The sequence below is a fragment of the Capra hircus genome, chromosome 26 (assembly GCF_001704415.2).
Source record: "Capra hircus breed San Clemente chromosome 26, ASM170441v1, whole genome shotgun sequence".
In the NCBI taxonomy this organism is placed as follows: Eukaryota; Metazoa; Chordata; class Mammalia; order Artiodactyla; family Bovidae; genus Capra; species Capra hircus.
Window position 1 is genome coordinate 8,227,234 of NC_030833.1, and position 142,033 is coordinate 8,369,266.

The 142,033-nt window shown below is 50.8% G+C and overlaps 1 protein-coding gene across 6 annotated transcripts; it reads left to right on the forward strand.

Moving 5' to 3' along the window:
* CHST15 (carbohydrate sulfotransferase 15) lies at positions 15,955 to 96,627 on the forward strand. 6 transcript variants are annotated; one of them, XM_018041480.1, is made up of 10 exons: positions 17,212 to 17,294; positions 20,633 to 20,832; positions 56,684 to 56,825; positions 58,444 to 59,489; positions 60,401 to 60,740; positions 62,607 to 62,753; positions 65,994 to 66,150; positions 85,825 to 85,981; positions 92,149 to 92,296; positions 94,213 to 96,627. In XM_018041480.1, the coding sequence occupies exons 4-10, from the start codon at positions 58,944 to 58,946 to the stop codon at positions 94,401 to 94,403; spliced, it is 1,686 nt and encodes a 561-aa protein (XP_017896969.1). In that variant the 5' UTR covers positions 17,212 to 17,294; positions 20,633 to 20,832; positions 56,684 to 56,825; positions 58,444 to 58,943; the 3' UTR covers positions 94,404 to 96,627. The 6 variants fall into 6 exon arrangements, with proteins under 6 accessions (XP_017896972.1, XP_017896968.1, XP_017896969.1 ...); XM_018041483.1 differs by lacking the exons at positions 17,212 to 17,294; positions 20,633 to 20,832 and adding an exon at positions 15,955 to 16,154; XM_018041481.1 differs by lacking the exon at positions 56,684 to 56,825.

Sequence of the window (142,033 nt, forward strand, 5' to 3'; positions counted from 1 at the left end):
GACATCCTGTCCAGCTCGGGCCTGGCCCTCTCCAGGGTGGAGGGTCTGTGTGCGTGGAAGAGGGGGGACGTGGAACAAAGGTTTATTGTTGGTTCTTGCTCTCTATTCCCCTGCTCCTTTTTCTGGGTTCACTTCAAGGTCTGCTCTGAAGATCTGCAGGACTTACAGTGGGAGGGAGGTCACCAACAGGGACAGTCAATGGAATGGGAAGAGTTTTCCTACACTAACAGAAAAAGTGATCTCAGACCACCATTCATGTGCAGTAGGGAAGGAAAACTATAGGGCAATCAAGTCAGAGGGAGAAAGGTAGAGAATGTTCTAGAACAAAAACATCTGTTGCATTGACTTCTTGGATAGGAGGATTCTGTTTCCACTGGAACCGATGTAATTTCTGCACTTGTAGGCTTTCCCATCCATGAGCATGGGAAAGTCCCGTTCCTTGAGCTCATATATAATCTGTAATGCTGGCCTCACAGGCTGAGGTCTTGAAGATGCTGTGGGAGATTTGAAAGATGATGGGAAAATGACCACACGGGGCCTTTTCTGGAAAGGAAAAGAGGGAACTATGAGCCTTAAAGGATTGAAGTCAGAGGTAAACTGCCAGGCTGTCTCTGTGGCCAGCAGAGCATGAGGATGCTGGAGAAATCCAGGAAGCCTGGGTTCCACTGGAGCACTCCTGTTTCCGGGTGGTGGTAATGTGGAATCAAGAGGGTCAACATGGAATGCACTTTCAAGACAATCTATTTAAGCTCAGCTCAAAGGCGTAATAGTGAATATACGTGGGGTGCTGTGCGTAGTCGCTCAGTCGTGTCCGACTCTTTGTGACCCCATGGACTGTAGCCCACCAGGCTCCTCTATCCATGGGGATTCTCCAGACCAGAATCTGGAGTGGGTTGCCATGCCCTCCTCCAGGGAATTTTCCCAACCCAGGGATCGAACCTAGGTTTCCCGCATTGCAGGCGGAGTCTTTACCATCTGAGCTACCCATGGAAGAGAATAAAACTGTAGGTGGCTGAAGATGGGGAAAAGTTTATTTCTGATTAGAAGCCATCGAATCCGCTTCCTCCAGCCTCGCTCCTCCCCTTATTCCCCCTCTCTCCACTCCCCCTTAATTCTCTCCCTTCAATCCCCCCCAAGAGCTCCACCCTCCCTGGCCAAGATCTAACACGCACACTCACACAAAGTTTGGGGAAACTGAGGTGCAGAGATGTGAAGGGGCAGCTCTGTGGCCACCATGTCAGGAAATGGCAGAGTTGCAATGTCATCCCAGGGGTGTGTGATCGCACATGCCTCCCAACAGAGACTCCTAGGGGAGGATAGGGGTGAACGCCACGCAAACGTCTGGTGAGTGCCTGATCCTCCTGTGGTCCACTTACCAGTGAATGAACACTAGGATCCAGCAGGTGACGGTCTCCGGCTGTGTGACTCGTTGGAGTAGCACATGCAAGGTAAATACCCTAATTTGGTCCCTTCTGCTCTCTGAAGACCCTACGCTGGCACTTCCTGGGCTTCTGATCTGAGATTTCTCCCATTGTTTACTGGTAAAGGGAATCAGGAGGTGACGGCGTGATTACGTGGTTGTGTTTTCAATTAACGATGCCCTCCAATGACCGTGGGTTGACAAGTCAGGCATGGCGCTGTCTCCAAGGGTGGAGAGGTGATGGGCACTGTCACACTGGAGGTCTGACATCCTTCTAGGCTGTAGCTTATTCCCAGTGGCACGATGGGTGAACCCCCCATGCCTGGTGACAGACCAGTGGCTCTCCTACCCCTACCAGATGCCAATCTTTTCTGCTCCAAACTCCCAAAGCCCCCCTCTGGTAGATCCGGTCATCTTTATGGCAGCCTCATGCTTTTAGACCAGGCATCTGTTAACACATCTGTCCACCCACCCACCCATTCGTCCATCCACCAGCACATTTTCCACCTGATCTCCGTTGCTTCCAGGATAAGGCCCAGACTCTTGGTACATCGATTTAGGATGATTTTGCTCTAAGGAATAAGAGGCCTCGATTCAAAGTGGTTTTGACTGCCACCCAGACATCTCATAACCAGGAGACCAGAGCAGGGCAGGCTCCAGATGGGCTGTCAAGGTTCTGACCTTGTTCTCACGATCCCATTGGTTCTGTAAGACGGCTTTGTCCTTTGGCTCGAGACGACACGGCCATGGCTGCTCTGGGCATCTACACAGTCCCGGGGAAGAAGAGGGACCCTCTCTTCTTCTGTCTCTCTCAATGGCCTTTGGTTATGGATTTTCTAGTCTCCTGAAGAGGCCACAAACCAATCCGGGGAGTGAATTCACACTTGGTCTTAGCCAAAAGGCCGATAAGCGATTGGGGTAGGGGGGTAGTGAATCCAAACCCAACTGACTGTCTCAGTGGGTCTCAAATAAGGCCTAACTGGTGGAAAAAAGATCAAACAACGACCTCCTGCTGGTCCCTGGAGGCCAAGCAACTGGGCAGCTGAGCAGAGTGGTTGCAAGGTGGCATGGCCTGTTGGGCAGCACTGAGTCTCTCTCTTGTTCTGGAGCCTGGCATCTCGCAGCCAGCTGGGAAAACACAACATCCAGACTGTCTGCTCACCTGGCAGCTCTCCTCCACGTTCCCTCCTGGAAGTGGTCTCCCCGAGGTCTTTCAGACAGTCTTCTCACTTGGTACCCTGTGTCCGATTTTCTTTTTGCCCAGGAAGGAAGACAATCAGAATAATGGCTCCCTTGTGCTAGATGTGGCACCAGAGACAAGCTCCTCTCACTTCCTCCCAGCAGTGCTCATGGGCAGCGGGTCTCAGGGCCCAGCCCAGGGAGAGTCTTCTACCCGCCCCCCCGCCCCCTCCCACCCCAGAGCAGAGGTAATACAAGGCCGAGAGGTCACATGACCTCTGACACCCAGTGGACCTGGGCTCACGCCACAGCCGGGCTTCTTGGGAGCTGGCTGAGTAGGGGTGACTGCCCACCATCTCTGGGCCTCAGTGTTCTCGTCTAGGAAATGGGGGTAATAACTTCACAATTGAGAATCAAACAAGATAAGATGCTTAAAAAATGCTCTGCACACAGTGGAGCACTATGCAAATTTGGGGGCTATTCTAGAACTGGGGGGGCCAAGGCCTCTGAATCTCAGTGTCAAGGAAGAAGCAAGTGACGAGGATCATGTCCATCCTATTCCTTTCAGAATTTCCTTTCAAAAACAAAACAAAACCCTAGGCTCCATCACACACATATGAGTCTCCTGCAAATTGAGTTGAGAGGAAATGTTTTGTGTGAGCTGTCCTGGAGAGAGAGCATAATAGAGATCTTTCTGGGCAGCACTTGCCACTTTGTCCCAGCACCCAGGAGCAGCCCCACCTGTCCCCTGAAAGGAAAGGAAAAGGAAAGTGAAGTCGCTCAGTCGTGTCCGACTCTTTGTGACCCCATGGACTGTAGCCTACCAGGCCCCTCCATCCATGGAATTTTCCAAGCAAGAGTACTGGAGTGGGTTGCCATTTCCTTCTCCAGAGGATCTTCTCGACTCAGGGATCGAACCCAGGTCTCCCGCGTTGCAGGCAGACACTTCACTGTCTGAGCCACCAGGGAAGCTCCTGTCCCCTGAGGTCTCCTACAAAAAAAGGAAGGCCAGAAAGTCAGCATCATTTACGGATTCAGTCAACAAACTTCACCAAGGATCCACTGTGTGCTGAGTGTGGGGATAGAGACGTGGATACGGAAGGGATCCAGCTGTGCTGGGGCACGTCAGCTGTGGGCTTGGATGGACCACCCCTTGGAACCTGGGCAACGGAACAAGCCACATAACCTCTCAGAGCCTCAGTTTCCCGGTCTGAAAAATGGGAGGAAGAAACAGTATATACCTGATCATGAGGGTTGGATGAGATGGGGTATGTGTGTAAAGCGTTCAGACGGTCAGCATGATGGTGGCGACAGCGACTGCAAGGATGGTGATGACCAAGTTCCTTCTCTTCTAGCGGGGGTGGCTCTTCAATGTGTGGAAGAGTGAAGGGAGTTCCCCAGGCCATCAGTCTGGGTGGGTGTGGCCTCTGCTACAGCCACTGCATGGCTTGCATCTTAGGGGGTCGACACATATGATTTGCTTTGTGTTCACACAGGCCATTATGTTGAGACTGGTCATGAGGTGTCCGCCTTGTGGTGACTCAGTGATGGAGTCTGCTTTGGCTTGGGATGGGGGGGTCCACCCCTCCCTAGACATCACAGGGAGAGCGCCCATCTCCTCTTCTGTGCTTCGGCCAGAAATGACACGCACCATCCTACTGGCAGTCCCCTGACCAGTATCTGCCACGTGGTCCCGTCGAACCACAGGGAGCGCTGGGAAATGCAGAGGGCAGAGGTGGGGAGAGCCTTCCAGGTGAGGGGAGGGCCCAGGCGTGTTGAAAGTTCAAGCAGATACGGGCTCCTGCAGTTAGGAGAGCGAGGAAGGTGTGGGCTGAGGGCAGGGTGGTGGCGAGGCTGAGAGAGTGGGTCACACTGGAGGGTTCTGGCTGCTACAGATTGCGTGGCGGGGGGCAGAGAGACTCACTGGGAGGAAAGAATCTGGGCAACGGGAGTGGATGCCTGAGTTGGGGCCACAGCAATGGGGTGGGAGGAGAGGGCAAGCCTTGAGCTGTCAACAAACAGAATCGAGACCATTTGCAAGTTGGAAAGAAGGGATGAGAGCGAAGCGATTCCCAGACTCCTCACTGGGTCCTCTGGTCTGAGATGGGATCAGGGAGGTTGGGGCAGCTTTGAGGGAAGATGAACTTCCCTGCCTCTGCTCTGGCCGTGGAATGTAACAGGGCTTGGGAGAGAGGCCTGGGCTAAAGAGTCATCAGTCCACAGAGCCCAGACCTCCTGTCTGCCTCCCCTGTCCCATGCCGGGCACCGTTTGTCAGTTACCCTCCGTGTGCAGACCCCTGCTGGGCACACCTGGCGGAGACAAGGAAACTGGCCAGTCCCGGAAGAACAAAGGGGAGGGTGATGGATTCAAAGCACAAGCACCCACCCCCTACTGCGTCATCCCAGCTGCAGAAGCTCTGAAGTGTGAAAGTGAAAGTGTTATTCACTCGGTCTCATCCGACTCTTTGTGACCCCATGGACTGTAGCCCTTCAGGCTCCTCTGTGCATTGGATTTCCCAGGCAAGAATACTGCAGTGGGTTGCCAGTCCCTTCTCCAGGGGATCTTCCTGACCCAGGGATTGAACCTGGGTCTCCCACATTGCAGGCAGATTCTTAACCATCTGAGCCACCGGGGAAGTTCTGAAGCTAGTGATCAATGCCCAGTCTGAACATATCCAATCCAGGGGCAGGCCAGGAGGGCTTAAGGGACAAGAATTGAGGTGCTAATTATGGCGTGTGGATGTACACCTTTACCACAGAGCATCATGCTGACATCATTCTTTGCAACCGTTGAAGTAACAGCAACGTGATGAATCCCCCTCGTCTCTGGGATTTGGAATCCAATATACTGTAAAGGACTCCTTTCTGAAACTGGCTGTCTCAGCTCGTCCTCCGCAGACAGGAGTTGTTCCCATTAGCATCACCAAAAGTCTCGCACAAAACTGAACAGGAGAGGTGGTCTTCATGAGCCCCAGAGTCCTTTGCCGTTTTCTCTGCTACGCTCAGGCATTTCAAAGGCTCTTTTCGAGTCTACAGTTCGGCCTCCAGGGAGGAGCACCCTGGTCCTGATCAGAGGCAGGCTCTTTACCTGTCAATTAATACCTGCATTATATTCTAGCCATTTCACAGATGGGTACACGGAGGTACTGAGGGGTCAAGACTTTGGCCAGGCTCATCGAGGAAAAGCACCTCAGGGTGAAAATGGTAACCAGAAGTTCTGCTCCAGCCTCTGTAAGTCATGGCTGCACCTGGCCTCTGCAGAGAGAAGATGAAAGCCCTGCTAGACCCAGAGAGAAGGCAGCAACCCCCCCTCCACGAATCATCCCGCACGAAAGGAACAAGCTTGGGACGACAGCCACACTTGTGGCATCTTCTCTGCCCAGCAGAGAGGTCTGAGCGCATTTTATTAAACAGAGGACCATTCAACAATAAATATTTCTCTCACACGCTGGAGAAGTTACCACATTGGCCCTTTCCCAGCCTGGCTGAGTCAGCAGGAAGTTAGCCAAGGTGCAGAAAACCTTGTGTTCTGTGGTGCTGGTGTGTTGATATTTTTCAACTACGGAGCTGGAAAGCCATGAGGACTGAAAAACACCCGCGAACACCACGATCCTTGTGGGTCCCTGATCCTGGAGAAATGAGTCAGGGTCCTAGGGTGCCAGGAGCCTCCTGAGGGTAGAAGGATGGGTGGGTGAATGTTACAGGGCATTTGGGAAGAAGGGGCCCAGCTGTAGCCCTCTCAGCTACAGTCTCCTTATCTGTAAAACGCAGGTAGGAATGCATTTCCTCAGGGATGCAATAAGGCTGAGATCTTCTGCCGAGTGAAGAGGGTTTAGGAGGGAAAGCACTGGCCTTGGACTGGACCCTTCCTTTACAGTTAGGGCTGCTTAGCTGAGTCCTAGGGCAAGACCCTTTCTCCTTCTGAGCCTGTGTGTGCTCAGTCGTGGCTGACTCTTTGTGACCCCCTGGACTGCAGCCTGCCAGGCTCCTCTGTCCATGGAATGTTCCAGGCAAGAATACTGAAGTGGGTTGTCATTCCCTCCTCTAGGGGATCTTCCTGACTCAGGGATCAAACCAGAGTCTCCTGCATTGGCAGACGAGTTCTTTACCACTGCACCAGCTGGGGAGCCCTTTTCTGAGCCTACTGCTTCTTCATATAAAGGTGTCTTAACACGTCCAATATGGACCTTTAAGAGGTAGGTGTGGCAACCCACTCCAGCAGTATTCTTGCCTGGAAAACCCCATGAACAAAGGAGCCTGGCGGGCTGCAATCCATAGGGTCGCACAGAGTCGGACATGACTGCAGCTACTAAGCAATAACAATAGCAATAGCAGGGACCCAAGCCGACTCATTGGAAAAGGCCCTGATACTGGGAAAGACTGAAAGCAGAAGAAGACGGCAACGGAGGGTGAGATGGTTGGATGGCATCACCGATTCAAAGAACACGCACTTGGGCAAACTCTGGGAGACGGTGCGGGACAGGGAAGCCTGGTGTGCTGCAGTCCATGGGATTGCCAAGAGTCAGACACGACTTGGCGACGGAACAACAACAGGAACCCAAAGGATTGAATGAATGTGGAAGCGTCTGTGAATTGTAAAGCCCTCGAGAGACCAGGTATGACCCTTTTTTTAGGTACAGTTGTTATCGTGGCGTCTGCTTGGGGCACATCCTCACTGAGGTCAGGCAGCTGCACGTGGGACCTTGTTTACTTGTGTTAGGCTTTTAGTAGGGTCTGGGGACAGCTCCTTCATTAGGGCTTAATAGAAAAAAAACAACTGCTTCTGTTGTTCCCTTCACATAATTAATATTCCAAATAAGAATTTTATATTCATTTCATGAATATTTGATACCTTGACTCTTCAAATATCAACTCAGCTCTCAAGTTGAATTGAAAGAAGAAATAATTGTTTTTACAAGAACCTCGATAGGCCCTGATCACACCCTGAGAAGGGATGACTTAGTTTGGTTGACAAGACATGTCATACAGACGTCTGAGTCGTGGTCCCTGAAGCACCACTCAGCCCTCATCCCCATTGAAGGGATGGGCTTCCTGGTCCCGGGCCCCTGTGAGGCAAGAGGGAAGCCCCGCAGGAGGCTGGTTTCAGGGGAACCACACGGCAGGGCATCGGGGACTCACAGAGACCCAGTCTCGGGGGGACATCAGTGGCAGTGGGTGAAGTAGGCGACTTATCTCCAACTCAGCCCCCGGGGGGCAGCTGCGGAAAAATAGGCCCTCCCTCATCTTGGCACAAAGGCAGTGGATCCCCTGGGCTGAGGAAAGAGGGGACAGCAGGCCCCTTCTCCAGGGGATCTTCCTGACCCAGGGATTGAACCCTGGTCTCCTGCATTGCAGGCAGATTCTTTATTGTCTGAGCAACCAGGGAAGGCCCAGAGAAAACTACTACATCTTCTTAAATCCATCTCAGTGAGAAAGCTCCTCTGGGTACAAGTCCTTAAAACTCTGACACTTGCTAATTTTCCTAACAGGGAGTGTTAACATGGAGAAGACATCCATCAGTAACCTTACTGGAATGTGACCACTTTGCTGTCTTTTAACTATATACACTTTTGGACAATTTTTTATGGTGAATGACAGCTGTTTTCCCATCTATGATGAAACACATGATCTTTTATAAATACATTTTCCCAAACTCTTTTTGCTATTCAGTTCAGTTGCTCAGTTGTGTCCAACTCTTTGTGACCCCATAGACTGCAGCATGCCAGCCTTCCCTGTCCATCACCAATTCTCACAGCCTATTCAAACTCATGTCCATTGAGTCAGTGATGCCATCCAACCATCTCATCTTCTGTCGTCCCCTTCTCCTCCTGCCTTTAATCTTCCCCAGCGTCAGGGACTTTTCAAATGAGTCAGTTCTTCATATTAGGTGGCCAAAGTATTGGAGTTGCAGCTTCAGCATCAGTCCTTCCAATGAATATTCCAGACTGGTTTCCTTTAGGATGGACTGGTTGGATCTTCTTGCAGTCCAAGGGACTCTCAAGAGTCTTCTCCAACACCACAGTTCAAAAGCACCAATTCTTCGGTGCTCAGCTTTCTTCTGTGGACACTTCCAAATGCAGCCCAGAAATAGAGATGGGTGCCTGACATCCCACTCTCTAGCTCCAGCCATCATCAGCCCACTCTTCCCACACTCCATTATTGAAGCAACTTCCAGCCGCCTTACGCTTTATCTGGATATATTTCAGTATGTAAATTGCTTCTATGTGAGCATAGTGAAAGAATGTGGCAAGTGAATCACTGTACAGAAGGTTCCAGATAAAGCAAAACCTGCGAGCATCCTAGATGACCGGGGGTTGGGGACCCTTGTGCAAACCAGCTTCCTACTGAGTGCATGAAAAACCTGCCCCCCCGCCAGGCCCCTGCTCTAGCCCTGGCATAGGCTTGGCACTTGGTTCTCCTTGTCCATGTCCTTTTAGATGGTGTGCCTCTAGAGGGCAGGGCTGCTGTTCTGAGAGCATTTGCATGGCATCTCTGGACCTGCTCAGGAAATGTTCCCCGAAGAACTGATGCGGGCACGAGGAGCTAACCTTTCAGATTTCCTAACAATGAAGTGTGGTAGGCCAAATTAGAAATGAACCCCATCTCCTTTGTCCCTGGGGTCACGGCTATGAATGTGTAGGTTACATGGCAAAAGAGACCTTTGAGATGCAGTTAAGGTTACTAATCAGTCAACCTTATCAAAATGAGGAGATTATCCTGCATTCTTAAAATCTTGGATTCTCCTTGGTGGGCTCTGTGTCATCACAGAAGCCCAGAAAGAAAGAGCACAGGGTCCCAAGCATAAGAGGGACTTGACATGCTGTTGCTGCTTGGCAGATAGAAGGGGCCATGTGAGGAGGGGTGTCGGTGGCCTCTGAGAGTAGAGACCAAACCCAAACCAGCACCCAGTGAGGATGTGGGGCCTCGGTAACCTCAAAGAAGTGAATCCTGCGAACAACCTGAACGGGGCTTGGGAGGGCTTTCACCCCAGTACCTGTAGGTAAGAGCCCAGCCCTGTTGTCCTCTTGGTTTTATTCTTGTGAGACCTAGAGCAGAGAATCTACCAGACTTCTGACCCACAGAACTGAGCAGTAGTTAGAAGGTGCTGTTTGAAGTCACTGGGCTTGGGGTCATTTGTTACGCAGCTGCAGGAGACTGATACAGATAGAGAGCAGATCACCTTCCATGACTCCTTGTGATGGGTAATCAAAATGCTGATGACACCTTGGAGGGGCTCAGTCCCAAGAGAGAATCCAGTTCAACCCTCATGTCATGGGCAGATATGTGAATCCTGGGGCAGGGAAGGGGCCACACTCACACTGGATTTTAATGTCATCAAAGAAACTTGTAAGGAAACAACTTTTTTCTAGTTAACCTTTCATCCAAGAGCAGATAGTCCCTGGGAATGCCTGGTGATGCCCCTGACCTAGAACTTATCTCAGCATGACTGTGTCTGTTGTCCCTGGGCCACTTTGGGAGGCAGAGTAAGCAGCGCTGATGGGCATGTTGGAGCTGGTAAGGGAGACAGCACAGAGTGGGTCCCTGGACCCTACCTGGCACCATGGGCTAGACTCACCTTTGGGTGCAAGGGAGGCATTGTAGGTGTTTAACTGTGGGGCCGACATGCTCAGATTTGTGTGCTGGAAAAGATGCTGATTGTGTGTGTAGAAAGAACCAGTTAGTGGAAGTCAAGGAAAGGAGGCAGAGAGTATAGCTAGAAGCTGCTGCAAGAGGCCCAAGGGAAAGAGCGGGAAGAGGGTTGTTTAATATACAGATACCCACGTACCACTCCCAGAGTTTCAGATCCTAGAGTCTCACCCTAGACCTACTGAAGTGGAATCTTTGGTTCTGGAGCCTAGGAATCTGCATTAAAAAAAAAAAAAAAAGCAACCCAGGCTTCTAAAATCAGTAGGCTTGAGAAGAAGATGATGGCTAATGGGAGATGGGGGGGGGGCGGGGCGGGTAAAAGAGCCAAGAGTTAAGGATGACACTGGGGTGCCTGCCTCAGGCATCTGGGCAGATGTGTGGTGGGGAATTCAGAGAACTGGGGTAGCGAGGGGTGAAACAGGTCTGGTCTGGATTGGACCCAGCAGCAAAGGTGGGCAGGGAAGGGGATGCAAATTACCACAACCTGCTAGGAGCCTCTGCATGTGGGTGTGTCACTCCCTTGAATTAAATGCTCAACCAGGAAAGTGGAATGTATTTAGAAGGCTCAGGTATTTCACAACTAGGGCAGGCAGTGCTGCTCTAAATTTACCAAATCAACAGCTCATTTTTGTGTTGGGTGGGTTGGAGATCTTATGACAGAAACAAGAAAGTGAAAATGCTATCGGCTGTAAACCTTATTGGCTAAGTGTCTATTATGCAGCTAAAAACATCCAGTTAATAGGCGATGCCCGTTAACAGCTGGTAGCGACAGAGTCTTAGACGGTGATAACAATGACATTATGTCTCTCTCATCACCCGTAGGTTCTTTGCATCGCCAATTACTGGCCATACGCTGACTCGTGGAGGATAAAGAGGTGATGACATTGTCATCACTAAAACGGCTTGGAATCCTCATCCGATTTTCCTTCAGAGGTTTCTGCCTGTGCTTCTAGGATCCCCAGCCTTCATTGGTGGGGAAAGCATTTGATTTTAGAAAACAGTTCGGTGGATAAGTTGCTAATCAAGCCAGGAAATTCCAATTGGGGCATTCACCGGAAATTGAGCGTGTCCTCTGCGTCAGGCTCTGAGCTAGGGGTTGGGAATATCGAGACTTACATGATCCTGTTCTCACCCTCAAAGGGCTTACAGTCTCTCAGATTTCCCTGGAGGGGTCTCCAAAGTAAAGTCTAAAGCCTTCCAGCTATGGGAGCATCTTGAGAGCAAGTGAACTGACCCTCTGGGCCACCCTGTTAGAATAGGCAGCTCTTATGTAAATACACCTGTTCTGGTGTTTGTTTAAAACCGGCCTGTTGCTTTCTTCACTGAAGTTTTGAAACAGAGTTGAAGTCCATAGCTTTAAGGTATTTGCTATTATCCTAAATCCGGTTGAGGTTTTGGATAGAGTGTAGGAAATTTTCACAAGAACCTAAAATTTCACGTCGATTTGTGATGGATTAGCATACCAAAATTGGCTTAAAGTGCACTTAATGGATGCATTACAGCAGAAGGGATCTGTCTAACCAGAGTATTTTTAAATTTATGAAATTGAAATGCACTTCAGGTTACCGAGCAGTCTAAATTCGTCAAAGTCACAGGGCTGGAGGCAGGTCGTTGCTAGTGGCAGAGAGCTGAAGCCACGTCCACTGAAACAAATTTGAGAGCCGGTGCATGAGACCCAGGGACCCCAGTGCCCCCAGGGGCAGCCCTCCCCAGCACAGGAACTCTGACTCCAGTAGCTTTCCGTACCCCTCTACCCCAGGCTGTCCCTCTGGAAAGAGCCTCACACTTGGGAATAAAGTGAAAGTGAACTGAATTTTATCCCAGGCTCTGCTAAAGCATTAACTGAAAATTAAGGGGTTAGGTGATAAGTAAGTCCTCTGACATATAAAAGGGGGCATTCCTGGGACTTCCCTGGTGGTCCAGTGGCTAAGACTCTGAGCTCTCAAGGCAGGGGGCCAGGTTCAATCCCTGCTCAGGGAACTGGATCCCTCGTGCCGAGACTAAGATCCTCAGGCTGCAACGAAGAGCAAAGATCCCACGTGCCACAACTAAGACCCGCTGCAGCCAAATTTAAAATTGAATAAATATTTAAAAATAAAAGGAGCATTCCATTCTGATAAGAGGATCTGGGGAGACCCCAAACGCTCTGGTCTCCAGGCTCCTATAGTGCAGTGACCGGAAGCAGTGTTGCGGCTGCTGAGCTGGGGCTTGTAACGCGGAGTGCCCATGGCCTGACCTTATCTCCTTTCCCCCCAGGTGGCCTGCTCTCTCTGTTTTCAAGTTGTTGGGCCAGTTCCTGGAACTGTGATTCCCATCACTTCATTCCTTCAAAATGAACTTCTAACAGCCATGCCTGTTGTATTAGCAGCGTTATAAGATCCCAGAGCTGCAGCTTTCAAGGTCCTTCCTCCCTCCAGTTGGGGAAAGAGAGCAAGAGAGGGGCTCAAGGTCTTACAGACAGCTGATGGCAGAAGTAGCACCTGGGTCTCCGAGCCTCAATATTTCCTGAGCAACTCACACGCATGAGGCCAGGAGACTGACACAGCTGTGTCCACCTCTTTCCTCTGCTCTCACTGCGCTTACTTGATGGGTGTGCCCTCCGTGAGCTTGAATTCATTGACACTAGTACACACTGAAGGCATAGAGAGGCCTTTGGTCTTTTCTGGTGTTGCTTTGTTTCTGAGCCCCAGGCTCCTTCCTCATCTGAAAAATGGAGATTCAATAATAGTGGCTCACGAGGCTGTTGTGAAGGTCAAATGATATAGCACAGGGGAAGCGCTTCGTGGGGTATGTCACATGGTAGGGGGCTGTAGGTCAGCATTCTTAGGAGGGCATGGAGACTTAACCATCTTAGTAGCTCCCACCTTCACACCAGTGTGTGGCACACAGCAAGGGTTCAGGGAATGTCTGCTGGATGAATGAATGAATGAGTAAACGAATGTAATTTGGGGATCATGGCAGGTCCTCGGTCTTCCAGTTTTCTGATGTGCTTGCACTGTCTCATAGAATCTTTACTCAACTAATATTTGTTCATGAATTCAATTAACCAATTGAATAACAGTTCTCATGTGGCTGTTACATGCAAAGCCACTTTCAATAGCATTGATTACTGATAACAGCTAATGTCCCTAAGCTCTAACTAGGGTCTAAGAATTGTGTTTAGTGTTTTTCAGTCACTGTGTCATGAATCTTCATACCAGCCCACTGAGGGCATGTATCAGTCAGCCACTGCCACAATAATGTTGTGTAACCAAACTCCAACATACACCTTGCAACACGCCTTTCCCCCTTGTTCATGTGTTTATAGGTCAGCTGAGGCAGTTCAAATTCCAGCTGTATGAGGGAATCACTTGGTTCCCGGCTGCAAGTTGAGTGTGGGTCTGCTCCATGTATGTTTAGTTTAGATCCTTGCTGGAGAAGCAGCAGCTTCTCAGGATGTGTTGGTGTTGTTCTCATTAAGGATTCGAAGCACAAGAGAGCAAGCCCAGGCATGCAACACATGTCGAGCCTCTGATTCAACCACATTCTTCAAAATCTCATTGTCTAAAGCAAATCATGTGGGTAAGTCCAAACTCAAGGGATAGGGAATCATGTTCCATGTACTATGACGCTGTGACAGGATATCGAAGTGTAATAACCTGTGTGGGGCCAATAATTCAACTTACTGCATATAGGGGCTATTATAGGCCCCAGACGGAAGCAAAGCAAGAAGTGACCTGTCCAGTGTCACTCAGCTAGTCAGTGTCAGCAGTAGGGGTTGAACTCAGACAATTTAATTCCAAAATTATGGCGGCTTAAGTGTGCATCTGGGGAAGAGACATTTGTTTTCTTAAATTGCATTTTTTTTTTTACTCACTAGTTGCCAATGTGATACATCAGCCTCTCGCACAGACATGTATCCATCTGTCCATCCATCCACTCATGCACACATGTCAAGTATTTAGGTGTTCTCTCAGCTCTCCAGAGTAACAGACTCAAGGGCAATTCTTGAATGATTTTTTTTTTTTTTTTGGAATTAAAGTTGAGAGGAAAAACTGCCCTCCAGTTAATCTCAGGCACGTGTATAAATACCTTTAGAAAGTCCCTGGTGGAATCTGTATCAAAGAGGCAGCATGACTATACTTAGAAACAATTTGCTCCATGTCAACTGTGATTTCTGACACCTGAATTTGAAAGTGACCTGGGTGGGCCCCGAGCCATCTATGCAACAGAGTGATGTGTTTACTTGGAAGGAGGAGAGGAAAGACAGAGGTATGTGTGGCCGTGGAATAATGTTCCACACACCCTTATAGGAGGGGATTTCCTTCTGGGTGTTTCCACAGAACCTTCCCTGTGTTTGTTTAAACCCATTGCACACTCCGGTCTGACAGCTGCCTGGCCCAGGGCCTTCCTTGCAGACACATGCACAACCAACCTCCTTCAACAGCACCCTGCTCTGTGTCCATCCCCCCCGCACCCCCCCCCTCCCCCGCAATTACTTGAGTATATAAACCTCACTGAAAGGCAGGCTTTTCTTGGGAGCTAATAAATAAGCCCCAAAGCCACAACGTGTGTTAGACCTTGAAAAATGGCATCATCATCTATTGGGAATTGTGAACCCTGCAAAAAGCAGCTCATTGTATTTTCAGAAAAAGCTTTTTGTTTAAAAAATAATAATAATAATGAACAAAACCCACCAAGTGGTGTCTATATGGAAAAAGCAATCTAGTCTGAGATTCTAAGGCTGGTCTCTTTGCTGCATTAATCTCTCCGTAGATTTTATGTAAGAGGCATTATTTGCAGGAAAACAAGATACCGTTTTGAAGAATTCCCCTCTCATCCCAGCTTCACATCTGCAGTTATAATCCTCTGATTGTGACCCCTGCATTAGTTGCCATGGCTGCTGAGCAGAAGTTTATGACCTCAGGGTGGGCTACAGTTTCTGGGGGTGAGAGGAGCCTAGGGCAATAAAAATCATGTTTTTCCAAAAAGAGAGGAAAGGGTATGGGGAAGGTACCCTCAGGACGCGTCCTTCAGCGGTGTGTCAGCACTTGACACGGAGAATTTTCAGCTCCACTTCTGGTCGCTCCTAGGACAAGATGCTGGACTGTGGTCAAGGGGACTCGGCCGGCAAAAGGCTATGCGACCGAAGACAAGGATTCCCCCCCCCCCCGCCCCCCGTCCCTTAGGCCTGTTTTCTGAGTGGCTGGGCTTGAGTCTTTCCGAATTCAGTGTGTTCTTCAACTGGTTTATCTTCGGTGGAGAGTCTCCAGGTCGACCACGGGTGCGCCGCTTCCTTGACCTCGGGCAGCCCGGTGGTTTCCTGGAGCAGCGGCGCCCGGGGCCACTGCGGCCGGGCTCGGGGTCCCGCTAAACCTTCCTTCTCCGTGAAATCAAGCAGGCTGGGCCGAAGAGCCCGGGAGAGCCGTCTCCAGATGCAAAAATACAACAGAGGGCGCAGAACCCACCAGCGCCGTGGCCTTGAATATCAATGCACGGGCTGCTCCAGACCACCAAGTTCGTTAAAAAAAATGTCTCTGGCAGGGTGTCACTGGCAGACGAGGGGTTTCGGTTTGCTTCCTATTCGGAATCACCGCAGCTCACATTTCGTGTTTACTTGGAACGGGAGGGGGCGGGAACCAAACCCACCGCTCGGCGCGCACGCCTTGGTCTCACATTCCAGACCAAAGCTGATGTGTGTCCGCGCTACATGGGGCGGCGGGGGAGGGGGGGGGGGCGGGTTCTCTTCGGTTGTTTTATTCGCCATCCGCACGTCACTCCCAAAACTTTTCCTCCCTGCGCTCTGGGAGTCAGGTTGACGCGCCCCGCATGCCAGGCTCCGGGCGCGGGGCTAGGCGCGCTCCCGCGGAGCCGGAGCCGCAGAGGCTGGGCTGCCCCGCCGCCCCCAGGCTGGACTCCGGCTTCTCAGGTACAACTTGGGTGCCAGGCGCGGCGCGGGGGCGGCCACAGGCGGCGGGTGGGTGTCTGGCCCCGAGCTCCGGCGCCCCTCTGCGTTCCGGCCGGGCAGCGCCGGGGTCGGCCCGGGCTGGGCGTAGGGAGTCCGGGCCGGAGGAGGCTGCGCGCAGCCTCACTCCCCGCGGCGCTCCCCGCGCGGTGGCGGCGGCGGCGGCGGCGGCGGCGGAGGCGGCGGCGGCGGCGGAGGCGACGACGGCCCAGGCAGACAATGAACTTGCGAGCGCGCGCAGAGCCGAGGCAGGTTTGGGCCCCGCGACCCTCGGCCCAGCCTCACCGAGGCAATCGCCGTCTCCAGCGGAGGGCGTACCCTCGCCGCTGATCCCGGCCGCGCTCTGGGCGCCCCGCGCGCCGGGGACCCCGCGGGAAGGGCTGCTCGGAGGCGGCGGCGGCGGCGCCAAGGGCTCGCAAGCTCCCCTCTCCCGCTAGGGAGAATGCGATCGGAGCTCGGGGACCGGGGACTCGGCGAAGGGGTGGTGGCGCTGCGAACAGCTGCCTCTGGGCACGCACAGGCCGGCTGTCCAGGAGAACGGCCCCAGGAGTCGGAATGGGGGTGCGGGGGGCGCGCTCTGCAGGCGGAGGACCGACTGACCGACGGATCGGTGCTTTCTCCCTAGGAGCGCGCGTGGGGTAAAGGTGGGGGTGGGGATTCCCCAGCCACGCGCTCCGCTCCCCGTCGCACTTCGGGGAAGTTTCCAGGTGCGGCCCGGGGCACGTTGGTGTGTTTGCTATCAGCCACTCTCTCCCCGACTCGGGTTCGGGGCCACCTTCCTGCCCCGGCTCCAATCCCGCAGCCGCTCCGGGCGGCGAGGCGTGGGGTGGGGGATCCCAGGCGCGGAAGCCCGTGGGACCGGGTTCCGGGAGGGGGACCTCGTGGGCGGGCCTGGGAGGAGACGGGGGCGCGGCGAGGCCCGGAGCGGCCTGAACTTTTGCTCCCTGCCTTCTTCCTCCGGGCCCTCCGCCCTCTGTCCCCTCCCAGCGCCCCGCCGCAGCTCCGGAGGCGGTGTGACTTGGGAGGAGCCGAGGCTTCCCGGCGGTGGCAGCGGCGGCGGCGGCGTCCCCAGCCGGCCTGGGCGCGGCGACCCGAACGCTGCAGGTCTGAACCGAGCTGCGCGGCGGGGCGGCGGGGGCTGCGGGGGCTGCAGGGGCTGCGGGGCGGCGGAGCTGCGGGGAGCCGGGGTGGCATCAGCCCCGGCGAGGGGGCGACGCCGCCGATCGGGATGGAGCGCGAGTCTGTTGGGTTATAGGTGCGGGTGGAGAGGACTCGGCGGCCGTGGGCTGATGGGGGACGGGTCGTGGCGCAGGTGGCCCCGTTGGAGTCCTGCTAAGATCGCAGGATGGAGGCGCCCGGGAGAAGCGAACCTCGCCTTTGGGAGAATGAATGAAGCGCTGTGGAAGCGCCTTCCGACTCCTCCGGGCGAACGGATTGGCCGGCGTGCGCGCGTGTGTGTGCGTGTGTGTTTAGGATTCAGAGCCGCCAGGGTCCTGGGCGCGGCTGCTTGACCGCCCCGTCGCGGTCCCGGCCCCAGGTTGCCCGTCCGCCCTGCAGCCGGGGTCGGCCCGCGGGGGCTGGAGCGGCGGGTACAGACTGAAGGCTGAGGTTCGGGGGCTGGCTGTCGGCAGCTGGACGTCCGCGCCTGGAGTAGGGAGGTTCGAGAAAGAGGCAATAAAGCCTGGGGCTGAGCCCAGCTTCCCCGCCTCCGGCCCCGTTTTCCCATTCCCCGAGGCCCTTGCTGCATTCACGTTGGGTGAGTTGATGGCACGGAGTTTGGGGAAATGAAGTTATATCTCAAGGAAGCCCCAGGACGCCCCGCGAAGGGATGTGGCGCGCTGTCTTGTGAGGCTGAGCCGAGGGGTTTGCAGGGCCCCAGCTCTTATCAGCTGCGGTTCTAGAAGGACATCCACCAGGTGACGGAGCAGAAGGGCAGTCCGGGGGCGCACCTCCTGAGGCACCCGGGGGGAAACTGAGGCCTGGAGATTTGCCCCAAGTTCCTCTAGAACTGCGCCCCTCAACACACAACATTTTCCATGCCCAACTTTCCTACTCCCCTTCCCCCAGTGGTGCAAAATCAGGAGCCCTCCCTTCCAGAACATGGTTCTTGTTAATTTTACCAACAGTACGTTGAATCCGGATGTCTTAGCATACAAATCATACATGATTTTGTTTAAAATAGCATGGGAATAAAATGCCTTTTAACTGCTGCTGCTAGGTAGTTTTTAATCAAATAGGTTTTTCAAATAGGTTTAATCAAATAGGTTTTTCTCTCTAGCTCCTGAAAGATTTTCAGAAGAATGTCCTGCCTCCTGCTGGTGGGGGGTGGGGGGTGGGGAACTGAGCCAGCAGGTGAAGCAGCTTGCCAGGCTCTCTCGGTGCATAGGTGCGCAAGTGAGTCAGAAGTGGAGCTGCAGGGGGCTCTTCTCCCCCTTCCAGGTCCAGCTCCCTGGCCCTTGGAAGGAAATTCAGCAGTGTTTTTGTGTTCTTTCTCGGGTGTTGGATGACTGCAGCGAGCAGGGTTAATTCATCCAGGACCTTGTGTTTGGAGGCAGGATGGAGAGGCTGATTTGTGCAGAGTGGATCCCCTGCCTGCCTTGCTTTCTTTGACGATCAGATGGCCAGAGGTCCCAGCCCTGTCACAGTGGCTGCTGTGAGGTCTGTGTGTCTGCACTTTCCTTCGTTTCTGTTGCTGTTGCCTGTGGCCAGGAGAAGGGAGGTGTTTGGTTTTTCCACTGGCCCGAAGAAGAGAAGATTAATCCCAGTGTGTGGAAGAGGCAGTGTTTGCAGGAAAGTTTGGGCAAGGTTGGGAAGTGGACTTTGCTTATTTGGTATCTGGAGAAGGCGCAGAAGAGAAGCCCCAAGTTAACCATCTGGTCCACAGGAACCCCAGGCTCTTGGAACCTGTGCTGGTGGGTGCTTCAGGTTAGAGCTGGGCTGTGATTAGACTGTGGGTGTCCAAGGCCACCTAGGACCTGGCTGGAGGTTGCCGGGCGCACTGGCATCCAGGTGAATCCCTGCTAGCTCCAGGGGATGGGGAGAGTTGGGGAGACTCCGGGGCTGCCCTGAGCAGGTGATCACATACCTTACCCAAGAGGGCAGCTTTGACTCAGCTCTACCTAGCTGGGAGAAAAATTGACTTGACAAGTCTTGTTAATTTTCAAGGGAATTCTCAAGCTTGAACATTTAAGTGTGGGCTCAAATTCTACAAGGAGAGGAGACGGTTGGGAGTGGGTGCTCTGCCAAGAAGTCTGAAGCTTGACATCTGGTCCTGAGTTTGCGTATTGGAAAGGGTGTCCCACCATCAGTGAAGTGTGACACGTGATTAGGATATGGAGACCACAGCCCCAGGCCAAGGCACTAGAATGACAGACGCCCTCTGTGCCTGTGGCCAAGTGCCAGCCTTCGTGTGCTGTGTGTCACGCATCCATTCAATAGCTGTCTAATGAACACCTGTCTCAGTTGGTAAAGATTTGCCTGCAATGAAGGAGACCTGGGTTTGATCCATGGGTCAGGAAGATCGCTTGGAGAAGGAAATGGCAACCCACTCCAGTATTCTTGTGTGGAGAATTCCATGGACAGAGGAGCTTGGTGGACTTCAGACCACGGGGTCACAAAGAGTTAGACACGACTGAGGGACTAACACTTTCACTTGCCATATGGAAAGAGGCACTCTGCATAAAACTTTTCATATCGTTTCATTATTCAACAGTATACATCGATACAGGGAGAAGACAGAGTTCCTGCTCTTCTAGGAAGGGAGCAGGCAAAAAATTTCTGTGCCGGGTAGATAGTTGAGCAGTGAGCTGCATTAACAACTGGGAGAGTAAGGCCAGGAAAAAGGCCAGTGAGGGGTGGGTGGCCTGGGAGTCTTTTCTTACCGATGTGGGAGCTGAGGCATGGCGCAGTGAGTCTCAAGTCACAGAGCCCAGAAATAAAACATCAGCCCAGGTCCCCAATGCTCCGGCTACTGGGCTGGCTCTTACATCCCACCCTGCCAGGCTGGAGCCTCTTGGAATCTCCCAGATGAGTGGACACCCCCTGTGCTGGGCAGCTTTTGCTTCCTGCCCCCCAGATCCAGACCCTGTCCTGGTCCCCAGGTGTCAGCAGTTCCAGGATTACAGAGGCACTGTTTGGAACCTGTTTGTATGAGAGACGAGTTTCCTTGATCTATGAATAAAAGCAGAAACTACTTAGAAACGTAGCTGGCCTGGGAGCGTCGTTGTGTGACCGTCACCAGGCATCTCTTGAGTGGCACGTGATGTAGAAGTGGTGCTCTCAGTCATCAGCTGGTGAGGAAAGTGGGGCTACTCGGGACGGTGGCTGACTTCCGCCCTAACTGCGCTGCTTTGCTGCTGATTCAGAGCCTGTCTTCTCACTTAGCGGACGACATATCGGGGGACTGTTCTGACTTGCACAGGGTGTTTCTTTATTGTTCTCAGGTGCTGGGGTCTGATTTCCTTCCTGAGAGGCTCCTCCGTTAAAACGAAGTACTAGGATGGGATGATTGATGTGTACACCTGGGTCTTCACGGCGTGAAATGAAGCACAGCGGTGGCTGTTATCTAGTGTGTGTATCCAGTGTCCACATCTAGGAAGAAAAGTAAAGGGTCTGTGTTCATTCGGGCCAATACAGAATATTTGTAAGTACGGGCTTTGGGGAGCAAGACATTTGGTCCTAACAGCCGTCCTTTGCTGGGTCCCTACCTGTTCTCAGCTTGCCCTGTGCCAGCCTGGTCAGACAGGTCTCCCTTTGTCTCAATCAGAGGGTGGGGAGGCTGTTGGAGACCACAGGGCCTAATCATTTCGCCCTCCGGATGTGCAGGAGGTCGGATCACAGAATGGCAGTGGAGGCAGGAGAGACACAGGGTCGGGGTGGGGAAAGCAGCCACAGCTCTCAAAGGGGAAGGTGGTGATGAGTCAGCAAGTGGGGTGGGGGTGTGGCAGAGGAAAGCAGGTTCTCGGTCTCTGTTGATTTCGAAAGGGATGTGGAGGAAACGCGAGCAGCCTGTTTCATCAGCGCCAGCCATACGCGGCATTTATGTCTTCCTCCAGGTGCAAGCCCAGGGCCAGGTGCATGGGGGCCACGAGGCAGAGCTTAGAGTAGTGGGCCAGGCAGAACTTGGCACGAGTCAGATTACGTAACACTGCCCAGAGTGCAGCAGTTGCTAGGTTAGCGCGGCTCTGAGATTGGAGTGGCCTGAGGCCACTTCACTCCTGGCCTGAGAGCTGAGGCCTGAGAGCTGAGCCAGGTGTTATTCGCTCTGTTGTGTCTCGCTCTTTGCGACCCCATGGACTGTAGCCCGCCAGGCTCCCCTGTCCAAGAGATTCTCCGGGCAAGAATCTGGAGTGGGTTGCCATTCCCTTCCCCAGGGAATCTTCCCCACCCAGGGACTGACCTGGGTCTCCTGAGTCTCCTGCATTGCAGGTGGATTCTTTACCATCTGAACCACCAGGGAAGTCCTACACAGAACACTTAATACCTGCTTGGAGTGGTGCCTAGCATACAGTAAGTGCTTAATATACATCAGCTCTAGAGCTCATTACTGGGGATGGGAGAATGTCTCTGAGCTCCCTGAAATTGCTTGCCCAGTGTTTTTTTGTTTGTTTGTTTAATGTAGCTGTGTATGTTTCCTGGTGGAGGAGGGGAGCATGACTCCTAGCATATTCTACCTCAGAGAGCCTCTCTGACACCCCAGGACGCCTTGGCCTCTAGTCAGGCTGATTGCTTCATCTCTCCCGGCAAAGAGAGCGCTACGTCCACAGCCGCCCTCTGAGATGCTTCCAGCGGACGCCGTGGACAGGCAGCCGGGCGGTTTGGCTGTGCTTCTGTGTAGTGGTGATTAAGCCGGGGGCGGATCAGGGGATGTGCTGGGGAGGCCAGCTTTCGAATGTTGCATTCCTGAGCCCCACTCCAAGCTTCAGAGAGTTCTGAGTGTGTGTGCGGGGGCCTTCTTGCCCGGGCAGGCTCGTCCTGACACCCATGCTACATTTCTAGAATTTGTCCAGGTCCAGGCCTTCCGGGTCTCTGAAGCAAGAAAGGCTGGCAGATCCTCAAAAGCAGAGAGTGTCATTATAATGGAAACCTGGATGCTTTCCAGAACTGTGCTTGTGATAAAAATATTGAGACAGGCTGCCTCGTCATCCAGGTGCCTGGAAAATACCCCAACACGGGCACATAAGTAGATTACAGGGCTGTACTGTGCTCAGTCACCTCAGTGGTGTCTGATTCTTTGTGACCCCATGGACTGTAGCCCACCAGGCTCCTCTGTCCAAGGGGTTCTCCAGGCAAGAGTACTGGAGTGGGTTGCCATGCCCTCCTCCAGCAGATCTTCCTGACCCAGGGATTGAACCCGTGTCTCTTACGTCTCCTGCGTTGGCAGGCTGGTTCTTTACTCACTAGCGCCACCTTGCTGTTCAGATGCTCAGTGTCCCAGTCTTTTCGACCCCATGGACTGTAGCATGCCAGGCTTCCCTGTCCTTCACCACCTGGGCAGGTGCAATTATTTTTCCCTATGACAGGCAAGAACCTGGTGGTTTTACATCTTCTCCTGAAATGGAATATGTGCCTGCTGACCCTTTTTGCTCCCTGTGATTGAGAAGATATTGGTGTGACCTCAGAGTGGGAGAGGCCTCGATAGATGGCGGGTCCCTTCCTCCCAGGGTAGCCCTGATCTCGGGGAAGTTCTGACCTGCTCTGCTTGCCCTGAGGGGGCTGGGGGCCCATAGTGCATTTGCTGTGAGGTTGGAAGGTGCGTTTCAGAGTCTGAGAGGCCTGTAAAGCTGTGTTATTGTCTCACTCCTTGTTGAAAGGGGTCTGGACTGCTGTGTCTCCGCTTTGTGCCATGTGTTAGCTGATTTGGGCTGAATGAGGCAAGTTTGACCAGAACCTTCATTTTCCAATCCACCAAAGGTTTGGTGCCCACCACGCGGATGTGCATTTAACCTGAGTGTTGAATCCCTTATCCCCTTGGAGAGGCAGCTTAGGTGGTGGGGTGAGCCTGGACACCATGTGAACCTGGGCTTGAGTCTCTCCTGTGTTTCTTTGTTCCATTATTGTGACCCTGGGCCAGTGGTTACATCTGCTTGGTCCTCAGTTTCCTTATCTGTAAAGTGGGGTTGATAATCTCTATCTTGTTTTTGTAGCATAGTTTGGGTACCAGTAGTACAAATGGGCTTCCCTGATAGCTCAATCGGTAAAGAATTTGCCTGCATTGTGGGAGACCCTGGTTCGATTCCTGGGTCAGGAAGATCCACTGGAGAAGGGATAGGCTACCCACTCCAGTATTCTTGGGTTTCCCTAGTGGCTCAGCTGGTAAAGAATCCATCTGCAGTGCGGGAGACCTGGGTTTGATTCCTGGGTTGGGAAGATCCCCTGCAGAAGGGAAAGGCTACCCAGTCCCATATTCTGGCCTGGAGACTGACTGCTCCATGGGGTCCCAAAGAGTGGGACACGACTGAGTGACTTTCACTTTCTTTTCACAGTACAAATTAGGGTTCAAGGGAGCCCCCCAAATTAAACCCCTCTTTCTTGGCCAAGTTCTGAACCGGTGGAGAGAGGGGAGGAGAAAGATGCATAAAGATAGAAATGCAGTATTTGGTCCCAACTGAAGTGGATCTTGGAGAATGGGATTGAACCAGTGGGCATGTGGGCATCGCATACCTGAAGTGAGAAGCGGGCAGTGAGGCCCACTGACCTTCCCTGAGTTGCAGGCCAGTGGGAAAGCGGCAGTCTGTTTCGCTGCGGCAGCCTCTTCCGGGGCAGCCGCCACTGCCCACCCCCTCCAACCCGGGGCAGCCAGCAGGGGGCAGTGCTGACTCTGTGTGGGAAGAGATGAGGCCAGGCTCTTCCTTGCACGCTGCTGGGATGATGTGGACCTCACCAGGTGGAGACACAGTCGTGGTACACAGGCAGCACTGTCTCCAGGAGGAAGGAAACATCTGGAGTCCCCCCGGGCCCCCCACCTCCCCTAACCCCTCCACCCACCCAGAGCAAATGATAAGTGCTGAGCCCAGGGCCTGACCCATGGAGGGGTCTCACACATGGCACCTGTTAGGTGCAGAGTTGATAGGGACAGCATTAGATATGCAGTCACTAAGGACATCGAGGTTAGGAGGTAAGCCTGTCAACTGTGTTGCTATCTGCAGAGCATGGCAGTGATGAGTCAGATTGAGGGAATGATCAGCCTTTGACCTCAAGGCTGCATTCTAACTGTAACACAAGGGTAATTTACAAGGAGGGGCAGAACCACTGGTAGACTGACCGCCTGGTGGCCTGAGTGTGAGACTTTTCTGCCTCCTCTTGGTCCCCTGCTCTTGATTTCCCCCTGAACCTTCGTCCAGCCCCCTGCCCCCATCTCATCATTGTCTTCTGGAAGCTTTGTGAGTAATGATTAACCATCTTTCCACATCCTTCCATCCAGATGTCACCGTTCTCCTCTGAGTATCTGCAGGGATCCTCTACTGAACTTGACCTTGACCCCATCCTCCTTTTTACCATGATCTTTCTAGTATTCCTGGTGTGGTCCACTCACCCGGGCCTGGTGAGCCTCTCAAGGGTAAGAGGCTGTCTGGGGATCCGGTCAGTCACGAGAGACTGTCGTTTGTTGAATTAACACATCAAGAACCAGCTTGTCCTGGAGAAAGGGCTGTGATGGATTTCATGTGGGCCTCTGCATGTACACCCAAAGAAGATGGAAAAGTTACCCCAATCTGGTAGCATGGTGCAGGAGAGTTAGTGCTTATCAGTAAATTTCAGGAGTCAAGAGCCTAATGTACTAAACTGGGCTTTCCTGACATTAGGTTGGGCTATTAAAAGGTAGTAACCACAGTTTTTTTGTGTGGCTTGAGAGTCTTGGGGAAAAATACTATGGAAATTTGCATCTCAGGAATAGAAGCAGGAGCCATTAACTCAGGCAAGAAATGTGGGAGCTGTTAGTGTTTCTTATAGCCGGTATAAATAGCTTGTCATTAAGTTCCATGCTCCTTTGTTTGGAATGTAAATATTTGCATTAAAAATATAAAGTATGTCCTGGAGTGTATTTATAGAGACCATAATTTCCAAACCGAAAATCAGACTATTGGTCTACAGAGGATTGTTCCCTCTGATTCGTGAACCTGTTTATATAAACAGCCTTCCAAATGTACACACGCAGAGCTGCATTTGCTTTGTGCACGTCAGGGATCTCCAGGATTACAAGAAAGCGGGTGGCCCCAGGGAACTGGGCCAGTCAGTGGGGTTTCCCAGTAGACACTTGTGATCATGCCATCTGTTAAGTTGCAGCCACCCCGGGCAGGGTGAAGTTTTGGCCCAGGTTCCGTGGGACCAGCCGGCTTCCCTGCCTTCAGTTTCCTGGACATCCAGGTGGGAGTTGGCTGCAGCTGGCTCGTCTCTGGGTCTCGTAACCAGACACTCGATTTCAGAATCACTGTTGCTTTAAGAAGATGTGGAGAAGAATTCAGGATCGGTGGTTCTCTTTCTGTGGTCTCGTTTCAGGTTCAAGGTTGAGGGCCTCCATCGGATGTCATCCTCCGGCAGATTCTTGGGGCCGTTTAGCTTTTTAATTTTCCATGATGAATAGCGCAGACTTGTCAGATGTTTGCTGGAGACGGGATGTCAGCACCTCTTCGCTCTCTGCCCTCTTCTTTGGAATGAGAGACTGGCGGCTACAGTCAGGCTGGGCCGGGGCCTCTGCTCCTGGCACTGTGTGTGTGTGTGTGTGTGTGTGTGTCTGTGTTGGAGGGAGCAGGGTTATTCTCGAGGGGGCAGCCCTTGCTGGAAAGCCTTTCTCCAGTTTCTCAACAAATACAGAGGGTCGTCTGGTCGGTGGGAGCAGGCTGACCTGGTCTACAAGTGAGCTCTGAATCCAGGCTGTCCCCCACCTGGAAACCCCCCTATCATCACAAGGTGATGAAGGACAACTGAGTGGGGATTCAGGGGGATCTTGGCAGGACGAGGTATCCCCCTGCTCCGGCCTCTGGTTTTCTGGTACCAGCACCTCCTTTGCCTGGCATCCCAGGCCGCCCAGGGCCCTTCTGTGGGGTGGGGGCCAGCTCCATCTCTCCCCCCGTGTGCTGTTGCTTTAGGACCAGGACTCAGCTGAAATGGCAGGAATCCTTCTCGGTCTCGTACGGGGCCTGGTGTCCTGGCTGTAGGACCTTCAAGCATCTCTCTGCTCGGGGTCCCAGGATGCCAAGCCCCACTCAGGGGAGGAAGTAAAACAGGGTGTTGATCTGAGGGGAGGGGCGTGGCAAGCCAAGTCATCAACCTAACCATGCCCCATGCACCATCCAGGGTTAAGCACTCAATTTCCCCTGGTTGCCTCTTACTTTGACCCATCAGTATTATCTGAAAGAAATACCCTCTGGGCTTAGAAATGGTGAGTCCTTAGAGAGGACCATCTTCCTGCTTACCTGGATGTTCTTAACTGTGGGACATTCACTGTTGCCCTTTCTGTGGTCAGCTGTAGCTGGACCCACATGTTGTGACCTTCCCTTATTCTCCCACAGTTCTCGGTCACGGTAATAGTTCCAGGAAGGCCCCAGCCAACCCCATATCAGACCAGTAATCCACCCGCGCTGTTTGGAAAGTCAGAGGAAATAGCTGCTTTTAGGACATGTTGAATTTGCTGAAGAAAGTTGTCAGGAGCGCTAAATGAGAGGATGAAAGAACACTCAGAATAATGGAATTGGGATCAGCCTGACATCTGTGTCGCCCTAACTTTGAAAGCTATTTATACTTGTTCCGTAGCAGTTTCTGTGAGAAATTAGAAAGATACACAAAAGGGAAGAGGGAGCTTAGCAAATGTGGCCTCTTCATTGGAAATAGCTTCCAGGCAAAAAGGAAAAAAATCCTTTGCTCACCGGTTGGCTGTTGCGAATCCACGCAGCTTTCGCATTGTTCACAATTTGGTTCTGAGAATAAAAATGATGTATTAAAGAGTAGATGAAACCTCAGTTGCCATTTCAGTGGTAGAAAATAAATTTGCTTTTGGCTGTTAAAACTGAAATAAATCAATAGAAAAATGCAAGCCTGCCCACTTTTAAGTCAGCAGTTTTTGTGTGTGTGTGGTTTATGTATCTTTGGATCAGTTATGAAGCCGTGGAACTGTTTAGGGAGAATGTGTGTGTGTGTATGTGTGTGTGTGTATTTATGTTATATATATTTACTTTATAATGTTCTCATCTGATTTATTTTTCAAAATCATGCAACAGATTTTTTTTTTGTCTATTCAACCTATCCTTTTCATAAAACAGCTTTAATGAGATGTAATTCACATGACATAAAATTCGCCATTTAAACCATATAGTTCAGTAGTTTTTAGTAGATTCACAGATGTGCGCAACCAGAACCATGTTTTCTTTTAGAGCAAGTCCTCATATTAAAAGGAAACCATGTACCTATTAGCTGTTAGCCCCCTATCTCCCTATTCACCTCCCCCACCCTAAGCAACCAAGAATCTACTTTATCTCTGTTAATTTCTTTATTCTGGACCTAAGATGAATGGAATCACATAGGATATGGTTTTTTGTGTATCTGGTTTCTTTCACGTAACATCATGTTTCATGGATCATCTATATGGTGGCTTATATCAGTACTTCATTCCTTCATATGGCCACATGATATCCCACTGTATGAACAGGCTACATTTATCCAGTCATCTGTTGATAGAGTTGTTCCACTTTTTGGCTCTTAGGGATAATGCTGCTATAAACATTCATTTATGAGTCTTTGTGTGGACATGTTTCCATTTCTAGAATTAAATTTTTTAAGCTATCTTTACTTGTTTTCCATAATTCATTTACTTTTTTATATGCTCTTCTCCTGGCCCTAAAGGAGGACTGATTCTCAGATGAGGTTCTGATTTCCCCTGACTTGTCTGAATGTTAGAGCTTGCAAAGACCTTCAGGGGAACATAGTTCTGCCCCATTTTGCAGATGGAGAAACTGAGGCCCAGAGAGGCCACACAGAGTCAGGATTGAATCTGGGTTTTCAGAGTCGATTCAGTTACCCTCAACATTCTCCCTGAACCCTTTTACTAATCGGCAGGTCATCCTCTTGATTGGCTGGGGATGGTAAACGCAGGCTGGTTGGGCAGACAGACGGTGACCACCTGGCCCTCGCCTGCTGTCCTAACACCCTCTGACCTGCAGAGGCCCCACAACAGCTCATCCTCCACCAGCTGCCAAGCGAGAGCTGCAGCTCGTGGCTTGTGGCGCCAGTGCCTCCTGAGTTCTTTCCCTGCAGCAGCGGGAGGCCAGCGCTTATCCGGGGAGTAATTAAATTAGGAACCAATTCAGAGAATGAAATTTTATCTGATCTGGCTGAGCCCATAAACACGGGGCTGTGCTTGTGACTCCAGGGTACATTATGAAGTTGATTTTTAAAGAGGCTGGGCCACAACAAGGAAGGAAACGCACAGGGCCAGCCGGCAGCTCTCCCAGGCAGGGGTGCTGCAGTGGCTGGGGGTGCATTCCCGGGTCTTGAGCCGAGTCCCCAGGCTAGCTTTTGTATTGTGACTGGAATGTTCTCGGCGCTTAGGAAGGCTCACCTGTTGAGATCCTCCTGGATCCATTTCATGCTCTTAATGTTGACACCGCAATGCACCTCTATAACTACATTCAGAGGGAACTTTGCCGGAAGCTTGTTGGTTCTAAATGCAGGTTCTAAATCTAAAGCCCTATGGGGCTTTTTAAAAGAAAACACATATTCCAGTTCTGCGTGAGCTCTTCAGGAGTGGGCCCCAGGCGTCTGTGTATGTGTATGCTCGTGTGTGCGCTCGTGTGTGCACGTGGGTGCTCATGTTTGCACGTGGGTGCTCATGTTTGTACGTGGGCGCGAGCATTAAGCTCTTTAAGATGGAACGTAGTAGTGATCACAGCTGTTCTTCTGAGAAGGATTTCCAGTTCTTCTGTGGCAAAGATGGGGGCTGGTAATCTGCAGAGATCTCAGGAGCGAGCCTCTTTTATCCTCCGTCTGTCCTTGACTATGACTTTCTTTGGGTTTTTTTATTGGATTCCCTGGATGTAGCTAGCATATATGTTCCATCACTGCAGCTTCCGTGGGATTTTAGCTCTGGTTTTCTTTTCTGCGTGAATGGCCCTCATCTCCACAGGGGCCCAGCCAGAGGCCCAGTAGTCACCTTTGGCCTTTAGCATGTCGCTGCAGGAATTACCTCCATTCCGTCTCTGCCATCAGAAGGTTATTTGTCCTTTTAGGATAGGAGGTGTGTCTTATTCAAGGTTATATCCCCAGGACGCAGGCCATGGGAAAGAACGGTTGGCTGGATGGACAAGTGGCTGAAAGGAGGAAAGGCAAAAATACGCTGAATCGCCCCTTGATCCTGCAGCTTGGCTCAGGAAAACCATTTGGGAGCCTGACCCTTCATCTTCAACTCTTCTGACTCAGGCTCTGCCCCCCCTTTAAGAGTCACTCTCCAGTGATGGAGGACCTACTGTGTGCCCAGCGCTAAGAGCTGAGACTCTAGCAGTGACTTGACAAACAGGGTCCATCTCATCGACAGGTTCATAAATATCAGAGAACAGACAATAATAAGTGCTACATGTTAGGAGGTGACTGTCTGGGTGATTGGAGAAGGCCTTTCCAGAAAGGTGACGTTTAAGCTGATTCTTGAACGACAAGAAGGCACCACGGTCTGTAGCTCAGAAAGGGCATCCCAGGCAGAGGGAACAGCCAGTGCCAAGATCCCAGGAGGGGATCAGTTGATGGGATGGGATTGGGTCGGTCTGGGAGAGCAGGTCAGGGAACTTGGTTTATAGCACACTCGGGTTGAATCAAGTGTTCTTTCATTTCCCTTTGAACGTGTTAGTCGTTCAGTCATGTCTGACTCTTTACAACCCCACGGACTGTAGCTCACTAGGATCTTCTGTCCGTGGGATTTTCCAGGCAAGAACTGGAGTGGGTAGCCATTCCCTTCTCCAGGGGATCTTTCCGACTCAGGGATCGAACATGAGTCTCCCACTTTGCAGGCAGATTCTTTACCATTTGAGTCACCAGGGAAGCCCATTGGGGAAGCTCCTTTACAGCTTCACTTTCTCATTGTCTCTCATCTCTGGGTGAAGAACCCTTGTCCCATGCTGGGCTGGCCTGCAGCTGCTGTGGTTTCAAAAGGTAGGGCTAGTGAGAAGCAAAACCCCCATCCTTTCTGTGAGCTTGTGAGCAGAAGTTATTTTTATGTAAGCACATGCTTGATGGGAGAAGTCTTGGGTGGGCAGCCGAAACCACACTCATGAAAACAAGACTGAAATAGTCCGTGAAATCCCAAAGATGAGCATGTGGCTGTTCACTTGAGTTTGGTGTTGACTCCAGACAGCCTGGTTCAGGGAGAGGGCACCCTTTGGAGAGGGACCGGGGCATAGCAGTCTCCCCAGCTGGTGCGGCCCCTGCCTTGAGCCTTGCTTTCTTCCCCTGACCTTGACCAAGTCCTATCTGTCCCTCAGGACTTGACTTCCTCCATGCCCTCATGGGGAGGTTCTCCCCACTACCACGGCTCCCCACACCTGGCCCTGATGTCTTGATATGTTGACAGCTTGCCAGGAGTCCCCTTAATCTTTTGGTACTCCTGGATTCTGCCCATAATTTTATTTTAGTTTTTTAATTTGAAGTAATTTTAGACTCATAAGAAGTTGAAAAAATAGCACAGAGTTCTGTGTACTCTTCAACCAGCTTCCCACAATGATAACATCTTACATAACCACAGAACATTATCAAAACCAGGAAACTGACTCAGGTACAATTCCATCACTATGCTACAGACCTTGTCTGGCTGCCGTCTAATTTCATTAAACCTAGGGAGCCCCGGCACTTTGGAAGCACCTTAGAATTTCATGAACTTCAGTGTTGTCATTTATCTTTTAGATTGTTTTTGGATCCCTCCCAATTGGCCATCAATTAAATTAGTTTTTATCAGATTAACAAATTCTGGAAGACCCATGGTTTATGCGTTTCATGCCTCTGTGTGCCCACCTGGAGCTTTGTAGGTGCCTCCTCCCTGGGTATGCACACAGCCTTCTTCTCTAGATCTGAGAGATTCTCAGAGACAAGGAACCTATAATATATAGAAAATAGTTTGGTAAAATGGAGAAGGCAACGGCACCCCACTCCAGTACTCTTGCCTGGAAAATCCCATGGACAGAGGAGCCTGGTGGGCTGCAGTCCATGGGGTTGCGAAGAGTCGGACACAACTGAGCAACTTCACTTTCACTTTTCACTTTCATGCATTGGAGAAGGAAATGGTAACCCACTCCAGTGTTCTTGTCTGGAGAATCCCAGGGACGGCAGAGCCTGATGGGCTGCCGTCGATGGGGTCGCACAGAGTCGGACAGGACTGAAGCGACTTAGCAGCACCAGCAGCAGCAGTTTGGTGACATGGGCTTCACTGATAGCACAGTTGGTAAAGAATCCACCTGCAATGTGGGGGACCTGGGTTCAATCCCTGGGTCAGGAAGATCTGCTAGAGAAGGGATAGGCTATCCACTCCAGTATTCTTGGGCTTCCCTTGTGGCTCAGCTGGTAAAGAATCCGCCTGCAATGTGAAGGACCTGGGTTTGATCCCTGGGTTGGGAAGATCTCCTGGATAAGGGAAATGCTACCCGCTCCAGTATTCTGGCCTGGAGATTTCCATGGACTGTCTAGTCCATGGGGTTGCAAAGAGTCAGACATTACTGAGCAACTTTCACTTCACTTTGGTGAAATAGAACCCAGGACAGGGAATTAAGAAACTTGAGTTCTGATGATAGTGACCTACATTTGGGTGCTTAGTATGTGCTAGGTTTTGCATTATTCCATTTACTCTCAGCAACCTTGCGACAGACATGATTAACACCCCCATTTTACAGATGTGAAAACTGAGGCTAGAGAGGGTCACCCTACCCAAATTTTGGTAACTTATGAATGATAAGAGTTGGGACTTGAACCCAGGCAGTCTGACTTCAGAGGTCGCTGACTTACCTTGTGGGGCTGCCCTCACTTTTTCAGGCCTTTACACTTCTAGTTCCTGTTCTCACTGACTGCTCTGTGTCCTCAGGCTGCTTACTTGACTTCTTTGAGCCTCTTTCCTCATCTGCAACACGAGGGACTTGACTGAGAAGATGTCATGTCCCTTCCCTCTTTGAATGGTGAAAACTGGTATACCAGTAGAGGAGGAAACACTCCAAAGATCTGAAGGAAATTTCTACCCTGTGCCTTGTAGGTCATTTTCAGGTTGGGAAGATTTCTGCAGCCTCATGTGGTTTGATGGGGAACCTCCATTCCAATTGAATTATGCTCCAGTGCATTGCATTTTTCATTGGTTTCATCGCACTGCATGGCATGCAGGATCTCAGCTCCCCAACCAGGGATCGAGCCTAAGCCCCTTGCGGTGGAAGCGCAGAGTCCTAACCACTGGACTGCCAGGGAAGTCCCTTGCTCTGGTGTGTTTTACTTACACCGCATACAGACTGATTTCTTCAAGATGCAAAATCCCCATGCAGCCTGCTATGTCTGAAGCCCCTACTTTCAGCTCTGGGTCAGAGTGATGCTTGTAATAACCAGAAGATGCTGTGTGAAGCTGCTCCTGGTCAGCCTCACGGGCAGCATGAGTTACCAGATGCCACCAGCATGAGATGCGCCAATGTTATCAGCTGATACGTAATTGATTTGGCATCCTCTGTAAAGGCAGGTTAAAATTAAGCTTGTTGGTAAATGGTGTTTAAACCTCGCTGTCTGGGGACGAGTGGCACAAACTAACAGAGCAAGGCACTTGTGGAAGGGCTTGATTTTTTTTTTTTTCCAGATTGTGGAATGAGTTCATTCCTCAACTATGGTAAAGATTTTCCTATTTAAAAGGGCTGGAAGTGTGTAAGCTTCCGATCATAAATTTCATAGGAGTGCCTGTGAGATGGCTAGACTGTGGGATGGCCGTGTAATCACATTAGCTTGATAAATTAAAGGTCCCCATATTTTTTAAATCATCAGGCCGAGCTGCATTAGAGTAGATACTGCGATGAATCAGAGCTATGATAAATGGGCTTGTGGAAACTCCTGGTATAGAATGGAAGGTACTAAGTCTGCAGTGATCCTGGAAAGGTCCCTGCTGAAACCAACGATGGGATTAAACCCTGGGCATCTTGCCATTTTCTAAGTATCCATTTGTATTGATATTTAATACTTTGGACTTCCCTGGTGGTTCAGCCGGTAAAGAATTCACCTGCAATGTGGGAGACCTGGGTTCGATCCCTGGGTTGGGGAGATCCCCTGGAGATGGGAATGCAAACCCACTCCAATATTCTTGCCTGGAGAATTCCATGGACAGAGGAGTCTGGCAGGTTACAGTCCGTGGGGTTGCAGAGTCTTAGCTGTTACATGTACCAGGAATCAGAGAAGCTCTTTGGATGTGATTTCTTTCCCTGTTGTATTACTCTTTCATTAACTCCAGAACTGGCGCTATAATTTGTAGACCTTAGTACAACATAAAAATGCAAGCCCCTAAAGGATCTGCCTGCAGTGCAGGAGACCTAGGTTCAATCCCTGGTTGGGAAGATCCCCTGGAGAAGGGAATGGCTACCCACTCCAGTATTCTTGCCTGGAGAATTCCATGGACAGAGGAGCCTAGCAGGCTATAAATCCATGGGGTCACAAAGAGTTGGACATGACTGAGCAACTAACACTTTATGAAAAAATTATTAAGAACTTCAAACTGGACTTCCCTTGTGGCTCAGCTGGTAAAGAATCCACCTGCAATGCGGGAGACCTGGGTTAAACCTCTGGGTTGGGAAGATCCCCTGGAGAAGGGAAAGGCTGCCCACTCCAGTATTCTGGCCTGGAGAACTCCATGGACTGTATAGTCCACGGGGTCACAAAGAGTCTGACATGACTGAGCGACTTTCACTTTCTCAAACCAGGGAGAGCAGAGCATTAACCAAGTGCCCCTCTGGGCACCAGGCCCCGTGTGACTGCACAGGTTGTGGCCCAAGGAGCTGGCGTGAGACAGCTTGTGTCATGCCCACCCTAGACCACCTTGACCTACAGCAGCTTGTGTGCACCATAGCTTGTGAGCACCAGGAGGGCCGGGCTGCGGCCGCATCACCTTGGTTTGCTCTGCGGGCTCTGGCGGGGTTCCTGACCCCCTTCATGCTGAGGAGAGACTTGCTGAGATCAACTGGGACACAGAGGGATTGCCCCTGTCTGCTAGTGGGATTACATGTGGCTTTCTCAGAATCTGTGCATCAGAAATCTGGAAAAATCCACCTTTGGGCTCTTCAGAATGGACGGCATGAAGACCAAAACTCCTACTGTCTGCAGCTCAACTTGGAGAAGAATTCAAAGCGTTTCTGGGCATCTCACAATGGTTTATGTGTGTGTCTATTTGCAGCCCCGGGGCCTCGGTCCTTAGAGAACCAGCCCCATCCCTCTGGACTTTCATCTCTGGTTGTCCCCAGCTTGGGCTCTGCCCTGCCAGCTGAGTGGAAGACCCCTGGAGAGAGTCCAGGATTCCAAGGCCACCATAGGTCAGCCTCGTCATTTCCCAGCCCTGGAGTGAAGCTGTGGAGATGGGAGGGGGTGGATGGCGCATCTGGGCGAGGAAGCGGACCCCGGCAGCCGAAGCATCTCTCCTCAGGAGCCAGTGGCTGCTGGGCTTGGAAAAGCCCACTTCTTTGTGTGAAGTCTTTGTTCTCTCCAGCGTGTTGAGCTGGGGCTTGTACGGGCTCAGTGGGTGCCTGTTTCCTCTTAGAAGCCAGTGGAGAAGCGGAAGGTAGCATCCCCGGGCTGGCTGCCAAAGGGAGGGGAGGTTCCAGCGGAGGAGAGCTGGGACTTGCCGGGTTTACATTGGAACTGGAGATCTTGAATGAGGATTAAAGTTATTTTGTACTCGGGGAGGAGGCTGGGGCTTGCTTCACTCAGAATCCCTAAGGACAGCTCTTTAGAGCCGTGTCTTGGGGCGGTGGGTGAGGGGGCGGTGTGGGGAGCTACTGTGGATTCCCCCCTCTTTTGTTCTCAGTTTGTACAGAGGTCACCAGGGGTGTGAGCTCAAAGGGAGCCAGAACGCCATGCTCGCCTTTCATTGTCACAAGCCTCTGTGTTTGAATGGGGCTGCGAAACTCCAAGAAAGAAGCCGTCTTTAATTCCTGTCCTGGCTGGGGAGGAAGAGCTGCTCGGCAATCGGAGTGGTTCTGGAGGCCACGTCTACCCTTGCTGAGCCCAAGACAGTCTGCAGTACCCGGGTGTCCGGAATCACATCCTCCCATTCAAGGCTGTGTTCATCCAGGACTTAACTCACTCAGGAAATGACACGTTATCGCACCTTGGTCTGCAAACAAAAGCTGATTTTATTTATTTTCCTTGTGAAGACATCCGCAGTCATTGTTTTTACTTTGAAAAGAAAAATAACCGGAAGAAAAGCCCATAATATTTTTATTAGCTGGTGTGGCACATTTGGATACCTTAAATAATAAGGTTGGGTTTAAAACTATTGGGGAAAAAAATCTTGATGTGTAAACCAAAAAAGAGAGAGAGAGAGAGAAATCCGAAAAGATGAATATGCAGAACCTCACAAATCCCTCTTACCTCTGCAAAGCCTCACCAACACTGAAGTGGCTGGGATCTCATCTGTGGGGTCCACCCACTGTGTCCATGCCTCGCCCAGCCACACTGCATGGAACCTGCTGACGAATGAATGAATCGGGGTCCAGATCCCTGTTTTGGGCTGTGAGCTGGCTTTCTTGGACGATGACCTCAAATGGAAGGACACTGTAAAGACTGTGGTCAGTGCTTAACGTAAGTCAGTCTCCCTTCCAGCCCTGAGAGGTAGGTAACCTGATCCTTGTTTGTAGAGAAGCTGATAAAGCTCAGAGAGGCTTGGGCAACTTGCCCAGGGTCAACCAGCTGGCCATGGCTGGGCTGAGATTTGGTTCTAGGACTTGCCCCATGGCTGCATGCCACTCTTTCTACAGAAGATGTCAGGGAGAAGAAGAAATGACACTGACCGACAGCCAGGTGTTGGAAATGCCTTGGTGTCCCCGTTCTGAGCCTTAACCCACAGATGGACACAGACACGGAAATAGACAACTGGCTACCAGGGAGCTGGTGGTGGCTAAGATATGCCTGGTTCCTGCCTGCATGGAGCTCGCTTTCTAGTGGGTGGACAAGACCCAAACGCTGAGTCAAGTGACTTGTTTCAGCAGTGATGAGTGCCCTAAGGGAGATGAAGGGCAGGGGTGTTGCGTGCATGTGCCCGTTGGTACACTGAGCAAGCATGGCCAAGGGTCCATGGAGGTGTCAGAGAGTTCCAGGGAGTGATGGAGGAAGCTGGGAGAAGAGTAAGGCACAGAAAGCTCTGAGCCCAGAGAGGAGGGAGGGATGGCCTAGCAGGCCTCCTGGATGGGCAGAGTCTGTGATGTTGGGACAGTGACAGGGGTGGTCATGGTGACCTTGAGTGATGTGCCAGGACCTGGGGCCTCTCTCCTTAAGGTTCAAAATGTGGTGGGCTTCTTGTCCCCTGGGCACCAGATGGGATTCCATAGTGACCAACTCTCTCCAGGATCAAAGAGCATGTTCCCTTCTCACTTTAAAACTCATGGGCTTCCCTGGTGGCTCAGACAGTAAAAGATCTGCCTGCAATGCGGGAGACCTGGGTTTGATCCCTGGGTTGGAAAGATCCTCTTGGAGAAGAGAATGGCTACCCACTCCAGTTTCTTGCCTGAAGAATTCCATGGACAGTGGAGCTGGTGAGCTACAGTCCATGGGGTCGCAAAGAGTCAGACACAACTGAGCGACTAACAGACACTTAGACCTCATAGCTGCCTGGCCTGCAGGTGGCTGCCAGGCTGAAATGGCCTCACGACATGGCCCAAGAGGACTGGGGCTTGCAGCCTCCTTGCCAAGTCCACCCTGAGAAGAACCCTTTAAGACCCTGGAAACCCTTAGAATCTGGGAATTGGAGGTCATTAGCCTCCAGACAGAGACATGGGTTGTAAAATCAGCCCTGAATGGTTATGAGCAGAGGTGGCTTTGGTTTGGTGCCTCTGAAAGGAAGTGGGCATCTCTCTGAGAACATTGTCCTTCAGGGTCAAAGCGAGAGAGTGGAATTGTATGGGCGCATTCATGCATGAGTCAAATTCCTGTGTGCCCTCTGCTTCTCTCTTAGTTTCTTATGGAACAGAAACCTACCACCACCCATTCTTTTTTCTTTTTATGAACTTTTCCCTCCCGTGGAGGAAAGCAGACCTAGCTGGAGAGCATCTGCAAAGGTTCACAGCTTGATGGACTTGCATAAATAGAACTTATCTGTGTAACAGCATCTCGTTCGAGTGTGGAAACCATACCCCAGAATTGCCCAGTTCCATTCTACTCACTGAGCACCCCCCACCAGCCCCCAGTCAGGCAAGATCACCATCGTCATCTCCACTGCCTCTGCCTGTTTTTTATACTTAATATAAATGGAACTATGCAGAATGTTCTCTTTTGTGTCTACTTTCTTGTGCTCAGTACTGCATCTGTGAGATTCTTCCCTGGTGTTGCAGTGTTAGTTTGGCCTTACAGCCAGGGCTCTGAGCATCCTAATTCTAGTGCATGGCCTTGAGCAGCGTGAGGATGCATTTCTGCTGGGCATGGACCTACGAGTAGAATCGCTGGTCTTTGGGAAACAATGTACTCAGTATCCGTACGTGTGGCTAGTCTTCCAAGGTTTTGTCCTGAGTACGGTTCCCACCAGCAGCATATGAGTCTCCTGAAAGATGAAATAAGAGCCTGGAACAAATATACTGTGAGACTGACGCCCCTTTGGTCCTCTCCCTGCAAAAGACTCTGGGGGATAACTGCTGACTGTCCCGCAGGCTTGTGTTGAATGAATAAACTGGGATCTGAGTAGAGAGAGTCCCTGTGATGCCCCAGAGAGTTGTCCCTCCCTCCTGGGATTCTGCACCCCATGGTCACGTTTCACTGGGAGCCAGTCTTTGTGCCTGAACTTAGGAATGGGGAAGAGCCCAGCATTTAGTCACTGTCCTTTGGGGCGTCGTCACTGAAGAAGAGCCTCTAGGCTGATCCTTGAGTTGGAAGTGGCTGGCCTGGGGTTCCTTCCTCCTGGAGCAGGGATGAGAAAGGAGAGCTGCCACCACTTAGATTTTATTTGCAAATGGGTTCAGTCCCAGAACCAACCGGTTCTGCCCACTCTCTCCTTGTGTGTAGCCTGACCAGCCAGACTTTCCCCGACTGTGTTCAAGGCAGAGAAGGAACTTTTTCTTCCCACAAGGCTGATGTTCAGGGTGACTGGGGGTCTAAAGCAGTGAGAAGAGGCAGCTGGCTTTTCCCAGGTGTCCCTGTGTTCACACCATGGGCATGTTGTTGTCCATGATATGGACAGGAAACGAGGAGAAAGGATTCTAGAAGTCCTTGAATGCAGAGTCCTATGGGGCCAGCCCAGGCTGAGTGCCAAGGTGTGAGTGCTGCCCTCGTTCCATCAGATTCCTAATTCACAGCAGCGGCTGTGGCTGCATAAGGGAGGCTTGGAAGGAAGGAATATCCGTGACCATTGGCTTGAGGCTTGAAAGTGAGTAGGAGAGAGTGCCTACCTGCCTCACCCTGCCCGCAGTAGATTCTGCAGATCTGGGGCTGGGTGAAAGCTGTTTTATCTTGTGCCCTACGGAGTCTTACATCCATTTTGGGAAACAGTGATTTCCCAGTGCCTTTTGTTGGGAGGCCAGGTAGGCAGAGGAATGAAGGAGGTAAGAAACAGAGTCCCCCTCGGAGGTCCTTGGTTAGGCAGGGTTGAGCTGGTGGGCTCAGGAGGGGCAAAGCTGGGCTCTGTGCTCAGGTGTCCCTTGGCAGGAGCTCCTGAGGGGACAGTGGTGTAATTGGTGGTCCTCTCTGCCTTGCTTGTTCAAAGTCAGTCACTCAGGTTTTTACAACCTGAAACCATACACTCATGAGTTCTGTGGTCTTGCTGGTCTCTGGGGAAACACCTGGCTCCCCACCCTCTGAACCCAGGCCTCAGCCCTGCACTCTGCTTGTCAGGGTTTTCCCTTCTGTCGCTGGGTGTGAAGGAGGCACCTTTCAGCCTCCTAGAGCTGCTGTGCTCCCCCACCCAATCCCGTGGGACCAGCCCTCCTGACTCCTGCAGGGTCACACCCTTCACACCCACAGATGGCATCTGAAAACTGCAAGGGTGAACCTGAACTTGACAAGACTCTTGTGTCTCCTGGCTGTCTGTATGGTCTGTGTGGCCTTGACTGGTGCTCGAGCTAAACTTGCAGAATTCAGATGAACCTGATTCTCCCTGTGTTTGGGAGTCACGGGATGTGGGGAAGCAAGCAAGATGTTGATTTGGGAGTTTGCACCTTTGCCTGGTGGAGCCCGAATTTCAGATCACTGGTCTGAGGTGGGGGCCTGCGGGGCACGATACTGAGCTGAATGTCTGTGCAGCGACAGGGCTCTGAGAGGCAGAGTCCCCACTATGACTGGTCGTTTCCCACTCATGTCTGCTGGTGGCTTAGCCCAGAGAGGGATGTGCTCAGACCTGTGCAGACACTTTCTTCCCAGCTTGCATTTCTCCTTGCTCTGCCATCTTTGTGGGCTTGGGGCCCCAAATACCATCAGATCTAAGGCTGGAAATTAAAAAATGATCCTTTTTAAAAATTGTTCGAATTTATGTTTCTTATTACAATTATCTGCAGTTCTTATTACAATCTGCAGTTATTTGCAAGATAAGGTCTCTTTAAAAGAATAATTATTTCCTCTGCCTCTGATTTTTTTTTTTTTTTTGGTAAGAGTAGGGCTATCAAGACAGGTGATATGAAAGCAGAATTTTTAATAAGAGTGCAGTGATTCTTTTTCAACCAGCTTAGAAGACATTAAAATAAATGTAGGCGCTTTGATCTTCTCTTTCTGTACTAGAATATGAAGGATCAGTTGTTGCAACAGACAGCGAAGTAATTTGTTTCTGATGCATTTCAGAGAGCTGGCTTTCCAGAAGAGGCCAGAATGAAACATGGGATGGCATGACACAGACCAGACCAGAGACACACCCAATATGTTTACTAAACACAAGTCCTAAGAGCAAGTGGTAATAGGAATAATAGTAATGATGATGATAAATATAATAACGGTAGTGACCAACCAGTCAAGCACCTGGGAGTACCAGGCTTCTTCTCAGAGTGTTCCATGGTCATCTCAGTCCTCTGTGCAATTCTGTTAGACTAGACATTATGATCATCACCCTCTCTTTTCAGCTGGGGAACTGGAGTGGGCTTGGGGTCAAGCTGTGGGGCCAGGACAAGGACCCTGGTCACCTGGTTGCCCTCTGTGCTCATAGCCACCTCCCTGCTCCCCAGGAACTCCTCATAAGTGGTGATTAGTCTCCACCACCGTTGGCTCTGCCTCTGACCGCCCCCCAGCCCTCCCTGCCACCAGAGGGGGTGAAAACTGGAGGCAGCTATTCCTGCAATGAGCCATATGCTCATTTTTTGCCTCAGTTATTTCAGTAATTGAGGCAAAGGTTCTGGGAGTTTGGACATTAAGTATCTGGATAATTGCCTCAGTATATCATTTTCATTTTACATGTTTAGACCCAACCTTTAATGAAATTTGAAAACCCAGTTCTACCTGGAGAAGCAGTATTACTTTCTATTTCTAACTTTGTTTGCCCAAAGTAGCTGATGGGTTTGGCTTCTAGTTATCAGCTTCATTGCCAACATATAACCTCCTCCAAATGCCCTGTTTGTCAGACTTGAAAATCAACCTTGATTTGGGGACAGATTCCCTGACTTTTCCTTTCCTGGGAAATGAAGACTCTGGAAAGAAGGTCTCTTGGGAGCCTGGGGTTGGTTCTGAGGCTCTGTTCTGGTGACTTCTGTCCCTAACTGGGTCACGGACGGGTCTCAGGAGGGTGGGATGGAAATCTGCCTTTTCCTTCATCCCTCCTCAAGGCCCAGCACTGCTGACTGAACAGATGGGTCAGGACCGGTGTGAAAGTGCCGGTGGTTTCCCTAAATGATGTGAATGCAAATTAACGGCCAGAAAATATCCAAGGAAGATAAATGTCTAAGAGCTTCCTGCTACTTTTGAACATTTTTCCCCCTAATTTCTTCTTTGAGATCCCAAGGAGAATTTTAAAGAGGCTTCAAATATGCTGCTTGCAAGAGTCCTAGCACATTAGCATAGTAAGTGGTGGGTGGTGTCATCACATCACTAGGGGTCGGGGGTCTGCGTGCCCGGTGATGTTTGGAGAAGCCCAGCCAGTGACTCTGGGGGCATGCAAACAGCTCCTCTGCCCCTGCTGCAAAGCCCCTTTTGGGTCAGATCTCAGCGGGAGTGGGGGTGACCAGGGCAAGAGAAAGAGGTCAAAGCTCTGGGAGGTGCTCACACTATCCTGCCATTTCCCCAAGGCCCTGCCTGTTCCCAGCAAGCTGTGAGGGGACCAGGAGGGGGCCTCGGCACTGACCCCACCCCTCTGGGAGCGAGGTGACTGGCAGTCCAGGTAGGGGTCTCCCTTCTCCCCAAGCTGAACTGCCTCCATCTCTTTTTCCATTGTAAAGTGAATGCTATTGGCCATTCGTAGGAAAAAACTTCTTTGGGGTTTGTTCATGATCATTCGTTTCCGCTCAGCATTTTTACAACTGCAGAAAAGGGTGTGAAAACCTCAGAAACACTGAGTTAACTAACCAAAGGCGGCCCAGCAATGTTGTAAAGTGTGTTTTGTCATCCTAAAGTGAAAATAATCCTAGGGTATGAACAGTCAGGAAAAAAAAAGTCAACCCGTATTGCTTTGTGACAACGTCAGCTTTTCTTGTGGCCAATTTTAGAGGAGGAGGGGTGGGTGAGGCTGGAGAAAGACAGTAGTGACAGGCCCGTGGAGGGGTCATTAAAGAGGCTCCAGTCTCCCCCGGTCCTAACCTGCTGGCGCAGACTGGTTGGCACTTAAACCCATCCAGCCCTGGCACTCTGGAATGCCACGAAGAATTACTTTAACCTGAAAATCTGGTTTCTCCTGCCCATAAAAACCAGTAAATCCTTCAAACTGATTGAATGAAGGAGCTCATTTATTTACATAGCAATTTGTGTTTTGTCTCTTTTAAGTATAGAAGAGGGGAAAGTGGCTGAGGAGAACACACTCCCCCCTTCAAAAAAAAAAAAAAAAGAAGAAGAAAGAAAAAGAGAAAGACAGAAAGGAGAAAGCTAATTTGGATTTTCAGTTGACTCTGAATACTTGATGTTTTTGAAACATTTCCAGATTTCCTTTACAGGAAAGGAATGAAAAGGATCCAACAGGAGGAATTTTCTTTTTTCCCTCTTTTGTCCTGAACTCAGTCCTGGGGTTTTGTGGCTTGTGCTGAGAAACTGGGTAGGCTGAGTGCATTTAGAAAAATTTGCCTGAAGGGGTTCTAAGAACTGAAAATGAGTGAAAAGCAAAACAAGATGGAAAAAACAAAACTTCCGGCCACAGATAAGAATCATGTAATTTGCTAAGACATATCATTTGGTGTTTTCTTGAGGATGAAAGCTAATTTGGAACAGCGGGGAGGTACACTGGAGGTTAGGGGAGTAAGATACAGCCTCGGCCCCTGGTGGCCCTTGTTTCTGCTCCAGCAGAACCGAGGACGGGTGGGGCAGCCCTCTGGGTGCCCAAGCCTGGGGCCAGCCCACTGGACAGTCCTGCCCTTGAAACCAGCGTCAGCTGCAGGCCAGAGAGATACCAAGAAATGGCTTTTCAGTGCCATAGGGACTAATCCTAGAGAAGCAGATTCCAAAAACGTGCAAAATTTGAAATCCTATGTTGAACGTCAGCTCTCTCCCCTTCCCATCGTTGGGAATTCTCTGTTTGTGACTGTACTCTATTTCTGTATATGTTGCCTGCTTCCTGCCTGCCTTTCCAATTTCCTTCTTTAGGAAATATTTTAAAAGTGAGCAGAAGAGACTCTCTTGCCTTCATAGAGCTTATAGTCCACTGGTCAAGGAAAATGCCAGCCCAACAAGCATGTAGGGGCTGACTTGGTCTGGGGCTGGGTTGGAAGAGCTTGGCTGATATTGGAAGGGGGAGCAGGAGTCCATGGGTCAATGTAGAAGGAGATGGTAGCCCTCCAGGGAGGCTGGGGGAGTCAGATGGAGACAGAAACAGAGGCGGCACCTGCCTGGGGCAGAGTCCTGCCCTTTCCTTGGTTGGAGAATGTCCCTATTCACAGCGTGGCTGCTGACCAGGGCTCAGAGGTTGGGGGCCTGCCCAAGGTCACCTAGGCAGGGGGTTGTTTCCGGGCCTTGTGGTATCAGAGCCATCGAATCGGGCATGCTCCTGCTTTGCTCACCATGTGTTGCTGGGGACACCAAGTCCAGTGCTCGTTTGGTGCTCCAAGGCCTCTGCTGGGCCTTGCATGAGTGGACAAATCACCGCGTAGGCCCTCGGATTGTGTCAGGAGAAGCTGTTACTGACTTTGAGCTGACTCAAGGTCTGAATATCTATGTCCTTTGACCAAATATTTTTTCTGAACCGACCCAGAGCAGCTGATAGAAAGTCAGCTACTAGGAGTTTTTTTTGGTCAACTTTTTTAAAGTTTGAGATTTTTTTAAGCTCAGGAAGAAGTGTGCTGTCTGCAAACAAGTGCCAACCTTCATCATGACGCCTGAACACTTTCCAGATCTTTATGGAAAAATTCCACTCTTCCATGGTTAATTCCAAGACGTTACATGTTTACTTGTTTATGTAGAACTGAGTTCCCAGGGCAGCTCTTGCTGCCCAGCTGTCTGCTTTTATAGCCCATATCACTTCCTCTCCTATCCCCTCTCTGCTTTGTGTGCATGTTCAGTCGCTGAGTTATGCCCAACTCTTTGCAACCCCGTGGACTATAGTTCACCAGGCTCCTCCGTCCATGGAATTCTCCAGGCAAGAATACTGGAGTGGGTTGCCATTTCCTTCTCCAGGGATCTTCCTGAATCAGGGATCGAACCCATGTCTCCTGCATTGGCAGGCAGGTACTTTACCACTGAGCTGCCAGAGAAGCTCCCCTCTTTGCTTTAACTCATTGCAGAAGGAGACTAGTCCTCTCCATCAGCAGGGTGGGCGTGGAGGATTACACTGAAGCAGCATCTTACCAAGCTGTTCTTGGAGAACATGTCTTTGTTCTGATGGCTATTGAAGGTCCACCTCTCCAGCGTCAAGAATCAAAACTTGGAAAGATTTTTTTCAAAAGAAATCATACCCCACCAAACACTTTCAGGATGTCTCTACTTAATGGAGAAGAGAAAAGAATTCTTTTCCTTTTCGATAGGCTGATCTGTGTTCAGCGTCTGGGGTGATATGTCTATAAATAAATACTTACTTGACCTATTTATTTTACAGAGGTTGGGAATCTAGATTTCAGATTTGAGTGAGGTTATTAGAAACTGGGTCTCTTTTCTAAAAGTGTCAAGGATGTTAGAAGGAGAGTTTGAGACTACCATTTAAAATTATGTATTTATTGAATACTAAGGAGTTTTGTTTTGCGATTATTTTAACTGATACAACTACATGTATTTTGGTTGCCATTTACTTTTTTTTTTTTAAAGGTTATATTCCATTTATAGTTATAAAATATTGGCTTAAACTACCACGTTTAAAATTAGTTTCTTCTCTGGGTCTCTCCTTCCATCCAAAATCTAGTTCTTGGCTCCACGTGTCCTGGTGGGACCAGCGTCACTGTTGCCGTGTCAGCAAAGGAGAGGGCCTGTTTCAATCAGTTTTTTTCAGATGTTGCTGACACGCAGCCTTCGCGACTTTCCTTCTTCCTGTCTTGCATCCAGGCCTGGCTGGGTCTTCGTACCCCAGGCGAGAGTCCATCCTGCTCAACTAAGATCCTGTCTGCAGAGTTGGGAGGGAGAGAAGGACATGGGGGGGGCGGTGGGGATCTGGTTGCTGTTTGCAGAGCACTTGGAGTTGGCGGCCCCGTGGAGGCATTGTGCACGAGTTGTCTTGACCCTCACCGTTTTCTGGTGGGTGCGTAATGCCACTGTCTCTCGTCGATAGATGAGCAAACCGAGGCACAGAAATGTAAAGCGGTCTGCCCAATGGCACATGGAGCTTTGCAGCTGGCGTGGTAAAGAACCTGCCTGCCAGAGCAGGAAATGTAAGACATGCGGGTTCGATCCGTGGGTTGGGACGCTCCCCTAAAGAAGGAAATGGCAACCCACTCCAGTATTCTTGCCTGGAGAATCCCATGGACAGAAGAGCCTGGTGGGCTATAGTCCATGGGGTCACACGGAGTCGGACACAACTGAAGTGACTTAGCGTGTCAAGGGCACATAGTAACCTGATGGGTATGCGTGCACGTCTCTGTGTGTGTGTGTGTGTGTTCACATACTTCTAGGGCATGGACTTCATCTTTAGTCCCAGCCACCATGCTTTGCCTTCCACGGGGGCAATGTGCCTGTTCCCACGCCATGCAGCTGTGGGAAGCAGCATTGGGGTCAAAGGAGTTAGAGGCTGATTTGGCCTCAGCACACAGTCAGTCACGAGACATCATCCTCTGGGGTCTCACTGCCCTTTCTGCTTGTGGTCCCTTGGCACTCTTCTGGATTGTGCGTGTGGATGCCTACTCTAGGGACTTCTGTGGTCGGCTCAGGGATTCCCATGGCTGTGGCAGAGAGGGCAAGGGACATGTCCCTCCCAGGCTCACTCCCAGGCATGTCATTCTTGCTTAAGTGCCAATCGGATTTGTATTTCATTTTTCTTTTTTTTTAAAAAAGCAGTTGAGCATTATACTATGTCTGTTGGAGAGAGAAGATAACTTGAAAAGTGAAGGGATGAAGTAGAGCTTGACTGTAACTTCCCACTTGGCACTTTGCATAAACCCCTTCTGTGCCATGACACCTTGCCTTGTACAGCCCTGCAGTCTCTTTGCTGTTGCACCTGATCTGGGGAAAAGAACAAGAGTGACCCATTTTCAACAGATGAGGCAACTGAGGCTCAGAGATGGGACCTCGTGTCCCAGGGACCTTGGCCCAGCCCACTTTCTATTTGCCACTCCTGTTTCCTCAACATTAATTGTCATCGTTGTTCCATCTGTCCCATCTTTGTGGTTGTGAAAGTGATACTCTATGTGAGTAAAATTGCAAGCTTGGTGATTGGAAGCCATAATGTATGTGTGGGCCCTGCCCCCACGCCCCCTATGAGAGGGGCGGCTTGGACTTCAGCTCTTGTTTAATTCCAGCTCTACCACTTACTTGCTGTGTGATTTAGGACAGGCCACTTCACTGCCCAGAGCCTCGGTTTTCTTACCTGCAAAACGGAGCGATTGCATCTATTGTTATCGTTTCAAAGGCAAGGTACGTGAGAGGCACCTTAGTACCTGCCATAATAGGTGTTCAGCTCCTGCTAGTTCTCCCAGGCCCTGTATCAGCGCTTCTCAAGCTCGCCCCTAGGGGACCCTGAAGGCAGAAGATAATATGTTCTCACTGGAGTGCCAGGGGCTATCCCCAGGCAGCTTGCAGAAGGCAAGACAAGCTGCAACTCTGTGCAGATTTTGTATCACTTAGCGATGTATCTGAGTATAACTTAATTTATAAACAATGTTTTCAGTGTTTAAACATGTAAAACCCAGAAGCTTCTAGTTGTGGCTTCCTGCAGCTCCTGGCATACCTTAGCACACTCCTGGGAGGTTGGCCCACATGTCCCCATGGCTCTGGGGTCTACACATCCCACCTGGGAGCAGTGCAGGAGTTGCTGTCCTTGCCTCTTGCCACCGCTAGTAAGGGCTAGACCTGTCTTCGAGCAGACAGTGTATGTTCTGGAGAAATCCTGTTTCACCCTCATCTTGTTCCAGAACCCTCCAGAGGATATTGCGTTTCAGTCTGATTGCTCACTCTTTCCATCCAAAAGAGATCCCAAGAACTGTTGTCAGGCAGTTCTTCTCGTTCAAGGGTTAACCAGATTCTTATTTCGCTTATCTTTGGAAATAAAACAATGTTTAAAACTATTCAGATCAGCAAGGCCATCTGGTGGGGAGTACGCAGCTGCTCCACATTCAATGGTTGCCACCTCTAATGTATTCATTGCAGAGCGCCGCCACGCATCTGCAGGGTCATTATTCGCTGCTGGTTTTGAATATGTGAGCTCTGTCTGGGCAAGACCTCTTTCCTCCGCCCTTCCTGAAGGACATCTGAGTTGGGTATCTCCTGATGCTAGGCAGTCTTTTTACTCTTCCTGAAACCGCTTCAAAGCAGGTGAGAGGGTTCCTGACCCCCAAGTGAGGGGGAACAGAGCCAGCCTGCTCCTTGGGGCCCGAATACCTAGTCTCTGCATTATACTTGGGGCCACTTCTCTTTTCCATTCCTTTTCCTCTTTGTGGTAAAGAAACATTGTTGGAAGCTAGAATCTACCTCTCATCTTTGTGGTCTAGGTGACCCCCTGCACCACCCCACCCCCCCAGTAGTTAAGGTTTGTTATTACAGATGTTTGAATTCTTGAAAGCATGCAAAAACATACCTCAGTTATCAGGTACCTGCATTCCTGAGGTCACTGGACTCTGTGATGATGCATCATACTTTGGGAAGAAGAGACTGAGGGTCTAAGTGGTGCCGGGATTTGCTTACAGTCCTGTGGGTGGTTGAGAGGGGTCCCAGGTCCTGGGATCTAAGCCCTCTCTCTCCCATTTTCTAAGTCATGTGGAGGGAGTGTGTAGCATTAAATTCGTCTATAAAATGGGACAACTACATGATGTTTTCCTGTTAGATTATCATGACGTATAAACAGGATTATCCGTATAAATCCCAGCCTGCTGTCTGGACACCAGAAAGCCTTCACTAGATGTTAGCTCCTGTCACTTTTATTATTGTCACTAAGTAGCAAAAGCCTTGCTCTGGATTTCTGCCAAGAGCTTGCTCCTTCACTCATTCATTTAAAAACTCTTCAGAAAATGCCCGCCCCTGTGCCAGGCATGGTTGTTGTACAAGGAACTCCAGTACCTAAGTTGATTTGATTTCAGGATTGAGCATCGCTGACCCTACCTTTGTGGAGCTGACAGTACAATGGTTCAGACAGTCACCGGACCCTAGCCACGCCTCTTTGCCTGGGAGCCAGGGTGGCTGGTGCGGCTGGGTGAAAGCTGACCTCGCCACTCCTTGAGCCTCAAGTTCTGGGCAGGTTTCCCCTTGCGTTACTCCCTTATGTGATGGTGAGGTGCAGAGGGAGGTCATAGGCTTTGCAGCCAACACACCTGTGGTTGGATTGTGGTCCTGCCAGTGGCTACACATGGGGCTCCCGGGATATTTTTAACCCTGCTGTGCCTCAGTTTCTTGTATATAACTTGGGGGTCACAGTGCAGACCTCAGAGAGCTGCCATCAAGAAGGGAGCTTGCAGGCTTCCCTGGTGGCTCAGTGGTGAAGAATGTGCCTGCCATTGCAGGAGATGTGGGTTCAATCCCTGATCTGGGAAGATCCCACATGCCTTGGGGCAACTACGCCCGTGTACCGCAACTACTGAGCCTGAGCTCTAGAGCCTGGAGCTGCAGGTACTGAGCCTGAGCACCGCACCTAGAGAGTAGCCCCCACTCACCACAGCGAGGGAAAAGCCCGCACAGCAACAAAGACCCAGCACAGTCACAACTAACTAAATAAATAAAATAAAAGAAAGAACCTTGCGAGGCAGGGGTTGGAGCAACATTTGTTACCTTCTCTTTTCATCATCCCTGGAGCCACTTAAAACCCTAAACTGGACCCAGGCTTTGAAGCATGCATCTCAGTCTGCACAAGGAGTGGTATTTCATTTCTAATGTCAAGTGTCTTCAAATAGACTCCACGCGGCTTCCTTGACATGCTGTGCATTGTAGGATTGTCCTTGCTTTCTCGCCAAGAACCGTGGAGGTGGGTGGGTCCCACAGCACCCTGGAAAGCTTGTCTCCAGTAGGTTCTGCCCTAATAGAAAACCGTCACCATAGATGTGCAGCCTTGAGTGGGAAATCAAGTACCTAAATCAAGCACTGATTCGGGTTACGACCGGAAATAATAAAATGAGCATTTAGGAACAGTTTCTCCACAAGTTTGGTTTCAGAACAAGAAAATCATGGGTTGTGTCATGAAGACCTTTAGCATCTCGAGCCTGTTGAGATTCTCAGGCGATGGTGCAGTGTGAACATCTCGCAGCCTCTTGTCCACCCTGCCCCCAGCTGTCCTGCGCTTTGCAGAGAGAGGGGGCCATCTGGCCAGTGTCGTTGGTACATCTGGCTGTTGCATGAAGGAGCCGGGGCAGGTTACCCTCTGGAAGAGTGAGTGGTCCTGGAGGACGTTAGAAAGATCTCGTTTGATCTCCTGCCTTCAGCCATTGGAGATCCCATGGGTCAGTGAGGCAGCCCTGTTGTTGGGGTGCTTTTTCGGCCCCCTGAACTAATGCTGGTTCTCCCAGCTCTGCAGACACTCAGGGGCTGGTGGGCTTTGCAGCTGCCCTCGAAAGGGGATCTGTCATTTGGAGTGTGGGAGTTTTTTTGGAACCTCCGTTTTGGGGTTCATTGGGATGTTCCAGAGGGGTGGACTGGCCATTTTTCATACTTGAAGCCTCAACAAACAGTGTTCTGCACACCATGGATGCTTGATAAACATGTGCTGCCCAGTGGGAACTACTAATAAGGAGAGAACACTTCATGTGTTTGGGAATTAATTGTCCAGCTTTTTTGCCTGGCATAAGGCAAGTATTGCAGCAACTTTTCAGTCCTTGCTGCAAAATGGTTGGCTTCTTAGTGGCCCGAAGACATAATAGATGATTATGAGTATAATGATAATGGGCTTTTACTAGGGAGGAGTTCATTGCAAATCATCCATTCAGGAGTGTCCAGGCTGAAAGAGGTAGTCCTGAGTCCGTATTTTATGTACAGGATACAGGCTCAGAGATGCAGGGACTTGTCTGGGGTTATTGGCCAGGTGAGCGTCAGGTCTGGATGGTGACCTCTTGGGAAATCTCAGCTCAGGGGCCACACCCTGTGGCTCGCTGCCTTGTTGGAGACAGATGCTCACTCCGAGGGGGTCTCATCTTTCCCCAGGGTGAAACTCCAGTCATCCCAGGCTCTCCAGGGCTCCTCACCCAGGTTATGGAAGCATCTGAATGATCCCAGTCGGCTCTGCTTTTTAATATCCTGTTTCGGCTATAAAACTTGGCTGTTATTTCTGTCATCTGTGTGCCTGCCTCTAGCTGCCACCTGCCTCTTCTCACTCATTACTGCATATTAGTTGCAGACGGGAAAATTGGACACCTGTACCTAGAACTATATAGACACTGAAAGCAAGTAGCCTGGAATGAAGAAGGCCTAAGGGCCTCTCCTGTAATAACTCAAAGAATACGTATCATTTATTGAGGCTTGCTGTGTGCCAGTTGCTAGGCTAAGCATTTTATATATATTATCTCATTTCCTCTTCACATCCATGCTGGGTGGAGATAGTTTTATTCCCATTTTACAGATGAAGAAATAAAGTCACAGGACAGTGAAGTTAGTTACCCGAGATCATTAGGCTGGCTCAGACTTGAGTCAGATTGAAATGCAGGTCTGCCTCACTCCAAAGCCTGTGACTGCTCAGAAGACATTTTTGCTCCCTCCCAACTTTCTACCAAGTTACACATCATTTGGTTCCCTGGGCTAGATGCAGAGGAGGAGCTGGCTGTGTATTTGTGGAAATTTGATCTCAGAGAAAATGTCTTTTTCATATAGATATATTTTATATAATGAAACAATAGTTTAGAATGTGTTTACATACTGTAAAGCATGTGCAATGGTCATTATTAACAAATAAAATTTTGATGATGAGCTTAATACAGAGGCAAGTATGCTTTAAAAATAACTTTTAAAAAACTGCCTGTGTTGCATGTGACATACATTTTGAGTGAGCCAGGGATATTCTGCAGGTCAGTTTGAGAATCCTGTCTCAAACAAAACACAGATGAGACTTCCCGGTCAACAGGAAAGGTGAAATCTGGCAAGGAAACCAGAAGAGCAGGATGCAGGAAGGGCTTGCTCAGGAGAGGAAGCAAGGAAGACGTTATAGTGACTGTAAAATAGGCAAGGGGGGAGTTTCTTCACCAGGGAGTGGGGAGCATGGGAGAAACATAGCAGCTGTGGTTGTCATAAATACACGTTTTGCCAGAAAATAACCTGGTATGTGACATTTGGGTAGTTTTGTCTTGATTTGGGACCAACTGCCATCTGGGTTTTCAGCATTATTTTGGCATATCTACTTTTGGTGTTAGCCAAAGAATTCTCCAGGGCAAAAGCATTGATTCAGTTGATTTACTGGGTCTTCTTTGGATGAATTCAGTTCAGTTCAGTTCAGTTGCTCAGTCGTGTCCGACTCTTTGCGACCCCATGAATCGTAGCACACCAGGCCTCCCTGTCCATCACCAACTCCCAGAGTTTACCCAAACTCATGTTCATTGAGTCGGTGATTAATTACTTTGGCCTGAATTGCTCACTGAGATAAACGTACTTTTTGAAACTCTTCAGTGTCGAATCGAATCGTATCAGCTAAACTTAGTAAAGTCTATTGTTTGCAACCTGTAGAAGGGTGTATTGGATAGCTTTTTATCACATAGCAAGACAGCCTCAAATTCAGTGACTTAAAACAGCAGCCACTTATTATTTCTCGTGTGTCTGTGGACATTGGCGGGGGGGTCAGCAGGGTCTTGGCTACTCCAGGGGGGACTCAGCCAGGTGGCTCTGCTCCACCTGTCTCTTGTCCTCCCCTTGGCCAAGCTGCCGTGTTCTTCCCACAGCACCCGTAAAGGTAGAGAGGCCAGGGGGGCACACTTGAGCCGTCTGAGGCCTGGGCTTGGGACTGGCCTGCTGTCACTGCAGCCACATTCTGTTGGCCAAAGCAGTTTCCAAACCCAAGTCAAAGGGTAGAGAAAGGTATTCTGCTAATTTGATGAGCAGAATTGCAGAGTCCTTTATCTGGTGAAGGGGGTGAACAGAGAGAGGAATAATAAGCTGGAACCAAAGGTCAAACTGCCATAAACAGTAGTAAACTGCTACTTACCAATTACTTCCTGTGGGCCAGGACTGTGTGTGTTTAATAATAGCTAAGATTTAATTGGCACTTACTGTGGGCCAGACATTCTTCTACATGCTGGACACAAATGGGTTCTCTGAGTGTTACAAGATAGACCCTAAGATTATCTCCAGTTCGCACCCAAGGAAATAGGAGAGAGGTTTAGTGGCTTGCTCGAGGTCAAAGTAGGGGAACCCCGCTCCAGCACCCAGTCTTCAGTGCTCTACGTGATCTGTTACTGTGAAGGACTGTTGCGAATACAGAGGCCCAGGTCACTTAAGGGACTTGTCTGAGGTCACCAGGTGGACACAGCTAAAGCCTGCTGGCCCACATGACTGCTGACCGTATTCTTCCCATTGTGCTATTGACTGACGACATAAATTGAGGAATGTAGCTTTCTTTATTCTATTTACTGATTGTGATGTGGCCAAAGGCATGAGATCCAGGTATGAGATTGAGACTGAGCATCTGTTGTTTGTACAGAATTCTCCCCTCTCCTTGAGCTAAATGTGAAAAATATTCCTTTTGCCACTTGTTGATTAATATTCCTTGGGAAAAAAATGTATTTTCATATACATAGCCTGAAGAGAAATGTCAGCAGTTAGACAAAGTAATCAGTAGAAGGCTTTGTGTTTTAGTAAAGGTTAATTAAGACCCATCAATTTTTTTTCTTTAAAACCTTGAAGTAAAAGAATGTAATTAGCTATTCCCCACCTCCACGGCCATTCCCAGAGGGCAGATGTAAATGTTTTACCTAAATGAAGGCATTTATTTAAATTCATCCCGATTTCTTTGGAAGTTTTGTACATCTTTCTTCTGCTATATCAGCTTATAGCTACAATTATTTAATAAGGTTTTCCCAGGGTGAAATTGGATGCCCTTTATCGATCTTAACGCTGAGGGGGCATTCAATTACTTAATCTGAAGCACTATATCTGGGTCTCTCTATTACAATTTTGTTATAAACGGCTTGCTAATGATGCTCGGGGTGCATAGGTTAATAGGGGCCATCTTAGCCAAGGCTGGGTAATTGAACGCTTTCTATTTTGGGGCCGGTTATCTGATCTCTTACAGTGGTACTGGGTTCCCACGATTCCAGCCTGCACCCACAGGGCACAGCATTGAGCCCTGGCTGGAGGGCGATCTCACTGAAATGCATGCCTGCGGACTCTAGTTTAATACACGAATGGGAGAGCCAGGGGTCCTGGCTAATCGGAGTCCACTGGCACCAAAACGGGGACATTCCAGACAGGTGAAGTGGATATCCATTGCTTATTTCTTAAGAAAGAATAGCCTGAGTGTTAGGTTTCGGAATGACTATTCTTGGTGTATAGAAAATCTCAACCCAGAAAAAAAAACAGCAATCCATTTTCCTTTCAGTCTAGGTGCATGAGTTCCCAGCTATATGTATTTTAAGGATCCTTTTGAAAGCATCCAGAGTGTGCCTCCTTCTTTGTGTGTGGACGGATCCCAGCCCTCCAGGCCTTCCAGAGTCTGGCCCTGCCTTTTCTCCCATCTGTTTCCCACCCCCTTCCTGCCTCATAACCCAGAGATCTGCTCTCCTGCTGGTCCTCATGGCTTTGATCTCCAGCTTCCCTTCTTTGCGGGATCTTTACTTCCCTGGTCCCTACGTGACTGGCTTCCTTCTCATCAGTCAGATGAATCCACCTGAATTAGGTCTACGCTGGCCATCCTCTCCACTTCACTTCCCCTTCTTCTAAGGCAGCAGTTCTCCCCAGGGATGAAGGCCAGGGATGCTGCTAAACATCCTACAGTGCAGAGAACAGGCCACCACAACAAAGCATCACCCGGCCCTGGTGCGGCACCGGGACCCCCTGTTCTAAGGGTGTCCTTGTTTTCTCTCTTTGTGTTTTCTTCCAGCATCTGAGATGATGTTATTCATTTGTGACTTTTAAAATTGTCTATTTTCCTGCTATTCCCCTAACTCCAGGTGGGATATAAGTTCCAGGTGAGGCAAAGGTCTCCCTATTATGGTCACTGCTGTACCAGTCCCATCCACTTGGACGAGGGTGGTCTGGAAACCTCAAAGCTCCAGGCCCTGTTCACAGCAATGCACTCACTAGTCATACGGTAGTTGTTTTTAATCCAGTATTTCACATACTATATGCTGGTCAGATGTTTCGATAAAACATGTAAATGTAACAGACATTTTTTTTTCTCTCGAGGAGAGTCTCTGCTGGTGTCTCTCTCCAGACACCAGCTGGGAGTCCTGCAGTTCAGCTGAATTTTTCTAGTAACTCCCTGGAATTAGCACAGCTTTCACGGGTTAGGGGCTCAGTCCTCGGAGACTGGAGCTTCCCTGGTGGCTCAGCGGTAAAGAATCTGCTTGCACTGCTGGAGACTCGGGTTCGATCTCTGGGTCGGGAAGATTCCCTGGGGAAGGAAATGGCAAGCCACTCCAGTATTCTTGCCTGGGAAATCCCATGGACAGAGAAGCCTGGCAGGCTACCGTCCGTGGAGTCGCAAGAATTGGATGCAGCTCAGTGACTAAACCACCAGCACCACCTCTGAGATGGCCCCAGCTTCAGACCTGAGTCACAAGTCTTGAGTCCCCAGGCTACCCACACTTCCGTTCTAATGGCTGCAGGGTCAGAGGTTCCTACAGTCCTTTCTCAAGTTCCTTAAGTTGAATGGTGTGCGGTACTCAGAAAAGCACCGTCCGTACTATCATGGGTTCATTACAAAACAGACAATATAAGAACAGCCAAATGGAGGAGATGCACAGAGTGAGCCTAGGGGAGGGTCATGGGCCTTCCAGGCCCTCTCTTTATACACCACCCTCCCAGCACTTCCACAGGCTCTCCAACCAGAAAGCTCTCGGAATCCTGTCATTTAGAGGGTTTTTATGAAAGGCCTGCAGCTCATGGGGACGCAGAGTCAGACACGACTTAGACACTGAACAACAATAACATTATGTTATGCACAAGTGAGTAAATCATTGGCCACTGGGGATTAACTTAGTCACCAGCCTCTTCCCCTTCCCTGGAGGCTGGAGAGGCAGGGCTGAGAGTTCCAAGCTTCCAAGTTTTTCCTGCTACCAGTCCCATCCTGAAGCTGTCTGGGCCCCCTCTCCCCCTCCAAGAGTCACCTTGCTAACATAAGCTGAAGTGTGGTTGAAAGGGGCTTGTTACAAATGGCAAAAGGTATTGTCCATGTCACCCCTCTCACCCAGGATGTTCCAAGGGTTTTAGAAGCACTGTGTCAGGAACTGAGACAAAGACCAGATATTTCTTTGGTGTGACATCACATCCCCGTCATGTCCTGGTTTCAGGCCCCCAAACCTGGCCGCACCGGCTTCCCTGGTGGCTCAAGTGGTAAAGGATCTGTCTGTAATGCAGGAGATCTGGGTTCGATCCCTGGGTCTGGAAGATCCCCTGGAGAAAGAAATGGCAACCCACTCTGTCTTCTTGCCTGGAGAATCCCATGGACAGAGGAGCCTGGTGGGCTAGTCCATGGGGTCACAAGGAGCTGAACACAACCGGGTGACTGATCCTTTCAAACCTGGACGTGCATCTCGGGTGGCGCCCAGTGCAGAGTCCTCCTTCACGAGGGATCTGGAGAATTAAAGAGGGAAGGGATGAAGGACTGAATTTTAGGAGATAACATAGGATCTGAGTGTTTAGGCTCTGCAGGCCTCTGGAATTGTCTCCCCAGTTTTCTACTCCCATTTTACGAAGTGAGACGTAGAATGGGAGGTCTGGCTGGAGGGTGCCGCTGGCCCAGCTGACAAATCCTCTGGCCTGCTGTGTCCCAGGCCTCTCTGTTGAGACTGTCAGCTACTCTGGCTACTCAGGTCTATTTATTTATTGTGTTTGTCCTAGAAAACCTTTGTTCTGGTTGAGGAATGTTTTGCCCATTCTGGTGAGTCCAGATTTTGTACATTTTTGTCTTGGAGCTTCAAAGACCATGTTTTGGAAAAGATCTAATTAGGCCTCCTAAAGCCAGAGAGACAGAAGGGTGCAAACTGGCTCCCCCCCTGCGATGCTGGCTGGAATCTCATTTTAACCCTGCTTGGCCTTATCTTCGCTGTGTGAAAAATGTTTTCTTGGCTTAGTGATGGGGTTTCTGAGTAGGGGAGCTTGCCCTTTTGTTTCTTTGGTTTGGGAGAATTGTTTGTAGCAAGTGATGGTTCAGGGCTGGTTGAGCAAGTTGGAGGCAGCGGTCTGAGCCTTGAGGTTTCCACGGAGTCCCTCCAAAAACTCTAGGGGATGAGGGGGTGGTGGAGCCTGAGATCTTAGCCTGGTTCTGGGCTGTTTGCTCCCACGTTGCCCTCTTCTCTGTGCTTCTCAGAACTGCTCTGACCCCTGTCTCAGCCTTTACTCACTAGCATTCCTCAGACTGCTTCCTTGAGACATTAGTTAGAACTCCATGGTCAACTATGTTTTGGAAATGTTGTGTATTATAATCCTCTCTTATGGATTCACAGTGAAAAGGTGAAGTCTGCTCTAAAGAAGTCTGTGTCATTTGGGCCATTCTACCTTTCCTCCAGGCAATTTAAGCCCTGAAGACCCATCGACCATGCAGAACATTTTGTGGAGGACATTTTAGGAATACCGCATGGCTATTTCACGGTCATCATGTTCTGATAAAACATAAGCCTTTCTGTCCAAGGGAAGGGGATGTTGCTGCTGGTGAGTTGATTGCTTGGCCTCTCTGCCAAAACGAGGGGGGCTTTATGCAGGGTAACACCACCTTTCCTGGGGACAGTAAGGATTGTTGGAGGGGTGTGTGTATGTGCAGAGGCAGAAGTGAGTCTGCCACCTTTAGCTGATTCTCAGGTGCTAAGGAAAGATACTGTGATGGGATTGCCCATCTTTGATTCCACTTCAGACATTCTTGGCATTCACTGACAATGAAAAAACATAATAGTAAGAGTCACTGATGATGCTATCATTATTCATGTTATCTCTCTTTTATGGGATCCTAAACATGTGTAGGCATTCTGCAAACTCTTCACATGCGTTAGTTGACTTAGTACTTGTTACACACTTGAAAGGGAGATACTTTCATCCTAATTTTACTGGTGAGGAAACCAGAGCTTACAAAGGTTATGCTGCTGGCTCAAGGTCACACATTGCTCATTAGCAATGTTCTACCACTGCTAGAAACCATATAGGTCTCTTTTTTGCTGTTTTTACAATGTCTACAAAGAAGTGTCACTTGGGCAACAATACATTTTATAACTGCAGACTTCTATTAATGGATTTTTAAGAATCATGTTTTCCCAAGGATGATGAAAGTGAAAAGTTGTTTCAGGGTCTGAAGTGTTCTGTTACTCGGGGGAGTACTGCATGTTGGATTTAATTGCTTAATAACTTAAAGTCAAATTTTTTTTAATATGATACAGTCTGCTGAAGGAGAGAATCATTTCAGTGTTTCTAAATTTTCATTAACTTTTGCATCCTACACTGATAATAAATGTTCAGTTCAGTTCAGTCGCTCAGTCATGTCTGACTCTTTGCAACCCCATGAATCACAGCATGCCAGGCCTCCCTGTTCATCACCAACTCCCAGAGTTCACTCAGACTCACATCCATCGAGTCGGTGATGCCATCCAGCCATCTCATCCTCTGTTGTCCCCTTCTCCTCCTGCTCCCAATCCCTCCCAGCATCAGGGTCTTTTCCAGCGGGTCAACTCTTCGCATCAGGTGGCCAAAGTATTGGAGTTTCAGCTTCAGCATCAGTCCTTCCAATGAACACCCAGGACTGATCTCCTTTAGGATGGACTGGTTGGAGCTCTAGGTTAAAAGACTATTAGTGCTGTTCGGAAGGGAAAAAATATTTTCTCTGCCTGCTCCCATCTTAACTACTCTTGGATTTTTTTTTGTTGTTGTTGATTTAAAAGAGTTGTTATTTCAATTCATCCCTCAAATTCAGAGTGACTAACTCTGCATGAATCTAAGAATGATTCCAAGTTGAGAGCAAGGGTTCTAGTCACTTAGCTGTGTCCAGGCACAGACATTACAGAATATGTGGGTTGTGTGAAATAAGATGTGTTTAATAAGGTGCTGGTGGAGCTGGTGTTGGGGTCACATTTGGTGGCAGAGATTGAACTCCAAAGCCAAACAGCAAGGACCTGACACCTCTCCCTTCATCCTATATGATTTTCTGTAACTTGCTTGTGACCTAGCCAGCGTGGCTGAAACTTAGAAGTGGAAAAGAAGTGGGAACTTCTCTCCTTGGAAGATGTTCCCAGGGTGATTGCTGTCATCATCTAATGTAATAAAACCTCTTTTCCTTGTTGTTTAGGTAATCTGACATCTTAAGGATTTTGTTTCCCATGAAGAGGAAACATTTCAAAGGAACATAGGATGTGAAAGAAGAAATCTCCATGGACTCTACATGGATGGTGTTTCTGTCCATCTCTCATTGAGGCCATGAGATCTTCTAATCCCTTGGGTGTTTCCATGTTCTCCAGCAAGAACACGTCCACTTCATTTGGTGCCATGGGAAAAACCTGAAGGTCAGGAAGAAGTGCTCCTGACCTGTGGCTTTTTCCAGGATTACAGAGCATGACAATTGGACATCACTCGTGTTATCTTTCGGAGGTAAACCAAAGAACGTGATCCCTCATTCTCTGGTGGTTTGGCACCTGCTCATTTTTATTCTGGTTTCTGTTGCTTGTGCCTTCCAATCATCTTATGTGATCACTGAGCCATCCTTCAAGTTTCACAGCACAACTTGCAGGGATCCAGACTCCTCAGGGGCTCGCCCATGGCTCAGTGGGCCAGCAGTCCAGGGGCATTATCATGAGGCACTGCATTAATTGCTGCATCCAACTGTCGCCTGACGACGTACAGACACAGCAGGTCAGCTGCCGAGGAGGCTCCCATCACGGTCGCCAGGAGTGTCCAGTGTGCAAAGCAGAAAACAAAATTGTGTTTCGAGTGGACGGTAAGCAGATGAACTTGCTGGCTGTTCTCGAAGTGAGGGCTGATGGGAATGAGAGCTGGGGTGGGTTTTTGCGCTTCAAGAAGGGGAAGCGATGCAGCCTTGTTTTTGGATTGATAATAATGACGTTGGTGATGGCTTCTTACATCCTTTCTGGGGTCCACCAAGAGCTTCTGATCTCATCGCCTTTCCATTACGGAGCCTTCCCCAGCAATCCCAGCTTGACGGAGGGTGAAAATCCAAGTGACGCAAAAGAACATCATCACCAATCCTCTGTAAATAATATTTCATACGTGAAGGACTATCCAAGTATTAAGTTAATTATCAACAGCATCACATCCAGGATTGAGTTCACCACCAGACAGCTCCCAGACATAGAAGAGCTCAAGAAGCAGGAATTGCATGTGAGTAGCCTGATGGGCATCGCTGTTGACTGATTTTAAAGGATGGCTGCTTCCTTTCCTATCATCACCTTTGGCAAGAAAGTGACCAAAAATGTCCCAAGTGTAATAGTGGTAGTTTGACAGCCTTATGGATGAGAGTTCACTGAGAGGGCTGTGTCCACGCTGTTAATGCCAACAGGGGAACTCTGTATTAAATGGCACAGCTAAAATGGTTGAAGGAACCCCCTTTCTGATAATTCCTTTCTGGGATGTTTTGCTTGAAAGGTGGTCCTGGCAGTTAAAATTACTTTTGTAGAACACTCTCTAGTCTGCCCTAAATCACAGTGTTTGTCTCTAACAGCCACTGAAATATACAACTATATAGTCATGTGTGTGTGTGTGAGATAAATCATGGTAGAATGGATTTTGATGGAACTTGTATTTTTATTCTCTTCATATTTTATTTTTATTGGGGTTTTAGAAAAAGCATGGTCTTTGTTTACCAAGTTTACTTTTAGTATTTAGTATCATCCAATAATACTCCCCATGCAAACGTTGTAATAAGCCTCAGTGTAGGATCATATTGGGGAGAAGGCAATGGCACCCCACTCCAGTACTCTTGCCTGGCAAACCCCATGGATGGAGGAGCCTGGTGGGCTGCAGTCCATGGGGTTGCTAAGAGTAGGACACTACTGAACGACTTCACTTTCACGTTTCACTTTCATGCATTGGAGAAGGAAATGGCAACCCACTCTAGTATTCTTGCCTGGAGAATCCCAGGGACGGGGGAGCCTGGTGGGCTGCCGTCTATGGGGTCGCACAGAGTCGGACACGACTGAAGTGACTTAGCAGTAGCAGCAGGATCATATTGAGAACAGAGTGTGTTTTCCCCTCTCGGTGTGTCTCTCCATTTTTATCTCTTTCTGTTGCAGATGTTTTCCGTCATCCCGCACAAATTTCTTCCCAATAGTAAAAGCCCCTGTTGGTACGAGGAATTCACGGGCAGGAACACCACCGACCCCTACCTGACCAACTCCTACGTACTCTACTCCAAGCGCTTCCGCTCCACCTTCGACACGCTGCGCAAGGCTTTCTGGGGCCACCTGTCCCACGCGCACGGCAAGCACTTCCGCCTCCGCTGCCTGCCGCACTTCTACATCATTGGGCAGCCGAAGTGCGGCACCACCGACCTCTACGACCGCCTGCGGCTGCACCCGGAAGTCAAGTTCTCCGCCATCAAGGAACCGCATTGGTGGACCCGGAAGCGCTTTGGTGCGTGCCGCCATGTCCCCATGGCAAGGGTGCTTCAGGAGCCTTCACTTCGTCACTCCTTCCGGGGTCAGGGGTCAGGGTTGGAGTGGGAGCCCTGAGACTGACCCGAGCGGGGCATTCTGGGAGGTTCCAGGAGCGAGGCAGGTGGGGAAATGAGAAAACACGCTGAAAGGTGGAGATTAGAGAGTTCTGTGGTTAGAGATACCCAGGCAGGCACCCAGCAGGACTGCGTACCCCGCTCCTGATCACCTGACGAGCATTTATACAGGGCCGGCAGTGTGCAAGGCCAGCGAAAGGGTGCCGGATGGGCACTCTTCTTGTCCTGAAGGGCCTTGGGACATGTATCATCCAGGTGGACGTTTGTTGGGGCTGTCCGCTCCCAGCTCCCAGCTCAGTGCTGTTCCTGCTGGAGCCCCCACACCCACACCCCTGCACTGGGAGGAGGCAGGACAAAGAAAGCCGGCTGTGTTTGGCCAGGTTTCCACTTCCTGCTGGAGCATCCCGGGACCTGAGCCTGTCACTGAGCTGCTTCCTGCCTCTTCTCTTACCTGCCTGCCCCTTGGGGCTCAGAGGGTCAGAATGAAAGCCCCACGAAGGTAATTCTGGGCCACCCTGCTCACAGTACCCCTTTCCCAGGAAGTTGATGGTAGCCACCACCTCATGACTCCTGCAGGCTGGTTTCTACTCCACCCAGCCCTGAGCCAGCCCGAGCCACCCCCTCAGCCCCCAGGGTCACTGTTTCCTCTCCTCAGCCTTTTCCCTTCTTCCAGGAGACATTTGGTCACTGGAGCTAAGGGATGACAAATGCCAGAGTCTGGGTGAGCCTGGAGGGTGGTTTCCGTGGAAAGGACCTAGGTTGCTTGGAAAGGAATTTTGAAAGCTTTTCTTAGTACAACCTAAGTTGAGATCAACTCTTAGTGTGTTTCTGACAAACGTTTGACTTAATCCTTTTGATGTTCCTCCGAAAGTGAACAGAAGTGTAAATTTGTCTTTTGTAGTTTGGCAACGGCAGCTGTGGAAGCTGGAGTTTCTGTGCTGATCTTTAGGGGGCCCTCCCCTACAGAATTCACTGTCTTTCCCTGTGAAAACCAGGTTCCTGCTGGTCAAGGGGAGAGTCACGGGGGCATGGAGCCTCTGGAGTCTGGTGTTTGGTATCACTTTGAACCTCTTGCTGTTTTGCCTGTGGATACTCTCTCCACTTTCCATTAACCTTGGTGGCTGTGGTTTGGGGCAGTGTGTTGTTAATACATTTTCAAGGTAAATTTACCCACCTCTCAGGCAAGGGACAATTTAGGCTGCTTGTGGCTGGTGCCAGAATCACTCAGGTGTCCATCCAGGGACCATCAGTTCTTCTTATTGTTTGGAGAAATGGATAGACTTCCTGATGGAAAAGAACTTCGGGAAGGTGCTGGGGAGCCCTGACCAAAAAAAAAAAAAAAAAAGATGCATCTGAGCTTTAGAGGACACCTCTGATGGGAGGTGTTTTCTTGTGGTTCATCGTGTGTATTCTGATGCCATTGCTGCCCTGCCCCTGGGGGAACCTCACCTGGTGCCCGTGTTAACCAGCCCTGACCTCCCCGGCCCTCCAAGTAGACCGGGTTATAGTTCTTGAATAGGCGTGCCATCTTTTCAGGGGCTACTGTGCACCCGAGTGGTGGTGTGTTCCACCCCTCAAAGTGCACGTGGCTCAAAAGAGGGCGGCCGGTTTGCAAAGGTCCCTCCGTCTCTTGTAGCTCATGGGGTCAAGCCTTGGCTGCTGCAGCTGGGCCTTCAGACCTTTCCATCCGTTTGTGGTCACTCCCTGGAGGCCACCAGCCCAGCGTGGCAGCTTTGTCCTCAGTAACCCCTGCTTCCTGGTTCTTGTAGGAATCGTTCGCCTGAGGGACGGGCTGCGGGACCGCTATCCTGTGGAAGACTACCTGGACCTCTTTGACCTGGCCGCACACCAGATTCATCAAGGACTGCAGGCCAGCGCTGCGAAGGAGCCGAGCAAAATGAATAGAATCATTATCGGTATGGCTTCCATGGAGCTCCCGCCCTGGGCCAGGCCAGGCTTCACTGCACTTGCAAGCATTTGCATGACATTTGCCCTCAGCTGCTGAGTGCCTGTTTCCCCAGTGACTCCCCCCACTTCTCTCCCCCTGTGTAAAATGTTGATATTGTTTGTGCAATTTTCCATAAAGCAAAAACGTTTAGTAGACTCTCTATTTCCATGGAGACTCAAGTGCACCTGAAGTGGCTTTTTAAAAATGTTGCCGTTTCTTGCTTTTATTAAAGTTAAGCTTGCATGTTGGATTTCTTTTCGAGGTACACCCATCTGGGTAAGTTTGGATGGGGGATCATGAATGCAAAATGAACTGATTAGTCATCAGTTTAATTTTTGTGGCATTTGTACTCCCTGGCCTCTGGGACCCTGTGAAGATGGAAGTGGCCTCTCCTGAAATAGACACATCCCTCGTGCATCGTGGGTGACTGATTGCTGCTGGAAAAGCTTCGGTCTTGTCAACCTAACGCCTTTAGACATTCAAAGTGAGGTGGTTTGATTAGCAATTTTTTTTTTTAATTCACAAGAATGTTTTGTAAAAAACATATCTGTTCACCCTCTCTATTGGATTCAGCTTAAAAGACATTTATCCACTTACACCTCTGAGAGAGAGAAATCGAATCACATATTTTTCTTAAATTGGTTACCTGAGGCAGCGATCTATTTTTTCATTCTAAATCTATTATATTTTGATTCTCTAAGTTCGGTTACACTATCAGTGACTAAGAAGAATTGTAATCAACCATCTGAAAGACGGCTGTTTACTTATGTGTCCCATGTCCAAGGGGACAGACTTACATGCTGAAGCTCTGATTTATTTATTTTTAACTCGAAAAAGCCAGATGAGAGCATACCCTCTTACTCAGTCCGAACTGGGTACTAGCTGTTTTCTTGCAGCCATGAGTTAACACCCAAATTACAAATCTTGACTAATATTTGACTGTGGCTTGAACATACTGTGGGCTTCCCTCGTAGCTCAGTTGGTAAAGAATCTGCCTGCAGTGTGGAAGACCCTGGTTTGATCCCTGGGTCAGGAAGATTCCCCTGGAGAAGGAAATGGCAACCCACTTCAGAATTCTTGCCTGGAAAATCCTATGGACAGAGGAGCCTGGCAGGCTACAGTCCATGGGGTCACAAGAATTGGACATGACGTAGCAACTAAGCCACCACGACCCATACCATGTGCCTCTGGGAAAATCTCATGTTCTTGTGAAAGAGTTAAAAAGCTATACATCCTAGGGTCAGGAAATAGAGCCCAAGCTAATGAATAAATAAAGGAAGGCTTTAGTTTGGTTTTCTCATTTTATTTACTTCTAGATTTAGAAATGAAAACTGAAGACTATATCCATGCTCTGATGTTTACCTGAAGCAGAGTTTGTTGAGTTTTATGGTAGATGGAAAGCTGGCATCTAGCCCGGGCTGTGCCACCAGCGAGCTCTGTGCCATGCGACAAGTTGGTCTTTGTGTTCCTGAACTCAGTCTACTCATCTGTAAAATGGGTTTGTTGGACCAGATCAGTTCTGGGTTCCTCCCAACCCTGAAACTCTGCTTCAGCTTCTTCTGGTTAGATCCCTGGAAGAAGCATACTGGTCTTTCTTCATCTTGGCCAATGGATCATAGAGGGCCCTTTCTTGGTGGTCTGGGCTAATGGCTGGAGTCGGGAAGGACTCCAGTGGCTGGTTCTCTGGGCTGGGGATCAATACATGTGGAAAGGCTGCTGCCCTCTCTCAGGGCTCTCAAGGGCCCCTGCTGTGCCCTGTCAAAGTGCTCAAGTGAAGCTTTGATTGTTTATTGAATTATTGATCTTCCCCTAGGTTGTAAGGTTTGAGATTAAAGGGGATTGTCTGTCTTGTTTCTGTCATCTATCTATAGTGCCAAGCACAGTGCTGGGCACATTTTAGACCCCAAATCAGAGCCTTCTGCATGGATGGATGAAGGATGGGTGAATGATGGATGAAGGATGAATGAAGGATGGATGGGTAGATGGACAGACCGTTAGGTAAATGGACAAGCATAGAACCAGTTCATTTATGAGATTGACAAAATTTGTGCCAACTTAGTTTTAGGTACTTTCCTTGTCCTAATATTCTCTTATTCATTGTGAGTAGAATTTTCAAAGGACTTCAGATGGGCTTGTTTTTTTTTTCTGTGTTCTAGGGTATTATCTCTTAAGAAAAAAAAAAAAGAAAGAAAGAGAGATCAGAATAGAAATACTCACCTGGACATGATTGCACATCCAACAGAATAAATAGGAGCCTGCTAACTCTCCGCATAACCATGATGTGCTCATCAGTGATCAAAGAGACTTAGTCTTCAGGCTCAGATTTTCCCCGAATAAGTGACTTTCAGATGTGTCATATAGTCCCGTGTACGATGTCGGGAAATCGAATGTATAATTAATTGATTGATTTGCCTTTCTTTCTGAATCTCTGAAGACTATTCTTCAAAAAAAAAAAAAAGAGGGAACCAGTTCAAGTCTATGAGACAGAAATGCTGAAAGGTCTGTGTGTTGGCTTCACCCCTGGCCTAGAGTGTACTTAACTGACCTCATCATGCTTCAGTCATGCAGACCGTGATCAAACAGGGGCTAGAACCAGCTTCCTGTTCACCCAGCCAGCACTGAGTGAGTGCTGTGTGCCAGGCCACGGGGTGGGTGGGCACGCAGGACTAAGGTCCCATGAGCCTTCCCGCAAAGCCTTCCTCTTTGAGTGTGCTTGGGGACTGACCCTTGTGATTTCACGGGAAGATTGACGCAGATTGCATGCAGTTTCCTAATGAGAGTCAGCTTGCCTGAACGCCTCCTTCACCCTTGATGCCTTTTGAAGGAAAGGCATCTCAGCGGGCCCTTAAAATGCCATGGAGCAGTGTGCCGTAGGCAAAGTTAAACATCATGAAATTGGGAGGCCAGATGCTCATAGAGGTTTTTCTGCCACATCCTGGAGAGAGGAGCTGGGAGGAAGAGGGATGCTCAGTGTGGCTCAGATCACCTTCGTCTCCCGATGGAGGTCCTTGTGGGAAGGGGTGATGGTGTAGTAGAGGGCAGTCATCAGCCTCCTCTTCCCAGAGTCCAGTCGGCCCGCTTCCTGGGCCAGCTCACCCGTGCACAGCTGTTTTAGATGGCATCACAGCCTGGTATGGCCCCTAGTTCAGGCTGCTCTGCGGGAACCTGTAATTCAGCCCCACTCACTCGCAGCGTTTTCTGTTTCCAGGCGAGGCCAGCGCCTCCACCATGTGGGACAACAACGCCTGGACACTCTTCTATGACAACGGCACAGACGGCGAGCCCCCCTTTCTGACCCAGGACTTCATCCACGCCTTCCAGCCAGACGCAAAGCTGATCATCATGCTCAGGGACCCTGTGGAGAGGTGAGCAACGTATTCGTGGGTCTTTTTGTTTGGGGAAAAGAAAAGCCAGTTTTGAAGGCCAGTCTTCCTTCTCATCACAGACAAGATTTTGCTGCTTCTTCTTTAAATAAACAGGCTTAACATGTGATGTTACTGCTATTTCTTCTGTAAACGTTATTCTTGGGGCCATCTTCACTGCTTCTAAACAAACTGTGGATTGTTTCCTTAGCCATTCTGACCCTAGCCTGCGGGCCTTCAGCCTCTGCCGGTCTGGCCTGGGGATGTGGGACGGCCCTTGAGTGATATCCAGGCATGAGAAATGCCCTTGGAATCAGGGGTGTCGGGTTTCTCTGTAGGGTGTAACTCCTATAGTTCTTTGTCCTCTGCCTTGATTGATGCCTCTGAAAGTGCTAGCTGCACCTTTCCTGAGAGGAAGAAAACGACCGAGCCGCTCTGTTGTGAAGTGCGGTAGCTGCTCAGTGCAGATGAGGCCAGGCTAGCGTGGTCCCAAACAGACTGGGTGAGTGTGGCCTGGCCAGCGCTGGGCCATGCTTAGGTCACTGACAACGGCTGTGTGCGTGGCAGAATCTGAGGGCTGCCAGGACTTAAAATCATTTAGTCCATCATGTCCCCTCTGGCCAGACCAGCACCCCTGCACCAGAGATAAGAGGCTCCATTCTGGTTCAAGAGTTCCCATCCAGAACAACCCAGTTCTGCTTAGACAGCCCTGTGAGAGCACCCTTCCTACACTGACCCCAAGTCTATCTTTTGGGAGTGTCTACACTTTGGACCCATTTCTTCCCCATAGAGCTACATAGATCAGGTTTAATCCTTCTAAATGGGTAAGCCTGTCAGATATAGAAGACATTGTCAGGGCCCCGTGTCTTCTTTTCCTTTGGACTAAATGCCTCTTGTAATAGGGGCTTCCCAGCTGGCACTAGTGGTAAAGAACACGCCTGCTGGTGCAGGAGACGTAAGAGACGCGGGTTTGATCCCTGGGTCAAGAAGATCCCCTGGAGGAAGGCATGGCAACCCACTCCAGTATTCTTGCCTGAAGAATCTCATGGACAGGGGAGCCTGGAGGGCTGCATTCCATGGGGTCACAAATAGTTGGACACGACTGAAGCGACTTAGCACACAGCACAAGGGTTATTATACCCTACGCCCCCACACATGCCAAAGATGTGTGTGAACTTGACCCTGTTGGAAAATAGAATCTTTGCTGATGGACTCAGGTTAAGATGAGGTCACACTGGAGGAGGGTGGGCCCTAACCCAGGAGCTGGTGTCCTTACGGGGAGAGGAACTGTGGGTCCCGGGATCCACAGACACAGGAAGAACGCTGTGTGCGAATGAGGCAGCGGTTGGTGTGATGCTCCCAAACCCCCGAGGACCGCCAGAGATGGCCAGGACCGAGGCCTGGAACAGACTGTCCTCGGAAGCTGAGAGTGAACCAGCCCTGCTGACCCCTGGATTTCAGACTTTGGACTTTCAGAACCGTGAGAGAATAAATTCCTGCTGGAATGAGCCCCACGTCGGTGGTAATTCATTATCAGCAGTCCTAGGGCACTAACACAGCCCTGGTCCCTTCCTTGGATGGCAGACATTCCTGGCCCCATAGCCTTTCGAGTGATAATTGTTTAAAAACGCTTAGAATCTCCTACCCAGATAATCAATATTTTTATTTTGGTTTGTTTTCTTCTAAGCTAATACTTATCTATGCAGAGAAGTGGGGTGTGTGTGTGTGTGTGTACAGCTGTGTGACTATACAGTCTCACATCTTGCTTCTTTTGTTTCGAACTCTTGGCTTACCTCGAAGGACCCCATGTGGGTCTTGGAGTGGCCTCCGTGCTCTGCAGTGATCTGGTCAGAGAGCTGGATGGCCCCTGCCCCGTCCCCACCCCTGCAGACCCCCTGTGGAGGCCATCTTGATGCTGCAGATGGTTCCACTCTGCCCGCTGCACCTCCTCCAGCCTCGGGAGTCCCTCCACACTGGTCCCGAGGCTGCCCTGACCTCGGGGCAGCTCGCCATGTCCTGCCTGCCGCTTCCCACACCTCGGGAGACAGGAATTCAGCCCTTCTGCCCAAGGAGTGGGCTGGAACCCACCGCCCCAGCTTGAGAACAGTTGACCCAAACCAGCAGTGCTCTCGTGTGTACTTGATTACATAACCGTCAGCCTTGAAAGGCCCGGTGACTCAGTGACCCCGTGCTGCCCACAGAGGTGTTTTCACAGCTGCTCCCCCAGGCCACCCCCACTGCAGCTCATGAGGCTGCAACATTCTCTCAGAAAGGAGGGGGGCCTCACTGCTTGGCCAGTGTCTTCCCATCACATCTCGCTCTTCCTCATTCTGAAGAAGTTCACCTGCCTCAACTCCAGAGGGCTGAGGTGAGACTCCAGCTCTGTCACCCCCTGAGCACAGAAATGGGAGCCCGGGGGACGAGGCGCTCACACCAGCTGTAGTCAGACAGGTGTGGGCGTTGCGGTCTGCAGTTCAGCCAGGGCGGGGAGGGAGGGGTAAGTGTGGCACCAAGAGGGAAAGAGCAGCTAGTGGAGCGTGCAGAGAAAGGCCTTTCTGGAAGAGCTGAGGCCAGGTGGGGTTTTGAGGGCTGAGTAAGAGTTTGCCAAGTAAGGAGCGAGGGACATGGTCAAAGGGAAGGAGCATACTGGGCAGGGAGGATGGAGAGTGCAGAGGGAAGGACTGCGTGTTCTCTCAGAGAGCGGAGCCAGCTTCCGTGGGCGCGTCCCTCTCCCCACAGCTCTCATTCCACCTCTGGGGACACGGGAACTGTGAAGACAAGCTTTGGACAGCAAGGGCCGTCACGCTGCCCGGGTTTAGACACGGAACCAGGGGCCAGGGCTGCCCGACTCACCTCTCAGACCTCAGCCCATAGTTCCCCTTTTAGTAGGAGGCCATTCCAAGGAGTCTTGTCTCCTTTTTTTTTTAAGAGCAAATGCTCTGTTTATACTGGGAACTGAAAGTTCTTGCCTTCCTGACACTCACTTAACAGAAAGAGTTCATCAATTACAGTGTTCACTGATTCCCAGTCACATGCTGGGCAGTGCTCTTGGTGCTGAGCAGGCGCACACAGACGCCTGCCCTCCAGGAGCTGCACTTTGTCAGGAATGCGAGGCACTGATCCTCACGCACACGTGATGGTGCGGAAGAGGGCAGGATGCCATGGCAACACAGACTCCTCATGAAGCTAACCCTGTCGCGGGGCTGCTGACTGTATTTCTCATCAACTGCTGTGTCACAAATCACCCAGAAACCTGGCAGCTTAAGACAGCACAGTTAACTATCTTGCACTATCTTTCATGGGGCAGAACCTGGCACAGCTTTGCTCTCCCAAGGCTGTCATCAAGGCAGGGTCTCATCCAAAGGCTCGGTAGGGGAAGGATCTGCTTTCGAGCTCATGCAGTTGTTGGCAGAATTCAGTTCCCCAAGAAGTGTGGGAAGAGGGCCACAGTTCTTTGCTGGCCATTGGCTAGAGGCTGCCCTCAGTACCTTGCCACTGGGCCACCCCGTCATCAGAAGCTGCTTGCTCCATCAGAGCCTGCAGAGGAGCAAGCTGCTGCCAAGTTGGGAGCCTCCATCTTTTGTCATCTGAGCACAAGAGTGGCAGCCCATCACCTTTGCCATATTCTCTTGATGAGAAGCAAGTCACGTGGTCCAGGACACAGGCAAGGGGAGGGGATTACAGGGAATGAATCCCAGGGTGAGGAGAGGATCTTCGGGACCATCTTAGAAGTTACCTACTTCTCTGTGCTGCTCTCTCGATCCTCTGGGAAACCACGCCCTTACAGCCGGAAAGAGAGTCAGTGCTGGCGCAGTGCCGTGTGGAGGGGTAGCGAGCCCACGTGCACAGGGCAGTGTGTGTGTGTGTGTGTGTGTGTGTGTGTGCGTCTTCTGTGGGGGTTACTGACAGCAGCAGCTGTTCCATTGCTTTGTAAACGTTGATAAAGGATGGAACAATAGGAATTTCTTCTTTTTTGAGCCCCATGACTCATGGCCTATCTGAAATGGCTGGCTCATTTCCCATCGCGACCAGAAAGGATGATAAATACCAGGTGTTTAGGTCACTCTTGAAGAAGCAAACACTTGGAGCCCGAGTTCCCATTAGTCTTAACTGGGTCCCAGGCTATCAGCCACTTAAGCCATTCCGTGACCTTGTACTTCTGCAAGTGGGAGATTCCCTGAGTTTCTCCCTGCCCGTGGGATTGGACTGAATTTTTCTTTCCTTGTACAAATAGGCTCAGAGAGGAGTGGGGGAAAACCTTCATTTCTACTTTAAATTCACATTTAGCCTTTATGTCTATAATTGATCAAAGGCAGAGGGTTTGAAAATGTTGGAATTGTAAGCAAAATCAAATCAACCACTTTAAAGCTTCCAGAGAAGCAAGCCCATTTATCTTTCTGGCAAGGAAGAGAGAATAGTGGAATGTGGATGGGATGGTTCTTAGGGCCAAAGGGCCAGCCAACAATTCCTGTTGCCAGTTTCTCTACGTAAGAGATAACGACAATTTAAAATTCAAGTTCCTTGGCTAAATCAGCCCAGTTAATTAAAAAGAAGCCACCAATTACAAGGAGGGTTTTCCTTCATTTAGTTCAATTCTTAAGTGGAAAAGACTTCTTTTCAACACTGCCCACATTGGCCGCCTGCCTGTTCATTTGTGAGACAGTTGATGGAGTTTGACTCAGCGCAGAGGTGGTTACAGTCAGCAAGAAATGCAGAAAATGGCTGGGAGGTGCCCACCCCTTCAACGTACTTTGTTCGAGGGATGCTTGGAGAGTGGTCTTGCACCATCATTCACAGACTTTACCATCCCTGTATCTTGGGCTTCATTTCTCGGGTGGTCTTCCCACAGTGCATGATAACGACCACCTCAGGAGTCTTTGATTTTCACGTCTTATGGAGAGAGGTCAAAGTAGAAGGAGAAGTCAGCTCCATTAAGGGTAGAGCTTGATTTTGACACCAGTGTCTTGAGACCCAGTGTCTTGTCCCCAGTGCCGTGGAACCTGGGGAGTTATTTTCTTTATCTGCTTTTATGAACTGATTTTCTTAACAACCCACTGGGCTGGTTAGATAAATTATTCTCTTCATGGTGATAAGCTAGGAATGGAAGGAATGAGGCTGCTAATGAAATGAATCCATTTCTGTGCAGTTTTTCATTCGGACAGAGAGTGATGAGCAGGAGGGAACCTTTGGATTGGAACCTTGAACCTTTCATGAATGTCGTTCCATCTCCAGAGTGGCTGTTGGGGTGTGTGGGTGGTGAACAGGGACCCAGGATCACTGTGATAGGGATGCAGCCTCAGGGACCACAGGGTCTGTATTTGAACCCCATCTCTGTGGCTCTCTGGCTATGTGAGCTTCAGCAAGTTATTCAACCTCTCTATGCCTCCTTTCTTCCTCATTGATGAAATGAGGGGAAATAGTCCTGTATCTGGGGCTTCTATGGTGGCTCAGACGGTAAGGAATCTGCCTGCAATGCAGGAGACCCAGGTTCGGTCCCTGGGTCAAGAAGGTGCCCTGGAGAAGGGAATGGCTACCCAGTCTGGAATTCCTGCCTGGAGAATTCCATGCAGTAGAGCAGCCAGGCCCACTACAGCCCATGGGTTCGCCTAGAGTCGCACATGACTGAGCAAGTAACATTTTCACGTTCAGTCCTATCGGGTTGTAAAGATGAAGTGACTTAATATGTGTAGTGTGTTTAAAAATGCTGGGCAAATGGTAACTATTATATACTTATTAGTTACTATTATTCAGCCACAATAGTAGCAAGTAAGAATAACAATATCCAGACCAAGCACTCAGATACTCAAGGAAATGTTTATCTAGCCCTCTTGATATGCTGGATGCCCTGCCTACATTGGAGAGCCGAGCCGAGTCCTTCCCGTCTGCCCTCCCGGAGTCTTCTCCAGTGGGGAGGTGGCAGCCTAGCACTCACCAATCACTTTCTTTAGCCTGGTTCAGTGCTAAGTCCTTTTCAGGCATTGCCTCCTCTGAACTTTGCAAGCAGGTGAGAGGGCTGTCTTGACGTGTCACAGCTAATGTGTGTGGGCTCAGTGGGGTTAAGTTACCTATCAGCTGTCACCTGGTTACTAAGTGGCCAGACTGGGATTTGATCGCATGTCACTTGGACTGAGGGGCCAAGCTTTTCATCTCTGTCATAGGTCAGTTACTGGGAGGCCGACTCTGCGGCAGAGGGTACAGGAAGTTTATCAGTTCAGTATCAGTTCAGTCATTCAATTGTGTCTGACTCTTTGTGACCCCATGGACTGCAGCACACCAGGCTGCCCTGAGCTTAACCATTTCCCAGAGCTTGCTTGAACTCATGTCCATTGAGTCAGTGATGCCATCCAGCCATCTCATCCTCTGTCGTCCCCTTCTCCTGCCTTCAATCTTTTCCAGCATCAGGGTCTTTTCAAATAAGTCAGCTCTTTGCATCAGATGGCCAAATTATTGGAGTTTCAGCTTCAACATCAGTTCTTCCAATGAATATTCTGGACTGATTCCTTTAAGATGGACTGGTTGGATCACCTTGCAGTCCAAGGGACTCTCAAGAGTCTTCTCCAACACCACAGTTCAAAAGCATCAATTCTTCTGCACTCAGCTCTCTTTAGAATTCAACTCTGACATCTATACATGACTACTGAAAAAACCATAGCCTTGACTAGACAGACCTTTGTTGGCAAAGTAATGTCTCTGCTTTTTAATATGCTGTCTAGGTTGGTCATAACTTTTCTTCCAAGGAACAAGCATCTTTTCATTTCACGGCTGCAGTCACCATCTGCAGTGATTTTGGAGCCCCCCCTGCCCCCCCCCCCCCACAAAATGAAGTTTGCAGGGCGTGCTTTTGGGCCAGCCTCCGTGAGGGGCGACAGGGCAGGACCGACAGAGGGAGAGGTCACAACAGGGGTCTCAGCCAACCACTTCCCCGAGGCATCTCCCATCCACCGGCCATTGGCTGCGTCTGCCCTGGGGAAGTGTAACCTTGGGTGGTGCAGGTCTTTTGGTGAAGGGACTGAACTTGTGAGCTGTGAGCAGGATGGAGGCTCCCCACTTGGGCAGAGTTCTGTGATCAGTAAGGATGCCAGTCTATGTAGAGGCCTAAGCCTGGACTCAGCTCCTTCACTTGTTTCCACATGAGTGAGAGCAGGACCCTGACCCAGGGCGTGGAGCAGCTTGCGGAGCAGGGAGAAGAGCCGGACTGATGCTTCTGAAATTGCTGTGCGCCCCCGCTACTGATGAGAGTCTCTCTGGCGACTCAGCTGCTGCTGAAAAACTCCCACCATGTTCTCAGGCAGTACAGGAGCTCTGGCATTCCAAGGCCGAGGGATGTTTTCTCTATAGCAGATTTTGCATGAAGACTGAAAGGCAGGCCGTTCCCTAGCACTGACAGATTAATTTTTAATGTAAACCAGCTCAAAGGGAAATTAGGAGAACTCCCTTGTGGGCAAGAGATGGAATCCGGTGGAGGGGGCGTGGCGCTGAAATGTACAGGTCATGACAACCGCAGCAACGCGCACTCCCGCCACCTAAGGCCTTGCCCTCCTCCCTTTTCCCTCTTTAAGACCTCGGAGGGTTTGGAATCCCAGGCAGCAGTCTTGAGAAAGACTGTAGCGGAGTGTCCTAAGCCACAGGTTAATTTCCTGGTGAATTTGGGCGTTCTGCTTCTTAGAAGCTGCCTGTCTGGGTGTCACTGACACGCCTTGGTATGGGCCTTAACGGTGACACCAGGTCCTTTGATCAGGCTGCACTGTCAGCTGCCAGGGAAGGGAGAGGGAGCTGGCCGGCTCTGGGTCAGGGCCACAGGCCCCGTCCTCTGAAGGCCGTTCGGGAGTGTCCGTACGGGGAGGGACCTCCTCTCGTTACTGGCGGGAGAAAAGCCATCGTGCTGAAAACCCCCATGTGTTTAACAGTGTTTATTTTTTCGGGAAGTGTTTACAAAGGCATTGGCAGTCCTGAGTATTCCCACACGGACTGTTTGCAGAAGGAGGCTCTGTGTGCCGGGGAGCGTGGGGAAGAAGAGCCCGCTGTGTGTCCTTCTGCAGAGATTGGAAGGGCAGTGGGGGCATGGGGCACCGATGCCGGGCTGCCAAGAGAAGTCGGGGGGCCTCTCCGACCTAGGGTGTGGGGGCTGACGAGTAAGGGTGGCCCATGTCCTGGACCGGCCAGCCCGGGGATGGTGGCCATTGCTCTGTGGTGAGGTCTCCCACCTGGGGGTCCCGGCCTGGCCCTGCTGCTGCCTTAACCTGGGGGTAGCCCAACCATTCTTGGCGCCTGCTTTTTCTCTTTTCCCCTGGTCTCAGGGTCTCAGACACATCTCCCGTGAAAGCGATTTGTGAGCCACACGGGGCTCGTGGGTGGAGGGCTGCTGGCATGGCCTCCACCCACAGAGGTTCACCAAGGCCCCGCGATTAGTTGCGCAGAGGGAATCAGAGCTGGGTCCAGAATCCTGCTTGTGTTCAAGGGGAAGAGAAGGCCCAGCCCGGGCAGCCCTGCTTCCCTGTGGACCCTTTTTAGGCCCCAACCTAGTATGTTTTTCTCTGGCAGAAAGTGAGCTTCATCAGCATCGCACAACCTGAGTGACTCCAGAGGTTTTCTCCGAATAAGCTGGTCTGGCCAGCCCCGCTTCACTGTTCCTCATGATGAGATGGTCATGGTGCGTGAGTTAGTAGACAAAGGGCCTCCGTCTCAGCGATATTAAATGGCTATTTTTTTTTTTTCCTCATAGGAAAATTATACACCATCGTTATTGATGACACCGTGTTAAAGGTCGGGAAGTTATTGACAGGAATTTGGGTCTGGGTGCCAGCAGATGGACAGCAATGATGGGCTGCTCTGGCTGGCACTGTGGTCACTGCGTGCACGAGACCCTCCAGAAGCTGCAGAACCCTGTGCTCTTATGCGGGGGGGCGGATTAGAAGACATGAGTGTGCCCACTCCTGGGGCTGCCAGGGATGAAATGTGACCCTTCACATGTGTGTCGCCATCTGGCATGCACTTCAGGGGCACAGAAGGGCCAGGGAGTACTTGGCCTGAGGTAGGCCTGTCCAGGAGCTGTCGGTCAGCTGTCCATAGCTCTGGCATCTGCCCTGGGGTCTTTCCGCCAAGCATGGCTCTCTGTGATGGCTGAGGGGTGAGCAGTAGTAAGCTGGAAAGACGAGGATCTCCAGGCCTCTGACGGTCTGCACTTGGCTGGACAGACCTGACACCGAGGCTCCAGCTTCTGTGGGCCTTTCAGGCTTGGGGATCTGAGTGATTCGGGACCTGGGCCCCTCTGAGGACTGACCGGTGAAAACCAGCGCTCCCTTTGGAGTGATGAAAACATAGAATTAGATGGTGCTGGTGTTCACACAAATTTGTGCATTTACCCAAAACTACTACATTGTTCGCTTGTTTAAAAGGGTGCATTTTATGGGGTGTGGATCATGTCTCAATTTAAACATAGTATGAAAATAATTCACGAAAGAAGGAGAAACCAGCTGCAAGGGGTGGTCTCACCGAAGTAGTGACGTTTGAGCTGGAACCTGCAGTCTGCACCTAGAGGAAGGCCAGTCAGCATGCATGTCATGGTCCCAGAGCTCAATTATAAACTGAAATGAGCTGTTTGCCGTGGCCAATGACTATCAGCTCATCCACGTGATGAGAGATCGGGAAGTAGGGACAGAAGCCGGGAGATACCTGGGCCTCTGTTGTGCTGTGATTTCCAGTTGTCGAGCACGTTTTCTCTTCCTGGTCATGCCAGGTTTCACCCTGATGTCTGCTGCTGTATTACAGGTGTGATTGCATTTCAGTCTCCTGTAACTTATTAAGTAGTTCTGTGACAGAACTGACTTTTGCTTCCAAATCACTCTGCACCTAAAACGATAAAGACCTCAAAACAAAGCCCCCAAAACCGTCAGATGGCTAGTCCCCGACTCGGGCCAGCTGCCAGTTTGCAGCTCCGTCCCTAAAGTATGAGCCCGGGGCCAGGTCCTGTCGGGTCACTGGGCTTTGGAGTTGAGCAGGTCTGGGTTGGTTTGGGCCCAGCCTTGGGGCCTCCTGGGCCCCATGACCTTGGGAAGCTTTGCAGGATTGGAGAGGACAGAGCGCATCCCGAAGGCTGGTTGTGAACAGGGAGGGAGATTGCACGTGTAGTGCTGAGCACAGGGCAGGCCTCAGTAGCCAGGTGCAGCCATGTAGCTGGTGGACACCAAGAAGATTCTGGGAGGCTAACCTGTACAGCCCTGGAGTGAGCCTGGCTGGAGAAGAGGCCCAAGGGGTAGTGGCCGCCCTTGTTTTCCTGTCTATCAATACACCCAACTCTGCTCACCTAGGCTCAGAGGAGTGCCCCGCTGTTGTTGGATGAATTCAGCTGTGACCTTGGGGTAACCACCCAGATTTTGCATGGTGAGACCTGTGAGCTTACTGCTGGCCACTCCTTTGTTCCCCCTGGAAAGAGACGTGATTCTTTCCAGAGGTACCAGGTTCAGGGAGCCCCTGCCACCTCCACTCCTATGCGCCTCTCCAGGACTGCTGGGGTCCTGGGACCCCTGTCCTGCCCAGGAAAGACAGCTCACATCCATGAGCAAGCCTGTTGTCTCGGGGCCGCCCCAGCAGCCTTCTAAAATAACCGCAGCACAGAAGGCTCGGAATGTCTTATATTTGGAATTGCTGTTGGAAACAGTTCTGGCCAAATGTAACACCCATCTGTTTGGGAGGGTCTGAGAGTCAGAAAATGAGGTGGTTCAGCAGGAGGGGGCTTGGCAGCACCAAAACTCAGGGCTGGGGGTGGGGATCAGGTCAGCTGGCCCTCACTTGGCCTGGGAGGCCCTTACCCCTGCAGCCTGGACCATGCCCGTTGTGCCAGACGGCCCCAGTTGGAGAAAGGTTTCCCCGTATCAAATCCGGCTTTCTTCCTGAACCTTCTACCCAGGGGTCGGTCCTTCAGGAGTCTGGGACCTGTCCCCTCCCAGCTCTGAATAGCCTTTTAGCCGTTGAAGCTGGCGTCCTTCCTGCTGAGTCTTACTTCTCCAGATGAAGTGACTCCTTCCGCTTCGCTGTCTGGCACCCAGCCCCGAAGGCGAGTGGCCTCGAGGACTCTGACCTGGCCGGGTGGTGCAGAGCAACACCCTCCCAACATTCTCAGTGCCATGCCTTCATTAATGTAGCCTGAGGTGCTTGTGTCCCTGCAGGTCTGTGATGATTCATTGTGCACTTACGTCAGCTAAACCCCTTGTGCAGTTTCCAGGTTGGCCTCTTTCCCCTACATCATCATTGCACAGTTGGTTTTTAAAGAGTAAAATATGGATATTTAGGTTTATTTTGTTACGCTTCCACTTGTTATTTGAGTATGCCTGTAATCCAAAGTGGGCTCTGGCTGCTCACTGCTCAAAAGCCAATAAAAAGGAAAGGTTAGTGGAAAGGAAAGTTTATTTTGGATGCCGGCAACTAGGGTGGGGGGAGTGGATGCTTCTCCAAAGGCCCACTCCCCACCCCTACTCCCTCCAATCAGGGGACAAGAGCTTTTATAGACGGAGGGAGGTACGTGCAGAAACAGCAGAGTCAGCTCTGACAGTCATCTTGAAGTTGGTCATCAGTGATCTGACCAGCGTCATCTTGAATGTTTTAGGTATAGTTAATCTTCAGTTCCAGGGTCAGTTCGTTTCCATTTTCTGGAGGCCAGTTCTCAGAATTCCAGCAGCTTACGTCATGGTGATGGTCTGGTCATCATGTAGTTAACTTCTTCCACCTGGTGGGGTTTCAGTATCTACAAGACCGCTAACAGGGCACGGCTCCGAATATTACCTACAGCTCTTGAGGAGGGACTGAAGGTCCTTGACTTAATGATTGCATTACTATTATCTAGTCTTGTTGAACTGTTTTCCTTTGTCTCTGCATTTTCTCACTTCTCTGATTAAACTTATCCTTTGGTTAATGATTTAAGGGCCTAGATCTGATAGATTGAGTGCCTGATGAACTATGGAATGAGGTTCCTGACATTATACAGGAGACAGGGATCAAGACCATCCCCATGGATAAGAAATGCAAAAAAGCAAAATGGCTATCTGGGGAGGCCTTACAAATAGCTGTGAAAAGAAGAGAGGTGAAAAGCAAAGGAGAAAAGGAAAGATAAAAGCATCTGAATGCAGAGTTCCAAAGAATAGCAAGGAGAGATAAGAAAGCCTTCCTCAGCCATCAATGCAAAGAAATAGAGGAAAACAGCAGAATGGGAAAGACTAGAGATCTCTTCAAGAAAATTAGAGATACCAAGGGAACATTTCAAGCAAAGATGGGCTCGATAAAGGACAGAAATGGTATGGACCTAACAGAAGCAGAAGATATTAAGAAGAGGTGGCAAGAATATACGGAAGAACTGTACAAAAAAGATCTTCACAACCGAGATAATCATGATGATGTGATCACTAATCTAGAGCCAGACATCTTGGAATGTGAAGTCAAGTGGGCCTTAGAAAACATCACTACGAACAAAGCTAGTGGAGGTGATGGAATTCCAGTGGAGCTGTTTCAAATCCTGAAAGATGATGCTGTGAAAGTGCTACAATCAATATGTCAGCAAATTTGAAAAACTCAGCAGTGGCCACAGGACTGGAAAAGGTCAGTTTTCATTCCAATTCCAAAGAAAGGCAATGCAAAAGAATGCTCAAACTACCGCACAATTGCACTCATCTCACATGCTAGTAAAGTAATGCTCAAAATTCTCCAGGCCAGGCTTTAGCAATATGTGAACCGTGAACTCCCTGATGTTCAAGCTGGTTTTAGAAAAGGCAGAGGAACCAGAGATCAAATTGCCAATATCTGCTGGATCATCGAAAAGGGAAGAGAGTTCCAGAAAAACATCTATTTCTGCTTTATAGACTATGCCAGAGCCTTTGACTGTGTGGATCACAATAAATTGTGGAAAATTCTGAAAGAGATGGGAATACCAGACCACCTGACCTGCCTCTTGAGAAATCTGTATGCAGGTCAGGAAGCAACAGTTAGAACTGGACATGGAACAACAGACTGGTTCCAAATAGGAAAAGGAGTCCATCAAGGCTGTATATTGTCACCCTGCTTATTTAACTTCTATGCAGAGTACATCATGAGAAACGCTGGACTAGAAGAAACACAAGCTGGAATCAAGATTGCCGGGAGAAATATCAATAACCTCAGATATGCAGATGACACTACCCTTATGGCAGAAAGTGAAGAGGAGCTAAGAAGCCTCTTGATGAAAGTGAAAGAGGAGAGCGAAAAAGTTGGCTTAAAGCTCAACATTCAGAAAACGAAGATCATGGCATCTGGTCCCATCACTTCATGGGAAATAGATGGGGAAACAGTGGAAACACTGTCAGACTTTATTTTGAGGGGCTCCAAAATCACTTCAGATGGTGACTTCAGCCATGAAATTAAAAGACACTTACTCCTTGGAAGAAAAGTTATGACCAACCTAGATAGTGTATTCAAAAGCAGAGACATTACTTTGCCGACTAAGGTCCGTCTAGTCAAGGCTATGGTTTTTCCTGTGGTCATGTATGGATGTGAGAGTTGGACTGTGAAGAAGGCTGAGTGCCAAAGAATTGATGCTTTTGAACTGTGGTGTTGGAGAAGACTCTTGAGAGCCCCTTGGACTGCAAGGAGATCCAACCAGTCCATTCTGAAGGAGATCAACCCTGGGATTTCTTTGGCAGGAATGATGGTAAAGCTGAAACTCCAGTACTTTGGCCATCTCATGTGAAGAGTTGACTCATTGGAAAAGACTCTGATGCTGGGAGGGATTGGGGGCAGGAGGAGAAGGGGACGACTGAGAAAGAGATGGCTGGATGACATCACGGACTCGATGGACGTGAGTCTGAGTGAACTCCGGGAGATGGTGATGGACAGGGAGGCCTGGCGTGCTGCGATTCATGAGGTCACAAAGAGTCAGACACGACTGAGCGACTGAACTGAACTGAACGTTGTCCCACAGACAAAGGCAGGTGGAGGACATGGTCCACAGTGTCCTGCTCCGGTGTTTTGAGGTGTGTTTGGAGCCTTATTCTTGATATATCTGCTCTCTTTCTCAATGTTTTTTGAATTGTCTTAATGCATCCAAGTGACTGGCACTCTTCCAAAATCATTATCTGACTTTCTCCCCAGAGAATAGTTGTGGGGAATCACGCATTCGTGTAAGTAGCTTCAGTCGTGCCCAACTCTGTGCGACCCCGTGGACTGTAGCCCACCAGGCTCCTCTGTCCGTGGGATTCTCCAGGCAACTGGAGCAGGTTGCCATGCCCTCCTCCAAGAGATCTTCCGACCCAAGGATGGACCCAAGGTCTGATTCCTGTGTCTCCTGCATTGGCAGGCAGATTCTTGACCCACTAGCACCGCCTAGGAGGCCCACCTGGGAAAATCATAGTATTGTTTAGTCAAGACAGTCTTACCCCTGATTCCTCATGAGTACTCAGATAGAGCCCTCTGGGGGAGTAAGGGTCTAGTGTCGCTCGTCTTCCTCTTCTTTCTTTGCGGAGGAGCTGGCTACATGGCCGTCATCCTCCTGCACAGGCAGATTACTCTTCAAGGGTCTCAGGGTGAGAGACAGGTGCTGGCAGAAATGACTCCTCAGGAATTTGGTTTCAGGTCTGTGTTAGTTTCTCGGGGGGCTCTCGTAACAAATCATCACAAATGAGCTGGCTTGAAAAAACAGACATTTATTCTCTCATTGTTCTAGAGGCCAGAGGTCGAAGTTAAGGTGGTGGTGGCGAGTTTAGTTCCTCCTGGAGGCTCTGAGGGAGGGTTCGTTCCACTGGTCTTCCAGCTTCCAGTGGCTTCTGCAGTCCTGGCATCCTTATCTTGTAGGTAACACTTCAGTTTCTGCCTCTGTCTTCACGTGACCTCCTCCCCATGTGTCCACGTCCTCGCCCCTTAGAGGGATTTTCGGTCCCTTAGAGGGACCCTTGGATTTCGGGTCCACCGTTCTCACCTGGAGGTCTTCACCATAATGACATCTGCAGAGACCCTATTGCTGAAATAAGATCCCATTCACAAATACCGGTGGTCAGGAGTTGGGCATCTTTCAGGACATCTGTAGACTCCAAACGGGCGCAGGGAGGTTCTCTGCTCAAATAGGGTGTGGAGGACTTGTTACAGACACTCATCTCGGCATGTGTGTGGGCTCCAGGGAAGCCCGCTGCCCACCCTGTGAGCAGATCCAGGGTCCCTGGGGGACTGAGGGGAAGGAGAAGTCTCCCCTCACCCTGCTGAGGAAGTGGGCCTGGCCTGGTACTAAGGACCATGAACCAACCTGATTCACAGAAGGTGGGGCCCTGAGCCCATTTCACTGCACCCCAGGCAGATGAAAATCAGTCTTCTCACTTGGGCGGGGCTGGACTGGCACGGCTGGACCTGAGGACATGTCCCAGTTTGTCTGCTGGAGTGACTTCTGGATCTCCAAAGAATTGTATGGAGTCAGCAGATTCTTCATGAAGTTACTTTGTGTTTAAAATTAAGCCAGGTTTTAGAGACTCTTATTTTATTTATGAGCCACCCATCTATAAGAAATGTCATTACCACAAAATAAACTCACTGTGGAAAGCCTGAGCGCAGGGTTGGGATTTTAGATGGCAGTGGATGTGATAGAATTCCAGTTCTGCTGACCGATTTAGATGGTTGTGTGGGAGGTCTTGCTAACGACTCTAAACTTGAGCTTCCTATTAAAGTCCAGATTCTGATGACAGTCTCAGAGGCGTTGGTCACTACCCCCCGGCATATGTCTTGGGCAAATCTGTAAATTGCCAGCACTCATAGGAAACAGCGTGAGCCCGGAGGGGCCTCCAACAAGCTCGCTGCTACAAGGCGCCCAGGTGTGTGCCGCCCAACTGCACTTTGAGCTCCACGCAAATCTGATTTCGGGCATTTATTCATCAGCTCTTCGGTTATGCTGTGGCTGAGCCTGCGGGGACAGGTGCCATGTTTCAGTCTTGATGGAGGTCCCGTGTTTGAAGAGGGAAAACCGCACAGCTGATGTGGGGGCCACCTGTAGTCGACAAGCGCAGTGTCATTGGGGTCGTGTACATGGCTGAACACGGATCTGGGGGAGGATCTAATTGCCAGTGCTTGAGCATCTCTCAGGATTAGTTTTGAAGCAAGTCCTTTTGGAGGTGTGGCTGACCAGGCTGAGACGTACAAGCACTCTCCTTCCAGTGTGTGTGCATGGATTCTAGGCAATCTGTGGGCAGATTCCAGACACCTCACTACTTCTCCGAGGTATTCTCTCTGGACATTGGCAGTGGGTGATATCTAAAGAGCCTGAAGGCAATGGCACCCCACTCCAGTACTCTTGCCTGGAAAATCCCATGGATGGAGGAGCCTGGTGGGCTGCAGTCCATGGGGTCGCTAAGAGTCGGACACGACTGAGCGACTTCCCTTCCCCTTTTCACTTTCATGCATTGGAGAAGGAAATGGCAACCCACTCCAGTGTCCTTGCCTGGAGAATCCCAGGGACGGGGGAGCCTGGTGGGCTGCCTTCTATGGGGTCGCACAGAGTCGGCCACGACTGAAGCGACTTAGCAGCATGCAGAAGGCACTGTGCCAAATGCCAGAGGGGAAGATAATCGGTCCCTGAGAAACTGCTCTAGTTGTCAGAAAATCTTTGGATTCCCTGGTGGCTCAGATGGGAAAGCATCTGCTTACAATGCCGGAGACCTGGGTTCGATCCCTGGCTTGGGAAGATCCCCTGGAGAAGGCAATGGCACCCCACTCCAGCATTCTGGCCTGGAAAATCCCATGGATGGAGGAGCCTGATGGGCTACAGTCCCTGGGGTCGCAGAGTCGGACACAACTGAACGACTTCACTTTCTTTTCTTTTCACTAGTGAGTGGGGAGGGGTGGGAGCTGGAGAAGGGGTGTCTGCAGCCCACCTGTGCCCCCAGGGCACTGCCGTCTCTGCAGCGGGGTGAGGGTGGCCAACAGCCAGAAGGAAGCCCTGGGTGCAATCAGTGGTGCACAGCTACAGTCCCCAGACCTGTGGGACCCTAGTAAGATCTGCTGTTTCCTTCACTGGAAAGAGGGAAGCCGGGTTGGAGATGCTGGGAGAATAGAAAGTATGGAGCCGAGGGGGCCAGAGGCATGCCAGCGCCGAGCAGGGAGCCAGTCTGCATCAGCCTGGTTTCCTGGCAGCCCCGGGCTGAGTGTGCATGAAGGGTGTTGGGCATGGGGCGGGGCGGGGCAGGGAGGAGGGCAGGAGGTGTGTGTTGAAAAAGGCATGAGACAGAAACAAAGGGGGAAGTGTTGAAAAACCAAAAAAAAAAAAAAGAAAAAGGGTAAAGACTTAAGCTCTCTGCCAGCAGAAAAAGGAGAAGAGGTGAAAAGAGGTGTAGAAAACTCTCAACTTGGAAATTCTATTAAAGTAAAAAATTTCTGGGGCATCCCCCGGGCTCCTAGTGGTTAGGTTTCTGGGCTTTCACTGTTGTGGCCCAGGCTCGAACCCTGGGCGAGGAACTGAGATCCTCCAAGCTGAGTGGAACTGCAAAAAAAAAAAAAAAAAAGAAAGAAAAAAAAATTACAACAATGGAATCTGTGTTTGGCTGCAGTGTATATGTTATCTTAGCTACTTTTATGAATGTTCAAAATTTTCCCTATTTAAATAATTAGAGAAGTGCCATAAGAACAGATGTATTATCTGATCCCATCCGATATAACCTGATACGTCTGTGTTTTTAAAAAATGTAAGATATGCAGATATATATTTGAAGGTGCACTGAAAATTTTTGGACCGATGTACGAGAAACTGATAATGAGGCTCACCCTTGAGGTCTGTATGGATTACCTTGTCATGAGGAAAACACAAGGAGTTTTCCTGTTTTACAGATGAATTTAATGCTATACCCATCCTTCCCACCATGACTTAAGATTGTAGGAGCTGGGGATCGAAAATAAAGGCCACAAGGGAAGTTGGGGCTGAGGACTTTAAAACAAAGGTGTGCTCAGTATAGTGTTATAACCTGTTTTGTTTTGCTTTTATTTTATTGTTTATTTCTGGCTGTGCTGGGTGTTCATTGCTGCTCAGACTTTTCTCTAGTTGTGGCGGGTGGGGGCTACTCTCCAGTGGGGGTGTGCGGGCTTCTCACTGCGGTGGCTTCTCTCCCTGCGGAGCTCAGGCTCCAGGGTGCACAGGCTTCACTAGTTGCAACACATGGGCTCAGTAGTTGTAGCTCCCAGGCTCTGGAGCACAGGCTCAGTAGCTGTGGTGCACGGCCTAGTTGCTCCGTGGCATGTTGGGATCTTCCCGGGCCAGGAATTGAACCTGTTTCTCCTGTATTGGCAGGTGGATTCTTTACCACTGAGCCATCAGGGAAGCCCGTTCTTTTGTTTATTTGATATAAGAAAAGAATTATCCCATGGTCAAAGAAAATATCTATCTGTAGTGTTAAAGTACAATAAAATATATGTGGAGAAAGTGAAAGCGTAGTCACTCAGTCATGTCCGACTCTCTGCGACCCCATGGACTGTATCCCACTAGACTTCCTTGTTCATGGGATTCTCCAGGCAAGAATACTGGAGTTGGTTGCAGTGTCCTCCTCCAGGGGATCTTCCCAACCCAGGAATCGAACCCAGATCTCCCACATTGCAGGCACATTCTTTACAATCTGAGCCACCAGAGGACCCCCAGGTGCAAAGGATTTGTGGGAAAAGAAAGAATCATTATTCTGACTCCTGTTAAAGAATGATAAGGCGACTATTGAGGGCCATAGGTGTAGGGACCACTGAGGTGGCATCTTGCAGTAGGGGAGGGAGATCGGGGTCAACTCCAGATACAGCAAGAAAAGGTGGGAATTTGTAGTCCAGGAGGATGTGGCTTGGCGGATGGGAAGTTAACTAAGAGGAAACAGTAGCATTAAGGGGAGAGTCTGGCTAAATGGCTAAATTGACCTGGCAGGATTCTTGTTAAAACTGGGAGATGCAGAGACAGACAAGGAAAGTCTAAGAGTCAAGGCTGAGCTGGGAAGAAGGCCCAGAGGAACCTGAGACCAGTTTGGTTAAATAGAGACACTGTCAGCTCCTGTGCACATGCCGTGGGATCTGGGTGAACAGCTCCATGTGTGTGGACACGTGTGGAGGTCTACTGGTGTCTGCATGCCTTAGACCTGGGGTGGAGATGTTTCTACATTGTGTTAAAAATAGATTCCTATCAACCTAGAAAGATACATTTCATAATTTTGCTTTAACGTTCAGAGTCTGGAATGGGCCAGGAATCTCACACAGAACTGTAATATTGGCAGAGCGACAGCTGTTCTGTTACTGTCGCCACGAACAGAGGAGATAGGAACTGGAAAGGGCATAAAATTTTCATGGCCTCTCTGCTCTTGTACAGTCTTTGTAATCTGGTGTTGTTTCAAAGTTCACTCATTGTGAAAACCGCCTCGGCCCAAGGTGCCTAGAAAGGACCAAAAAAAAAGGAAAGCACAGAAAAAATGAATGGGGGCTTGTCTGGGGCCAGTGTAGACCGTGCCTGCGTCCAGGAGGGCATGGGTGGACCTGTGAAGGGTGGGGAGATCGTCCGGGGCAGGGGCGGTTGGAAGCAGCTCGTGGGCTAGGGAAGAAGAGAGTGGTGGTGTCTTAATGAACCGAACGAGGTAACATAATTGCTTGTTGATTTCCATTGTCACGCAAATGGAGCGATTTCACATTCCTGGGGGTAAAAAGATCCATCTGTTTTATTCACAGGTTGTACTCCGACTATCTCTACTTTGCAAGTTCGAATAAATCTGCAGATGACTTCCATGAAAAAGTGACAGAAGCTCTGCAGCTGTTTGAAAATTGCATGCTGGATTATTCATTGCGCGCCTGCGTCTACAACAACACCCTCAACAACGCCATGCCTGTGCGTATGCGGAAGGGCTGCTCCGCGCTTATTGTGCGAGGGCATTGTGGATGGGGATTTTAGCATTTAAACAGAGAAGCGTTTTAATGTGCAAATGCCTCTCCCCATGCCTTTGAGCGGTGGCTAATGCCAAACAAATATTCATGGATGTAAAAACTATAAAAGCTGATGGGCCCTTTCAGCTGGCACCCTGCTTTCTTCCTCACTGATGGCTCAGATGCAATGCTCACTCCTCCCCCCCCCCCGCCCCGCGAAAGAAAGAGGGTGCATTTAGGAAGATTATTATTTAGCAAGGCTCGGAAACACACCCTGCAATTAGGACTGGCAGACGTGAGGACCCGACTCTCTGATTGTCTTAAGAGTGTTCTCTCTAATGCTGGATTGTTTTGTTGGTTTAAAAAATTACCCACCAGTGACTTTCAGTGCTTCTCGGACGAGTCTTAATGGAACATTTTTGTCCATTGATCCCTCTTTTCTTTGCTCTCATTTGCCTTCAGGAATATAGCTATACGTTTCTTGTTGTTGCTGTTATTGTTCAGTCGCCCATTCGTGTCCAACTCTGCGACCCCGTGGACAGCAGCACATCAGGCCTCCCTGTCCTTCACCATCTCCCAAAGTTTGTCCAAGTTCATGTCCATTGCATCGATGATGGCATCCAACCATCTCATCCTCTGATGCCCTCTTCTCTTCCTGCCTTCAATCTTTCCCAGCATCAGGGTCTTTTCCAATGAGTCGGCTCTTTGCATCAGGTGGCCAAAGTATTGGCGCCTCAGTTTCAGCATCAGTCCTTCCAATGAATATTCAGGGTTGATTTCCCTCCAGGTTGACTGGTTTGAGCTCCTTGTCCCCCCTTTTTCTCTCATGCAAAAGAAGCCGTTACTGGTGACTTTAGCATGGTGTGGCTAAGGGATGGTTTTGCACTGCACAGCTCCCTGGGTTGTCCCAAGTGTTTTCTCAGCAGGTTTGCTGCAGTGGTAAGTCTCCTTCAGCCCCCGAGTGTGGTCCACAGGCTTGCTCCACTGAGTGTGCCACGTGGTAGATCTGCTTGAGGTGGAGGCCGGGGAACTCTCAGGTGTGATGGGGTTTGAAGTCAAGAGGGTTCCCTCCCTTTTCTTTGTTGTCCAGACTATCTTATCTGACAGCGTTGCAGGAAGGGGGCTCTTGTCTAACACTTGGAAATGAACTGTCCAAGGAGACACACGTGCAGACAAAGCAAGAGACTTTATTGGGAACGGGTGCCCCTGTGGAGAGCAGCAGGGGAAGGGAACCCAGGAGAACCACCCCGCCAGGCGGCTTAAAGTTTTAGGTCTCGTGGTGAAGGGGTTAGTTTCCAGACTGTCTCTGGGCAATCACTCTGACTCTGTCCTGGCTGGTGGTGCGTGCATGGCTCAGCCAAGATGGATTTCAGCGAGGGGGATTCTGGCAGGTTGGTAGGTCATAGGGACTGGCATCTCCTCTTTTCTTGACCCTTCCTGAATTATTCTGGTTTGTGGGAGCTTGTTAGTTCCACATTCCTTACCACGTGTTCCTGACCTGTTGTTAAGATAGCTCGTGCGAGTGGCTCCTATCTTGCCTGGCCGGGGTAGGCGGTTCGGGTCAGTGTCTCCCCTAAGAGCAAGCTGCACAGAGGAGCAGGTAGGATCCCAGGCTGCCCTGCTGGCGTGTTCAGTTTTGCAGGGAAGACGCACACAAAGGATCAACACAGAATTTGGCCCTTGAGCTCGGGAGCCGGTCCCACCTGCCTGCCCTCCCGCTCCCCACCTCCCTCTCCGTCACTGCTCTACAGCCGCACCCTCCCCTGCTGGGTCCTCTTGCCTCAGAGCAGGGATTCACAGGTGTGGTCCAAGACCAAGAGTATCGGCATCCCTGGGGACTTGTCAGGAAAGCACACTCTCAGGTTGAGCCCCAGACTCCAGGATCAGGAGCTTTGCGGGGGCCGGGGGGGGGGACAGGTCCATCTGCCTATGCAGCAGCCCTCCAGGGGTTGTGTTGGGCGCTCGTCTTGGGGACACCTGGTTCCAGAGCCTACCCCACGCCCCTCCCTGGCACGTGCTCCTCATCCTTCGGGTCTTGCTTTAATCTTGACTTCCGTTCGCTCTCTTTCCACGCCTTTCATTTCCCAACAGCCTGGGTCACAGTGGCCATTACAGATAACTTGTTCTTCACCAGTTTAGCTCCACCTCCACCAGATTGCAAGCTCCACGTGGCCCGGGGCCACGTCTGTTACATAGCAGCACATCCCCATTGCTTAGCATGTAACCTAGCATGCAGGATGCACTAGAATATTTGCTGAATGAATGAATGAATGAATGGGCAGTCTGTGAAACTAGTGGAGAAGCTGGGTGGAGAGTTCCAACTGAATCCCTAGTGAGGAGAAGAGGGGTTCGGTATGCTCTTGTCAGGGGAGACCCTACACCGCACTCCTCAGCTCTTTCCCGGCCTGGGATGGGGGAACAGGCCCCCAGGGCGAGGGCCCAGCTTCGGGACCAGGCTCTGGTGGGTGTTCTCCAACCGACCCTGGCAGGCTCCTTGCCCTCCCTGGGCCCCTTGTGTTTCCACCCAGAGCTGGCTGAAGCAGATAACCTCAAAGGCCTCTCTCAGCTCTAATGTTTTTAAAATTTAAGCGTATTGGGCACTTCTCCTAAAGACTCTTTTTTATCCCCATTCCACTTTGATTCTCTGATCGGTACTGGCGAAAGATGAGGGGAGGGGTGGCATGAAACTATCTTAAGTTTGTTAGCAGCGATGCTCCATGAACCAGAAACTATCATTCGAGGTGAGTGGCACTTCCCTTGACTGGTAAGGGGGCTGGGGGTGGGGGGTGAGGGGCTGGAGTGAGACAGGAGTGTCCAGGAGACCAGGAGAGCTTGCCCACCCCTCTGCCCCTGCAGAGCCCTCTCAAGTTTGTTCCCTGCTTGCCCCGGACGGTCCCTCTGCTGCTGACCAGCCCTCCTGGGAAGGCAGACCCAGTTGCAGGAGGTCTGCCTGGCCCAGTGCAGGGGGGCTTCGTTCATGAAGGCACAGACACACTCCAGGGAAATGCTGTCACCTGTGGCCAGGTCCAGGGACCACTGCAGCTACTTTAAAACACCCCCATCCTGCTACAAAGGCAGGACCTTCTAGAACCTTCTAGAAGGTTCTTAGGATTGAGGGCAGGTTCTCTGGAAGAGATAAACCTGGTCAGGCTGGTCCTCCATGGGAGGGACAGACAGACTGAGAACAGAAAGCCCTCGATGATTTAGCAAGAAGCCGTGCTCACAGTGGTTGTCTGTGTTGGAGGCAACGCATGTGTTTATTTCTGAGGCTGGCACATGCCCGTTTTCTCTTTATTTCTGGCCCAGCTTGAGGTCTTTTTGCTAGCTGGTGTCTGAGGTAGCTGCAACCTAAGGGCTGCAGGCAGCTAATGAATTCTGGAGACAGCTTTTCCCCCTCCAATTGTTTTTCTTCCTCCACCACCTCCCACACAATTAGGAGAACAATGACATGGAAAAAAGAATAGCTAAAGATGAAGCCAGTTAGTGTCTGTACATATTTTGTCAAGCGTTTCACTGTCTTGTGGTCGTCACCGTGTTCAGCGTGGGAGTGCCAGGGGGCTTGGCCTCACACAGGATGAGGGGGATGAGGGGATGCCGACTGAGATCGTGGCCCCGCCCTGGAGGAAGGAGGTCAGGGTAGAGCTGAGAGGGAGCGGAAGTAGGAGGTGAAAGTGTCTGCGTCAGGAACCAGGACTGGGCACTGGGAGGCGCTCCACGTGGGAGGGGGTGGGCTGGGGGTCCAGCCAGGCCAAGGACTTTGCACACGAGGAGAGCCAGGTGAGGCCAGGCATCAGTGTGGCCAGGCTCACCCTCAGAGACTCGAGGCGGGAGCACCAGGCATGGGGCTGGGACCGTGCCTGAACAAAGACACGAGGCACAACCAGAGGCCGGACATGGAGCGGGTCTCTGAGTGGGGGACATGGGTAGGAGTGCTGGAGAAAGGGGGGGACCTCAGAGCAGAAGGGGAAGGGTTTGCTGTTTTTCCGGAGCTTTGCACAGCCAACTGTGAAGTCAGAGGGAACTGTCCTCAAGACCACTCTCCCTTCTGACACTATTTGCAACCTGGGGGAAGTCCCCCAAAGTACCATCAGGTTCAGTAATTCACTGGAAGGAATCACAGAGCGCACGGTTGGCTGTTACGCTCATGGTTATGGTTTACAGCAGGGAAGAGACACGGATTAAAGTCAGCCAAGAGAAGAAGCACCTGTGATGGTACATGCAGCATATTGCCAGCCGGGGACGCCCACCCAAGCCTTTGGTGTCTGCAGCGTTTCTTGAGGCTCCATCATGTACTGCCCGCCTGGCTGACCTTTACCCATCCACTCCCTTCTGGAGGTCAGACCGGTCCTGCAAGGCCCAAATCCCGCATCCTAAGTCATGCTGTTAGACTGTCCAGTGGCCAGACCCACCCCCCCTGCCCCCCAGGCAAGCGAGATACTCTCATCAGGCAGGACTTCCCAGGTGGCTTTCGGTGGCCTCTCAGGAGCCAAGGACCAAGGCCAGACGTCTCTGTGAGTCAGGTTAACGCTTCACCACACACGATTTTCAGTTTGGCACAAGAGAAGGCACAGGAGAAGGACAAGGACCCCGAAGTGCAGGTGGACAGGAAGGGCTTCGTACAACGCTGCTCACACTGGGATGTGCACACACACTGAAGGTCCTAGACCTCTGTGTGGCACCTGGCATTTGGCGGTTCCTCTTGTGGCTGGTTGCTGGGCATTTGCAGGTGTTTCTCACGGCTGTTGAGTGCTGGGTGTAGAAGCAAAGGCAGCTGGGTCCTGTGTAAAGGAATTCCATGCCATTGGTGGGCATAACCTTGGCCTCTCCCTTCACCCAGGTCCTCTCTGTGAGATGTCGTGAAGATACCTACAGGGTGGTTCTAAGGATGAAATGAGACCCTGAGTGTGGGAATCCTTTGTGCATGGGACACAAAGGCCTGCACAGGGCAGCAAGCATGAGTGGTGTTTAAAATCCAACTTCTGGGGACATCCCTGGTAGTCTAGTGGTTAAGAATTCACCTTCCAATGCAGAGGGTGGAGGTTTGGTCCCTGGTCACAGAGTTAAGATCCCACATGTCTCTTGGCCAAAATGTAAAAACAGAAGCACTATTGTAACAAATTCAATAAAGACAAAAAAACAGTTCAGTTCAGTTACTCAGTCGTGTCCGACTCTTTGCAACCCCATGGTCTGCAACACGCCAGGCCTCCCTGTCCATCACCAACTCCTGGAACTTACTCAAACTCATGTCCATCGAGTTGGTGATGCCATCCAACCATCTCATCCTCTGTCATCCCCTTCTCCTCCTGCCCTCAATCCCTCCCAGCATCAGGGTCTTTTCAAATGAGTCAGTTCTTTGCATCAGATGACCAAAGTATTGGAGTTTCAGCTTCAGCATCAGTCCTTCCAATGAACACTCAGGACTGATCTTTAGGATGGACTGGTTGGATCTCCTTGCCATCCAAGGGACTCTCAAGAGTCTTCTCCAACACCACAGTTCAAAAACATCAATTCTTTGGCGCTCAGCTTTCTTTATAGTCCAACTCTCACATCCATACATGACTACTGGAAAAACCATAGCCTTGACTAGACAGACCTTTGTTGGCAAAGTAATGTCTCTGCTTTTGAATATGCTATCTAGGTTGGTCATAGCTTTTTTCCAAGGAGCAAGCATCTTTTAATTTCATGGCTGCAGTCACCATCTACAGTGATTTTGGAGCCCCCCAAAATAAAGTCTCTCACTGTTTTCATTGTTTTCCCATCTATTTGGCATGAAGTGATGGGACTAGATGCCATGATCTTAGTTTTCTGAATGTTGAGTTTTAAGCCAACTTTTTCACTTTTTTCTTTTCACTTTCATCAAGAGGCTCTTTAGTTCTTCTTCACTGTCTGCCATAAGGGTGGTGTCATCTGCATATCTGAGGTTATTGATATTTCTGTCAACAATCTTGATTCCAGCTGTGCTTCATCCAGTCCAGCATTTCGGTCCACATAAAAAAATCCAACTTCTGAAGATAGTTGTTTGCTGGGATTCCTCTCGCTGTTGGTTTATAATGTGTGGTGCATATAGAAAAGTATCTACGGTTTTGGAGGAATTACCCCTGAACTAATGCCCGCCTTCTTGCTTGGTTCTAGGTGAGGCTCCAGGTTGGGCTGTACGCCGTGTACCTTCTAGACTGGCTCACTGTCTTTAACAAGGAGCAGTTCCTCATCCTCCGCCTGGAAGACCATGCCTCCAACGTCAAGGACACCATGCACAGGGTCTTCCAGTTCCTCAGCCTTGGTATGAATCTCGAGCCGGACACCCACAGAGCAGGGCGCGAGTTCCATGGACACTGACCTGCCGGGTCCCAGGCAGACTCTGTGAGCCTGAGTAGGGTGGGCCTGGGCTGGGAGACCTGCAGATTAGCACCTGTTGGTGAAGCACCAGCTCCAGATGGGGCCTTGTGCGCAGTGTGGGGAGGGGGTCTCTGGGGAGGAAGAGACTGCCACTCATCTGGGAGCTTACGGTCCAGTGGAAGGAGAGGAGGAAGCAAGGCTTGAATCACCTAGTGACAGGGTGACACGGGTGAGGAGTAATTTAGCGTCCTCATACACGTGAAATCCTTACACGTGACTTGGGGGTCCCAGCTGCTGAAGGGATCTTGGAAGCAGTGGTGTGCCATGAGGATGGACAGGGGTCCTGACTGCTGGAACTGTCTTGCAGAGGCCATAGGGCCTGGAGGACGGGATGGGCAGGTCATTGGTTGTCCCTGCTTTGCTGGGACCCCTGGAGGCAGTGCCACGTGGCCAGATTTGGGCTCCTGGGCCTCCAGGGTGAAGGACCCTGTTCCCACCCAGAGGAGACCGTCCCCTCGAGTCCCTAGTGGCACTTTGTGGTAGCAGGCCGACTCGCAGGCCCCAGTGATGGCTGGTAGAGGCGTGTACACAGGTGCAGAGTGCTCCCCGGCGGGCAGCATCCAGGACCCCTCGAGAGGCTGGGCTGACCTGCGCATTCTTCCCCACACCCACCCAGACGCCCCTGCAGCCCTGTGTGATGAGCTTGCCTGGGAATTTTGTCAATTGAATATTTCCTGAAATCCATTTGCCCACCACTGGGACTCAGGGCCCTTGTGTCATTTGATTCCTTTCTTCTTTTCTCGGAGACCTCGTAATGTGATAGAGTATGATTACTTTTTCCTTTTAAGGCCTGGAACCGTTTTTCCTTTGATTGGGCCACCTGCAGACTCTGGCACATTTCAGTGACTCGTCTTTGGTTCCTAAGATGGACGATGGCAAAGGCCAGTCTGTTCCTTCCCTGTCACGTAACCCAGGGATACTGGGGTGTAGTTTTTGTGCATGGGCCCAGGACTTCAGCCTGACCCCAAGAGCCCTGGGGCACAGAGGCTGAGCAGGGATTCTAGAGGTTAAGCCAGTGAGAGGCTTAAGGTCCTGAGGGCTCAGGGTGGAGGCGGCACCCTTGGGAGGCAGCACCTGCTGGTTTGTTCTTGGGCCTCTCCCCATGGACACCCCTGCTGTAGCTGGAGGTTCAGCCAGTGGAGGGTGGTCCCTGGGCATGGGTGGCCCCCACCCGTCCCCCCATGATGACTGCACAGCAGGACACACAGGGTGAAATATGGCCCCACCACGAGGCCCTCTGCAGCGGCCTGGAGTGGAAATGGTGGAGGCAGAATTCGAGTGGCCGGTTGCGGAGCATCTCTGTGCAGAGGCCGCATGTGGCAGGCCACAGCTCTCCAGGCACAGGCCAGCTCCTCTTTAGGGGGCTTTGGAAGTGAAACTAGGAGGCGAGGCTGTGCCCAGAGACCGAGCTGTGCTTCCAGGGCAGGTAATCCACCAGACCACGCAGAAAGCATCTGCCTACAGCACGGGAGACCCGGGTTCAATCCCTGGGTCAGGAAGATCCCCTGGAGAAGACAGTAGCAACCCACTCCAGTACCCTTGCCTGGAAAATCCAATGGACAGATGAGCCTGGTAGGCCACAGTCCACGGGTCACAAAGAGTCGGACACTACTGAGCAACTTCACTTTTACTTTTCACTTTCCCTCAGCAAGTCCGCAATGAATCCAGCCAAAGAATCTGAATCTCCATACACAGTCTTACGGGAACCTCCTGACTCCTCAGGAAGCATGGCCCGGATTCTCTCATCAGAGTTTCTTAAGCCCCTCACTTGCCTCACAGGCTCTTTCCTTTGTGTTCCAGGACCCTTAAGTGAGAAGCAAGAGGCCTTGATGACCAAGAGCCCGGCATCCAACACGCGGCGTCCCGAGGACCGGGATCTGGGGCCCATGTGGCCGGTCACCCAGAGGCTTCTGCAGGACTTCTACGGGCCTTTCAATGCCCGGCTGGCACAGGTCCTCGCTGATGAGGCCTTCCTGTGGAGGAAAACGTGAGACCGGCTTCCCGGAGCCGGCAGGGCTGTGGTTTCTGTGACTTCCATGGTCTGAAGGTCTCTCTTGGTGGGGAACTCTTGTGCTCAGAGCCTGGAGGAGATCCCCCTCCCTGGGCCCGTATTTGTGGAATCTGGTTCCGAATCCTTTGTGACGTCACACAGCCCAGCAAGGACCCATCACCAAGCCTCGGATGGAGGCTGTTGGAGAGTCCACTTGGAAAGGGGTCCCCTTCTGCTCTGAGAGTGTCTGGGCTCCAGGACGAGGCAGGCCGGTGCTGGGCGGGGGTGCAGGAGGGTGCTGGGTGTGGAGTCTGGGCTTTGATGATTCCAAGATCCACTGGAGGCCCCAGCCCAGGGAGGGCCAGGATACACACTACACATTCAGTTTCACAATCCTCTGTTCAGGTCACTAAACCTCATGATGGTGGAGAATGGATTCTCATGGAGAATCATGAGGTTCATTTCATTTTTTTTTTTTTTTTTGCCTTTTACCCCAACGTCAGCCCTTCTGTCTCTTCAGATATAAACCCTATCAACTTCACTATTTACAAGAGAAAAGACACAAGCCAATTTTGGGTAGCACATTCCTGTCTTGGACCTCCTCCCCTTCTGTCCTCGTGGACTTTACTTATGTTTAAAAAGAAAGCGAATGTATTTAAAACAAACCACTTTCTGCATTTCACTGGCTGGAGCTCTTTTTCTGTCCATCTAGATGTTTTCTCAAGAGGGTTTTTTTTTTTTCAGTTTCTAACTGGAGATATAAATTCAGTTTAAAATCAGAAGGGAAATGGTTGCTGTTAATGCCAGACTGAGCACCTTGAAGGAATACGGATTTTTCCATGGACCTTGGCCCCAGCTGTGCCCCTGAGGGCCTCAGAGAGCTGCCTGCGCTGGGAGGTTTTAGTTCTGGGGGCCACAGGCTCCACTGCTCTGCCTTCCTCTCTAGTGAGCTTGTTACCACTTTCTCCTCCATATGTGGCCAGAGGGCCTTCCTCACCCAGCGAACTGCAGAATGCCCGTTTCTGATCCAGAAATACGCACGTGAGCTCTGCCTGGGCCGGACGAGCTGTGCTGGGATTCCATATGAGAAAGCCGGGAGCAGATCCTTGACAGAACTTTCTGGGCCACTTGGCAGCTCGTTTGCTGTCAGATGCGCTGACAGTCTTGCTGTTTCTTGGAGGTGATGGGAAAGATTGAACACTGTCCTTGCACACAAGCCCCAAGGCGGGACCCCCAGCTAAGCTCTGCACGTGGTTGTCAGTGGAAGCTTCTGCGAGTCAGAAGTCTCTAGGTCGAGGTGCCGGGCACACTACCAGTCAGAAAGTGCAAACACCTCCATGGGCAGCCGCCACTCGTGGGGCTGAGGATTCACTCAGCTGTCCCATCCCTACTGCCGTCGGAGGTGGGATGCTCTGTCCACTTGAAGGTGCGCGGTGGGCTCGCCCATGCCCTGGCTGTTTCCTCTGTGGAGGAGCCCGGGTCCCGAACTCCCACTTTCAGGGACAGGCCCCCTCTTCCTCTCTCCCCGTGGCACTCGGAGCAGCAGCCCACAGGAGACGTGGCCTGAGCACGAGGTTCTGTAGGGAGATATAACTGGCGCATTCGTGTGTATTTATTGGCAGTACAGGTGTGCATGTGTGGGTGCGTGCGTGTGTTTCTCAGTGGGTTCCCTTCAGTTCTGTTGCCTATCAGCCCCCTCTGCTCTGGACTCAACCCCCATTCATGGGTTCATTCCTCTGCCAGTTCTTTAACAGCTTGTCGGGTTCAGCCCACGTTTTGCTCTTCGGCCCCAACCGTGGTCACAAGGACTTTGCTCATGCACCCCTACGCATGTGAACAACATGCAGCGTAATTCTGCTTCTTACAGAAGTGTAACCGAAAGTCTTACTTCCAATATTATTTGGTTTATTATACAAATCTTTCTACAGACGCAGGCCCATCCTTGGGGGCCAGTCAGCACTGTCTGCGCGGACCCGGTTTCTCCAGGGGCCTTTCTCCAAAGGGCTGTCTGCCCGCCGCCTTTGCTTTCCTCTGCTCTCGCGTGCGAGGCCCCTCTCCTTGTGACAGCAGAGCTGCTGTTTCGAGCGGTGGTCCTTGAGCCCATCATCCCAAACCAAAGCGAATCAGAGCCTCTCTCACGACCCGAGTTACTTTGTGTCCCCAAAGCTGTGCATCCGACTGTATTAAACTGTACCCCCTTCGTCGCGTTAAGGTGTGTTCATGAACCACCGATGTGCTGTCTTTTTGTTAATACTGATCGTAACTAAATGCGGACCCCGGAGGGCACGCCCTTCCTCCTTAGCCATCACAGCACCCATGGGAGCATCTCCACCGAGCGCAGGCGCGTGAAGGAGCCACAGGAGGAGCTCAGTGTCTCGCCTGCGGCACTGTGAACCCTGTATGCAGGGGACCTGCCACGCGCGGTGACGGTGAGAGAGAGGACGTGGACGTCCCCAGGGACTCCCGTGTGCGGCCGGCGGATGGTGTGAATCAGGGCGGCGAGATGCAGCCCTGTCCACAGACGGGCCTAGCGTCGTCTTCAGACATTCAGACATTTCAAGCTTGGGTGATCAAAGGTCCTGCTGCTTCCAACAGGCTGCTCTCCTCATGTCTCAGGCCTGCCTGGCCCCTGGGGGCTGTGAGTTTGAGGTTCCTGGTGTCACTGTGTACATGTCATTGTCCCTGGACACCCAAGGCCCCCAGGTGGAGCCAGGGCAAGCCTGAGGGAGATGAGGTCACCTCAGGTCTGGGGCTGTGGGAGTCTGGGTCATCCTGGAGGCAGTGGGGGGCTGGGTTGGTTCCCAAATTCTGGAAAGACCCACTCTGGGTTCGCATCTCCCCAACACTGCCCCCCACAGTGGTGTGTCAGAGGGGAGAGGGGGTAGCAAGGCCAGGCCTGCCAACGAGGAGACCCCCAGCTCCTGACGGCAAAGCCAGGGACAGCTTCACTCAGCGAGGAAGGTGCTGTGCCTGTGAGGAGGAGGGGCGGGTGGGAGACGGGGATGGGGGCAGATGGGGGTGTCTGGAAGGTGGATCCCAGGACCCCCCTCCCTGGGGGCCTGTCCAAAACCCCCGCTGCTGTGAGGCCACTACCACCCCCACTCGGGACCCAGCTCTCAGGGAACATTCTGATGAGGACCAACTATGTCTGAGTGTAAACTTTCACTCAGACTGAGTGCCCAGTCTCCAGTCGTGTCCAGCTCTTTGTGACCCTGTGGTCTGTAGCCCACCAGGCTCCTCTGTCCATGGGGACTCTCCAGGCAAGAATACTGGAGTGAGTCGCCATGCCCGCCTCCAGGGGTCTTCCCCACCCAGGGGTCGAACCGAGATCTCTTAAGTCTGCATTGGCATGCAGGTTCTTTACCACTAGCGCCACCTGGACTCTGGGCTGTAGGATGCTAAAGCTAGATCAGCTCTCCTTCCCATCTGCAGGCCATACCTGCAAAGCCCCCTTCCCAGGTAACATGACATATCTCTCGGTTCCAGGAATTAGGATGGAGGCATCTTTGGGAACCTTCATCCAGTCAGCAACAGGGGGTGGTCCCGTGAGCAGATTGGCAGTCAGAGAATGCAGGGGGTGCCCACTGGCCTGCCTCTTTTGGACAAGCAGGTCTGAGTGGGCAGCATCTGCCTAGCAGAGGAAGGCCCAGCTTCCCAATGTGTCTGTTCTGAGACGGCAGGTCTTCCTGTCCAGGCAGTGCCTGTGAGAGGAGGGAGGGGACAGGGTGAATGGCGAGTGGTTCCTTCATATGTTTCTTCCAAGTGAGCCTTGCGGTGGTCCCAGGGGGACCTGCAGAAGCCACACAGGCACTTCTGAATTTCTGAAGTTCAGCTGCTCTGAAGTGAGTCATGCTTCCATGGGAGTCGCTTTTGAAAACCACACAAACGGTTAGAATGTCTTCTGGCCCCCGAGGGCCTCTTGGGGACCCACCGGCCTCCAAGAGGGAAGCCTTTGGAAAGCAACCGGCAACCTCGCTGTCAGCACCTGTGCCTGGTGGCCCCAGGCTGGCCTCCTCTCTGTGACCTTGGCTCTGTTCATGCTGCTGAAGCCCCGCCCCGTCAGCATGGCCTCGCCCCCTCGTGTTGCCTGACCCTGCCCCTCGTGGTGCCCGGCCCCGCCCCCTCGTGGTGCCCATCCTTTGCAGAATGGCTCCTGCAGGTCCCAGTGGGCAGGGCGGAGGCTGGGCAGTCCTGGGCCTCTTTGACCTGCAGGTGGCCGTCCCTGAGAGCCTGCAGGTGACGAGGACACCACAGAGACGGAAGTGGTGGCACCTCAGTGTCTGCAGAGGCCCCTCAGAGGAATAATAGTCGTTCCCCCTTGTCCACCATTTGGAGTGGCTGGGTCCTCCCGCCAGGGGTCGGGACCAATCGGCTGCACCTGCATTCATCACGCGCACACTCGGGCAGAGCAAGAAATAGGGCTGTCTATCCTGTGTGAGCCGCTGCCCTGTGGGTGCCTGGCTTCGAGTCTGGGGCACAGAGGAGAGTAGAAGGGGGCCTCAGCCCCCACAGTGGAGGGATCCAGCTGGGGGTAGCAGGGCAGCGAGCATGGGGCCCGCCAGGGCTCCCAGGGCCTTCTGTCCACCTCCAGCTTCGAGCAGGCCCTTTAAGTTCAGGCCCGGGTCAGATCCAGAAGCACGTGGCCTGGAGCCTGGGCCTCCCGAGTCTCAGGACTTTCCCAAGACCTCCGTGAGGTAGTGGGGGACCCCGCCCTGCACTTCCCTGAGAAATTCCCTTCTCCCAGAGCAGAGAAAGCCCAGGTCCTGGGAATAAGGCTGGAAGGCTTCCAGCATCTTCTCCTGGAGTCATGGGCCATCTTTCTTCACCATTCTTCCCCTGAAAGGCACAGTCTGACTTGCACCCAACAAACTTGGCCCCCGAAGAGGATAGTGTGGGGAGGGGGCGTGGGGCCAGCCCTGGGCCTGGAGCCAGATGAGCTGGGTTCAAGGCCAGGGTTGTGTCCGCCCCATCTCCTCGCGGACACCACAGGCCCTGGTAATGGTACATGAAAGTATAAAGTGAGGATCCGAGAGGCTACCCGTCTACCTGAGGTCCCACAGTTCCGATCTCTGGAAAGAAAGAGCAGAATGTCAGTTCAGAAGTTTTCCTTTATACCTTCCAAGTCAGAGCTCTTAACCATGCTACAGCGTACATTTCCCACCCCTCATCAGCTTCCCCCTCCCCAGCCGCCTGTCTGCATGTCACGTGTCAGCCCCATCTCTGATACCCTTAGGCACAGGGCAGCAGTTTCTGGGTCTTCTGGGCAGAGGTTTCTGCAGACCTGCCCATCCAGGGGTCTAGGTGGTGACCGGAGCTTCTAGGGGCAAACAAAGGGAAGGAGACACAGCTTTGTTCTGCCAGAAGGGTTTCGCCACTGAGACTCCTGCCGGCAGAGGAGGCCTCCAAGTCCTGGGCTGGCCAAGCCTCCCACTCACAGGACCAAGCAGCCTTTAGGGGGCTGGCTGTGGGGGCTTTGGAGTCACAACAGAAATGGACGGGCTGTCCCTGGACTGAGCCCTGCCCGGTGGCCTCAAAGGCACCAAGGGGACACCCAGCTAGAAGGTCAGCAGAGTTCGCATTTAACTTTTTAGCAGGGGTTTTCAGAGCATCTACTTTGCACAAGGCTCTGGGCCAGGCATTAGGGCGGGTGGAAGGCTGCTCATCTGCTCATTCAGTGATGGCTTCACTGGTTCTTTCACCACGTATTTATGGGGCCCTGATTGTGTGAAGTGGGGGTGGGAGAGGGCAAAGGTCAGAGGTCAGAGGCCCGGATGAAGTCCGGAGCTGTGTCCACGGTGGGCAGGATGGGCTGGGTGAGGTCAGAATTCTCAGAGCATCTGTAAATCCTTCTTAACCACATACACATTCTTAAACATTTGAGTTTTACTTAAAATATTTAAAGTACATTCATGTATCTGTCTTCTGATATAAGGGCCAAAGCCTTTTGCCCAAACATGAGTCTGCAGATTGGAGTTTCGGGTTGCCTTTGTGGCCAAAACCACATGGTGCTGAATCAGAGCTGGTTTCTGGTTTTCGTTCTCTAAAGGGGCATGGGAACTGAAAGGCCCTTGCGAAGCGTCGGCAGGCAGAGTCTTTCGTCATCCGTGTAGTTACTCCCCTTGTGTGCTGGGACTTACCAACCCTTCCGACCTGGTTTTCAGAAAGTGACTCATATTTTGCGCTTGTATTTCATTTGTTTACATCAGCAGTTCTCAAGGTGTGGTCCAAGGATGCTGGCGACCCTCAAGACCCTTTCAAGAGATCCACCAGGCAAAACTAAGACTCTTCATGACCATACCAAGACGTTGTTCACCCTTTATCCTCTCATTTCCTCTTGAAAGTAACAAATGATGAATTCTAGAGGCTGAAGCCCGCTCTGATAGCTGATGGACTACACGCTTGTGCATTCATGGGCTTTGAAAGTCTTTCCACCTTAATTTCTCCTGTAGGGAAGCCTGGTGTTCTGCAGGCCATGGGATCACAGAGAGTTGGACACAACTGAGCGACTGAACAACAGCAAATACTGATAGATGTGAACCATATAAACAAAAGCTCTTTGGGAATCTTCACTAATTTTTAAGAGTGTAAAGGAGTCTGGCTACCAAACAGTTTGAGAAATGCTAGTTTCTATATTTATTAAATCACACATGTCTGATATCAAGCACAACTGGCATAAGAAAGACTTGGGAATAAGCGTAACTGACTTGTAATAAACACAGAGTTGCCTGGAGGGCATTTTGCAGAAAGGCCAAGAGCACTAAGCCTGCCCTGAGCATCGGCTAGGATGCTGCGGGATAAGGAGACGGGCACCTGTCTCCGCGGAGGCAGACGAGCGGCATCCACAGTACCCGAGGTGACGGAGTGACAGCGATGCTGCTGTTATGGAACACACGCTGAGCGCCAGGCCCTGTGCTCAGCGTCTCCGTGGTCCCTCACCACCACTGTGAGAGAGGTCCTCTGCTTATACAGGTGGGGAGCTGAGGCTGAGAGGGGCCAACACTAATAAGCCCGAGACCACCGCCCCCCCAACCCCGGCTCCTAAGGAGCAGAGTTAGTCCTTGATCTCAGGTCTGCTGATCTCCAGGACCTGCCTCTTAACCAGCTGTCCTCACCTCTGAGTCCATGAAGTCTCCCTAGTTTCTAAGGAGGCAGGTGAGGCAGGCAGAGACTCAGGTGAAGTCAGGTGGGTGCCCGTACCTTCTGCACAGTCTGGGCCGGGAGGCCGACACGGGCACTGGGGACTGAGGTCAGGACCAGGTGGCCTCTCCAAGTCATTTCCTTGTAGAAGCAGTGGAACGGACATGCCCCCACCCCCTCTTCCATGCACCTCATCAGTCGTTGCCAGCCTTGAAGGGGCCTTTGGGCAGAGCCTTGATCCTGGCCTCTGCCCCCTCTTTCTGCCTCCCCTCTGTGTCCTGCACCCATCTGGAAGGGAGGAAGCTGAGCTGTGTGTGTGCTGAGCCCCTGACTTTTTAGGGGATTGAACAGGAGGGACCGGTGGCTCCAGGGGCCCTTTCATCTCATGGTCTGAAGCTTTCTCAGAGCCCAGGAATCTCGGGTTGCTCCCATCCTGCCAGTTCTGAGGTTAGTAAGGGGCCCTCTGTGTTCCCTGTGGCCAGCAACTCCTGTGGCGCTGTGGGTTCGAGTCACGGGTAAGGAATGGGGAGTGGCCGCTTCCCTCCTCGGGCCGGCCTCCCCACGGTCACCATGGAGATCGTTTGTTTACTCCCACCTCCACATGAGATAATCTGGAGAAACTGCCATTTTTCTACACTTTCAACATGATTTGGAATTCAGGCAAATTCCAAAGCCACGCCAGCCTCCAGTTCCAAAGGCAGCCTGCATGGACCTTAGGCTGCCGGCCAACTTCCCCTAAGAGAGCACACACCTCACCTCTGTTCCACATGGTCTGTCTCCCTGCCTTTGCTTGAGCCATTGTGCCACGAGGAGTGCCCACCCGCCCCCATTGTTCAACTGAGTCAACTTCATTCCCCCCCACCCCAAGGCCAAGTGCAAGCATTACCTCCTCCTGCATGACGGCCTCCTGGGTTCCACCCTGTCTCCCACCTCCTGACCTGCTTGAGGACTCTTCCCCTTCTTGTCTCACCTCTGTCTAGCGTGGCACTGATTGCTTTCCACGTGACTCGGTAGTCACTCGTGTTTTCGTCTCCCGTCCAGACAGTGGATCCTGGGGACACACAGGCTGTTCCTTCCTCCACCCTCAGATACCCAGCCGTGGAGCGATGTTCCTGAGAGGGAGGCCGAGAGCGCCTGGAGAGAGAACTGAACTGGGAGCTTGGTGATCTGGACGACCCTGAGCAAGTGGTTTGACTTCTCCGAACCCTGGTTTCCCCAACTTCTGAGCAGTGTGGGGGACCTAGAGGACTGCAAGGGGCCTCAGATCTGCGTTTCTCTTTATTGCCTTTTGAGAACTTGCCACATTCCCCAAGGTGCTTCCATGCCCAATGTGTTTTGCAGAGAAAGTGTCTGGAGAAGGGATTGGGGTGGGTGTGGCAACCCCCTCCCCATTCTTCAGGGATTCCAGGAAGCCAGCCCTGGGAGTAGGAGGCTCCCACTGACATGCAGCCCTGTGCTGCCCCCGTGTGACCCGTGTGGGCACTGCACCAGGAAAACATTTCTCACCAACCTCTCTGAGGGGCTACCCTGACAGATGCCCGTCACCAACCTGGCTGGCCCGATGGCCCGCTCGACCTCCTGCTGTCTTCCTGCTCACCTCTCACCTGGGCCAGGGAGCTCCTGGTGACCAAGGGTCATCCTAGGATGAGGACGCCCCAGGGTGGAAGGGCTAAGATCTCCGATCAGCCAACCAGGCGAGTTGTTCTGGAGGTGCCACTGTTTGGCAGAGAAGGGATTTCAGGGGCCCCAGAGGTGCTCACACGTGCTTCTTGGTCTCCAGGCCCTTCCCAACCCCCGTCTAAGCTAAGAGGCCTGCAGGCCATGTAGGATCATGCCCGTCATGCCTTTAGAGAAAGGGAGGCTGGGAAAGGGCCAGACTGACTCCCAGCCCAGTGGTCCATTCGCTCCATCTGGGGCCACCAGGACACAGAGCTGATGCACTGAGCTGAGACCCTTCTGCCCTTTGAGACTGGTGGTGGTCAGACACCCGCCCCCCTCCCCCAGCCCCTCCCCATCTCGGTCCTTCCCACATGGATGCCTCCCCTTCTCAACCCTGACGGCCCGCCCACCCTTCCTAGTACCCTGTCCTGAGCGGACCTGAAGTTGGGTCTCATGCGCCCTCCCAGTCTCAGGAGAGCCTGGGGGAGCCCTGATGCCCCTGGGGGCCCCTGAGAGGTGGGAGTGTAGGTGATGAGGACCAGGCTTGCAGCTTCTGCCTGCAGACCTAGAGCTCCTCCTCACCCATCATTGTTCTGCCGTCTCCACTCCCCACAGCGTCCTTCCTGGGCTCTCCTCTCTTCTTGCAAAATGGATCTTGAGTCTCCCGGCTTCAGGGCCATCTCCATAAGCCAGGCTTTGTGGCCTCTAGCCCCACCCAGGCAGGCTCTGCTACCCTTGTCCTTCCTAGATGTGAGGGGACAGAGCTCAGGGGTCCAGGGGGACCCCCTTTCTTTAGGGGATCGTTGGCTGACACTTGTCCTGCCTTAGTGTGGGCACACTGAGGTCTTGGACTTCCACGTGGCTCTGGGTACTCCTCCTGCTTGATCTGACCTTCCTTCCCCACCGCTTGCTCTCCCTCCTGCAATGAGGCATGTGCTGGATGGAGCAAAGCTGGGCTGGGCTGGACTTGGGTTCCAACAGGCAGGTCTGGAGACATGGCCACAAGGCAGCTCTGGGAGTGTCCAGGGTGTCAATGACAAGCCAAGCTTGGTACAACCCAGAAGCATCGCTGTGCACGCACTGCCAGGACATTCAAAGACACACTGCCTAACGAGCAAAGAAAATGACCGCACTTTACCAGCTGCTGCTGCAAGACATGTTTGAAGGGTCCAGGTTGTCACCTTCCCTCCACTTCCTCACAGCTGTCTCCCTCAGGTTCCTCAAGCTCCTGCTCGTCTGTCCCAGTTGCTCCAGGAGGCTTCTCCCCCGCCACCTGGGGACTGCCCCTTTCGGAGCGTGTGACCTTCTCAGCACCCTCATCAGCTGAGAGGTGACCCAGTCCAGGCTGCTCGCGTTTCAGTGGCCAGAACTCGTCATGTGCCCCCTCCATCCATGGGACAGGCAGTCTGCCAGGAGCTGGAAGGAGAATTGATGTCCAGGGCCATCTCCAGTGCCCCCAGCTCCCTCAGAACCCCCACAGGTTCCAGTCTGGCCCTTCTTAGTCATGTTCCCACCTCTCAGTCACTTCCGGATTTTCTGCCTCTTTGTACCCGCACTGCATTCTGTGAAATTCCCTCCTGTTTATGTCTCAGTTCACCAAATCTTTCTACTTCTCTACATCACCAACCGTGGTCTCGAAACTATTAAGTTTTTCATTATAAAATGACATATTTGGGTCATTTTCAATTGTAGAATTTCAATTTGGTTCATTTCAAAAAAGTCTATTTTTTTTTCATAAAACTTTGTTTTTTAAATATGGGTTTTGTCCCTTCTTTATGTCTTTAATCATTCTAAATATGATTTATCATTTCATTTGAACTGTTCTGTGTTATAAGTGTTTGGAGGATTAATCATTCTGTTTTTATTATTTTTTTTAATCTGCTGGCGTTCCCTTGTGAATTGTTTCCATGTGTAGTTTGTTATTTTAAAAAATCATTATGAGTTTTTCTTGGGGTACGTTACCATTTTTTTCCCTAGGAAATTCCCATGAGCCCTGGGATTGGAGATATTTGCAGAAAGGGCTTTTATTTTTGCTTTGATCTGGACCCAAAGGGTCACTTCTCTGGAAACAAAGTTTGCAATAACTTTTGGACTTGGGATGCCCTTGCTTTATAGGAGGTATAAATTAAAGTTGTCTATGTGATTAGGAAGGGTTTCTTTTTGTTGTCCTTGTTTGTTTATTTGCTGTTTGTTTTCTGTTTATTCTAAAAAAAAAGTTTTTTTCTGGAAAAAATGAGACACAATTTATCCTGCTTCCTAGGCTAGGAATTAGGGGACATTTGTTTAGATATTTTTAAATAGCACCCAAGCAGTTTGATGTCCTTTGCAGCAGAAAATACGATGCAGAGCTTGGGCGGCCAAGCTGGTCGCTCCTCCGCGGAGAATGGGCCGCAGGGGCCTGGGGAGCGACAGCGAGGAGGGAGCCGGCGGCCGCGCGTCCTCCAGGGGGCGCTCCTGCAGCGAGCCCAGGCCCCTGGGCGAGGTTCTCCTCCCTGGTTACGGGTTTGCGGTGACTGGGACGCTGAAATTAAGAACGAAAGGAAAAATCCTTACCACCCCTCGCTCCCCAAATATATCTATGTGCATTTGCATCCATTCGGCTGTATTTTTCAGCATTTGCAGTGTTTTCCTGACTATCTGAGAGATTTGCTGCGCTGGCTGGGGAACCAGGACGGGACGCACGTCCCGCAATCCCGGCTTGTGTCCTCTGCTGTGACCCTGCTCAGTGGTTCCACGGCTCAAAGAAGCGTCAGTGTCACTCTTCATCAGACTCATGACCAATACTTCGTATATTGCCTTGTGTTTAAAAAATGCTCACAGTCAGGCAGAGCTGGGTTTCCAGGCTTTCCAGTCTCCCAGTCTAAAACCCTCCGGCAAGGACTGAGAAAGGGAAGAGGAGGAGGAAAAAAAGGTGAAATCTTGTGAGTATGTGTGTGTGAGTGAGTGTATGTGAGTGTCTATGTGTGTGAGAGAGTGTGAGTGTACATGAGTACGAGTGTGTATGAGTGTGTAAGTGTGTGTGTGAGTGAATGTATGTGAGTGTGTATGTGTGTGTGAGTGTGTGAGAGTGTGTGTGAGTGCATGAGTGTAAATGAGTGCATGAGTGAGTGTGTATGAGTGCATGTGTGTGTCTGTGAGTGTGTGTGAGTATATGTGTGTATGTGTGTGTGTGAGTGCATGTGTGAGTGTGAGTGTGTGTGAGTGTGTGAGTGTATATGAGTGCATAAGTGAGTGTGTATGAGTGCGTGTGTGAGTGTGCGCATGTGTGTGTGACTGCATGCATCTGCATGTGAGTGTAAATGAGTGCATGAGTGAGTGTGTATGTGTGTGTGAGTGCATGTGTGTGTGTGTGAGTGTGTATGTGAGTGAGTGCGTGCTTGTGGGAATGTGTGTGTGTGTGTGTGTGTGTGTGTGTGTGTGTGTGTGTGTGAGTATTTGGTGTTATCTTCTATCCCCAAGGCTCCTGGGCAGAGCCTGCAGCCTGCAGGAAGGAGGTTCCTTTCTGTTGGGGTCCCCAAGAGCAGCAGTGACCACTTGGATCCCTGGGCCCCACAGTGGGACCTGCGTTCACCTCTGGGACACTCTGGCCGAGGAGCAGCCCCCAGGCGAACAGGGCAGGGAGAGGCCCGCGGGCTGCGTTCAGCCACTGCAGGCCCACCAGGGTTGGGGACGTGGCGAGACCAGTGTCTACCTTAGAGGAGGGGATGCTGTCCTTGGGACGGGACACCACTGTGTAAGCAACCGTGGTCATGTCTAGGGCTGCTGGGCGCTATGGAAGCTGGGGGACGGGTGGCTTGGGAGAGGAGAGCTGGAGTAGGGGTGTTACTTGGACATTTGTGTTGATGAAGGAGGTGCGGGGGGCCAGACTGAGGGGGAGAGAGGACAGGATGGCACTTGGGCTGACTTTTAACCTCAGTTCATGTGTCCAGCACAGACTTCTCTGCAGAGCCCATCTGCCTCCTGACCGTCACCACCACCCAGCATCACAAACCGGCCTCAGGGGCCGACACCCCCATCCTCTCCACAGCCAGGGCCCCAGGCCAGGAGCTGTCCTCAGCTCTCTCCCACCCCATGCTCCTCTGGCCTGGGACCCCTCCCGCCCATCCCTTAACTAAGGCCAGACTTAGTTAAGACCCCTTCTCATCATCTCCACGCTGCCTCCCAGTGGCTGGGCAGTGGTCTGCCTGCCCTCAGCGCCCATGCTGGCTCTCTTCACAATCAATCAGCCAGAAGGAGACTTGCAGGTATGAGCTGGGGGCTGTCACTCTGCCGGAACCCTGTCAAGACATCCCCTCACCCAGACAACCACTGAGTCCTTCCTGTGGTCCTCCAGGCCCTGAGTGACCTGCTCTCATCCTCTGCGACCTCAGTTCCTGCCATATCCCCTCCCTCCGCATCCAGGCCCATGGAGCCCCCAGCCTGTCCTCAGTGCCCAGGGTCTCTGCACCGTTGATCACCCTGCCTGTCACTCATCAGTCACCTGGCAACAAGGCCACCTGAAGGCTGTCATTCCAGGTCCCTCTGCCTCTCTGTGTCACAGTACTTTTCATCTTCTGTGTGATCATCTTTCACTGATGAACTTGGCTTACTGTTTTCCTGTTTCCCTTCCCTGGTGGCTCAGACAGTAAAGAATCTGCCTGCAATGCAGGAGGCCCGGGTTTGATCCCTGCGTCAGGAAGATCCCCTGAAGAAGGAAATGGCAACCCACTCCAGTATTCTTGCCAAGATAATTGCATGGACAGATGAGCCTGGCAGACAGCAGTCCATGGCATCTCAAAGAATCGGACAAGACTGAGCAAATAACACTTTTGCTAACTAGCGCCATGGAGGGAGGAGTTTTGACTGTGACTGCCTGATACTTCCTGTCCCAAGCTCCCAGGTCAGTGCCCAGCACAGGCTGGGGCACCGCAGATGCTGAGGATGTTGGATGGAAAGGGAGGCTGGCTGGTCTCTAAAGGAACTGGAATTTTTTTCCGGTCACCAGAATAGATGATGGATGAATTTAAGCTAAGATGCGACGTGAGTTGGGAGGGAGCAGGGACCACAGAGGAAGCGTCTCCAGAGCTGAGACACAGCTCCTTCCTGACCTAAGCTCGAGGCGAAGGGTTTCTGTTTGCTGTTTTTAGGTAAATAGGGACTTGACTGTCTAGGTAAGTCCAGGTTTAGAAAACTAATAACCAGGGTGCTGGCCGAGGGAACGCCAAGCTAGACTTTCTTCCACAGCTACTCAGATAGTAGCAGCTGATTGGAAACCAGTCTGAGAGGCTGAGATTTCACTGGTGATTAAGTCTGGGTGGTGAATAAGATGTAAATGAGAGGCACTTCTGATCCTCTGTAACTGTCCTGTGAGATCAGAGAGGGTTTGTAGATCTTGGGGAAGGTGGAGCCAGACTTAAACAATGAAATTACCAGAGGGGGAAAAACATCTCTCCACTAGCAATGTGCTGTTTCCTTAACAGACTGTCACCCCTGTTGGCTAAGCCCTGAGAAGAGTCTGGGCTCCTTAGGTCTCGAGTGCCAATGGCCTTGGAACCTGGCCACATCTTGCATCACAAAGTCTCTTACTAAGAATCTGCCAGCAGGGGGTCAGGTGGCTCTAACTTTGAAAACAGAGCAATACTCTTCTTTCCATGGAAGCTTGAACGGACCCCGACATGTTGGTGGTGGGGGTGACCTGGAGCTCAGATCTCTATCCCCTGCTCCTCAACCCTCCTCTCCCTACCCCCAGCTGTGACAGTCACACATTTTATACAACTCAAGCAATGGTTTCATTGACAAGTGCAATCAACTAAAAGTTCCAGCCCAAATAAGTGGTTAGAATGATGATGGGCGTGTGAGCCGCGCTGTACCGTGCTTTTGTGCGTCATCATTCAGTTTCTGAACAAGGGCCGAGGCGGGGGCTCTGAGAAGCCACCCGAGGATGCAAACTGCTTCCTGGTCCCCCGACAGGCCCAGCAGAGGGCAGGCTGCAACTGGGGATGTGCTGGAGCCGCTGGGAGTGAGTGGCTGCGACTTGCTTCCCAGCTTCTGGGCAAAGTCCATGGATGCAGGAATCTGACTCCCTCCAAAGGCCCGCTCCCAGCCCGCTGGCCCCTGCCTGGACCCAGCTTGCTCCTCATCAAGGAGATAGTCTCTGAGGGTTCTCTGCCCTAGTCCATCCACTGGTCCGGGCTGGCCTGGCCCTTGGAGGCTGGGGTACTGGGCCGGGGGCTGGTGAGAGGGCTGTCCCCCTCCTCCCTGCTGTCCTTCTAGGCCAGCTCACCTAGTCACCACTGTGTCTGCAGCTCTTAGCCAGCTCCAGGCCCTGAGCCCACTTGGCAGCCCTGAGCCAGCTCCGTTGCCCACCTCAGCTCCAGCCCCAGGCTACATAGACAGCCAGGCACAAAGGGAGGAGGCTGGGCTCAACCCCTGGCTCCACCAGTAGCCGAGGGACCTCAGCTCTCCACACCTTGATTTTCTCATCTGTAAAGTGGGACTAAACCAGTTAATATTTGAGAAACGTTCAGGAGAATATCTGTTATGTCATGTATGAAAGATGGACAGATAGTGTCAACAGAAAAGAAAACACAGCCTAAAAGTTGGGAATTATGTTTTATTTGGCAGGACAAAACTGGGGCTTAATGGACGCAGCTTCTCAGATTGCTCAGATGGACTGCTTCAAAGAGGCGAGGGAAGAGCCGGGTTATACAGGGGCTTTTGCATGAGAGATCGAGTGGTGGGAACATCAAAAGATTACTGTTAATTAAAAGAAAACCAGACATCTCAAGCCAATGAATTTAACACTTTTCTGTCTATGTGAAGATGCAAGAGTCTGGGCTTGTTGACATCATTCCTTCCATATGCACTTTGGCCATCTGGGGCCACTGGCCGGTGCTTTCTCATTGTGAGTCCTCTCAGGGCTCGTTGTTGGCGAGGGGTGGCTTACAGTGGCTTGATGGCGGCAGTAGCCTTTTCTTACTGATGAGGGAGGCCACACTTTTCATTTGCAATAGATATAAAATTTTCTTAAGCTGTAGAACACTGCTTTCCCCCTTGTCACCGTGAGCCAGGGCTGACCCAGAACCCCGCTTTGCCTGGCTTTGCCAGCCCACGGCCAGAGCAGGTGACCCATGGCCCCTCCTGGATCTCTGGGCTTCTCAGTCTGGGGCAGCTGATGTATTTCCTTCAAGGAGATTTTAAACCACGATGCTCTTGTCCCGGTATGCTGTGGAAGGAAAGGGGATGGAGTTTTCCTCTTATTGCTTTTCAGCTCTCAGAGGTTGAGTTTCCCTCTCAGATGCTGGAGAAGTGAGGAGACCCTGAGACTATATACAGGTCTGGATCATTCCAGAAGGCCCCAGAGGTTTGCAAAGTTGCTTAGTGCTACCGGGAGCTGCCAGGCTTCCCCTCTGACCTCCCTGACATCCCGGGCACCCGCAGAGGTGGGCAGGGCATGGATGAGGCAGAGGAGGCTGTGATGTGGACACCACCGCCCTCCATTTGGGTCACAGCACAGGAAACTGGACCCTGCATGAGGCCTCTTTAATCACCTGGGCTGGTATTTATTCCTGAGACCTGACCCACCCCACCTCGTCCTGGGCAGGCCGGTCTTTCCAACAAAGTTCCCTGGAAGCAGCTCCTGTTCCCTCTCTGCTTAAACAACAAGGACTGGCCTCTGCTCTGTCTGACCACGTTTCAACAGGCTTTTTATTGTGGAATAATTCCAGGATGTGTGCACCGTGTGAGTTTCAGGACCAGACCTTTCTGGTTTCATCATCTTCATTCCGTTTGGTTTCCTCTGACTCATATAATCAGGTGAAATATTAATTGCAAGGAGAAGGCTAGACGCAGAGAGGTGGACATGATTTGGCCTGGCTGTTCCATTTAACAAGGAGGAAACCCGCCTGGGGTAGGGGTGGGGAGGCACTTGGTTCATCCGGGGCCTCCTGGGCCCCATCTTGGTCCCTGGGTCTTCCTTCTTTGTCTCGGCTGACTTGGTCCGGTCTGTGATACTGTTTTCCCAGCAAGTGGCAAAGCACCAGGATGACCTATGCCTGCAGGAAGCGTCCGGTTAATCTGGAAGCCTTGGGGGGGAGCTGGACCCTCTTGAAAAGGAAGTCTGGGGTGGAGAGAGGCCACTGTTTGAAATGGCTGTGGGACGAGGGGGAGGCACAGATTCCCACATTCCCTGCTTGAGTTATTCATTGCAGGGACACGCTGGGCTCATGGGCGACGTGGATGAGGTCCTCATGTCATGGGTGACATGGGGGTGTTAAAGTGGAAGCTCTGCCCTCAGATTCCATAAGGGAACGCACGCTGGCGGCTGGGACATGTGATTGGGAGGCCGGCAGGTAGGCAGGGCCAATCACAGCATTCACAGCAAGCACGGTGCAGGGGGTGGTGGTCCTTGGGCCAATTAGGACCGGCATTTCCCATCCACAAACAGAAGAGGGGGTCACGTTGCAACTTGTTTCATGGTGTTGCAAGGATAGGATCGCTGAGCTTTCTTCCCAGCTGTAGCACAGCATCCGCCCACAGGTCCAGCACGTTTGGGTGGTTAGAGTGAGAAATTAAAGAATCACGTCACTGATGTAAAAGTAATTAAACCAGGAGGCCATGGACTGAGTGGCTCGATGCCTGGTAGCCCAGCTAAGCTGGCTGAAACCTCAGCCAGGTCAATGCACTGGAATCCAGGCAGATACGCATAGGAACAAGCAGCCAACTAACTGTCCCCAGCAGGGCAACGGCCTCGGCCCTGTTGTTTCCCTGTTTTGTGTCCACATCTTTTGTATGAAAACCTTTCCCCTTATTCCTGTTGGTGGCCAGCTCCTAACCATCTTTGATTTTAATCAGTGTATGCTCAAATGGGGGCTTCTCAGCACTGAAGAATCTGCCTGCAGTGCAGGAGTTTCAGGAGACATGGGTTGGATGCCTGGGTTGGGACGATCCCCTGGAGGAGGCCATGGCTACCTACTCCAGTAATCTTGCCTGGAGAATCCCATGGACAGAGGAGCCTGGTGGGCTACAGTCAGTGGGGTCACAAAGAGTTGGACACGACTTAGCAACTAAAAGAACAATAGCAACAATGCTCAAATAATCTCTTGAAATTTCTAAAGTGCCTCCATTTATCTCTTACCACTGAGCACCTTTCATAGGTAGACGTCATTAGCCTCATCTACTCCCTGTGGGCACAACAGGACTCCCTGGGGAGATGAGGAGGGTCTGCCCAGGCTCAGAGCCCTAGAGGTTCTCAGCCCTGGACACACACTTCCAGGAAATTCTGCTGGTGCCCTGGAGTAGCCGCAGGTAAAGCTTCGTGGGTGCTTCCCACACTAGGGTCCCTTGGGGCAGGAGGGTCTGTGGTTAAATGCCAGCATAGTGAAGGCTGGGAGATTGGCTGGCTGGCCCCTTCCTTTTGAAATCTGAGGATCAGGCAATGTTTTGTTATGGAGTTTTGCACGACTGGCCAGGAAGTGGACTCAAAGTATCTGAGGGTGGAAGTTTTCAGGTTAGGGGCAGGCTAGGAGCCATTTCTAAAATGCAGGGAGAATAGACCCAGAATTAGACTGAGGTTTCGTGTGGCGAGGACTTGAGGACTTGAGTGCCAGGCAGGAGCATGCTTGCTGGCTCAATTGCTCGGTCATGTCTGACTCTTTGTGACCCCATGGGCTATAGCCTGGACCTCTGTCCATGGAATTTTTCAGGCAAGGATATTGGAGTGGGTTGCCATTTCCGTCTCCTGGGGATCTTCCCAACCCAGGGATCAACCCCCTCATCTCCTGGGTCTCCTGCATTGGCAGGTGAATTCTTTATCACTGAGCCACTTGGGAAGAAGGCAGATACTAACCTTGGAGGCACAGAGCGTGGACACCCGACAGAGACCCAAGAACCTCACCACATGCACTGTGCGTTCTTCCATTTGATCAAACCAAGCCATGGTCAGCCAGCATCCCTGAGCAGTGGGGCTGGCCTCCCTTAAATAGCCATGGCCCGAGCAGTGTGTGTGTGTGAAGGGTTTCAGGGGTGGTGTCTCAGAGGCAGGGTTTGGAGCACATGGCTTATTCCAGATGTAGAAAGCAGGTGTGTGGGAGGATGTCCAGGGCACTGAGAGAGGGCGTGGGCTGGTTCATCTCAAGGCCTCTCTTGAAGGAGGAAGTGTTCTTCGTCTAAGCCCCGCTGTCTCCAAACATGTGAACACGGGGAAGTGTTCTCTTTTGAGAGTTTGGTTTCTCATCTGTGTTGTTAACCAACGTCGCTACAGAATCTCTCCCAGGGCTGGGGTTTGGGGTGAGAGGGGGCTGCCGAGCGTCTTGGGGGCCAGGCGGTGGGTGGATGACATCAGAGGAGCCCTAGGGTCCCAGCTGGTCCTTATTCTTCCAGGGCTGCAGAGTGGAGGTGAGGTGAGCTCCAGGCTCCCATCCTCTGTCCAGGGGAGGTGCCCAGTCTGTCTGCACAGGGTTCTTGTAAGCTTTCATTTGGATAAGGATTTTGCACTTCCCTCTATCCTTTGGAAACCCTTGGAGCTCAGAAGGCTCTCCTGACTCTTAACATTTGATGATTCTGCAACAAGCCTTCCTTCTAGGACAACAGATCTTCCCTGCTTTCTTTGCAACCCAGAGTTTCATGGACGAGACTCTCAGTGCTGAGACTCAGGGTATCCCTGGCAAGTAAGACGAGCTGGCCATCCTATCACGTTCCCACGGTGCTGCTTATCTTTCGAGCCACGCTTGCTTTGGAAAGCCTCTTTGATGCCTGCATGCCAAGAAAAATGGGATTGGGAATCCAATCCAGTAGTAACACTGGATGAGAGGGGAGGGAGGCCCATCCCATCTCTGTCCGGAAAAAAGCAGCATTTACTTTAATTTGCAGATCACAGAGCGGAAGCCAACAGGGGCCTTAGGCTGGTGTGACTGATGGGAGCCCAGGGGAAGGGGAAACTTTAAAAGGGAGAAGAATTTCACACTGAATCTCTTAATGTGTTTTTACAAAGAGGCTCATAAAATCTTCAAACATAGACCTGGGATGGTCATATTTATAGACACGGCATCAGCAGCAATGGCAGTGCTGGAGTGTGAACAGAGACTCTGCAGAAACACAGCAGGGAGCGACGTGGATTAAAGTGACAGAACCACCTCCAAGCAGGGGAGGCGGGTCAACCAGAGTGTCTGTGTCTGGCCCCCTACGGTACGGAGGAGGCTGAGTGACAACCTAGTGTGAGGTTCAAGATCACTGACTCTTGTTTAAGAGCTTGGTCATGACTATCTCTGCCAAGATCACCTGGGGAGGGGAAGGCAGCCTAGACCTGAGAAAGGTCCTGCTCCCTGAGCATTTAATCTTCTAGAGGAAGATGAGTGACTTCGACATTTGCTCTAGACCAGCAGACACTCTTGTGATGGATGTGAGCTGGGATGAAGAGGGAGGTGAGGCTGGCTGTGTGGAGGGAGGTCCCTGAGGCTCCCTGCGGGGAGGACCTGAGCAGGGCCCCAAAACATCCAGGAAGTTGCAAAGGGAGGGCATTGCAAGCAGGGGACAAGAAGAGCTTTCCGACCAGACTCATCTGGGAGAGATGAACTTGGGAAAGAAGGCGCCGGAGAGGTGCCTGCCCGCATCAGGGAGTGACCTAAGCCCACCGAGGCCGAACATTCAAATGGAATTGGAACAAGTCAAGTCCAAGGGCAGACCTTTCAGATCTAGTTCTCCTCCACTCTTTCTATGTGTTCCCACCACTGCCTGAGGAATCTGGGCCTTGGCATGACTCTGTTAACACAGTGGCTTGTTAATTTTTTTCTGTTACGTGCATTAAAGAAGTGATTTCCAAACACTGAACTATGTGGAAAAAATGAAGAACCAAGTGTTCCCTGCTCTAAGGCGAAATGTGAAAATTAAAGAAAACATAATGAGTTTTTCATAAAGGTAGGTTGATTCAGCTTAAAGGGATACCCTCCACACTGAGAGTATGCTGTTCCACTTTTTGCCATTTGGCTGACATCCTTTGTTCTTTAATGGGATCGTGGTGATGGGTGAAGGGCTGTTTGGTTGCTGTTGCTCTGTTTTGTTTTTTGTTTGTTTTAAGCTATCAACCCAATGTCAGTCCCCAATTTAAATGAAAAGTACTGGTTCTGGAAATCCTAAAGGCTGGGAATGATTTATTAGACTGCCAACTGTCTCCCTGGCTGGAGTATATGTTGATATAACATGGGATTTTGACGTACAGGCTGTAGGCATCAAGGAAACAGCAGGGTCTGGATATGGGAGACCAGGATTAAGTAGCTGCGCTGGAGAACATGGGATGTTCAAGTAGAAGGTGGGTCCCTAAAAGGTGAACCCCACAGCTTCCCTCCTGCCTCCTTGGTCCTGCCCCCTGGAAGATGTGTGTTATTAAGGTGGTGGCAGATGTGATGCATTGTGAGGGGTTTAGAGGTACTGTAAGATGGTTGTTGCTTCGGCCATTCATTGGATTGGCTGGGAAATCAGGTCGGGACACGCTCCACGTGAGCCCAGCTTCTGTCCTCTGCTGTGTCCCTGCTTTAAGACGTCAGTGTCACTTCTTATCACCCATCAGACTCATGATCGATACATAACATACTGCCTTGTTATTGTTCAGTCGCTCAGTCGTGTCCTCCTCTGTCGCCCATGAACTGCAGCACGCCAGGCTTCCCTGTCCTTCACTATTTCCCAGAGTTTGCTCAAACTCATGTCCATTGAGTCAGTGATGCCATCCAATCATTTCATCCTCTGTCATCCCCTTCTCCCCCTGCCTTCAATCTTCTCTGGCATCAGGGTCTTTTCCAATGAGTTCACTCTTTGCATGAAGTAGCCAAAGTATTGGAGCTTCAGCTTTAGCATCAGTCCTTCCAATGAAAATTCAGGACTTTAGGACTGGCTGGTTGGATCTCCTTGCAGTCTAAGGGACTCTCAAGAGTCTTCTCCAACACCACAGTTCAAAAGCATCAGTTCTTCAGAGCTCAGCTTTCTTTATGGCCCAGCTCTCACATCTGGACATGACTACTGGGAAAACCATAGCTTTGACTAGACGGACCTTTGTTGGCAAAGTAATGTCTCTGCTTTTTAATATGCTGTCTAGGTTTGTCATAGCTTTGATAAACTGTGAGATTGGGACCAACAAAATCTTTGTGAAAGTTGGTTTATTCGAGCTGGGGATAGGGAAGAGTTTTCTCTCCATTGTCCTAGACACAAGGGAGGTCAGTGTCCTGAGAGGCTGAGAGCTGGCCTACTCTGAGTCTTCTGTGTTATCCCTCCCTGGCCTTCCTTTGGCCATGTCAATTCCCAGAGGGTCAAAGAGTCCAAAAACCAAGTTGACATGTCCATCTGGAGCCTGTGCCCCCTTCCCTCTGAGTGAGGCTCTATTTCTCAGAACCCTGGAATTCTCTGTCTAAATAGCTCACTTCCAGGCCCACAACATGGCTAAGGAAGGCTTTCTGCAGGATGAGGGAAGTGCTTAGAAGATGAAGAACTTGGTGGTGATCATGTGATGAGAGGTGGTCCAGGGTAAGCCAGGGAGTAAGAGAGAAATGAGAGTCTGGGACAGTTGTGACCACATTGAACATCCCAAGGAGGGCTCTCAGGGATTAAAAACATGGTGGAATGCCTATGGCTGATTCATGTTGAGTTTTGACAGAAAACAACAAAACTCTGTAGAGCAATTACCCATCAGTACAAAAAATAGATTTAAAAAATGGGAAAAATACATGTACACAATCCATAGAAGAGTCCAAAGAAATTAGAACAATGGAGGAAGAAAGGAAAATGGGGAAACAAAGGAAAAAAGAAAAGGAAATTAGCAGGTCAAATGAGAAAGTCTAATCCCTACAGAAGAAAACCAGAAAGAGAAAAGCAAAGAAAGTGTAGAGAAGAAAAGTATCAGAGAAATAATTCCCAGATTTAGCTGTTAGTATGATGCCTTCTTTTGGGTGAGAGGAAGCGTGTTAAGACAGCAGCCAAAGCAGAGCTCTGAAACCGCCCCCATCCCGCTCCCTCTGATGATTCCCTCCAGCCCAGTGTGCGCCTCCTCTGATGTCCTGAGGCAAGATGCGCAGGCCCAGGAGATGGCGAAGGAAGAGGAAGCCACACCTTCTTGCCATTTTTCGGTCCTTGACCACCTTCCCAACTCAAGGAAGTGCTGCAGGTGGGCGGAGTGGACAGCCACACTTCTCCGGCGTGAGTCATGGGTAGAGTCACAGCTCCAGGAAAAGGCTGGACTTGATTAGATGCTTTTATGCCTTTTTTCCTACTCACATCTATTTTTTCAGGAGATAACCGAGCCCATCAAGCTGAGGGACAATCAGAAAGGAATCCACATGAAAACTCATGCACAGATACAGCAAGAATGCAAACAAGCAGGGATATGAGAAAAAGTTGGGTGAATAATATGCTTCTAAAGAGGGGTTTTTCTTCTCTTCCTTGGAAGGAAAGCCATGATAAAGCTAGACAGAACATTAAAAAACAGAGACATCGCTTTGCCAACAAACGTCCATATAGTCCACTATGGATTTTCCAGTAGTCGTGTTGGGATGTGAAAGTTGGACCATAAAGAAAACTGAGCACTGAAGACTTGATGCCTTTAAACTGTAATTGTGACGCTGGAGGAGACTCTTGAGAGTCCCTTGTACTATAAGGAGATCCAACCAGTCAATCTTAATGGAAATCAATCCTGGATATTCATTGAAAGGACTGATGCTGAAGGTGAAACTCCAATACTTTGGCCTCCTGATGCAAAGAGCTGACTCATTTGAAAAGACCCTGATCCTGGGAAAGGTTTAGGGCAGAAGGAGAAGGGGATGACAGAGGATGAGATGGTTGAATGGCATCACCAACTCACTGGACATGAGTCTGAGCAAACTGCAGGAGACAGTGAAGGACGGGGAAGCCTTCAGTTCATAGGGTCTGCAGTTCATAGGGTCGCAAAGAGTCAGACACAACTTAGGGACTGAACAACAACAAAGGGCGGTTGTTCAAAAAAGGATGGGGAGAGATCAAATGAATCCCACACAATCCAAAGCAACTACAGATACAATGGGCTGAAAAACTGAGCTCTAAGGACATCTGTGTGCATTTCAAGGAAGAGATTCTATAATGACAGAAAGAGATGAGAGGCAAGTTGATGAAGCTTAGGAAACAAGTGGGGGGGGGGGGAACACACTACAGAGAAGGAAACTGCATTTGGAGCAACAAAAACTTGAAAATACACGTTTGACAAAATCATGCAAAAGAAACCTGTGCAAAGATGCAAAAATTATAGTGGCAGTGATTTACAGGGAAGGGAAAGGATTGTGGTGCTTCCAAAGAAGAGAACAAAATGAAAGGAAAATGAGGCATAAAGTCACCAGAAGAAGGACGTGAATCTTCTATTCAACAGTCATCACATTCCAGTAAAAAATGTACAGAGTGATCAATTCTGAATCATAACCTTGTTTAGCTACTGAACACCACGACAAAGGCAGAATCCTATAAACAAAAAAACCGAATGAGACAAAACAATAGAAAAATCCCCCCGCAGCATCCAGTGCCTGAGAACGGTGGCCGGGATCTAGGGTTTGGCAAGGAAAGGAAATGTGACCCAGAGCCCCCTGGGTTGTAAAGACAAAGGACATTTTAAACTATGAGCACAGTGCTCCTAAAAGCCTTTTTTTCTTTTTTGAAAGAACCCTGAGGAATCACCTGGTGGCTCATAGGTAAACACTGTGCCTGCAGTGCAGGAGATTCGGGTTTGATTCCTGGGTCAGAAAGATCTCCTGGACTAGGAAATGTAACCAACTCCAGATTTCTTGCCTGAAAGTGTTAGTTACACAGTTGTGTCTGACTTTTTGCAAGCCCATGGTCTGTAGCCTGCCTGGGTCCTCTGTTCATGAATTCTCCAAGCAAGAATACTGGGGGGGGGGGGGGGGGATTTCCATGGACAGAGGAGCCTGGTGGGTTACAGTCTATGGGGTTACAAAGAGCTGGACACAACTGAAGTGACTAAATGGCAACAACGACGGAGGAGTCAAGCTCCAGATTTCAGAAACAAGGCACCATCCTCAAAAGATTGGTGGTGAGCATAGGATTCATTCTACTCTGGAGTTAAGACTCAGCAATTCTTTTAAAACAATGAAGGTGTTAGAGACCTGATTCGTGTAAACAATGATGCGGGGAAGCATCCTATCGTATCAAAATATAAGAGCCTCAAGCTCTTATCCGTTTATACTCCTTCCTCCCTTAACTTCCTCCCTTACCTTCTTTTGTATATTGCTTAGATTTTGAAAAAATGATCATGTTTTATTTTAAGAGCAATAACAAAAAAAGCCATTATTCCTAAAACATTTCAGGTTTTCTCTTTTCCATCTGGTTTGCTTCATTCAAGGAAAAAGAAGAAAGAATTTCCATGCCTTTGGAAGGCTCCAGGCCTAATTCAACATCCCCAGGGCAAGGGAGGAGCTGAGGGCTGCAGATCAGAGCCCGTGAAGGGTGGATGGGGGTCTCCCTGCTTCCTGCTGGCCGGGGCTCAGGGGTCTGGGCAGGGCTGGGAGGCTCTGTGAGCACCTGGTCTGAGAAAGAGTCAATGGCTGGGGGGGGTGGGGGTGGGGTGGGTTCCTGAGCTAGGATGGGGTCTGTTTTGTTGGGCAGGACCCGGGGAGATGGGCAAGGAGAGGGCCATCTGCAGGCCTTCTGGGGGAAGTTCTGCCCACCCCCCCCCCTCCCCCCCCCCCCCCCCCCCCCCCCCCCCCCCCCCCCCCCGCTCCTCCCTGATTTCTGTATCAGCCTGTCTGGAGCAGGTGTGTGGCTTGGGCCTCAGACTTGCCCTGAGCAGCCATCCTGCCTGCTGGCCCCCTTCCTTCCATTCCAGCTGTGCCCCCCTCCACCTGCAAACTGGAGCTTATGCAGAGAGCAGCTGGGGGCGTGTGGGAGGGAAGGGGAGCAGAGAGGGAGAGGCTTTCCCTCCTTCTTTCCTTCATTCCGGCACTGAGCAGGCTCGTGTACAGCCCTGTGCATTCTCAGGGGACTGAGATGGCTCTGACACTCTCAGGCCTCATGGTACCCCTGCCGGGCATGAGGAGACCCCCAGGGAAGCCCTCCCGTGGGACTCAAGGCCCCGAGGGAGTTGGCGGGTGGTGGTGGCGATGGTGGTGGTATGCTGGGCACGGTTCTAAAAGTGAGCAAGACAGTGGCTGCAAGCTGGAAAGAGGGAGGCTTCCCTGGAGGACAGTTTCCCTGCTGGATCCCAGAGGGTGACAGTGGAGTGGGTCACATTGAGTTTCTTCCTGGCTCTTCCCTGGCAGAAGTGCCCCTAGGGCCACTTCCAGCTTCATGTGTCTCCCCACCTCCAGGCCATGCTGACTGGTCCAGTGCTGAGAGCACCTGACCTGCTTGGCCCAATCAGACTGAACTGGCCCCAGACTCTGGTTCAGATTCCAGCCCCCTGAAGGATTGGTTGGTGAGCTTGGGTAGCCAGTACCTGCTCTGTGCCTCAGTTTCCCAGTATGAACATTGGCTTTCAGGAGGATTAGGTAAGATAAAGCATGTGACATCACACTTGGCGCCTGGTAAATAATGGCACAGGTGCATTTGGAGAATTGGAAGTGTCCTGGGTCCCTAAGGGCACATCTGGCCCTGGTTCTGATTCTTCCAGAAGCTCAACTTGTCTCTAGTTCCTGAAGTTCATAATCCAACCTGTTTTTATGATCTGTTCCTCTCTTTGGCGATGGTAATGGTGGAGTTCTGTCATCTGCAGTGATGTGCCAGATCGGAGGATGGGGGTGCGCAGAGGGTGTGGGCTGTGGGATGTTTTTTAGGGTTCGATGGGCAGGAGCAAAGCTGAGCAAGTTTGGCCTCACGCCAAGTACTCTGAGGTCAGAGTACTGCAAAAGGCAGCGGCATCAGGACCGGATTCTGAGTGTCGGGCTTGACACGCAGTAAATGCTCAGTAAGAACTGGCTTCCACCCCTCTGCGGTCTGCGTTCTAGTGAGCCTCCGCACCCCCAGATCAATCTCAAAGAGAGATGATCTCCAGGGCCATTTCCAGCCAAGAAACTGAGTTCTCTGGGGCAAGTGATATATTTAGTGTACGTGCTGTGCTAAATTGGTTCAGTAGAGTCTGACTCCGCAGCCTCGTGGACTGCAGCCCGCCAGGTTCCTCTGTCCATGGGATTCTCTAGGCAAGAATACTGGAGTGGGTTGCCATTTCCTTCTCCAATATTTAGTGAATATAATTTATAAAGATATAACAATATATGAGATGCTGATCTAGACATTCCTATACAAGCATCATTCAGTTTGACCCTCATATTCTTATACCCATTTTATAGATGAGAAAACTGAAGCTCGAGAAGTGAAGTCACTTGCCCAGTAGTAAGTAGTAGAGACATTTGTACCTGGGCTTTCTAACTCCACATCCCTTGGATTTAATCAATATATTCATTTGCTCGTTTGTGACTTGTTTAAATAACAACTATTTGTTCCTTCCAACTGGTGAATAACAAGGTATCAAAGGGGAAGAACTGCTTCCCAGGTGGCTCAGTGGTGAAGAATCTGCCTGCCAATGCAGGAAACGCTTGTTCGATCCCTTGATCGGGAAGATCCCCTGGAGAATGACATGGCAACCCACTCCAGTATTCTTGCCTGGAGAATCCCATGGACAGAGAGGCCTAGTGGGCTGCAGTCTACGGTGCTGCAAAGAGTCAGGCAGGACGGAGCACAGCACGGCACAGCCAAGCAAAGGGGAAGAACTAGTCAATTCATGCAGAAAGGAGAGCCAGCAGGGAGGAAAGGAGCTCGTAATGAAGGGCTGTGTCAGTGGAGAGCTCTGCCAGGGCCATTTCCCCTTAATTGAGAGCGTGTTTGGAAAATACTCCCCTCTCTGCATAAAGAAAAGCTGGAGAAACTGGCTTATTTTAAGGGACCATGAGCTAATGCATATGCATGCGAACGCTACTTGTACAAGCTTGTGTTATGTCTGCCTTTTCATTTGTTTTCTCTGGATGTGTCTGCATTTAATATACATAACAAAATGCCTCCATTGTAATCTGTTTCTCATTTAAAGGAAAAAAAGAAAAAAAAAAAAAACAAGTTGGAAACCCAGTATAGAACCAAAAGCTTTTAACCCAGCAATTCCATTAAAAAAACATTAAATCAAATTATTAAATAAGGCAGCTGGTCCCTTAAAGAAGAGGGTGTTATGACGGTCCTGGCCAGCTCGCTCTGTGTGCCGCCTTCCCCATACTTCCCCCCTCCCCCGGTTGTTATTTCTTGTCGCACAGAGCCTTCTTGGCCTGAGCTCTCAAGTGCGTATTTGCTGTGTGGATACAGAAGAAACGAGCTTTCTCCTTAGAAAGACGCCAACGATCTGACCTTTTGTGCCAAAGACCCATCTGGAGAACCATAATCATTCCAGAAGAATTGCTCTCGGGTGATCTCTATGACAGCTTTTTAATCTCCGTGATTATGAGGTTTGATTATCTCTCATAGGTGAACAAGCATGCCATCTCTGAACTGTTCTTTGCCAGTGTGGGAGCCAGTGCCCCGTGGTCTGAGGAGAGGATAGTGTGGCTCCAGCTGAGACTGTTTCTGCATCTCACTTCAAAGGAATTGAACTGCACACTCAACCTTGGTTCTTTCAGCTCTGTTCTTGTTGCTGGGTATTACCCTGACCCTGCTGTGTCCTCTTAAGCCTGCACTCTTTCCTGCTGGCCAGTGGAACAGCCAGCATCCACCTGCCCATATTAACCCTCCCCACCCTTGACCTCTCCCAGGGCACTTCTACAGGTGACCTGTAGGCCCTGGGTGAGCAGGGGATGGTGGGCATCTTTTAGGAAAGGCTTGAGCAGAGATGAGTGGTGTGGTGGGGAGGGGCCGGGCACAGTGGACGCTTCCAACAAGAATCTGCCATTTTTCCCAATGCTGACCTGCCTTTCAGTCTGTCTGCTCCAGGGCCCTTGCCCTGGCCTCAGTTTCCCTCTGGCTTCCCTCAGCATTTCCCCATGGCCCTCCTGCTGGCTGAGGTGGAAGCACCTGAGACTCCACCTCTGGCTCCTCAAGGGAAAGCCCCCACCCCACCTCACACCTCGGGATGCAATGATGGTCCTCAGGGAGCTCACAAGACAGTCCCCAGGGGCCCCGAGGAGCACAGAGGACCGAGTGAGGCAGACAGAGGCAGTCTTCTGGAGGACGGGGATGCTGAACTGAGCTTTGAAGGGTGAATGGGAAACACCTGAATGAGGAAGAAATGGTATGGAGCTAACAGAAGCAGAAGATATTAAGAAGAGGGGGCAAGAATATACAGAAGAACTGTACAAAAAGATCTTCACGACCAAGATAATCACGATGGTGTGATCACTCACCTACAGCCAGACATCCTGGAATGCAAAGTCAAGTGGGCCTTAGGAAGCACCACTATGAACAAAGCTAGTGGAGGTGATAGAATTCCAGTTGAGCTATTTCAAATCCTAAAAGATGATGCTGTGAAAATACTGCACCCAATATGCCATCAAATTTGGAAAACTCAGCAGTGGCCACAGGACTGGAAAATGTTGGTTTTCATTCCAATCCCAAAGAAAGGCAATGCCAAAGAATGCTCAAACTACCTCACAATGGCACTCATCTCACACACTAGTGAAGTAATGCTCAAAATTTTCCAAGCCAGGCTACAACAATATGTGAATCGTGAACTTCCAAATGTTCAAGCTGAATTTAGAAAAGGCAGAGGAACCAGAGATCAAATTGCCAACATCCGTTGGATCATCATCAAAGCAAGGGAGTTCCAGAAAAACATCTATTTCTGCTTTATTGACTATGCCACAGCCTTTGACTGTGTGATCACAATAAACTGTGGAAAATTCTTCAAGAGATGGGAATACCAGACCACCTGACCTGCCTCTTGAGAAACCTGTATGCAGGTCAAGAAGCAACAGTTAGAACTGGACATGGAACAACAGACTGGTTCCAAATAGGAAAAGGAGTACGTCAAGGTTGTATATTGTCACCCTGTTTATTTAACTTATATGCAGAGTACATCATGAGAAATGCTAGGCTGGAAGAAGCACAAGCTGGAATCAAGATTGCTGGGAGAAATATCAATAACCTCAGATATGCAGATGACACCACTCTTATGGAAGCAAGCGAAGAAGAACTAAAGAGCCTCTTGATGAAACTGAAAGAGGAGAGTGAAAAAGTTGGCTTAAAGCTCAACATTCAGAAAACTAAGATCATGTCATCCAGTCCCATCACTTCATGGCAAATAAATGGGGAAACAGTGGAAACAGTGGCAAATTTTATTTTTTGCTTTCCAAAATCACTGCAGATGGTAACTGCAGCCATGAAATTAAAAGACGCTTACTCCTCGGAAGGAAAGTTATGACCAACCTAGACAACATATTAAAAAGCAGAGACATTATTTTGCCAACAAAAGTCCATCTATTCAAGGCTATGGTTCTTCCAGTAGTCATGCATTAATGTGAGAGTTGGACTGTAAAGAAAGCTGAGTGCCGAAGAATTGATGCTTTTGAACTGTGGTGTTGGAGAAGACTCTTGAGAGTCCCTTGGACAGCCAGGAGATCCAAGCAGTTGTCTTAAAGGAAATCAGTCCTGAATATTCATAGGAAGGACTGATGCTAAAGCTGAAACTCCAATACTTTGGCCACTCGATGCAAAGAGCTGACTCATTTGAAAAGATCCTGATGCTGGGAAAGATTGGAGGCAGGAGGAGAAGGGGATGACAGATGATGAGATGGTTGGATGGCATCACTGACTCAGTGGACATGAGTTTGAGTAAACTCCGGGAGTTGGTGATGGACAGGGAGCCCTGGCATGCTGCAGTCCACGCGGTCGCAGAGTCTGACACAACTGAGGAACTAAACTGAACTGAGTGAGGAAGGGAGACGGGAAGAGTTCCAGAAAGAAGGGATAGAGTATGGAAAGGTCTAGAGATACACGGCTACACAATCGGAATTCCGAGTGGTTAGACAGAAGACTCCTGTCAAAGATGAAGACAGGTGAAGTCAGAGCGATTTGGGACCCACACGCCTTGGAGGTCTCTCTGTGTTACCCCAGGACTGCAGGGCACAGATGTGTGGGCTGGGCCCTGCACCACTGCGTCTGCCCAAAGGGCTGTAAGCAGGAAAGAGACGTGGCGGCAAGCTTGGCTGTGGAGAGTGGGACGGGGGAGGCACGCGAGGAGGAGACAGGGGCAGCAGGGTGGGGAGCCTTGGCAATCCAGGTGAGGCTCGCTCTCAGCGGCGCTGGGAGAAAGTGCGTGGGTGGATTCTGCTGCTGGAGCCCGACAGCATCAGCCCACCAAATAAAGAAAACACCCATCCCTTGTGAAAACCTTCAGTAAACAACAGGCCTGTAAAATTAGCTCCTGTTCGTCATTGCTTCTGCCCCAGGGACTTTCCAGGATTTTTCTCCCTCACAGTTTCGATGATGGTTGAAAAAAATTATTTTGCTTATTGCAGATAAAATGCACACTTGGAGGCATTAAAATTTTTTTTGTTGATGTATAATATTATATAAATTACAGATTGTATCAATACCATATAATGATTCACAATATTTAAAGGTTATGTTTCATTTATATTATAAAATATTGGCTATATTCCCTGTGTGGTACAATATATCTTTGTAGCTTGGAGGCATTTCTTTGTTTCAATATCTCTTCCAGGCTAAGATTCAATACCTTTTCTCTTTTGTGACTCAGAGTGTTTCATGATTCCTACTACCCTCATGCCATATTGATTCTGGAGCTGCAGGAAAACATGGATGCTCGAGAAGGAAAAAGGCAGGAGAGTCTGGTAGAGTCTGACACCATAAATCTTCCACTCCTCCCCTCACCCCACACAGGGCTCAGTACCCCACCTTCAGCACCCAATGGAATAATTTCCTCACCTCCTTTTTCTCTCCCAAGGCTGCCCTGGAAAAATCTGCCATGCTTAGCTGTCTACTGACTCGGATGCTCTGCATGGCTAAGAAGGAGGGATCGGAGTTTCCAAGGGTGATTCAAGAGGTATCAGGGAAGGGTGGAGCAGAAGGGAGGACCCAGTGAGATGTGGGAAAATCAAGGGCTTCTGGCAAAGAAACACAGTTCCCGTGCTGGTGTGACCAAAGAACCAGAATACCATTCAGATAGAAATACGTGTGGTTGCCTTGGGACTTTCTGTACAAATTTGTGTAAGCGGGTTACTGTCACAACAAAATCCAACAAGTAGTGGTTTAATACAGAGCAGTTCACTTCCTGCTCTCAGATCAGCGTGGAGGTGGGAAGTGGCTATCCTCCAGTGGTCACTCAGCGACCCAGGCTCCTCAGTCCCAACCCCATCACTCTCCACATCCCCAAGGATGAAGAGGAAAGGTCTTGAGAGGAACATGTGGGCGGGTTTTACAGACAGTCCCAGAAATGGCAGGCTCACTTCTTGTATTTATTTTTTCACAACTTCATTGAGGTATATTTTATTTATCATAAAATTTGCCCATTTCATTGGCTGTGTCATGGAATACTTTTTAGTAACTTTAGAACATTTTCACAGCCCCGTCATTAACCCTGCATTGGATTTCTTGTATTCATTTAATGTCTCTACCTCACTGTTGTTGTTTAGGTGCTAAGTCATGTCGGACTCTTTCGTGACCCCTGGACGATATAGCCCATCAGGCTCCTCTATCCATGGGACTTCCCAGACCATTTCCTTCTGCAGGGGATCTTTCCAAACCAGGGATTGAACCTGAGTCTCCGGTGTCTCCTGCACAGCAGGTGCATACTTTACTACTGAGCTACCAGGGAAGCCCGTTCCCACCCCACACGTAGCCACTAATCCACTTGTCATCTTTCTAAACCTGCCTACTCTGAACATTTTGTGTAAAAAAAATGATACAAGGTATGGCCTCTGTGTCTGACTTCTCTCACTGAGCATGTTTTTGAGGTTCTTCCTGACATAGCTTGGGTCGGTACTTTGTTCCTTTATAATGTCAAAGAGTAGTCTATTGTATGCCTAGACACAACTGAGCGACTGAACTGAACTGAGACTGTACCAGGTTCACTTCTGCTCTCTTTCCATTGGTTAGAACTCAAGTCATGTGATCAAATCCCACTGCAAGGGCAGCTGGGAAATGTAGTCCATGTGCCCAGAGGCAGGGAGCCTATTATGGTGAACAGGTAGTAATCTCCGCCCAAGCACTCCTTCCTTGACTCCAATTACCTGATAAAAAGCTATTAACACACAAATGCCATGCATGAGTGATATGTGTGTGTGTTGTTGGGAGGAGGGCAGAAACTTCAGTCTTGATCTGACCTGTTGCCAGTTCTGTTCCCTTCCACAAGCAACAGAGGATGTGCTTGGGAGGAGAGGGGAGGGGGCACAGACCGTAAATAGAGGGCCAGAGGTGACCTTTAGGACATTAACGTAACACCTTCCCTGCCTGCCCAGAGGCGTGGACTTCTGGAGGACATGGGTAAGTGCAGATCTTACCCAGTTCCTGGGAGCAAGGAGAAGTGTGGGTTACAATTAACGAAATGCACTTAAAATAGCTCGTGAGAGGGACCTGGGGGCCGAGGGTAGGTAGTTCCAAGTCCATCGCTTTTGTGCTCTTGGATTTTCACATCAACAGCCTCTTGTACATTCTGCTTAACTGTTGCTGCAGACGCATCAACAGAGTTCCAAGTCTGGAGGCATAATTTTTAGAAGAAAATATGAACTCTCCTTGCATTCTTAGAATAGTTGTCAAGGGGGAAATGTCTTCCAGAAAAGCGTGCTCTTTGCAGGAGGGTGAAAGGAATTGCACTCCCGGGCCTTTCCTGAACGTGAAGCTCCTACCAGAAGCTCAGGGCGCAGAGTGGTCAGAGGTGCAGCCCAGGAGTTATTTCAGGACACGTCTTGCCCTGGCTCCGTGTGATTCTCAGCAGTGCTTTTCACTTAATATTTTAATCATCTGGCAGAAATGTGGAGGCTGATTCTTTTCATGGAGACAGTGTGTTTCCAAGCCAGAGAATTCTATCACCTTGAATAATAGGCCCAGCCGCCTACACAGACCTGCAGTTGGCAGGCTTCTCCGGGATAGCTCAGTCCCCGCACCTGCTCTGGGAGCCCACAGTCTGGCCTGGGATGCCTGACAGTGGCCAGACATTCGAGTGAGGGAAAGAAGTGCTGCCGTTTCCTCCGTTTGGAGGCCAAAGCCTGGAAATGCAGCCAGGACTCTGTTTTCCTGAGGTAAGTGACAGCGGGGAGAGTTTAGAAAATTCTGCAGAGGAATCTGAGGAGCCACCCTCAAATAAGCTCTGCCCTTCTCAGACATTTCTGTTGATCTGGAGGACACGGGTCAAGAGGGAAAGAGGGTCGGGACCAATTTTGTTGAAATCTTGCAGTCCTTCCCTAGAAAACAACTCAGCTTTCCCATGTCCTGAACAATGGCCAGGTGGGATGCTGGAATTTCATTCCTTGTTCAGGTCCCCATATTTTAAAGATTCAGAGAGCAGACATGAGTGTCAGAGCCAGAAATAAAACGTGGTAAAATCAAGTGCTTTGAGAGCCCACCTAAGACTTCCTGTTTCCATCCTATGGAAGGAGCAGGCGTCAAAGATTTAGGTAGAGTCTGCTGTGAACCAGAAACATCTCCTATCTTCTCAGGTCATCCCACAACCTGCTACGGGCACACAACTGTGATTCTGTTTTATCAACCAGGTAAATTGAATCGATCAACCCCCTCGAGGTCACACCACAGGGAAGGGAGAGAATTACAGTTTGAACCCAGGTCAGTCTCCCGCCCAAGCTTGGCTGCACAATGGCTCAGCGGGTAAAGAATCCGCCTGCCATGCAGGAGACCCAGGAGACGTGGGTTCCATCTCTGGGTTGGGAAGATCCCCTGGAGGAGGAAGTGGCAACCCACTCCAGTATTTTTGCCTGGAAAATCCTGTGGACAAAGGAGCCTACAAAGGACACTACAGTCCATGGGGTCACAAGGAATCAGACCCGACTGAGCAACTAACATTTTCACTTTCGTAGCCCCCAGGCCCAGTCATGGATGAAGTGAGTGATTGTGATGTTTTAACCTTGTGGGCCTGGAACATCCTGTCATGAGCTGTGGAGCCTTGCAGGATGGCCCCAGGGGGAAGCAGCAGCAAGCGACCAAGACCTTGGGCTTCTGTAATTAGACCTGCCCCCTCTTCAGTCCTAAGACAGAAACGCCTTCTCAAGTCATCAGTTGCTCAGACTCTTCTACACTGTGGGGCAGCAGGGTCTCTGACTCCTCCACCTGAGCAGGAGGGTGAAAGTCCTCCAGGCCCAAGGTGAGCTGTGCTTGTCTGGCCAGGTGGCTCTGGGGCACTGGACAACCTCTCCAACAGCCTCGCGCTGGATCTCCACCCACCGGGGCTGTCAGCCATGTCTGGCAACCTGGCTGCAGCCCATTGGCACACACAAAGCCCGGCTGTGCAGCCAGCCGGGATGTTCTCAAGAGCCTATTTGTTACTTTTCAGACCTAACCTCATCACTCTGCACTTCAGGGAGCTGAAGTGCTGCCCTTGGGGAGGTCTGAGGGGGCGTCCGGCTTTCCTGCAGCCTGCTGGCCATATGAAGATGTATCCCTTGCTGATCACTTAGCCTGAGCAGCTGACAAACCCTTCTGAGCAATGCTGGAGAAGACAGAGTTCCCTGGAGGTATCACTTCCTGATGGGATCATTATGGTGTGGCTGCTGTCATTTGCGACCACCTATTTCTCAGTTTGCCAGGAACTTGGGCATTCCATGGTTTACCCTGTGGTCCCTGTAAAAAGATTATTTTTTGAAGGTTAAAGTCACAGATCTCAGAAAATAGGAAATGGACATGTCAAATTAATTTAATTCATCATTTAATGAGGAAATCAATAGTATGTTATAACCAGTTCAAAGAAAAATTTAAAAAGCACACCTAAAGAGGCCTTTGGTGATGGACAGGGAGGCCTGGCGTGCTGCGATTCATGGGGTCGCAAAGAGTCGGACCCGACTGAGCGGCTGAACTGAACTGAACTGAACTGAAAGAGGCCTTGGGGAGGCTAGACACAAATTTAGAAATTGTTGCAAAACCGGTTGCAAACCGGTTGATACTCACAGGGCAAGAGTCAGTGCTATTAATCTGGACGAAATTCACTAGCCCGTGTATAGACAAATCATTTCCATTCTCTAAGTTTTCTACAACTTCCAGAGTTGTCAGTTAGCTCAAAGATGAGGAGAGCAGGCCCCTAGGAATCCGACAAACCAGAAAGGACACCCACAGTCTTGTCTGCCCTCAAATCCTCCCACGTGTGTGCTTATGAGTGCTCATCCCAGCTGACAGCAGGTTCACATCTTGTCGCTGCTTTCTGCCCAAGATAAGTGACCAAGGGAGGTCTTCGGACCCCAAACTCTGGCTTTTGAGCTCTTTTGACCTAAGCGGTCCCCCAAGGCAGAGGAAGGTGAAGGATGTCTGAGGTCCTGCCTGCTGCAGGTGTGAGGTCTTCAGCCTCTGTTCCAAGTCTCTTATTCTGCTTCCATGACCACCAAGCCCCAAGGCTGGGCCCAGCTGGCCCTGCCTGTGGAAGGGAAGGGATGCCAGCCGGCTGATCCACCAGCTCCCCGTCTCTGAGCATTTCCCGCAGAGAGCAGGTCACATGACTCCCAGTCCCAAGTCTGGCTTCCTGAGCAGCATGGGTCATGTACACTGAGACCATTTCTAGTCTCCGGCACAGGGATGCTCACGGCAGATCGAGAACGTCCTCCGTATTTACCTTCATCTCACTTTCCTGTCTGCCTGGGCTGGAGGGAAGTTGCAACGCCAGCCCCTTTGTGCCTGTGGCCTCTACAACCCTCCAGACGCTGGTCCTCTGCTAGTTTCCGCTCCAGGCGCCCGGCTCAGCATGTCACCTACGAAATCTTGTTTACATGCCAACAATCCCGCAAGTTGGGGTCTATGAGATCGACCCCTGGGTCAGGAAGATCCCTGGAGAAGGAAGTGGCAACCCACTCCAGTATTCTTGCCTGGAAAATCCCATGGACAGAGGAACCTGGTGGGTTACAGTTCACGGGGTTGCAAAGAGTCAGACATGACTGAAGCGACTTAGCACAATATTTCATTGGCAAGCACTGTCTTGTGGCTGTCTGGGTGATAGGGATCCTGGGAGAGTGAGCACAGGCCCCTAGGAACGCCTTGCTTTTCTCCCCTCATCACTGAGATGAAGAAATCGAGGCCAAGGTAGTTCAAGGCCACACACAGGTCAGGGGCCGGGGCAGAACTGAATCCAGGTCTGCCTGACTCCAAAGCTGGGCTCCTTCCACATGACACCTCTGAGAGCTGCTGTGTGAGCCAGGAGGTCCAAACCCACCAGGACACCCAAAGGAGAGATTTTCAGAGCCCCCCTGCCCTCCTCCCACCGGGCCCTGTCCTGTGTGTTTTAGTGGTTTGTCTAAAACACCTGGGTCTTGTTTCCAACCGCACCCGAGGCAGGCCCAGGTAGAAAACATCACCATGGTAACCCTTGTTTCCAAGGGGCCGCATGTTACTTCTGGAAAAAACGATACCTTGGTTCCCAACACTTAGTGCGCTGTGGGCCTGTGGGACGAGTTTACTGGGCACCGCAGCTCACGGTTGGCTCAGCGGACACACTTCATGGCTTTCTGTCCCTCTTGTGGTTTCCAGGGAAGCGTGATGTGTTTGCTCCCGGAAAGGAGGGAGCAGGGGAGTCCAGGTGTGTCATCTGCTGTCCGATGAGAGGGGCTGGGAGGGCTGGTGCTCTGACTGGGAGGTGGGGGCACCTGGGCTGTATCCCACCTGCATCCCAGGGCCACTGCCTGTTCATGCTGAAGCCTGGCGTGACCCCTCTCCCTCTGCACTGACCCCTGAGACAGGGAATGTAGGAGTGGCCTGGAGCATTTGAAAGATGGCTCTGGTGGAAACTGCTGGCTGGTCACCAGCGGCCCTTCCCAGTTCTCTCTTGCTGAAGGCCTCTGCCGTGGTGACCCCTGTTTCCCCTCACCAGGTGCCCACTCTCCCAGGCTCCCTGTCACCCAGGTGGCCACGAGACAGAGTGCTTGCCAATGAAATACTGTGCTAAGTCGTTTCAGTCATGTCTGACTCCACAACCCCATGAATTGTAGCCAGCCAGGCTCCTCTGTCCATGCGATTTTCCAGGCAAGAATACTGGAGTGGGTTGCCATTTCCTTCTCCAGGGATCTTCCTGATCCAGGCTCGAACTTGTGTCTCTGTGTCTCCTGTGTTGGCAGGCAGGTTCTTTGCCACTAGCGCCACCTGCGAAGCCCAGCAAGAAATTAGGGGATGTCTTCTGGAGGCTTCTGGGGGAAATTATTCCCTTTCTCAAGAGCCCCTTTCTGCCTCGTGTCAGGAGTCACTCCTGGAGGGTTTACAGTCATCTCAAGACCAGGAGAATCACAGGCATTGACCACGCGTGTAGACATGGTTGGGCTGGAAGCAGCCCTGCATCTGTCATCCCCTGGCTTCTTACTTTGTGACATGATGGAGTACGTTTTATGGTCTGAGCCTCTGCTACTTCAAGTGTGATCCCCAACCAGCACCTTCGGAACCACTTGGGAGCTTGTTAGACACGCAGACTCTCAGGGCCAGCCCTAGATGGACTGATCCAGGAGATACAGTGAAAAAAGATCTCTGAGTAACTAACATGACATAGAAACCGTGAGGAGGGAGAGAAGAGGGGGTGGGGTGCGGAGGGTGGAGAAACTATTTTTTGGAGATTTGTTTTCTTCGTATTTTTTGTTTATGCCTCTCTGAGCTATGAACAATGAAATTGTAACTCTATTTAAAAGGAAGGCAAACTTTCCTCCCTCCTCCTCGCCCTCCAGCCTTTCTCCCCATCCCCTGCAGGGGCGGATGGGTGGTGGGGTTCTTGCAGGCCGAGGATGGAGGAGGCATTTACACTTGGCTTACTGCTCTCAGCATTAGATCGTCCCTCATCCTCTCTGATTTCCTTGGACTGCAAGGAGATCCAACCAGTCAATCCTAAAGGAAGTCCTGAATATCATTGGAAGGACTGATGCTGAAGCTGAAGCTGAAGCTCTAATACTTTGGCCACGTGATGTGAAGAACCGACTTACTGGAAAAGACTCTGATGCTGGGAAAGATTGACGGCAGGAAGAGAAGGGGGTGACAGAGGATGAGATGGCTGGATGGCATCACTGACTAGGTGGATGTGAGTTTGAGCAAACTCTGGGAGACCGTGAAAGACTGCAGCCTGGCATGCTGCAGTCCATGGGGTTGCAAAAAGTCGGACATAGCTGAGGGACTGAACAATAGCAACATCCTCTCTGAAGTCTGGGCTTTACATTTAGAAAGATTAAACCAGCCTGCTCAAAACAGGGGTGCCATGAAAAAAAAATGCCTGGGGCATTTTCTTTCCAAAAGCTTGTTTCCCTCCTCAGACAAGCCGTGAAGATGCTCAGAGAAGAACACGTTGTACATTTTTAGCTTCGAGGGACTGTCAGGAGGCTTTGTGGATGGGGAAGCGCTCTCTTAAAGGAGGGCATTTGGTTCTTGGAAGAACACAGAGAGCTCGGATTCCAGTGCAGCTTCTTTCCACAACACCGGGATTCGAATGTTTCGCTTTTTTTCCCCTTTCTGACAGGGCTGAACACTGGAGACCCATGCTAGCTCATAGAAGTTTGGGGGTGGAGGGACCTCAAAGTTGTAGACCATGAGGAAGTTTTCTCTGTGTCACAGCAGGGAGGCACCTCGGCTTCAGCCTCGCTCCCCCTACGCAGGAGGGACATCTGGAGCTCTGAGGGGAACTGTGGCTTTCCGAGCTCCCTCGGCCGGCAGGGGTGGAGTGGAGTCTAGAACCCAAGTTCAGATTCTCCTCTTCACATGCCAGCACTACTCCTGCGCCCCCTCCCCGGCAAGTTATCATGAGAGGAAGGAAATTCGGGGTCACCTGACTTGCCCTCAGCTTGTCAGGGAGGCCAGGTCCCCGAGGTGGGGCGATGCTAGGAGCTCAGGATTTTGACAGAGATTCCACCTTGGCCTCCTTCTAGCTGACCTTGGCCTCTGAATCGCAGTTTCCTCATCTGACTGAGATGGGAAGAAGAGAGGCCAGGTTTACGCCTTCCTGCCACCATCTTCTTAGAGAACAGAGCTTGAACGGCTGGACTGCACCCCCACCCCCACCCCCACCCCTTGCTGAATAAGCCGAAAGCGGTTGATCAGTACCCATAGAGGAGGAGAGAAGGGTGGTCATAGACTCCAGGACCCAAGTGAGGGAGCGTGGGAGGACAGAGAGGAGGGCAGAGCAGAGGGCAAATGCGGCTGGGTGTGAGACTTGAGGAGAGAGGACAGCTTAGTTGGTAAAGAATCCGCCTGCAGTGCAGGAGACCCCGGTTCGATCCCTGGGTTGGGAAGATCCCCTGGAGAAGCATTCTGGCCTGGAGAATACCATGGACTGTGTCCATGAGGTCACAAAGAGGCGGACACGATTGAAGGACTTTCGATTTTCAGAGAGTGTGGGAAAGAATCCTGAAGGGTCCTAAGATGTGGTTCTCCCTGGAGGCAAGGAATTCAGTGCAGACCTTGGCTCCTTTGCAATATGCTTATTGGCAGCGCATTTCCGTTCTGCTTGGGCGCACCTTGGCATTGGTGCGTGCCTAGGAGGGGCCTCCCACAGGAGAATGGAAAACCATGCCTGCTCTTTAGTTTCCCCAAGACAGCCCAGACTAGAATCAGGCCTGCTGGGCATGCGGCTCACAGATCTGTTCTTTCACTTGGGATTTGTGGTGCGTGGAATTGTGACACCCCCCCACCCCAACTCCCACCAAAATTCATGCCCACCTGGTACCCATGAATGTGACTTTATTTCAAAGTAGGGTCTTCACAGGTATAATCAAGTCAAGATGAGGTCAATCTCGATGTGTGTAGGCCCGACCTCTGGTGTGACTGTAGAAGGCGAGGGAAGCTGGGATTCAGAGCCACAGACACAGCGGGGAAGGCCAGTGGAGACAATGGCCAAGCCTGGAGCCGTGTGTCTGCTAGCCAAGGATGGCTGGTCACCACCAGGAGCTGGAAAGGGCCAGGAAGTATCCTCCCCTGGAGCCTCCAGAGGGAGCACAGGCCTGCCGACACTGTGCTTGGGGACCTCTGGCCTCCGGAACTACGAGAGAATGAATTTCTAATATTTTCAGTGACCAGCGTGTGGCACTTTGTTACTGCAGTCCTGGGACCCAGATGCAGGGCCCCCTCTCATGTCTCACCGTTTGTCCACCCCCATGTCCCCTCCTGCTCCTTTCCTGGGCCTTCCATTCGCTCAGATAATGCCCCTATTGCCTGTCCCCATAGGACTAAACTGGAGGTGACTCATCCCACCCCAGGAACCACACTAATTCCCAAGCAGAGGTCTGATGCCCCCACCAGTGACTGGCTCTGGAGCAGGTATGAGCGAGTCTGGCCAATGAGAGATGAGGGAGCTGGGAGGGAAGGTTGCCAGTGTGAGTCGAGAGTTCCTTCTCCTGCAGCCCAGGGTGTGCTCACGACGCCCCAGGCCTGGGTGCAGAAGCAGGCGAGTGAGAACAGATGCCGTGGCCAAGTAGGGGAGCATAATTCCCTGGCAGGCCAGCACCCCCAGATAGCTGCCGCCCAGATGCCGTGGGCTTCTCCGTTTTCTTCTTGAAGAACAAACGCGGTGACATCAGTTTTCAGTTTTCTTCTTGATCCCTCTGACAGCTCATCTGTCTCAGGACATCCCCCTCCCGCACAGGCTCAGAACCCTTGGGGCTTATTTAGTCCCAAGGCAACTACTCCTGGGTCAGTGTTAGCTAAGACGGATTGGTTGCAGGGTGGTCAGTGGACTGGCTTGCCTCCTGCTGCCGTGTCGTGTGGCTGAGGGAGGCTGGATGGGCCGGCTTGTCCATCACTGTGACGTCTTTGCTCTTCATTCCTTGTCCAGGCCACAGTGCTGGGTCCCAAGGTCACATCTAGTGAAGTGAGTGAAAGTCGCTCAGTCATGTCCGACTCTGCTACCCCATGGACTTTCCAGAGAATTCTCCAGGCCAGAATCCTGGAGTGGATAGCCTTTCCCTTCTCCAGGGGTCTTCCCAACACACGCATCTAGTTTAATTAGTTTAGTCGCTCAGTTGTGTCCGACTCTTGCGACCCCATGGACTGTAGCCTACCAGGCTCCTCGATTCGTGGGATTTTCCAGGCAAGAGTACTGGAGTGGGATGCCATCGCCTTCTCCAGGGGATCTTCCTGACACATTAGGGTGACTTTAATTCACACCTCCTTGGTCAGCTTTCCTCCTTAACGCACAATCGCTGCTCCAGGGAGGCTTGATCCTGTGATCTTCCTGACTTTGCCATGGGTCTCAACTCCAGCAGATGCCAGATACATCGTCTTGTGGAGCTGTGCTCTCAGGGTCCTATGGTTATAGCTCACGATGCTTACAGAGTCAGCCCTCCCTGTGTGAGCCCTGCATGCTGTGTTGAGTCTGGGCCACCAGCTCAGCGTCCTATCCTCTCCTGTACACTCCCAAGGGTGGGCCTTGATATATTTTGCTACCTGCCATACTATTCGTGGGGCTTCCCTGGTGGCTAAGACAGTAAAGAATCTGCCTGCAATGCAGGAGATCTGGGGTTGGAAAGATCCCCTGGAGAAGAGAATGACTACTCACTCCAGTATTCTGGCCTGGAGAATTCCATGGACAGAGGAGCCTGGTGGGCTACACTCCATGGGGTTGGAAAGAGTTGGACACGACTGAGCGAGTAACACTTTCACTTTTCATATTGTTAATAGAAAAGCATCTCTTTTTCTCCCACACTTTCCACACTTGAAACTTAGGGTACAGGCACTGGAGTTCTAGACCTTTCTTCTCCAGAGGGTCTTGTGTTCCTTGTACAAATTGGTCTACCTTGTACTCAGAGCCCTGTGTTCCCAGGGTGAAGCAACTCTCAGAGAACACCATCTTAGTGCAGTTGGGGAGGAGACCTCAAGGAGCAGAGTGTGACCAGCACAGGGAAGGATGGAGAGCCAGCACAAAGATGTATCCTTGAGGGGACCAGTGCACAAGACCCCTGACGGCCTGATCCCACAGACCTTCTGAGACATGTGTGGAATGTGCCTTCAAACTGTCCACCCAAAAAACACAGGGGGAGACTCGTGACCCCATTGATCAAGGGTGTCCCTCGGGGTTTCACTGGCAAGCTGGGAGTAGGGGCTCTCTGGTAGTTAAAGCCCATTGAGAGCTGGTTGCTGCAGCCTAGGTGAAGTGAGTGGTGGGCTGAGAGGTCCCCAGAAGGATGCTCGATGACAGGACAATGCTCCCCGCCTGCAACACACTACGGGGTGTCTGGCAAGGGTGTCTCCTAACCTCGCAGTTGCATAACCAAGGACTAAGTCTGGACAAGGCACTGGACAGGGACTTCAAAGGCTTCAAGGTAGCTGCTGCCTCTGCCTGAAGAGGTGGTAGACACCATCCTTTGACAGTTATATCTGCGCCTTCCTAGACTGACACCGCCTCTAACTTCATCAACACCTGTCCTATTTAAAACAAACATCCTTCTATTTAAAACAAACACATGCAGACTTATGCTCTGCATACAATCCTAAATCCTGATTTTTTGTTACTTAATATTCAGCTCCAGTATTTCTCATGTGATATCAGACGCTTGTGAATTTCATCCCCCGTGGCTGCCTGACTTCCTGGTATGGCACTTGGTCTGAGGAAGGCGGTGGTCCTCTCAATGGTACTTTTGTGACAATCTTCTGCAGAAAGTGTCTTACTCTTCATTTGACTAGTAGACGGTGACTCTGTTGTAATTAGCCTACGTCAATTCATCTCAAATGAATGCAAAAGGCAGAGCTGATAAGCATGATTGACCCTTTTTGATGAAGCCCAATGCATCATTTTTTGGAAATATCATTTCTTTATGTATTGGGGACTGCTCTCCCCCAGGTAGTGGGGCAGGAATGAAGCCAGAATTCTCTCACAATACCGGAAACCCACCAGCTACATCCTCACTCAAGCTTGATAATTCCCCAGAAGGGCCCTGAAACAGGCTGAAAGCTGTTAAACTCACAATCGTGGTTTATTACAGGGAAAGGAGATGTTAAAATCAGCCAAGGGAGGAGGCGTCTGGGGTGGAGTGCAGGAGAGTTCCAGGCATGAAGCTCCCCGTGGTCTCTCCCACTGGAGTCATGGGCTTTTGGCAGCGATATAGATTTCACACATGAGATTTTGCTGACCAGGAAAGCTCACCTGAGCTTTGGGGTTCAGAGCATTTAGGGTGTGCTTGTTGATCACCCATGGCTGACCTTAGAGCCCCTCTGGTGGCTGAGCTGACAAAGCAGGTCCAAAGAAGAGTGAAAGTGTTAGTCGCTCAGTTGTGTCCAACTCTTTCTGAACCCATGAACCATAGCCCACCAGGCTCCTCTGTCCAAGGGATTTTCCAGGCAAGAATACTGGAGTGGGTTTCCAGACCCTTCTCCAGGGGATCTTTCCCACCCAGGGGTCGAACCTGGGTCTCCCACATTGCAGGCAGATTCTTTACAATCTGAGCCACCAAAGAATAAACCTCCATAAATCACGCTGTTAGACTATTCACCGTGACCCAGGACCCCCAGGTAAACCAAGTCAATTACTAGCAGGATGTCCCAAGGGCTTAGAGGTCACCTCCTAGGAGCCAAGGGCAAAGCCAGGTCTCTCTTTGAGTGAGGTTAATTTCCTATGACACAGTACCTAGGCATAGACATGTCCATGGACTTGCCAGTCTATACACAGACATCTAGGAACAGAAGTTCCATGCATTCTGGACTGTCCAAGGAGTCCTTTCTCAAAAGGGCCCCCTCCCCTCCCTGTCACCTTTGTTAAGTAACAAATAGACACCTGGGGCTCTCTTCCAGCCCAGTCCCCTCCCACTGCTAGTCTCTTGGCCAGACCAGGTGGTGATCAGTTCCTCCCCTCAAATCTTCAGGATCCTTCTCAACTGACATCTTAGTTCACTCAGGCTGTTATGACAAGACTGGATGATTTATAAACCACAGAATTTATTTCTCCCAGAGTTGGAGGCTGACTGTTTGAGATCAGGGTGCCTGTGTGGTCCAGTGGGAGCCCTCTTCTAGGTTACAGATTCACTGCATTCTCACATGGAGGAGAGCAGGGGAGGGAGGCAGGCTCTTTTTGTGGCCCTTATCAGGGCACTAACCCCCTCAGGGAGGCCCCACCCTCATGACCTCATCTAATGCCAGTTACTTCCTAAGGTCCTATCTCCTAATGCCACCATAGTCAGGAGGGTAAAATTTCAATATATGAATTTCTAGGGGCACAAACACTGAGCCATAACTGAGGGCCTCATTGGCTCATTGGTCCATGCTCGCTTTTGGGGTCAGTTGTTGTCCCCATGGATGAATGAATCCTCAGAAGCCTGGGCCGTAAACCAAGACATCATGGCTAACCCAGTGTGAGTAAGTTCCCCCCACCTTCTCGCCTGCACTCAGACCTGCTGTTGTGTGGAAGGATGATTTATTAGCTCATTACCAAGCTCTGGTGCCTTCCTGGGCCACTTAATGCTCCACAGTTGTAAGAGGACAGTGATAATTGAACATTAAACTATCCAATTAAAATTAATGTCAGGAAATGCCATTGTGAATTGTTTTGGGAGGATTCTTTTAGTGAGTTGTTGGAGCCACATTTTGGATGTCTATTTTCACCCTGGCTTTTACAGGAACAGGGAAATTAAAAGCACATGGCAACTCTCAGGCATGTTTTGAGTTTTCAAATCCCAACCCTCAAGGTTTGAGTGCTTGTCATCTCTGGGTCATGTGCAGTTGGTTGGACGGTGCTAGAAGGCCAGGCTTATCTGAAGGTGCAATTGCCAGCCTGAGCGAGCTCCAAGAGTCCAGCAAGGGGACCGGCAGGAAGCGCCCTCCCGCCAGCCACTCCTCCAGCCTTGTCCCTGGCAGAGGGAAGACTGCGTTCCTTGGGAATGTTTCAGGCCCAAGATAAACGACTTGGAGCCATGGGGCTGCTGGCAAAGCGTGCATGCCCCAGTGTTTTCATTCCACTGACAGCACCTCTGCCTGGAGTTCAGATGGTGTGGCAGGAGCCAGCTGACGGCTTTCACATCAACAACTCAAAAGCAGGTCTGGGAGGTACATGGAAGGCTTACGGGAAGAACTGGGAGTTGCTTTATTGGCTTCCTGTGTGCAAGTGGGCAAGGCTTTTTCAAGGAGTTTATGGAGCCATCAAGGTGTTCATGTGTCAGCCCATCTTTTATTTATCCAGGGTGGGAAGGGGCCAAGGTGTTAGCTATGCTGGAGAGAAGGGCTGAGCGGGGCTTATCTGGGCTTCCCAGGGAAGGCAGTCCTTTCCAGGGTCAGCCTACGGCAGGTGGAGGGTAGAGGTGGAGATATTTGCCAAGTCTGCTTCAGCCAGAGCTCCAGGCAACTGTGGAGGCCCTGGCATGGGGAAGAAGGACAGGCATTTGGGGCTGTGTGTCCCAAGGTCTTACTTTGGCAGTCCAATCCTCTATAATGAAAAACACATCTTTTTTGGGTGTTAGTTCTAGAAGGTCTTGTAGGTCTTCAAAGAACCATTCAGCTTCTCCAGCATTACTGGTTGGGGCATAGACTTGGATTACTATGATACTGAATGGTTTGCTTGGAAATGAACAGAGATCATTCTGTCATTTTTGAAACTGCATCCAAGTATTGCATTTCGGACTCTTTTGTTGACCATGATGGCTACTCCATTTCTTCTAAGGGATTCCTACCCACAGCAGTAGATATAATGGTCATCTGAGTTAAATTCACCCATTCCAGTCCATTTTGGTTCACTGATTCCTAGAATGTTGCTGTTCACTCTTGCCATCTCCTGTTTGACCACTTCCAATTTGCCTTGATTCATGGACCTAACATTCCAGGTTCCTATGCAATATTGCTGTTTACAGCCTTGGATCTTGATTCTATCACCAGTCACATCCACTGGGTGTTATTTTTGTTTTGGCTCTGTCTCTTCTTTCTTTCTGGAGTTATTTCTCTACTGATCTCTAGCAGCATTTTGGGCACCTACCGACCTGGGGAGTTCATCTTTCAGTGTCCTATCTTTTTGCCCTTTCATACTGTTCATGGGGTTCTCAAGTCAAGAATACTGAAGTGGTCTGCCATTCCCTTGTCTCAGTTCAGTTCAGTCGCTCAGTTGCGTCCAACCCTTTGCGACCCCATGAATCACAGCACACCAGGCCTTCCTGTCCATAACCAACTCCCGGAGTTTACTCAAACTCATGTCCATGGTGTCGGTGATACCATCCAGCCATCTCATCCTCTGTCATCCCCTTCTCCTCCTGCCCTCAATCCCTCCCAACATCAGGGTCTTTTCCAATGAGTCAACTCTTCGCATGAGGTGGCCAAAGTATTGGAGTTTCCACTTCAGCATCAGTCCTTCCAATGAACACCCAGGACTGATCTCCTTTAGGATGGACTGGTTGGATCTCCTTGCAGTCCAAGGGACTCTCAAGAGTCTTCTCCAACACCACATTTCAAAACCATCAATTCTTCGGTGCTCAGCTTTCTTCACAGTCCAACTTTCACATCCATACATGACCACTGGAAAAACCATAGCCTTGACTAGATGGACCTTTGTTGGAAAAGTAATGTCTCTGCTTATGAATATGCTATATAGGTTGGTCATAACTTTCCTTCCAAGGAGTAAGCGTCTTTTAATTTCATGGCTGCAATCACCATCTGACGTGATTTTGGAGCCCCACAAAATAAAGTCTGACAGTGTTTCCACTGTTTCCCCATCTGTTTCCCTTGAAGTGATTGGACCAGATGCTGTGATCTTAGTTTTCTGAATGCTGAGCTTTAGGTCAACTTTTTCACTCTCCTCTTTCACTTTCATCAAGAGGCTTTTTAGTTCCT

What these genes read in the sequence shown, in the direction of transcription:
- CHST15 (XM_018041483.1), top strand. Translation starts at nt 58,944, where the DNA reads ATGAGGCACTGCATTAATTGCTGCATCCAACTGTCGCCTGACGACGTA. An exon ending in AATGAATAGAATCATTATCG is followed by an intron (nt 62,754 to 65,993) that starts GTATGGCTTCCA and finishes TTCTGTTTCCAG; the next exon opens with GCGAGGCCAGCGCCTCCACC. An exon ending in CTCAGGGACCCTGTGGAGAG is followed by an intron (nt 66,151 to 85,824) that starts GTGAGCAACGTA and finishes TTTTATTCACAG; the next exon opens with GTTGTACTCCGACTATCTCT.